At 49.3% G+C, this 143116-nt stretch overlaps 4 protein-coding genes across 4 annotated transcripts; 2 read left to right on the top strand and 2 right to left on the bottom strand.

Moving 5' to 3' along the window:
• Positions 1-10322: 10322 nt before the first annotated feature.
• NKX2-2 (NK2 homeobox 2) lies at positions 10323-11469 on the top strand. Its single transcript, XM_005140018.2, has 2 exons — positions 10323-10581; positions 10825-11469. The coding sequence occupies exons 1-2, from the start codon at positions 10323-10325 to the stop codon at positions 11382-11384; spliced, it is 819 nt and encodes a 272-aa protein (XP_005140075.2). The 3' UTR covers positions 11385-11469.
• A 29535-nt stretch (positions 11470-41004) lies between these two features.
• NKX2-4 (NK2 homeobox 4) lies at positions 41005-42095 on the top strand. Its single transcript, XM_034061022.1, has 2 exons — positions 41005-41371; positions 41479-42095. The coding sequence occupies exons 1-2, from the start codon at positions 41005-41007 to the stop codon at positions 42093-42095; spliced, it is 984 nt and encodes a 327-aa protein (XP_033916913.1).
• A 2245-nt stretch (positions 42096-44340) lies between these two features.
• On the bottom strand, positions 44341-92114 carry XRN2 (5'-3' exoribonuclease 2). Its single transcript, XM_034060724.1, has 30 exons — positions 91963-92114; positions 86031-86158; positions 85839-85950; positions 85440-85551; positions 84264-84322; positions 84095-84184; positions 83045-83117; positions 82889-82939; positions 82401-82558; positions 82147-82221; positions 81915-82048; positions 81769-81826; positions 81574-81681; positions 80571-80615; positions 79330-79461; positions 77928-78043; positions 74934-75069; positions 71277-71384; positions 71108-71197; positions 70590-70662; positions 67853-67936; positions 66846-66943; positions 66676-66755; positions 64957-65013; positions 62839-62907; positions 62606-62740; positions 60822-60949; positions 54662-54722; positions 49466-49607; positions 44341-45102 (listed from the first exon to the last, which is right to left on the bottom strand). Exons 1-30 carry the CDS (start codon positions 92035-92037, stop codon positions 45040-45042), a joined length of 2850 nt encoding a protein of 949 aa, XP_033916615.1. The 5' UTR covers positions 92038-92114; the 3' UTR covers positions 44341-45039.
• A 4050-nt stretch (positions 92115-96164) lies between these two features.
• On the bottom strand, positions 96165-140388 carry KIZ (kizuna centrosomal protein). The gene is made up of 14 exons (XM_031055019.2): positions 140334-140388; positions 135415-135477; positions 134097-134253; positions 130813-130905; positions 126306-126651; positions 123828-124071; positions 119781-119903; positions 118719-118874; positions 117382-117517; positions 115128-115290; positions 114172-114237; positions 105692-105788; positions 98117-98160; positions 96165-96405 (listed from the first exon to the last, which is right to left on the bottom strand). The coding sequence occupies exons 2-14, from the start codon at positions 135462-135464 to the stop codon at positions 96302-96304; spliced, it is 1779 nt and encodes a 592-aa protein (XP_030910879.1). The 5' UTR covers positions 135465-135477; positions 140334-140388; the 3' UTR covers positions 96165-96301.
• Between the last annotated feature and the right edge of the window lie 2728 nt (positions 140389-143116).

The following is a 143116-nucleotide window of genomic DNA, read 5'->3' as shown; positions in this document are numbered from 1 at the left end:
CTCTAAATCAAACATGGGCGAAAAGGGAATTCACATCTACCTCTCCATAGGCTCCATCTTTCCCCTCTCCTCTCCCATCCAGCCGAGGTGCCATGAACAAGAGCAGGCTTTGCTGCTGCCAGATTGCAGTGTGTGCTCAGACCCACAGGACAGCCCCTGGCCATCTGCTGCCCCAGGTGTGTACACGCCACAGCAGAGATAGTCTTCTGGCTCCTCAAACACACCAGTCACCCGACTCAGCCTGTGTGGGGGCTGTTAAAGTGGCATGTGGCATGTTCCCCCATCCCGCTCCCATTGCCTGCATCACTGTCCCCAGCACTGTCTTTGGGGTTGAAGGCTTTGGTGGTGAATGGGTTTGTCTTCTTTATCCATCATAAGACAAGTCTGGAACATGGGATAACTTAACACACAGAAACTGCTCCTGCTCTTCACTGAAACATGCCATGTCCTGGCACAGGGTATAAGGACCTTTCCCAAGCTCCCATCCTCTCCAGGGGAGAAGATCCTTCTGGTAGTTCTGAATTCCTTCATGTTTGTGAAATAAGTGTACAAGAAGTGGAAATTTATTCCTCCATCCAGACAAAACTTGGGTTTATTTCACCCTACCTGATCAACCCTGAGCATCCCAATGCAACCAACTAGCCCTTAGCACATCCCTTTGATCTGAGAGGTGAGATTGGTCCCAGGATTTAGGGACCTCTCAGGAATGCTGTTGCTCACTTCTGCCCCAGCTTGTACCACCAACCCATGTTCTGGGTCTGGGCTTACCTGGCACAGATGCCCATGCTCTCCAGAGACTGCATCCTAAGCTTAGCTCCTGGGAAGGGGTCTCCCTGGAGCCCATGTGTCGTCAGACCCCCTTGGCCATACCCAAAGCTTCCCCTTCATGCATCATGGATCAGCCTCCAACAGGCCAAAGCAACATAGGCTGCCTCAGAATGAGCCCACAGGAGGGTCAACCATCCTCCAGGCATCGCTTCCCAGGAGTACCAGGGATGGTGCACATGAAATGCCAGACTGGGTTATTAGCAGGGCCAAGGAAGCCTGAATTGGCTCAAAATCAGCACCGGCAGTAGCCGAGAGCTGTCACCATGCTATTTGAGCAATGAACCAGAGGAGGACAGGCAATTCCACCTCCTCCTGCAGCTGCAGGGGCCTGAGAAGTTGGCCAAGCCCTGATATGGGAAAAGCCCTTTCTCCTCTGGGGCACACAGAGATTCATAACTCACAGTCCTGTCCAGAGCCAGGGCACAGAGAGGTGCTGGTGGGTGCTGCATGGGAGAGGTTGAGGCTGGGATTCAACCTGGGAATAAGCATCCTGTAACATGGTGGAGCCCATCCCAACCCCTCCAAACCAGGGTCCAGACTGAGCCCCTTTAAACACCCACCTCTTCAAGAGACTCTGTGCAAGGGTGTTTTAGGAGCAGGGTGTTCTCGTCTTCAAGATGGGCAGTGTATGGGGTAAAGGGGATGGAGAGCAGTGCTTCCAATGGACCCTCATGGTTGGAGGGTCCAGCCTTCTCCAACAAAACCATTACAATTATTGGGGCTATTTAAGGAAGACAGAACAAACCCATGGAGGAGAGGTATCCTGCCCTCTGCTCTTCCAACTCCTTTCCTGAAGCAACATTTCCTGATGATCCTACAAATAGATACCTAGAAAGGCTCCCCTGCATGTGAAACATCCTCCAATGAAACCTCCAGCCTGCTGTTACTCACCAAGGAAGACTTAATTCCCACATGGGTTTGGTGTGGTTGTTGCCTTCTTCACTCTCCTTCCCAGGACCTGGCACCTTGGCTTTCACATACCTGTCAGGTGCCCAAAATCCCCCAGAAAAGCTTTGTTTTCAGTAATGAACCCAAATTGGGGTTTTTAATAAAATCATAACTGCATGGTTCACAATACAACCGGAGAGGCAGTTTGTCACTGTCACCAGGACATGTACAAGGCTTGGACCCCTGTGCTCCATCAGGCATCACTTTACCACTGGAACACCACCAGCAGCAGGTCCTGTGTCATCCAGCATCACATGGGGCTTAGAGCTGTTCCTTGCCCAGAGGTTGGCTGTCAGTGGCTGGGCAGGGGCAGCAGCCTGGAGCCCAAGCAGGAATCAACCTCCTTGAAGGCACATCTTGCTGCTCCTGGTGCTCTGGACCATCCTTCCCTTCTCCCCACCTCCAGCCCCATCTCCTTATCCAGCTGCGTTGAGCTTCATACTCCCTCCCTCCATCCCATTTGTTTCCCATTGACCTTCCTTCACCTGCCCCAATTCCAGCTGTGGCACCTTTTCCTTTCTCCCACCCTCCTCCTCCTCCTGCTGTGCTGTGTGGATGCTGGGGAGGCAGGACCCATGCCTGGGGGGGGCAGTGGGACATGGGCACCACAGGCTTTGCTGCAGGGGGACCTGCACACATGATGCACCCATGGGCTCACACCTCTTATACACGTTCATATCCTTATCCAGCTGTAATTCCCCCCCCAGACATCCAGGCTGAACCTCTTGTTGAGAAAGCTGAAGACTTCACAGGTATGTCAACCAAGAGCCAACTATGTCTGTATTTTCATGTGGGCAATGGGGTATTTTCCCCCCAACTTCATTCACTCCCTCAGCAATGAGGGCACTTCCTTATCCAAACAAAACAAACCTGGCAAAGTTATTAATTGCTCCGAACAAGATCTTTATTGATTGCTATAAGGATCAATCACTTTATCTGTGGGCAGCTCTGTTAGAGCTGCCTGTGACCAGGGTATTTGGTTAAGAGATATCTGTCCCAGGCCCTGGGCAGTTTCACAGGGGAGTCCAAGGTCTCTCCAGTGCTCTTAAAAACACAGCAGGTGGTGGCGAGAACCCAGATGAGATGGGGAAGGGCCCCTGCGACGTTCACTCAAGCCCCAGCAGCCACCAGTGATGCCCTTGGGTGGAGTGATGGATCCGTCGGGTGGGCAGTGACCCGGTGTGGGGCTGCTCTGGTGCTTCTCTAAGCCTTTGGAATGGAAACGGGCGACCAGAGATGCCCAATGAGCCCTTCTGCCAGCTGTAACCTCCTCCCATGTCTGCACTCCAAGGGTCATACCTTTCACAGGAGCCTCTTGCATCCAAGCACCACTTCCCGTCGCCAGCTTCAGGGAAGTCGGACAGCGCCGCTCCTCCCCACCCCCCAACTCCATCACCTTTTCTTCGCCTCCCCTTGAAGGAAAAACACATAAATAAAGACAATTGCCATCAAAAAACCCCAGCAAACCGAAAAGGGGCAGGGGAGGGGGGGCTGCAGCTGGAGCCGTCCCCGGCAGCCCAGCTCTAATCTCCCGCAAACCCCTGCTATCAGAGCTTGGATCAGCATATCTAATGTAAACGAGCTTTCACACATAAATAACGTGCCACATCTGGCTATTTGGGGTTTATAGCGTCTTAGCTACCGAGCGATTTATAGAGGCCGAGCTCGCTGAAGAGCAGACCGGGCTCGGCCGGGGGAAGTTGCGGTTGCCCCAAGGTGGGGGGGTTGGACCGAGGGGGGAGGGAGGATTTGGGCAGCGCCGACAGAAAGCGGCTTCTCCGCATCTTGGGGGGCAGGGGGTGGAGGGAGGGCTCTGCCCCCCGGGGAAGAGAGGGGCCGGCTCAGCGGCGGGGCCGGGGCAAGGCTTAAAAGAGCCATCCAGGAACCGGCGTGTTTGCGCTTATAAGCAATTTATTGCGGGCGAGCATATGGCCGGTGCTGCGCCTGGCGTCAGCCGCCGGGGAGGAAGGCAAACAGAGCGGGCGGTGTAAAGCCGGAGGAAGGAAGGAGCGGCCGCCCTGTGCTCACGGAGACAATGCGAGAGGAGCGGAGGAGCCGCCGCCGCCGCGCCCACCCCTCGCCCGTTTAGGGCCCCCCCCAGACCAGGTGAGCCCCACCGCGGAGGGCAGGGGCGGCGGAGCAATGGGGGGACCCCAGGCTGTGGGGCCGCGATGGGACGGGGCTTGCGACGGGGGGAGCGCAGGTAGAAGTTGATGCTGAATGGAAGGGGGGGGCGCGTTCCTGTGCCCCGACGGCGGGGTCCTCGGTCCCGGGTGCGCTATGGGGCCGGTGGAAGCGCGGATGGGGCGCTCCGCCCGCCTGGCCCGGGGAGGGGGGGACACCTTCCCACCATCCCCATCCCCTTCCCCCCCGCCCCGATGGTGGCACACTTCTCGGCTGCGACGGCAGAGTACGCCAGAGGACCGGGAATGGCCCCAGTCCCAGCGCTCCCGCTGCCGTCCCCTCTTCCCATCGCTGCCCCCGGTGCTGCCCCGACTCGGACCCGAGCACTTGGGTTGGGTCCCCACCGGACGGACCCTTCCCCGTCCTTCCTTCTCCCGACAAGAGCCCGACCTTCCCCTGCGCAGGGCTGGAGGGCACCGGAGTTTTCCTCGGAGGCTTAATGGGGATCCCACTTGCGACACCCCCCCCCCCCCCCAGCTACCTGCGCACAGCCGGGCTCCCCTCCATGTTGTGTATGCGGGTGCGAGAAGTAAATTCAGATAAGAAAGTGCTCCCGGCCGTAAATCCCTCATTGCCACGGCCCGGGGCCGGGCTCCCCTTCTCGAGGGGGGGAACACACTGCTGACAAAGCTTAATCTCATTGCGACATGTTTAATCATTAGAGAGACGGGAGCGAATAGAGCCCGGAGGGGAAGAAGCGTTTGCCCGGCAAATAGAACAATTTATGATAGACTAGAAGGGGAAGGGAAGCCCCAGGCCGGGTTTATAGCTTGGGCCGGGTCCGGGAGCGGGGGGGATTAAATAAGACCAACAAATAGGTGGGTTGTGGGGGGGGGGGGGGCCTGCGGGTTCCGGCTTTGTGCTCGCCCGCACGGCCTTAACAAACTGCCTCTGCCACTATTGGCAATACTTTCAAAGATCTCATTAAAGTGCATTTATCAAAGCCCTAACATGTGCCCTCCGGCTCTGACATAACCCCGGCAGCCCCCAGGGAGGAGGAGGGGGGGCAAAATCCCAATTTCTATTACAATTCACCACCTCGGAGGTTGGCTGGGGGCAGGCGAGATCTCCATCTCCAAATTTATAAGTAATATCGGGGAATTGGAAGGATTTCTCCGCCTTTGAAGCTTCGGGGGGAAGGAGATAGAGTAATCGTGATTATAGGAAAGCTCATTTAGATTCCTATGTCCTGGAGAAGATTTAATTGTCTGCGGGAGAAAGGATTTTGGGGGGCGCAGGGGCTTTCTTCTGAGCTTCGATGGGGAAGGCTGGTGCCGGGTCCTTTTCCATGGGAGGGGGGAAGGTTCCCCCATTTTTTGCCCCCCTTTTCCTCTTTTTTTCTCCTCCCAAAACACCCTTAACGCCTTTGTCGATGCCATTTTTCCAGCCGTGAAAGGAAACGGGAATTCCGCCCCACAGAAACTCCGAGCCCCGCACGTTACCATTAAGTTCCTGAAAGCCACGGAGCATCCAGAGGGCTCTGGTTTCAGGAAATAGGGATTGTTGCCCCTCCCAGTCCGGGCCGCCGCTGTACCAGGTACAAGGGAACGCGGAGCCGGGGGCTCCTGCTGTCCGCTCCCTTTCCCACGGCCTGGTGCGGCCGCGGAGCCGCTGAGCCGGCAGCATCGCTGCGGAGCTACCGCTTCAGCGCCGGATAATGCCATTTAAATTCCCTCCCCCCCCCCCCCCCCCATTGGAGGATACGTACAGAAGCGATCGTTTTATTTTTTATTTTTCCTCTTTTTTTTCTTTTTTTTGTGGTTTTTGGGGCGTTTTTTGGTGCTTTTTTTCCTGATTTTTTTCGTCTTAATTTTCTTGTCGGTTGATTTTTGGTTTTTGTGGGGTTCCTTTATCACTCACGAAAGATGTCTTCTTTAAAGAAGCTGCTCTCCTTCCTTCCCCCCCCCTCCACACTTTAAAACAAAGAGGGTGTCGCTTACAGGGGATGCTCCTCAGCTGAAGGCCCTAATAACAATTATCAGCAGCGACATGGGCTGCGCTTCTCTTCCTCTATTTATTTCAAGTGTAGCCCATTCTGAGATAAAATAAACCTGGCCCCTTAACAAAGGCTTCGTGTGGGCTTCGCTAATCCCTCCCGAGCGGCAAGGTGCTGTCCTTGTTTATTTATTTGGGCCCTGGAGTGATGGAAAACAATAGGGTCTCATCAAACAATAAAGTGATCCACCTGACGGCTGTACCCGCGATGCGGGGCTGGGGGTCGGAGTGGGAGAACCGCACAGCGCCAGACACCTTCTCACTCATTTATGCCTGTATTATATAGTATTATATTTAATGTATGTGTATGATATCGCTCGACAGAGAAGGGAATGAAGTCGGGGCGCCGGTGGCTTAAAACAGAGGGAGAAACCGGGCGCTTTGCGGGGACAGGGAGCATAAAAGCGGACAAGGAAGCGACGGTTCCTCGCCACTTAAGTCCACTACCCCTGAGCCGCCTGTGGCGTGGGGAACCCCATGGGTCCACTGCCCGCCTCGCCGGTCAGGGTGCGGGGCCACGCGTGAGCAGGGAGCCGCTTGAAAGGGCTCCTTCCCTCTCATCCCGCACCCAACGCCTCTTCCCCGCTCTTAAATAACCCCTAAACCGAGCTTTAATTGAGCAAAATTAAAGGCCCACCGCTCATGGGTTGCGGGACCCTGTCCCCACACAGGTCGAGGCTGGGGGACAAGCAGAGGGGAGGGAGGAGAGGGGTGTTTGAGCTACCTGTGAGAGCAAACAGGTAAACACCGACCGCAGGCAGAGGCACTTCCAAGCGCATCCACTCCGCCTCCGTGCACCGCGCCGACGGCCTCCTGCGGGCTGTGCAAATAACCCAGGGGACCCTGATTAGGGGAGCAACCCCTGCACCCGCTCGGCACCATCCTGCCCTGCCACCCCCTTCCCGTAGGGCTGGAGCCGCCCCACCATTCACTTTGCTGGTCTCATGCTTGGGGAGGGCCGGACAGCGCGGCGATGGGCTCCCAGTGAGACACTGGGACAGGGGCACAAGGAGAGGGAAGGCACGAAGGGTATCAGGGCGCTATCGCGATAGCCGCCGACCTGCCGTCGGATTCCCCCGACATGCAGCGCTGGGCTCCATCCCGGCCCCGAGACCGCTCCTGACGTCAAAGGGCCCGACCGGTTCTTACGTCACCACCCCGGCTGTTACGTCACGGCGTCCCTGTGCGGAGTGAGAGCGGCCTCGAGCCTCAGCCTTGCCCTCTCCTTGGACACCCCCGAACCCCCATCCCCGTGGCCTCGGGGCTTTATGCACCCACAAGAGACTTTTGTTCTGCCTCTCGGTCCTTCCACACCGGGTGGCACCGGGGCCCGGATACAGCACCCCCCATCCCCGGGGCCGTGTACGCCTTGAATGGGCCGTGCTTCGCTCGTGGGCAGCCCCCGCTCCGCAGCTGTCGGGCTCCACGTCGAGTGGGGTTTGCAGGATGCTCTGCCTGTGTGGTGGCATTTGCTGGTCGGTTTGTGTTCGTGTGGGTCCTTATCCTTATTCTTATTCTTATTTTTTATTCCTATAATTCTTATTATTCTTACTCTTATTCTTTTATTATTATTATCATTATTACTCTTATTCCTCTCTATTTGTACTCCTATTCCTACTATTATTCCTGTTATTTCTATTCCTACTATTATTATTCGAAGCCCGGCTCTTCTCCCGGCCGGAGGAGCGGAGTTGCCCCTCGAAGCTGCACATGCACCGGAGATGCTCATCCTGTCCCTTCCCGGTTTGCTTCCTCCGGGATTCTTTAAATCGAGACGTTATATCGCCGTGCTGCCTCTGTCGCGACTGGCACTGGTCATTACGGCAACTTTTATCCTTTGCTTGCTGCGGTGGGAAGGAATTAAACCTCCTCCCTCCCCCCCACCCCCTCCGGGGGCTGAATAAATCGATCGATAAGGCCGAGCTTGGCTGGAAATTGGGGCTCTGTGTCTGGTGGGTGCCCCGGGTCCCCTTCCCTGCAAGGGGAGCGCCCGCCTAAAGGGGTTCCCTCGATATCGGGGAGGACTCCGGAATGGATGAAGAGATAGCCATTGAGTGCGGTTGAATACCATGACAACTAGGAACAACCTCAGATTTATTCCCAACAGTTAGGACACATTGAAAGAGGGCGTCAATCACGTATTATTTCGCCACTGAAATAAATGCAAAAACTGCGCCGAGACAAAGGGTTCCAACAGAAGCCGGACATTTGTCTACATTGCGGACATTGTTTCCAGCTTAGCCATAGGGTTGTATTTGTGTTTGTGCGGGTCCGACCACCCAGGATGTGCTCAGGGGCTCGCTTTAAAAAAAGAGGGGGGAAAAAAAAGATCCCTGGGCATTGTCAGCCACAGCACATACTTTATGGGAGGCAGGCTGGGGGCTGGGGGAGGAAGGATGGGGGCAGCGGCAGGGAGAGGAGGGGAAGGTGCGGATACATTGATCGGCAAAGCGGGGGATGTCTGAGCGACCGTCTTCTTCCTCTTCCCCACCACCGCATTCCCGTTGCCTTCTCCTGGAAGAGAAACTCGGTCAACTTTGGTTTCTCTGGGATAAAACCCCTTCCCAAACTGTCTGTGTCCGCCCCCCCTTCCGGAAACCATCGTTATCCCCACGCATAAACCCGTCCCGGGCCAGGCTCCAGCTCAGGGATGAGGAAGAGGAAGGAAAAGAAGGTCCGGGCCGGGGTGCGCATGGCCGAGGGTGCGGGGAAGGGGAGGAAGGATGAAAATGAAGATAAAAGTTGGTGTCAGACACATACAGAGGGAAGAAGTCGGGGGAACGCGGAGTGGGGACCATCCGCTGCCGCGCAGCAGCGCCGGCATCCGCAGCCGGGGATGCTGCGGGGCTCTGCGGCCGTCGGAGTGTGTCTGTGTATGTGACACCTGAAAGTCCGGCCTTCCACAATGTCCTTTGGGAAAGAAGCCCCTTCACCCCCTCCTTTCCCAGGCCCAGAAAGGGAAAGAAAAACCAAAACCCCAACAAATGAAGAAAACCTCAGCTCTATTTGAAGCTCCGTTGGGCTCCAGCCCGTTAAATCAACCAAACTGGTCGGGTTTTATTCCCTTGGAAGAAGGAGGCAAAATCAATGAGACCTCTTCAAATAAAGCCCCCCTCCCTCAAATAATCACCTCCCGCATCTCCCGGGTCGTGACAGACGATCGCGTTTTGCCAGTTCGGTTAATTTCGGAGCAAACTAGAATCAATTACTCGCTGTTTAATTTCCAGCGTTCATCCCTAAGCCTCAACCAAAATATTGACCTAGGCGGTTTAGATAAGTTGGTCTCCTGCCATCTGAGCCGCCTCCCCCCTTCGGTCCATGCGATGAGCGCTGCCCCCGGGGCTGCGCGGCCGCGCAAACTGCGCGGGGAGAGGGGGAGGGCACCTATCCCATCGTTATCTATATTTTATATCCCCGCTGTCTCACAAGGCAACGGGTGGAAAACGCACTTTGGAGTGAGGGGAATATCGGTGCGAGGCTCTTTGTATGTAAATACAGGGTGTAAAGAAAAGGGAAAAGAGAAAATCACCCCCTCCCTTCTCCCGACGCGCCGCACACACACCCCCCCCCGCACCCGCGGAAGGGCCCTCCCCACGCCGGTAATTAACTGATACGTTATACCACTCATCACCAATGGTGGAAGCTCGGAGCTCGCCCAAAACCCGCAATTTCACATCTGCAAACACTGTCTTCATCCACTTGACTCCCAGGACCCGCCCACACGTGGCCAACCTTGCCCGGGTTTAATGTAGGTTTTTTTTCTCCCTCCTCTCGGCAGGTTCATGTGTGGGGACCAGCCTTACACGGACTGCTCGCTCCAGCAATGGCTCGGCTTCTCCAAGCGGCAGGCTCGGGCTCGGGGTGTTTGAGCAACAGCCAGAAGTGATTGATTTTTTCCTTTCATTTTTTCTTTTTTTTTTCTTTTTTTTTCTTTTTTTTTCAATTTCCTTTTTTTTAATTTTTTTTTTTTTAATTTTTTTCCGCTCCCTCTTTTTTTTCATTTTTATTTTTAATTTTCGGCGTCTCTCTCCCCTTTCTCCCCTGGAGTTACAAACTATTTCCGAAGCTGCTCCCGCTCTCTGAATTTCCCCCCGTGGCACAACAAGCCCGTCCCTGGAAAGCACTACCGCAGAGATCCACGGCGGCGGCTCCGCTTCTTCTTTTGCACCGACCGCTCCGGTTATCTCCCTATAAACCTGTGTTCCCGTTATATTTACCCCCCATTCCACGCGTGCCTCCCCCCCCGCTCCGCTCCCCGCGGCCGTGCGCGGCGGGGCTGTCGCCGCTCCGCGTGTGCGTGGCTCCCGTGACACGTTGGGTCGGCGGAGCCGCTCCTCCAACTTTCCCTGCCTAAATTTGGCCGGAACATGTCTCTGACCAACACAAAGACGGGTTTCTCGGTGAAGGACATTTTGGACCTCCCCGACACCAACGATGAGGACGGCTCCACTGCGGAGGGGGGTGAGGAGGAGAGCGAAGCGCCGGAGCCCCCCAGGAAAGCGGGGGTGCTGGGGCAGACCCCCTTGGACGCTGTGCAGACGCTGCCTTTGAAGAACCCCTTCTACGACAGCAGCGATAATCCCTACACGCGATGGCTGGCGAGCGCCGAGGGCATCCAATACTCCCGTGAGTACCGGCAGGGACGGGGCCGCGCCGCCCCACACTCCCGGCGGTGGGGCAGGAGGGGTCGGGGAGGTGTCTATGGGGTGATGGGGGGTGTTCGCCGCTCGCCATTGCTGGCTGAGCCCCGGCCGGTGCCTCCATCCGCCGCATGCCGGAGGGATGCGGGGAGGGATGCGGGGTGCGGGGGGTGCGCAACGCGGATCTTCCCCCGTCCGCTCCCCCCTGACCGGCAGCTCCCGGTTGCAGTGCACGGGCTGGCGGCCGGCGGAGGCGGCCAGGACCCATCGGCCAAGTCACCGGAGCCGTCGGCCGACGAGTCACCCGACAACGAGAAGGAAGCAGCGGGCGGAGGGGACGCGGGGAAGAAGAGGAAGAGGAGGGTGCTCTTCTCCAAGGCGCAGACCTACGAGCTGGAGCGGCGGTTCCGGCAGCAGCGGTACCTGTCCGCACCCGAACGGGAGCACTTGGCCAGCCTGATCCGCCTCACCCCGACCCAGGTGAAGATCTGGTTCCAGAACCATCGCTACAAGATGAAGAGGGCCCGGGCCGAGAAAGGTATGGAAGTGACTCCTCTGCCCTCCCCGCGGCGGGTGGCCGTGCCGGTCTTAGTCAGGGACGGCAAACCCTGCCACACGCTCAAAGCTCAGGACTTGGCAGCCGCGACCTTCCAGACGGGAATCCCTTTCTCCGCCTATAGCGCCCAGTCCCTACAGCATATGCAATACAACGCCCAGTACAGCGCGGCCAGCAACCCCCAGTACCCCACAGCACACCACTTGGTACAAGCGCAGCAGTGGACTTGGTGAAAGCTGGAGGGGAACGCGCATCCCCCCGCAGCCGCGTACCCCCCTTACGCGAAAAGAGGAGGAAAACCCCGAAATAATAAAGCGAGACAGAGAGGGAGACAGACTGATGCTCCAAAAATGAAACTCAAAACTGCGGGGGAAGGGATGGAGAGGGAAACGCTATTATTATTATTATTATTGCTATTATTATTATTATTATGTTGTTTGGATTTTTTGGGTTTGGTTTGGTTCCTTTTTCCCTCTCCCGTTTCTTTTCCCCTCTATTTTTTGGGGGGCGGCTCGGTTTCATTTCGGGGGGGGAGGCTGGGGGGAGAAGGGAGGGGAGGTGTTTTTTGTGCGTCATTGTTTACAGACATTTTTGCGCCATTCAGTGGTCCTGTCTACCTACAGCTCAAATAAGGGGGGTGGGGGGGGAGATGGTCAGAATTAAACAAGAAATAAAGGAAGAATAAACCCCCCTCCCCGCTGCTCCTGTGGTTTTGTGAGGACCGGGCGGGCACCCGGACACGGGGGGCTCGATTCCCCCCTTCCATGGGGATGCTCGGCCCCGTAGAGCCCCCGGTAGCTCGGAGCGGGTGTGTTTTGTGCCGGGGGGAGCTGTCGGGATGTTGGTTTTGGTTGAGCTCACTTAGGGGTTGCGCACAATTAGTCCCGAGTAACGGGGAGCGAAGGGAAAAGAAACGCGAGTTAAACCCTCTCCGTTCAGCACCGCGGGGAAGCGGCTCCTTCTGCGCGATATTTTAATACGAATTTTAATTTTATTTAAGGAAATTTAATTTCATCTTTTAAGGGAAACAATTCACAGCACCGGTAACAACGGCCAACAGGATTTGTTCCCTTCCTCGGCCGCCTCACAGCCACGTTTCGGCCTGGGGCCGGCGGGGAGACCCGGCCAAGCAGGGCCCCCCGGCTACTTCTTTCTTGGAGGGGTAAAAAGGCTTTTTTTGGGGCGTTCGGCTTCATCCCGCTGGCGAAAATCGGGGCGAGGGGTTAAAGGATTATTTGCTATCTGTGGCTTTGCTTTTCCACCCCCCTGTGCCTCGCCGTGGGGGGTTCCCCTCCCGTAGTTTGGGTACCATCATCCCCCTCCTCACTCCGCGTCCTCCCGGGTCCGTTTTGCGCAGAAGGGAGCTCGGAAACTTCGCGTTCAGCCCTCGGGTATGCGCCGGCGGCTGGGGCAGGTCGGGGGACGGGGAACACTTGGGGTACCCCCAAACAAGGGGAAGAAGCAGCAGATTTGGGGGTGTTTGCGGCCTGGCCGCCGTGGAACGAGGACTGAGCCCGGCCCTTGGGAAGCGTCGGCCGGTTTCGGGCGGTCGCGGCTGCGGCTCGGTGCGGGTTTGTCCTCCCCAGCGGGTTTTAGGCTGCGAAAGATGCTTAAACACCAACCAAATGCATCCACAACCGGGGTTTGTGCGGTGCGGGGACCGCGGCAGCGCCCGCCCCGTCCGGCCGCTACCGAGCCCAACCGAGCCGGTTCAGTTCAACACCCATAGCAAAGGAACGATCGGTACCGGCCTCGCCGTGCCCCTCCGCTCCAATCCGCCCCTGCGCAACCTCCGCCGGCCGCTAAACCCGGCACCGCCCCGCGCTGCGGCTGCCTTGGTTTTACCCTTTTCTGGGTTATTTGTGGTTGTATTTTTATCCTCTTTTCCCGTTCCCCCTTTCCCCGTCCCCAAACCACCGAGGCCCGGCAGCCGCTCGCTGGAAGCCGCCGGTGACTTGCCCGTGCCCCGGTGGGGATCCACCGAGGCAAAGCCAACCCGACAAGCGGGGAACCGGCCTCCAGCCCCGGGGAACCTCTGTATGGTACCGGAGCAACGGGGGAACACGAATAACCCTAACCCTTTACAGCCCCAGCGTGCGAGGCAGGACCCGAGGGAAGGAAAACTGACACTTCTTGATTATTTTTCCCCCTTTTTTTCCCCTCTTTCTCTTTTCCCCCAGGCTCTGCTAAGTCTATAAAACCAGTTGTGTGGCCCTAACCTCCGTGGCCTTATATCTCCCATGCTGCCGGGCCAGCTCCGGGCAGTCTATCTTTGCACAATATACAGTAGACTTCACAAAACAGCACAATGGGGGAGGCAGGGAGGTGAGCATGTTAGAGGCGTGCATATTAAAGAGATGGAGGCCAAGGCAGTCAGGGCCGGGCCGGGAGTGGGGAGAGAAAGAGGAGAGACAGTCTAAAGGGGGGGGGTGGGCCCCCTCCCTGTGCCTTCCCTCCCTTCTTCTCCCCCCTTCTCCCTTCTTTTTGGGGCCATTCCATTCATTTCGGGGAGGCAGTCCATCCCGGAGTCAGGGAGCAGTGTCCTTTGCGTTTTGTTAGGGCTGTCACTCGTGCTCATTGTTAGGCGTGTTCTACATGTTGTATCCCATATGGCCAGCTGGGCCGGGGGACCCCTCACAAAACCCAAATTGTGCCCAGCTTTCAAACCCAGCATTGTTGTCTGTGAAAGGAAGACGAATTAAAAATTCGTGCTATATCTATTCTGGAAGGCAAAAAAAAACAACCGGGGGGTGGGGGGGACACAAGGAAAAAGAATCCCTCTCTCTTTCTCTCCCTCTCTTTGAAGGCTAACAGAGGCCTCCTCTTCTCCTGACAAGTTTCTCTCTCATTTCACAGGAAATTAGACTCTCCCCCCCCCAACAAGACCCAAGCGCATCTCCCCCGTAAAACCCACGTCGGGGCTCGCTCCTGCGCCTCCGGCCGGGCAGCGGAGCTCGGCTGCGCGGGGGCTGCGCGGGGGCTGCGCGGAGGCTGCGGAGGGCAGCAGAACAAGGCTGCATTGAGGGCCCGGTAATGTTATGCAGGCGGCCTCCCTCCGCGGCCCGGCCGTACCGTGCGGAGGGCTGGCACGTCCCGCTTCTGCCCCGGAGAAACGGCTCTTTCTTGTCGTAGCTCCTGGTTGTGCAAGGCAGGCGCTGGGGGGGGGGATGGGAGGGAGAGAGGGGAAGGGAGGGCAATGGAATGGGAAAAAGAGGGGGAAAAAAAGATAAAGAAATGGGGGGGAAAGAGGATTTAAAAAGCGGGGGGGAGGGGGTGAAGAAAAGGGAAAAAAGAAGAAGAAATGGGAAAAAAATCCGGGAAAAAAAAAAGGAAACGGAAAACGAAAAAGGAAGGACAAAAATAAAAAGGAGAAAAAAGAGAAAGGGATAAAAGAAAAGGAACCAAGAAAATGAGCAAAAGAGAGAAAAAATGAGAAAAAGAGCAAAAAGAAAGCAGGAAAATAAAAGAAAAAAGAAAAAGAAAAAAACATAAAAGAAAAAAAGGAAGAAAAAAGAGGCAAGAAAAAAGAAAAAAGGAAAGAAACAACGAACAAGAAAAAACGAAAAAACAAGAAAACAAAAAGAAAAAATAAAAGAAAATGTAGAAAAGCAAAGAGGACAAAATCAAACCAAGAGGAACAGATGAAGATGGGGACACCGCTTTCCCAGCCCAACTGTCCTCGGCACTTCCGTCCCAGGCAGAGCAGAAGGGCTGCGCAGCGCTGCTCGGGCGCGCTGGTGACGCCGGCGGCCCCATCCCACCGTCACTGTTGGCATCAGCCTCCCCCTTTAGCCCCGCTCACCCCCCCGGTGCCCCCCGTCCAGCACCGGCAGCCGCACCTCGGCAGAGCCGCCCGTCGGGTCCGGATCGCGGATCGCGACCTGGTGCAGAAACCCGTTTGCTGTGGGGGAGACGGGTGAGGAGCTGTGGGTCCCGTTCCTGGGGCTCCTTTCCCTTTCCCCCCCTTCATCTTTCCCCCTTTTCTCCTTCCGCCGCCCTCTCTCAAGGAGGGAGCTGCTCATGCGGACGGATCACCTGCTAATGAGCTGGAAGCTCCTTAAGCCCTGGAAATAACTTACTTCGTCACCTATTGACTGTTTGGCTTAGTTTGGAACCGGTGTGGATTTTTCGGGTCTTTTCAAGAGAGCCGGTCAATGAAAAGCTAAGCCAATATTTACCGAGTAGAAGGGCAACTCTCGGCGGTGTTTATTAAGGGGCTGCTGGGGAAGGGCTGCGGGGGGGTCAGGGTGCGGGGGGACCTGCCCGGGGCAGCTGGATCGGAGAGACACGGCCCTGGTGGTGGTGAGGGGAGAGGGTACTTGTGGCTCCAGGAAGGCGATGCTCCCCCTTCATCCCCTCCCGCTGGTATCCCGCATCACTTCCAGTCATCCTCGCACTCACTCCCGTTAGCCCCACATTGCCTCCTGTTGTTATTCCACATCCCGGTATCATCCCCACATCCCTACATGTTATCCACACATCCTCTCCCTTATCATCCCCGCAAACACCTCCATTATCCCCGCATCACCTCCTGTCACCACCACACTCCCTTCCGTTACCCCCACATCCCCTCCTGTTGTGATCCCACATCCTCTCCCGTTACCATTCCCGCATCCCTCTACGTTATCCCTCCATCCCTCCCTGTTATCCCCGCACCTGCAACCTTCCCCCCCCAGCCCTCGGTCCGCCGCTGGCTCCCCGCACTGAAACACGGGGGGGGTTTATTGCTCCCGGCAGCTGGAAGGATTGATGTTAGGTGCATTTTAGATGTACTTTAAACGTATTTGATGCCATTTCACCCCCGCACCCCCCCGGGAGAGCAGCGGCCGCAGGGAGGCAGCAGAGCCCCGCGCAGCACCGGCCGCAGCACCGCTACCCCTCCGCTCTCCCCCGGGGCCGAGGGGGGGGGGGAACCGACGGGATCCGAGGCGGTGGCACCGGCCCCCGACCCCTCGTCTCCACCCCCCGTCGGGCTGGGCCGCGGGCGGCCGCAGGGCGGCGCTGCCGGATAAGGGACGCGCCGTCGGGGCCGCCCCCCCCACATCGGGCTCTTCTCCCATGGACACGGCTGGGGCCGATCGCGGCCGGGAGCCTGCATAGGGTTACACTGGGAATAGGAGCCCTTGGAGCAGCTGGAGACGGCAGAGGCTCGGAAAGAAGAGGAAGAGGGATGGAGGATGGAACCAGGATGGGGCTGGGCTCTGCTCCCAAGGAACAAGGGATGGGACAAGAGGAACCGGCCTCAAGCTGCACCAGGGCAGGTTTAGATGGAGCTGAGGAACAATTCCTGCCCCACAGGGTGCTCAGGCATTGGAACAGGCTGCCCAGGGCAGGGCTGCAGGCACCGGCCCTGCAAGGGTTCACAGCCCGTGGAGACGAGGCCTCAGTGCCATGGGTTAGGGGTGGCCTGGGCAGGGCTGGGAATGGTTGGACTGGGTGAGCTTAAAGGGCTTTTCCAAACTGGTTCCAGGGGTTAATGGGAATAGTGCCACCCATCTGTAGGAGGGAGCATCCTCGGACCTAAACTGATGAATCCCAAGCCATTGCTTTGAGATACAACAGAGCTCTAAGCACAAATATCAGTCCCCTATTCTTACGTGGGGCAAGACATGAAGCCTGGGGACTTGTACTACCCAGACTGGGGGCATTACAATCCTGCTCCCACGGGTCACACATCCCTTCAAGATGCATCCTTTGGGCAAACAATGCATGTCCAAGGCCTAAGCAAGGTTTGGTGCAAAGCATTCACCTGTATCATATAGTTATGAGCATCACCACCACCAGAAGAATAACCACACCAGTGGAGCAATGAGGGTACTACAGCATTCCAGAGAGCACCTGCATGCTCTCCTCCCAGCGTTCCATCTCTTCTCATCCCTGTGTGGAGTCAGAGCTTAAACACATGGGGATGTCTCCAGCTGCCTCCCTACTCCTGAATGCCCATAGGGCATGCCTGGCTCCCACAGAGGCAGTCACACATCCAACTGCTGCAGGTACACACTTAAAGACATCCCTGGTTTCGAAGGCTCCAACCTTAAAGTGCCTTGGGAAAGGCCAAATAAATGGTGGCTTCTGGCTGTCCATGCTGTGCCTTCAGGAATCCCCCACCACCAGCAGGCAGCCAACAGCCCCAGAGGTGCTCAGGGTAGCTTTTCCCCTCCCTGTGCTGTTCAGATTGTGCTGTTTGCCAAAACCACCTTTAAAAGGATGTCAATGCTCCCATTTTGTGCCAGTCCAGGAGGAGCTGGTCCCTCTTTGGGCATGTGAAAGCATCTGAGCAACAGGTTAGAGCCCATAGCAGTGAGTTAGAACAGGTTTGTACCAGAAAAACCCAGTTTGGGGAAAATGCCAGCTCTCATTCCCGAGATCTGACCCTGGGAAAGCACCAGCTCATTCCCAGGGGCAGTGGAACCTGCTCACCCCTCCTCACTGACCTCCCCAGCATCATCCCACTAGGAAATGCTTCCAGAGAATCAGATACAGCCCTCACCTAAGCAAGCTGAGACTGAAGGCTTGGCACTGCCCAGCCTGGACCACAGCAAGGGGCTGCCATTCCCTCTGGGTGCAGCACAATGAGCACTCTCCAATCCAGACATCTCCAGTTCTTCCCCAGGAAATAACCCATTCCCAGCCCCACAACGACCTGGTTTTCTTCACAGGCTTGTCCATCCCAGGCTTATCTCTCACCAGGTGAAGCATCAATTCTGCACTCAATGCAGTGAACAGCAAGACTTTGATTCAGAGGATTCACCCTCCATTGATGGCAAATTCACTGGGTTTGCACAGTATCATTAGTTAATGACACTTTGTATAAAGAACCACCAGTTCTGCCTCTTTTCCCTTCCTTACATGTACATACACTCATATAAGAACACCCAGAAACAAGAGCTGGCTGGGTTCATGGGGCAAAGACCTCACTGTGCAGCCATCCCTTGGAGGTCCTCCCCATGCTCCCACCTCACACAGTGGTGCTGTGGCTCCACAGACAGGGGGGACTAACAGGCTTCACTCACCTGAGGGGACTGATGCTCCAGCACTTGCTCTTCTGCCACTCCTGGAGGCAGCTTCAGCACCAGCTCATGGCACTGAGCTTCTTCATGCTGCCCACAGCAGCTGACCCAGGGGGCTGGCCAAGAGGGACACCCCTCTTCGGCTCCCCTTCCTGGCAGTTGCCCTCTTCTTTCCCCCCTTCCCAGCCATATCCATGTCCAGGACTTGCTGGTCCCACCCCAAACATAGAATCATAAATAGACTGGGTTGGAAAGGACCCTGGGATCATCCAGTTCCAACCCCTGCCATGGGCAGGGACACCTCACCCTAAACCATGGCACCCAAGGCTCTGTCCAACCTGACTTTGAACACCACCAGGGATGGAGCATCTGAACCAGCGGGTTCAGAGCACTTGGGATGCTACAGGTCCAAAGGACAAGCATTTGGGTTGGAAAACAAAGGATTTAAGCCTGAAGAGAGCATTACAGTTGGGGTGCAGCATCCTCCCTTCCTGCAGGATCCCAGGCTAATCATAAGCAGCAGCTCAGGCCAACCACAGCAACCAAAGTCTGCCCCATGGGTAAAAGACATGAGCATCAATGTGCAGCTCCCTTGAGGTGCTGCAAGAACATACTGACATACAAACCAAACAGTTCTTTTAGAGGAGTTTCATACAGACAAAACCAACCTAAAACATGAGGTTTTACATCTCCATTTTAATGTTGAGTGTATTTTAGTGTTTTATACAAATAAGGTTTGAACAGTGTGAGGTAAGTGGGGTACATATAATAAGTCCCAGTTCCAATCACATCTTTGGGATTTAACTGTTAGAAATCACATCAGTGCTATCGATAGAAAACATTCACGATGCAATGTGAAACTCTGAGCAGCTTGCCCTGAATTGCTGCAGTCATTCAAGCAGAGTCCTTGATCCTGCACAGAGATGAGCTCTGCTTCATGGGCTTCAGCACCAATTCAGGGAGAAAGTTCTCCACAAGTTAATAACCGCAAGCAAAGCTGCTCAGAATAAACTGTGTAAGACCACATTTATCAGCACCACAGCTTGAGGCTGGTGGACAGGATGAGCTCCTTCAGCTACTAAAGGAAAGAATCGCTTTCAAAAGGTGTATGTGTATTCAGATGTAAATGCAAAGAACACCAAAAGCAGTACACCAGCATAACTCCAAGAAACACACAGAACTCAAGCATCTCAACATACCAAACCTTATCCTGACTATGAGGAGTATATAGGATGGGGGAGGTTTGGGGGACTAAAAGCACAGGATCTTTTTAGCATCTATGGTTATATCAACCCTAAGAAACTAAGTGGACTTGGTGACCATTCATGGAAAGTGTGCTTTCCATCACCAAAGTGCCAGGAGGGTCTCTACATCCTCCTCTGGTTATTGGGGCATCATTGCAGTGCCAGCCCCGAGGTCTTGGCAGGGGCTGCATCCTTCATCCCCTGCCCTGTGGTCACTCACTGAGGCTGATGGAGATGAGTGTGTTGCAAAGAGCTTCTCCCTCCCTGTGACTTGGGGATGTGTTGTACACATGGAATCATAGAATAACACCTTGCAGGGAGGAAGCATTTGCAGGAAGAGTTCATCTGCTATTGTCCAAGACTATAAGAAACAAGATAATCCTTAGAGGACTTCCCCAGTTATGGAGCTTCCCGGCTATTTTCTTATTCAGACAACTTTCCCCCCCTCTTCAAAGCTGTCCCACAAAAGCCTGGAAGTCACAGGTTGTTCTAACCCAGACAAGCACACATCTGATTTGTTATCCAAGATCAGACCAAGAAATTCAGCTTCAATATGCTTTAGGTAAAAATGGCCTTAAATCCCTCCTATCCTTTACCCAAGGCTCAGCCCAGGCATCACCCTCAGCCACACCATGGAGAGGGACTTGCCTTGCTCCATGTTCAGGAAGCCAAAGGGGTGCAGAGCTGCTCCCAGAGGAGCCCAGAGCCGGATAACTCTGCAAAGGAGAGGATGCAACAGCAGCGATGTGGGACATCAGAGCCTGTGATGCACACAATGGGAGAGATGCACTCTTTGACAGTGCCTCACTGCTGGGTTTGCTAATTCCTCTTCATACTTCTGCTTTCATAACCCCTCCAGGGGTTGAGGAAGTCTGGTCCATGGTGCAGCAGGTTTCCTTGCACAGCCTAAGCACAAGCAGAGATACAGTTCAGTATCTTAGTGCAGTAAATATGTCAGGAATCATAGAACAGGTTGGGTTGAAGGGACCTTAAAGCTCCTCCAGTTCCAACCCGGGACCTCTTCCACTGGAGCAGCTGCTCCAAGCCCCTGTGTCCAACCTGGCCTTGAGCACTGCCAGGGATGCTCTGTGTGCCTCCAAACACAGCTGCAGCAAACAGCCCTTGGGGTTTTCCCCAGGTATATTCACTAAAGCTCACAGCAGCCACAAGAGCCTCATTTAAAGTATGTTGTATGATCCAGCCTGAACCAGGTGTAAAATCACAGCCCATGAGTGATCCCAGAAAACACATTTATACACAGGTGACTTCTAACCTGACCTTAAAGGAAAGATGAGACATTTCAAAGCTTGCCACAGAGCCGGGATGAAGGGAATAGTACATGAGCCCTATGGTGGGAATGAGCACCCTTAGACCCAGCAAATGGACTAAGGGGAGAACATTTCACTGCCACCCTTGCAGATCCTTGGCTCCATGGATGCTGCCTTCACACATGCATGCGTTGTGACCACCACCAGCCTCAATCTATATATGCAACACATGAATTACACACACATTTAAAGGCACATAAAGGGGTGCTGGCAGTGCTAGGCATCACATTAATTCACCCCTGCCATAGCAGCAGTTTGTCCAGCATGAAAATAGATCAGGTTCACGCAATTCTTACCATGAATTCCCAAAGACAAAGGCTTTAAAGGTAAAAGAAAAACCTTACTCATGGCTTATAGGGTCCTTGTTTTGAAGCAATGGATAAATGCAGGACTTGCCGTTGATGGTCCTTTCAGAGCTAGGCAACAGCTGGATGAAAATGCACTACAAAAGAGAATTCAATGTTATCATTAGCAGTGACTTGGGATAGCAGCTGTTTGCTGTGGTCTTCAGGAGACTGCTTGATTTGTCCCTCTCAAGTGAGGCCACTTCAAACTCCATATTACAGAGGGGAAGCAAGCAGCAACTGGAACATCCGCAGCTTGTTTGTGGCTTGGCTCTCTTAAGGTAAGTGTCTCAGAAACAAAACTCAGCCCAGAGGCAACAAAGAGCAAATGAAGCTGATTGAGAGGAGGAGGGAAGGAGAAGCAAAGATGGTATCATAGGAACACAGAATCAGCTAGGCTGGAAAAGATCAACAAGCCCGACCTTTATGGTCACCCCATCTGTACCAGCCAGCATCCCACCACTCCCTGGGCTGGGCACTGTAACTACATACCTCTATCCATTAAAACAGATGGATTACAACATTAAAACAATGGAGAAATAGCAATATTGAAAGTGATTTTTGCAGTCCAGGACATCCAGGATTAACTTTTCTTCTCCTCCATTCTTCTTGAACCAAATACTTCTGTGTTTGCAGCCTGTGCGTACCAATCACCCCATTATTAAACTGCAGCCTCTGTGCTCTATGGCCCGATTTGACAGAAACCTGGGCAAAATCTGGTCTGTCCAAACTCACTCTAGGATAGGTTGGTAGCATGTTAGCGACTGCCAGCTAGAACAGGCAGTCATAGAATGCTGGCATTGTCATCTTCAGTGTGAGCAGAGGTTTTCATAAGGGTTATGGCAATGGTATAGTAGCTCATGGAAAACGTTTTGCCAAAAAGCATATGAACCTCAAGCTCCACCTGTACTGACATGTATGGATCCACCTCCTGCTGATCCCGAGCCCATCATAGTCTGAAGACACCTATTAACCTACCGGAAGAACCCTTTTGCCTTTGGAATACTCAGACTTTGGAAGATGTTATTTCCTGGACACTCCAGCATCTGCAAAGGAATAAATCAACTCAGTGGCATCTTCTAAGCCATCTGGCCTAACCTATCATCAGTTTACCACTGTCATAGAGACCCTAAATGAATCTAGACTCTCCATTGTGGAAGTATTCATATAGGAACCTAAAAGTCATCACTGTTCAACTCCATCCCATTCGCAACACAGATGTAAAGCTGAAGCAATAAACAATGCAAGACTGTTTTTCCATAACAAATCAATATTGTTTGGCTTAAACTAAAGTCCTAGGGCTGCCTTTTCCTTTCTAGCCATGCTTTGTGTCTGGGTTATGAACCTTAAAGTGTGCTAGAGATAGGCTCTTGTTCTCCATCTACTTGCTTTTACCTCTCTGTTACTGCTGAGGTCAGATCTTCAGCTAGTGGTAAACAGCATCTCTCCATTAGAGCCCATAGGGTGTGAGGCTTGCTTCAGCTGAGAGGACACTGCAATGAGTGTGTTCCCTTCTTCACAAGTCACAGCTCTGGAGAAGCTCCTGGACAACTTTCTGTATACCTCATACTGGCTTCCTGGAGTAAATCCTGCCTTCTGCCCTCCCCATGCACCTCTGGTCATTGTGGTCCTTCAGAGGCCCAGGCACATAGAAGTGTGATATTCCTTTTACTTCAACAATGACTATTTACCCATCATCCCGTATCCACCTTTATCTTATTTACTACCTCTTACAACAAGAAGTCATTGCAAGGTAACCCCTTTCATTCCAGCCCTCTCCTTGGTAAGTAAGGATGCGGAGCCCTCAGTCATGCCATTTGCCCTGTGGCTGAGCAACGCAGCCTCACCGTGAGAGGAATACACTGCACTTGCTTCAATCCTTCAGCTAAAGTGCTGACATCTGCCCCTTGTCGCATTTCCACTGGGTTTGGTTTGCAGTCTTACCTTCAATCACATTCACTGCCTACACCAGTTGTGATTCAGCATTTGCCAAGCATCCTCCATCAGATGGGGAACATGCCTGGCTTTGTTCGGGTGGTGGAGATGACCATCAACTGGGAACATAAGGCTGGTTACAGGTGTTATGAGACGATCCAGGACCAGCTCAGACTGAGAACAGCTCATCAGGTGAGTACAGCTCCACTGCCACAGCTCTCACTCACATTCACACCTTTATTTGTCTATGTTCCATGTGAGAGAAATGTTAATATAATTCAGAAAATGAAGCAAATGGTTCTTCACACGATGGAGGTTTTGGAAACACAAAGGATCTGGTTTTCAGTAGCACCACAGATAAAGTTTAGAAGCACTTGGCTATGCAATGCATGAGATTAGTCATAAAATCCCAGTCTGGTTTGGGTTGAAGGGACCTTAAAGCTCCTCCATTCCCAACCCCTGCCACGGGCAGGGACCCCTTCCACTGGAGCAGCTGCTCCAAGCCCCTGTGTCCAACCTGGCCTTGAGCACTGCCAGGGATGGGGCAGCCACAGCTTCTCTGGGCACCCTGTGCCAGCGCCTCAGCACCCTCCCAGGGAACAGCTTCTGCCTCAGAGCTCAGCTCAGTCTCCCCTGTTCTGGCAGGTTCAAGCCATTCCCCTTGGCCTGTCCCTACATCCCTTGTCCCAAGCCCCTCTCCAGGTTTTCTGTAGTCCCCCCTTAGGTGTAATCCTCTGCTCACACAGAGGTGAATGCAGAAGGCAGCACCTACCTGGGTTTTGGGAGGCTGCTGTCCCATAGGGACTGAAGGACTCTATTGTTCCTCCTTCAGAGCAGCAGCAGTGCAGAGCACGGCTTGAGTTCACCCTCAAGAGCTGGTTTCTTGGCTGTGTGACTGTATCTGCCACCACGTCCATTGGGACCACAAGATCAGGACAAACACCCTCCTCAGGATAAAGACTGGTGATGCTTACCCACAACCCGTATCCATCTTTCACACAGTTTACTCTAAAGCCTGTATTAAAAAGCTGTCAGGAAGAAAAAGGAGCCTTCTGCTTCACAAGAAACATCTTGGTTGATCCCACCATAGAGAAGAATGGCACTATAGAGTAACCCCTTGCCAGAAACATGAACAAAACCGGTTTCCTTCCCCTATCCAAGGACTAGGAGTGGAGGGGGCTGACCCACTCTGTTACGTGCCTTTTGGTTGCATTAAAGGACTACTATTAGTTTGCTGGGTAAGAAGCCATTAACACAGCAGAGAGTGGGAATTCCATATATGCTCCTGCTAACAGTCACCACCAGGGACAGTGTCAGGCTGTGGGGACCCCCTCATGTTACCCATGCAAACAGTAATGATGTCCCTAAATATTCAGTTTCCACTTTCTTTAGCTGGATTTTCAAGGCAAGCATCAGCTTTCCAGTTCCCATCAATAATTCATGGGCCACATCAGATAGCCATTAACTACATCACCAAATCAAATCAACACATCTTGAGGTTTGGAACCCAAGATTTCCTGCTCCAGCCCACAGGATGCCTGCTTCTGTTTGGGTTGACACTTAATCATTGCATAATGTTTGTTTTGGCTTGGTTGTGTGTAAGAAGAGATTCATACCATTCCATCTGGCTGCAGCATGTTAGTCATCAGAGGACATAAGCCACCCTCAACTCCTCCACTGGCCGTGTTAGTGCAGCTCTGTCCTCCTTTATGAAGCTTTGGATGTGAATACCAGAGTGGAGAACCTATAAAATACACACAACTAGATAGTTTGCCCTGCTGTTTATCAACCTTACCAGTCTTAAGCAAGTAACACATGGAACTCAAGTCTTCTCCCACCTCCTAAACTGCCTACACAGCACTCAAAGAGGTAACTTCAAGTTATTGCAAACCTAGTTTTGTCTAGGCCTCTCCAAAAACAAAACAGAAGATGTGGTGTGATACGAGGGTTTCATCTGAATCTATTTAGGATGACTTCACCATCATTGTTAATCTTGCTCTTAGGAGCGCCAGGATGAATAAGGGTCCTATCATCATAGGTGTAGGACACTCAAAGCCAACTCAAAGACAGTGCCTGTCATCTCAGTCTAAAGAGGGGATTGACTTGACATCCACTGGAATCAATGTAAAGACTCCCATTGATTTCAGGAGACACTGCATCAGGTTCTCAAAGGAAGACAAGCCTCAAGAAGTGACTGATGGATTTAGGCTTCACATTTATTGGCATCTGGAGATGTAATAAGCAGTTCTGACAAGTCACAGATACATAAAAAGTATCAACAATAAAACTCTACAAGATCATTTATAATCAAGTGTAAAGTAAGTGGAAACAGCAGCAGTCGCAGCATAAAGTACTTCCAGTGGCACTTGTTGCAGATCTGCTATTAACACATTGGGGTTGCATAGGACAAGAGCAGAGACATGCATACAATGGAGCTGGGTTTGCAAGGATCCAGTCATGGCAACAGCAACCCTGGGAGAACAACAACCAGGGCAGAGGGAATGTGCCTCCCTGGCAATTCCATGTGCTGCTCCTGACCAATGCCCTGCAGCCAGGTCCCCACAGTGACCTGCTACCAACATGAGGATTCCAACTGGCACTTGTGTGGCAAGCCAGAGGCTCTTCCATAACCATCCTCACAAGGCCCTTCACTCAGTGTGACCTGGGGACATGGGGAACATATCCCTGCTTTTAGCAGAGCTGTTCTTTCTCATGTACCCATCATTAGAGGATCTCAACCATGTCTGTGACATGAGAGGGGACAGACACCCAACAGCTGTTTGAAGGGACACCAACTGGTTCTGACTGGGGCAGCACTTACCAGCACTTGGAGGATGTCCTTCACCACCACCACAGCATACACATGACAGTGACTGACCTACCTGTGACAGCCCTTTGGAACCCCTTGAAGGCACCATGTCATCCTCTCCTGTGGCCACAGGACCATGGGGTTTGCCATCAGGTCTGGAGCAGAGCCATTTTATCTTCTCTCTGTCTGTGGGCAGGCTCCTCCTGTAGGTACCTGCTGGCACCTCAGTTTTGGAGTGCTGTGGATAGCATCTTCCTCCAGGCATGGGCTCTGCCTTGCACCAAAGATGCTCCTCAACTGTGGGATGTGACTGCAGCCACCCAAGGGGCCAGGATCCCTCCTTGCAGGTCACCAGCAGTCTCCTGCAAGATGAGCATATTAACCCTCCATGAAGCAAGTCAACCTCCTCGCATGCCAGAGCAGCCCCAGCCTTTCCCAAACCACACTGGGAGACTCTGCACATCTCCATGAGCCATAGGCAGGATCCCCTTCCTTTACTGTGTGACTGGGGAGGATTTATGGATTCAATGGATTCAAGGACTGCTGGGCTCCCTTGGTGGGCAATAACGACCATGCTCCTTTACCTCTACTCCTAGCAACACCATATGGATGGGGACTTGGCTTCTTCACCCACATCACTGGCTTGGCCAATTGCATTGGCCATTGCATGGCATGGATGTACACCCAATAAAGGGGGGGGAAGTCTACTACCTGTGAGGTGAACCAACCTCCAGACCATAAGTGCAAAGAAACAGTGGGGCAGGCACCCAGTACGTTCTCCTGTGGGGACATCAACACCTTCCTCAGGGGCTTTGCACATCAGCAGATAGGAAAGCTCCATAGGGAAAAACCCATTAGGCTTGGTCTGCTCGCACAGGTCCTTCCAACCAGCACTTCATTTCCTGAGGGAGGAAAAAGAGTCCGTTTGAAACGTTATTTGAAAGCAGAGAGAGCAGATACCATCAGGAGCCAATGCGCTGAGTAAGAGCGGAGCAGGAGAAGCTGTTTTACTCATTGAGTGGCATTTTAAGCACAATGGTTTACATTTTAGATAATTCAGTGCAACAAAAGTCATTCAATGATACCATTTGCAGCCTTTGAGCAGAATGGATCTTAATTGCCCACGAGACCTTTTCCTTCCTATCTCAGTTTCTGTACTTCAGGATTTCTGTGCTTTGAGCCTCACAAAATTGCAGCTCTCTCCCAATTAAGTGCTTAATAGTGGTCAGTGCTTTCCAAAGCGTTTGCAGCCGTTGGCTTAAGTTCCACTTCAGACACACACCGTTATCTACTTCTTTATCAACCTGCATCAAATGTGTTCTGAAGCATCCTCGGTGGGCCTTGATCACATCCCTGTTCCACAGGGACTCCAATGAAGGACCCGGAGAGCTGGGTTAGCATGCACTAGCTTGGGCTCCAGCAGTTTCCTGCCTTCCTTCAAGGTCCTTTCTCATCTGAAGTGGTAGAGCTGCCCTTCACCCTGGAATCACAGGCAGAATTGGCAGCCTGGAATGCTGCCTGCCCAGCATCCATCACTGATCCCTTGCCTGCCCTCTGCACACAGAGCAGCAGCGTATGAACCATAGAATGGCTTGGATTGGAAAGGACCTTGAGATCCCCTAGTTCCAAACCCCTGCCATGGGGAGGGACATCCCAACTATTTAACTGGCTTTGCCAGGAAACCAAAGGAATTAACCATGATTTCAAGGCAGGCTAATGTCTGATGCACTGGACAGCACCTGAAGCTCTAAAACCTTGCTCTGAATTAGGAACCATAAGGGTTTAACCCATTTTTCCCCTCAATCTGAAGCAGGCAGCCAGTTAATAGTCAATTCCTCACAGTGTGGGAGCTTTTACAGATTCCCAGACTCCAGCTGCTTGCTCCAAAAGGTCTGCATGGGCTTGGAGCACCCTTTGGACAGGGGTGACCCTCACCCAAGGCCCCATCCCAAGATAAGGTATTTCAGTCTCAGATTAATGGAATAGAATAGGGCAGGGGGCATTGATCTCAGTATAGAAAGGTACCTGCCCCTTTGGCCAGGGTGCTGCTCCCAGGCCCCTGCAGTCCACATGGTCCTGCAGTCACCAGCTTCCTGTGATGCTCCTGCTGCAGCCAGGTATGATCCAGAGCTGCCCGAACAGCAAAGCCTGGTCAGCACCCACCTTTCAGGCTGACACCCAAACCACCACACTGGACAATGATAGACTGGATTGCATCAGTATCACCCCTACATTTTGGCACTGAGGGTGTCTGCCTCCATGGAGGACAAGCCACAGCCACTTACCAACCAGCACCCAAGGAAAACACCTGGACCTTAACAACAGGGAATCTCTCAGCACAGGTTAGAAATGCTTCTGTTTGGGCACACGTATGACAAATCATCCTGGAGTCTTACCTCTGGGTCCTGGAGTAATCCCCTTGCAACCAAGAATGGAAAACACTCCTCATGTCTCCCCAGTAACTCACAGGAGTTACTCTTTGGCAAGGACATTGGTCAGGGTATTTATCCAGGAAAGGCAGTGTCTGCATCTGTTTCAAACAGAGCAGAAAGTCAGAGCTTTTCACTTCCAAGCATCAGGAAAGCCATCAACGCACAGGAGTGACATGGTCAAGGTTCACACAGCCAGAACTTAAACCCTCCTTTAAGCTCAGCCTGTGCCTCCAGTTTACACAATGGCTATGAGTGGCAAAGCAAAGCAAACACCCATGGGGTGGCTAGAGAGGACCAGTGACATCTGCTTGTTCAGAAGGGCTCCCCTGAGCCTCTGCAGTGTGGCTCACGCTGTAGGCATGGCTGGGTGTACCTGCCTGAGGCAGCACCATACAGGCAGGCACACGGCGGTTGGGCACACTCTGTTTCATGTGCATTTGCAAGCAGCTCTTGAAAGGTCTAAAGGCTTCTCTGCACTCTGGTTTGGAGGCAATGAGTCAAACAGCAACCTCAGGTCTCATCCGGGCACCCTGTGGCATCTTGGGGGGCTCAGACAGCTCTGAGAGGTTCCCCATAAATTAGGCATCAGGAATGGTGTTAATGGGACCTCAGCTCCATGTTCAGCCATGGGGTCCTATAGAGCCTCATCACTTGGTGAACACTTCCTCATACTCGAGTTAATCATCACCTGCAAGGAAGATCTGTGCCTCTTGGTGCTGTGGCTCCTGAACAGGAATCACCCACAGCTCCCAAGAACTTCCCAGCAGGAGAACTGCAGCCTCTGGAAGCAGCAGATGACATTGCGAGTGGTGCCACTGGCTGACGTTCAGACAATAGAGATGCTAATGGTTAGTGCAGTAATATTTCCATTTCATTGTACATGAGAAAAGATAATTACTTCCAGGGTTTAAGATCTGAATGTGTTGATCCAAATGTAATCTGTGTTTTAGCATTTGATTATTACATTAGAAACACAAATGTCAATGGGCTGGAGTAACCAACGTTATCAGAAGGAAAAAAGAGGAGATGTGTCCCTGAAACTGCAGCAGAGGGAAGAGCAGAAGCCAACAGGGGACTTGTAACTTAGGGTAATTAAAAAGATATTACATCTGAAAAGCACTGTGGGAGCTGAGAGCTTTTGTGGTCCCTAAATGATGCTTCTGCTACACCCAGAACAAGTGGAGGTCGGGGCCATGCAACCAGACAGGAGAACTGAGGATCACTTCCATTTCCTGATCACCCAAATCAGGGACACAAAGACCTCAACTGCTCATCTCCCACAGCGAGGAAGGTCCATGTTATACAGCCATTTAGTGACAGTGCATCTGTACCTACCTACTCCCTTGTCATGAGTTAATATGGGAATCACAAACCATGCTCATGGAGATGGAGGTCTGAGCAATGCTTCATGGGCTCAGAGACTGGAGACGCTTCTGTGATTCCATTCCATATCTTTTTCTTCCACTTGGCATCTTGCTCTGGCATCTTTCATCTCCGCAAGCCCAGATGGTCTTGTTTGTCCCCTTATCCCAAACCTTCTCTAATGAATCTGGCACACACACAGTTTTCTTTACACCCGAACCTAATTCAATGCCAAAGCGACACAGTCTGACCACAGCCCCAGCAGAGCTAACCCATCTATCAGTGAGCTCAGAAACGAAGCTTTGTCCTCCAGGAAGAGATCCCTATTCTGAACTCGCTGCTAAAAGCACCGAGCACAAACTGGAAGCCTGTGTGTAACCGGTAACAAGAGCACACTGCCAAGAATTGATTCAAATTGTCATGATTTGCTGTTGAACAAGCTATTGCCTTGATTTCCCAGCAAAGTTCAAGTTTGCAGCACTGATTAGTCCCGTGAACACGCCTGAAGCACCTACTGTTGTATGAATTTTTATTACCTTGCCAGCATCAGCGGCTGTTCAAAGTTGGGGCCTCATTGCAATTGATGACAGCAAAATCAGGGCATAAAGAGAGGGGAGGGAGGGGAACTGTTTGTTAAGGTTTTTTCTGTTTCCTTTTCAATAAAATGTCAACTCCATTATATAGGTGTCAACTCCATTACTGTAATGCTCCTCCTGTAACCTCAGCAGGTAACTAGCTGCTAATAACACAAGTTCCTCAAAGGCAGCACTGAGGGCACATGTACCTGCTATAGGCTTCCATCTGTTTAAGAAAACGCCTGTTTCTCCCTGGAAGCACAAATACCATTTTCATTACTTTGTTCTCATTGTCATCCAAAAAGAAAACCCTGCTCCTTATCCACAGTGGCGGTCACGGACCTGTTATAGGGGAAGCTAGGGAATAAGCAAGCAATGCCTGGCACACCAATGGGGCCATGGAAAACCTCCTTTAGACAGTACCAAAGATGGGAGGAACAGAGGAGCAGCTGCCCCAGGGCCCTGCTCCAGGTAGAAGGCACCCCAATACGTTGCCAAACCCTCTGAGGGCTGTTTGGGGGGCAAAAGCTGCCCAAAAGCAGCAAGATCTGAAAGCTTGGGTAACCCTACAAGCAGGCTGCACCATACCCATCACCACACCAAACCCCTTGAGAGGCTTGAGCGGGTTTGTGTGTTCCTGAGGTCAGGATGTGTTTGGGAAGAGAAGACGGGTGTGCAACAACAGGGACCAGTTGTAAGCACCACTCCCCACCACTCCCGTTTTAAGAACCCCTATTTCAACCAAGCAGGACCACGAGCAGGAAGCCCCTCACCCTTTCCCAGTCAGGAGCTGCTGGAAGCCTGGAGGAGCACTGCTCGCCTCCTGCAATCCCAGCTTTGTCAGCTGCACACATCAATGCGGAGACAAAGATGAGCACATATTTAGAAGAGAATAAAGAAATCCATTGCAGAGCAGGAGGTGTTTAGATAATTGATTTCCCTTGGACTTACAAGCACTAAATAACACCCACCGAGCCCCAGCGCCCACATAACCTTTCCCTTCAAATCTCTCTTCCAAAGGATTGCCCTTTGACAGAGGCGTCTCTCAGAGTGCAAATCCAGGCAGCTCTAAGCCAGCTCATAGGTAAGACCTTTCTGAAAGGACGCGGGGCTGATTCCTCAAGCAATTATTTTGCCTTAGTATCCTTTGCATAGAGAGAGCTCATTAACTGCCTGCCAGGTTCTGCAGATCCACGCTGGAAAATGAACTAGCACAAATGTCATAATTAATTAGCAGTTTAATGCTAGAATGAACATAGCAAAGGTGCTATAAATATTCAAGCGATGGGGAGCTCCGTGCTGGATGCGCTGCCTGGGCAGGGATGCTATGGGGAGTTCTGTATGGCAGGGACCACACAACGGGCCCCACATCGTCATCCCTTAGAGTAAGCTCAGCTGGACTCACAGAGGGATGGGGAATAATCTCTCATCTCCCATTTTTATGCTGTTGGATGTCTTATTCCAAGGAGCTGGGCACTGATTCCCACTGCTGGGACCATAGGCCCTGCCCTGCTGGTTTGCACAGCCCCAAATCCCTGCTGCTTTCCAGAGAGGTCAAGGCTGGTCCTACCTTCCCCACATCCATCAGGACATCCTGTTCCTGTGCTTTCAGTGAGCACCATTGAGACTATGGGCATGAGGCAGCTTCCCAGCACCTCTCGCAGCACGGCTCCCCCCTTGCATGGGGTAGATATGAAGACATGGTCATTTTTAACACATAATCCAGAAGCCTTCACAAACCTCACCTGGGTACAACCCCACTCCACAGGGAGAGAGGGAGCTCATCAGCTCATAGAGTTACTCACTTCCCCATGGACCAACATGGGAAGCTTCAGACCCAAGTCAACCCCAGCCCCTTACACCAGATGTGCAAAGAGAACTCAAAGTCATCCAGGTTGGCTCTTGGCAAGAGCCAAACCCAAGGAAACCCCTGGGAAGACACTCAGCCCCTTGAGCAGAGCCCTTGCAGGCACTGGGAGGGGACTCACCTATATCTGGAGCCCTGCAGGGACAACCCACACCCTGCTGTGGGCTCTGGACCAGCCCTCATAAGCCTACAAGGTGTGATGGAGCATCCAGGCATGGTTCCTACCCTAAACATAGGACTCAGGCATGTTTTCCACCCCAAACAGTGCCAGGACTCTGGAGCAGAGAAGGAAAAAGGAGGAATCTTAGAGGTATCCATGGCTTCTTTAACACTCCCACAGGTAAATGCAGCCGCTATGCCAGGCACCATCTCCTGAGCACCCCAGGCAGTGATGCCACCGCTGCCATCCACTCTGCTCTGCTGCCTATGGAAGGCAATGCTCCTTTCAGCCTCTTCTTTAATGCCACTATCACTTTGCAGGCACTAATTCCATGGTGACACTCACAGGTCAGAGCTGGTGCGGCAGCAAGGGAGGAACACAAAGAGCTGGAGCAGTAACCCTGGGTATGGAGGGGAGGATGGCCTTGAGGAGGAGAAAGCAGCAGCAGAGGCGAGGAGGCCCTTCAGTGAGGTTTCCTCTTCTTTTAACCTAATGAAGTCTTTTATTAACACCATCTGGAAGAGGCCAGCACTTCTTCAGCATCTGCTTGGATGCTTTGTTCCAGTATCCAACTCCTTTTGCCTTTGCTAGTTTAACGTCCCTGGCCCATCAATGGCATCTTCCAGCATTCCAAACCCGTGGCATTCCCAGGTTTGTTGCCCCCAAAGTGCTGCCTCCTGCAGGGGAGAGCAGTGGAATAACAACCCTTACCTTCATCAGTCATTGGGGTAGCACACACTATGGAGCTCAGCCAGTGAATGCCACTCCTTGGGATGCAACAGCCTATTCCAGAAGCTGGGAAAGCATCAGCAGGGCAATGCCATCACCTACAACCTTCCAAACCCCAAAGGTAATTTCCATGTGCAACAGCTTTGGATCCGGGCAAAGGTGGCTGCAGCAATGGGGATCTCTATAGAGGGAATGTGGGAGATGCCTTTCACCACCACTTACTCATCTGAGAGCAGAACCAGGCTCCTCCAGGTTCACATCACCCATAAAACCAGTTCAACCACCTCCTCCTGACTCAGTCTTGAACTGGGCTGTTATTTCCAGCTATTGCTGTCACTGCATTGCCCTGCTCTTTGGATTTGGATCACCTCCATACAGGGATCCTCTGCATCACCTCCACACCAGGCTGTCCCATAAACTTTCATATTCATTGAAAGCCACAAAACACTAAACTATAGACTCACCAGATACATAAATCAGATTTAAGGACTCTCTGTGTGCCCCTTTCCAGCTCAGTGTAGTGCTGTAGCAGAGATGCTGAGCCAGGCAGGGAGCACAGCAGCGAATGTGGCTGCTGTATTTCAGCACCTGAAGATGCTGATGGACACCCAAGGAGATGAGCTGGTACCCAGCTGCAGAGCGCAGGGATGCTCTGGGTGCATCAGAGAGGCCCAGCCCCACAAAACAGCAGCCTGAAGTGCCCAAAGCCCTTACAGAAACTCCCTCTGGCTTTTTCCTTTGGTTTAAAGTCCTTCCTGAGGTCTGGAGAGCCCTGCTCACATCATGAACTGTGGCACAGCCTGGACACCCCCAGGTGGGCACCATGGGGCCTGAAGTCAAACCTCCCTCTGCACAACAGGGCAGAGCAATGAGGGGATGAGGACACAGACACCCCCTCTCCCAGCCAGAAGCCACCTTGTACCCCAGCACCAGCCACTCCTTTCCATGCCAGCCCAGCTCTGCTCAGTCCATGGGACAGCATTTGGGCCCAGGCTCCCCTCGGTGCTTCCTGGCTCCCAACAGCTGATGCTGTGAAGTCATCTTCATGCATTGGCTGCCCTCAGTGTAATTTAATCAACAGGAGAAGATCAGACACGATTTCCCCTTTAAAAAGCTGCTTTCTGGAGGCTCTGTTGTGCCCAGCTCATTTCTTGGGAATATTTGACCTTTTATTCTGCATCCTCCCATCCTAATCTCTGAGGTGGGATGAGCAGGAGCTACTCCTTAGCTCCCCTAATTCATCAAGCTGGATAAAGAAAGCCCACCCACCAGGCAATGGGGAGGGAGATAAACATCCTTAAAGCCCAGCTTCACAGCTGAGTACCATTTAGCACCAGCACCCACACCTTTGAGGAACTAAGACCCACGGACCAGCTTCTCTCACTCCACATCACTGGGAAACAACACAATTCCCCTCTGTATTACAGGGAAATTAAGCAATTCCCATTCACATCACTGGGAAATGAACCAGTTCCTCCTCCCCAGCCTGTGTGGGGTCTTGTACCCACACCACCCATCAGACACAGTCCTACTCCACAGGAACTCTTCCTCCCGAAGAGGAGTTTTCTCCCTGCTCTGCTCAGCCGCCCGGAGCCAGGGCCCTGAGTAACTATGGTTACTTCTAATTGTACAAGGAATATTGTTCCGACTTCCAGGATAATGGAGAGGATCCTTCAGGAAGTCTTTCTACCTTGCAATTTCCTCCCTATATCTACATCTAACCCACAGAATCACCTTGACCAGGCGCTGACATACAGATGCCAACAAAAGAAATCAGGAGATGTCATCAAATGAATATGGAGGGTTTTCATCTTTCCCTTTAATTATTCTTTCCAATGAAACCCATGTGTGGCTGAACACCCACCTGGGGTTTGTATAGAGCCAACTCCGCAGCTGAAGACTGTCCAGCTTGCTATGCAGGCTGGATGCAGGCAGCCTCTGACTCTTCCAGCCTCCCATACACTGAATGTCTTGTCCTGTTTGCACAGGACACAGTGGGTACAGGGAGGCAAAATAACTGTGTTCAGTGAGTGAAACACCCAAGTAAGGGGTTTGGGGAATCGTCTTTAACAGAAGGAAGAAGCCCCATGGGTTTGGGTAACCCCACCTCAGCCCTCCTGGATGAGGGAGCAGGACAGGAGGCACCAGTAAAGCCCACCCCAATGGCACAGGAGTCCAACAGAGCCCTGGCATCCTGGGCATGTGTCTCATCAAGGAGCATGGGGACATTTGATGATCCTTTTGCCAGCACCAAGCACAGCCCAGGTACAACACGAGGCAGGTCCCATGTGAAAGGGCTCCTATTCCAAAGCCAGCAGCAGTTCTGAGCAATGTGAAATCAAAGAGGGACACAAAATGACCCGAGCAGTAGCTCAGGCACCTGGTGCTCCCTTGCACTGAGCCCCACGCACTGCAGTGATGAGGAAACCCAGGCTCATGATTCAGTCCTGCTAATTGAAGGGGAAGGAAACCAACATGGACCAAGAGAACACTGCATCAACAGAGCAAAGGGGGACACCAGCTGTGAGCTGTGGCATAGCACAAAGAAGGCAGCACAGGAGACTGGGATGTCAAACATGGACAGCCTGATACCTGAGGGAAAGCAGGGTGAGGAGCCACTGGCACCTCAGTGGGTGACCCCTCACTAACACACAGCATTGGAGTGTGTTCTATTGCATTGGTGATCAGGAAACATTAAACCCAGCTCTTGGGTATTGCACTTCAGCAGGAGGACAATGGTCCCTGTACATGGGAGCCCTGCAGGAGATGCTCTGCTCACACCACCATGCTCCTCAGCACAACCTGAGGATGCAAAACACATCACCTGCTGCAGTGGAAGGTGTCCCTGCCCAGGGCAGGGGTCAGAACAAGAGGAGCTTTAAGGCTCCTTCCAACCCAACCAGGCTGTGACTTACCTGAGATATCCATAGCTGGAAACATCCACAGGGAGAAGGAAACTTGGGTTGTGCTGCTATGGCTGAGCCACCCAAACCCTGCAGCAGGCAGAGCAGGAATGGGGCAGAGCCCACAACAACCCCTGGTTAGCACCTCTCCCTCCCATGGGCCTTAATAAACTCTGCATGTAGGAGTCAATGAAGGCTCCTGATAACAGCCCACAGCTGTGGCTGCTGCTGGCAGGCCACCAGCAATGGCAGGGAACACCAGGACCTGGAAGCAGTTAGGGCCTGTTTGTGAGCTAAATGCACCAGGGAGAGCATCTTGCCATTGTTTCAATGAGATGACTGCAGGTATCACCCACCCCAAGCCCAAGGGATTGGGTTTGGTGACATCAGCACATTGATTTCATCCAGCACCAGAATCAGTGCTGGGTGAAATCAATGTAACCATCACTAAGAGGGTCAGCAGCTGATCCCTGGCAGTGGCTGCACCCACTGCCATCCTCCAGGCTGTTCCTAGGGGGGTCCTGTGCTGCTCAGGATCTTCCACAGTGGATGGGAAGAAAAGCTGGAAGCGCTGTTAGGATATTCAGCCACCCCCATAATTAACAGCATGGTAAATGAGATGGGAAGGGTGTTCCTAAGAGGTGGTGGGAGGCACCCAGCTGTGGCTTAATGCACCCAAATACAGCATCCATGCACCTGGGCATCAAGAACAGAGGAGGGATGAAGCTGTGTGGGCACAGCCAGCACCCACCCAGCAATGGGACTGCCAGTGAGGATGAGGAGGCACAGACGCCAGATAAATGTGTCCTTGCCCCACCAGGCTGTGCTATCCCAGGGGGTGGGATTGGATGGGATGGGTATTGGGTGGCTCAGGAGGTGATTCCAGCCCAGCACACAGCATCAGTGGGGCAGAGCAGACACTGCCCATTGCGGGGGCCAGGAAAAGGGTGAGGAAGGCTCCTTGGGAGCAAAGCCCAAAGGAAAGAATCCACCTGATGAGCAGAGAAGGATCTGAAGAGTCCAATATGTTTATAGCTGTCTTCTCCCAAAGAGTAGCATAAAGCAAACCTGCAGTCACAGGGGAAAACAGTGTGAATGTTTCTGTCTGATGGAAATTGTGGCTGCATAAAGAGAGGCACCTTAAGGTCCTTTCCAACCCTAACTATTCTATGATTCTATGAAGGGAACCTTACAGGCGGTAGATGCCAGGTACAGTGAGAATAACACACATATACCCCTGAAAAGCCTGCCATTGAGTTTAGCATAAGCTACCCAGACACAGGCACCAGCCCAGCACTTGCAGCAGGAGCAGAGCTCGCTTTCACCGCATCAATATCTCTTTTACTGCGAACAGCCCATTTAGTGACACTTAAACCTGCTAAATCTGGGGTTTATGTGGAAATGATTTTAGAGAGCACTGGAAACCCCAGGTTCCTTTTCCCATCTAACAACGTCTTTAGAAAGCAATTCTCCAACCCTCCGTTTCCAAGACCCTTTTAATCTCTGCAAATGATGGGTAAGAGTGGAACGGAGGCAAACTGCCATCAGCTGCGATCACAACACCGTGCTCGGGCAACGAGCGGCCGCCGCTGATGCTTCAGCAGCAACCATTGCTTTTAGGCAAGCTGCCACGGAAATGAATTAGCATTTATACGATTATTGAAAGCCCCACAAACCCCAGAAATCAGCCTCTATCTGGGTGTCAATTGTGTCCTGCCGAGGTCAGTGTCTGTGCTGTAATAGGCACCGGCTCCAATAGCAGCAACAACTTCGGTGTGGAAATGAGCGCCTATGGGCAAAGTGTGTCATTATTATCAGGAAGAGAACGTGCTATCTGAAATCACATCTGCATCGGGGGGAGGTGACCTGCGGGGGGGTAGGGGGGTGGCATCGAGCAGCTCGGGAAACAATGCCACAGAATGGGAACCTCAGAGTTTGACTCGAAGGTGTTTTCCCATCACCATCCACCCCATTGCTCCTGTGATACCACCCCTGGAAATCGGCTTTTGAAGCTACTTGGCTTGAATCTGGGGCTTGATACTCTCAGGGTACAGAGGGACAGGGTCCATTGTGTGCCACTCCCACTGGGAAAGGTAGAAGGGTCTAAATGAGGGACGTGTTTTGGGTGGTACATCTGCTGTACCAACAGGATTTTCCCCACCAGCAGCCCAGTCTAACGAAATGAAACGTCTTCCCACCAGGAAAGCCAGTCACTGGAGCTGGGCTGGGACAAAGGGGAGCGATGGGCTCCTGCCAGAGGGACACAGCAAAGAGAACACTCCAAAGGGACCAAACGTTCGATACTGACCCTGCCAAAAGCCTGCATTTGGGGGGAGTTACAATGGCCGGCGTAGGAAACGGGGAAACCCTTCCCTGCGGTGCTGTGCTCCTCGCAGCGGCTCCGCGGTGCTGATGCGGGCAGGATCCGGGGGGCTCAGTGCTAACACTGAGGAATTTCGTTGAATGCGTTTCCCTCTGCTCCCCTCCGGATGCGCTTCCCCTTTGGCTCTGCAAGGGGATGCAGGGAGCAGCGGCCTCTGCCCTTGGGAGCCGGGCTTGGGGTGTTCCGGGACCTTCGGAGCAGGAGAGAGCCCGTCCTAGCCCCATCAGGGATGAAACCTCCCGCATCCTCCTCTTCCCACTGCTCCAGCAGCAGCTTGACCGCTGCTCTAGCGCTCGGGGTCATTTTCCTACCGGTGCACCCATCCTGAGCTGCTCTCCCATTTGTTACCCATTGCATTTCATTCCTCCTGCACAAGGTCCCAAGTTAAATGTCCAGTGTGTAAGCGGAGTCTGTCGCTTGAATCCTCATGGACCACCTCGGTGGTGCCAGACCCAAACCCAGGTCACCCCTGCCAGGCTCACGGGGCCAGCCCCGCTCATCCCTTCACCACCGTATCTCTGCCTGGTTTGTTACCAGCGCAGCACCGAGGCCGCAGTGAGGTCCCAGTCTCCTCCCTATCCCAGCGGCGTGCAGGGAATCATCCCTGCGGTACCGGGAGCAGCCTCTTCCCTCCGGAGGGGAGCGGGACACGGCGCTCTGCCTCTCCCGGCCAAGCTCCATCCATCCACCTCCGGGGTCCCTGCTTTGCCAAGCTGCCGGTTAAGGTTAACCCCAGGGCTGCTTCCCTGCGGGGCTGACTCGGGTCCCCATCCCTCCTCCTGCCTGCCCGGGGGAGCTCCGACCTGATCCCCATCCACTGGAGTGATGCCACCGGCCCTGAACACAAAAAGGAGCCTTTAAGTCCGGCAAGGATGGAGCTTCCAGCAGCTCCTGACTCCTGGAATGGAGGGGACGTGCTCAAGGGATGGGGAAAAGAAAAGAGAGTGAAAAAATCAAATCAAATGAAATCAAACCAAATTCAATGCAACAGTTCAGCCTTTTGAGGAAGACTCCGGAGCTGGGCTCAGATGATGCTCAGCAGCACACAGCACAGAACAGATGTACCAACAGTGACTGGAAACACCCGGCAATGGGAACAGGCACCGGGGTCTCTGTTTGCAGCCCTTCTGCCCCCGGCTGAGCATGCAGGGCTCTGTGTCCCCCCCTCGGGGCTCTCACTGATGGGTCACCTCCAGCCACAGCGGCAGAGCACAGCCAGGGAGGTGGCAGGAGGCCCTCCTGATGATGGGCACCACGGAGGAGGGGGTTAAAAGGTTCCTTTGAAGCAGGGAGGGGGAAACGAGGACAAAATCACTTCAGGAATTCTGTGGGAAAACTGCAGCTGGATAAAGGGCTGCAGGAAAACCGGCCGGGAGCTTCGGGCCGGGGGGTAGCAGGAGCCGTAGTGCACGCTGAGGGCTGAACTTGTTCAAGTCACCCTGCACCGCGGTCTTAGAGCTTAAGGAGGGGGGAACAAACCTTGAGAAACAGAATTGTTCCATCTCTGAGCTTTTATCTTTCATTTTAATTCCGCAATCGGAACTAAACTCTTCGGCTCTGCCCAAAGGAATCGGGGAACGGATCGGGTTTGGAGACAGGACAGGAAGGGTCCGGTCCGGAGGTGCGGGACATGACCGGCTCCCCACAATGCGGCTCATCCCTTCCCGGAGCGGGGCCAGTCCCTCCCCGGGGTGCAGCGCAGCTCCACCGGTCCCCATTCGTATGGATGGGTGCGGGTGGGCTGGAACCCCCGCAGGGCACTGCGGCCCGACCCCGCTCCGTGCTGCCGGTGCCGTGTACCCACGGCGCTGTGCATCCGGAGCGCGTCCCCCCGTGTACGGATGCGGGACCTCCGGCCGCCGCCCGCCCCGTCGGATCGCCCCAGGGCGGAACGGGCAGGAGCCACCGACGGCACCCACACCCCCCCCCGGACGGGTACCCCCATATCTCATCCTCTCGGATTGCAAACGGCCGTCAAAGAACCCTCTGGGAGCGGTGGGGATGGGCAGGACGCGGCCCCGGCCGCTGCCCCCCGACGGGCGCCGGGCCCCACTGCGGAAGGCTCCAGCGCCGCAGCCCGGGGCACGGGGAGCGCGGGGGGAGCCCCGGCCGGGAGCGCGCACAGCCCCGAGGGAGTGATTCGTTGTGGCAAACCCGACGAACAAACGGACAACGACCGAAGGAAAAGCCCAAACCCCAGACCCAAAACCGAACGGAAAATGAAGCATCAGCCATAGACGGACCCCGGGTCCCCGCTCGGGCCCGCACCAAAGCAGCCCGAGGGCCCGGAGCCATCCCCAGCTGTGTCCCCGGCTCCTGCCACCCGTCCGCGCCGTCGGGTCCGACCCCGCGCCGCAGCCGTCGCTGTGCTCCGGGGGTGAAGGAGGCTGGTTTTGGGGACCCCCCCACCCGCCCGCTCCGCTCCCCCCGAGGGCCCGCAGGTACTTACGGGCCCGGCCTCGGGGCCGCTCGCAGCCGCTCCGGTGCGGGCCGGGGCCGTCCGGGCTTAAGAGGCGTCCGTCGGGCGCAGGACAATGGCCGAGAGGAGGGGGCCGGGGCCGGGGCGGGCGGCGAGAGGCGGGGAGGGGACGGGGCCGCCGCCGCCGCTCTCCCCCGCCGGGTGCGCTCGCTCCGCCCCCCCGCGTCTGGCGTAAACCCGGCGCCGGGCTAAAAGAACCGGCGAGCTACCGGCGGCCGGGGCTGGTGGCCGCCGTGCCTCGCCCGTGCCGGCGGCAGCCCCGGCCCGTCCCGTCCGGTCCCCCCCCCCCCGCCATGTCGCTGAGCCCCAAGCACACGACGCCCTTCTCGGTCACCGACATCCTCAGCCCGATGGAGGAGAGCTACAAGAAGTTCGGCGGCATGGACGGGGCGGGCGGGCTGGGGGCGCCCCTCGGGCCCTACCGGCAGCCGCCGGTGCCCGCAGCTGTGCCGCAGCACGTCGTGACGGGCCCCACCGGGACGGCCGCTTACCACATGCCTCACGGCGTCTCCCAGTTCCCGCACGGCGCCGTCGGGGGCTACTGCAACGGAGGACTGGGCAACATGGGCGAGCTGCCCGCGTACCCCGAGGGGATGCGGAGCGGAGCGGCGGCGGCCGGAGGCTGGTACGGGGCCGGCGGCGACCCTCGGTACTCCAGCAGTAAGTGCGGGCGTGGGGCGGCGGAGGGGACAGCGGGTGGGTGGGAGGGGGGCAGCCGCTGCCCTCGACGGGGCGGCCGCCGGCGCTGAGCCTCCCGTCCCGTTCAGTCTCCAGGTTCATGGGCCCGTCGGCGGGGATGAACGTGGCCGGGATGAGCGGCCTGAGCGGCATCGCCGAGGGCGCTAAGGCCATCGTGCCGCTGCATGCGGCCCCGCGGAGGAAGAGGAGGGTGCTCTTCTCCCAGGCGCAGGTCTACGAGCTGGAGCGGCGCTTCAAGCAGCAGAAGTACCTGTCGGCCCCCGAACGGGAGCACTTGGCCAGCCTGATCCACCTCACCCCGACCCAGGTGAAGATCTGGTTCCAGAACCATCGCTACAAGATGAAGCGCCAGGCCAAGGACAAGGCGGCGGCCGCGCAGCAGCTGCACCCCGACGGCGGCCTCTGCCCGCAGCACTCCCCTCGCCGTGTGGCCGTGCCCGTGCTGGTGAAGGACGGCAAACCCTGCCCGCCGCCAGGCAGCGGTACCCCGGCCCCCGGGCAGCCCCCGGCCGCCGCTCCCGCAGCACACCCGCACCCCGGCTCGCTGGGGCAGGCGGCGGACCTGGAGGAGCTGTCCCCCAGCCCACCGGCGCTGCACGGCCCCCTCGCCCCTCTGGACTCGGCCGGCGTTGATTACAACGGCGGCATGGTCAGCCCCAACCTGCTCTACGGCAGGACGTGGTAATCGCTGTGTGTCCGTCCGTCCCTCCGCACCCCCCGCCCGGACCGGGCCGTGCCGGCGCTGCGGGGAGCCCCGACGGGGGCCCCGGACCCTTCCCGTTCTTCCCCGGCCTCGATGCGCTGTGGTTCTTTAAGACTCACCGGGTTTTGGAGACCCGGACCCGCAGAAGGGGCAGGCGGGGGTGGGGAGGGGGGGGAGCCCACTTATGGGTCCGGTGCTGCGGGCGTGGGGCTGCGCCGTTACCGGTACTCGCTGTGTGCGGGTGTGTGTGCGGGTGTGAACGAGCGCTTGTGCCCCCGTGTCCGGCCCGGTGTGCGCGGCCCGGGGGGCCCCCCCCGACGGGGCGTCCGGTAGGTGGGGTGGGGGGAGGCCGGAGGGGAACGTGGGGGTGAGGGGCCCCGCTCCCGGGGCAGCGGCAGCCCGAGGAGGGGCGGCCCCGGTGCGAGCACACCTGGAACGGGAACAATAAACCTTCTGAAGTGCAGCGGATCTCGGCACAGTTCATTTGTGAGGGATCCCCCCCCCCCAGCGCGATTCCAATGGGATGCGATTCCAATGGGATGCGAGCCAAAGGGACCTGAGCGGTACCGGAGGGACGAGCCGCGGCCGGAGCAGGAACGTAACCCGAACCCGAGGAGCCCCCGCCCGCCGGGGCCCGGGTTTAACGGAGCAAAGCGCTATTACCGTGGTTGTATCGATCATTGCCCGGTGGGGACGGGGCTGCCGCGGCGCTTCCCGAGCTCCCGACGAGCCGCAGAGGCCCCGCAGACCCCGTTATTGCCGGTGCTACGGGGAGCGCTGGGACGGGTCGGGCGGTGGGGTCGGTGCCCTCGCCCCTTCCCCGGGATGCGGGACGCGGCGCTCGGGAGTTTCCGGCTCTTTTCGGGTGATTTTTCCCTTTTATTTGATGTTTCCCTTTGTTTTTCCCCAATAAAAGGGAATCTCGGGCTCAGGAGCTGCTCTTTCCTGCCCGGCGCACGCACGGATGCGGTTCGGCCGCCCCGGACATCCTCAAACCCCCGTTTTAACTCCCTTCCCTCAGCCACCGAAGGGGTTCGGTTCCTGGGGGGGAACCGCAGCCCCCACGCCCCGTATGGGCTCTCCCAGGGACGATGCTGGGGTGGGAAACGGGGATTTGAGGCTCTGCGAGGCCACGGAGCCGAGAGGGGAAGGGGGGACCCTGAGTTCATCCCCTTCCCCTGCTGGTTCCCACACCAGGAGGCTTGAAGGGGGAATTTGGGAAGGGTCTGAGGCCGGGGGGTGAATGAGGCCCCTTCAACCCTGCTAAAACAAAGGGGGTGGAACAGGCTCAGCTCCAGCTTAGGAAACATACGGATGTGGAGGTAGAGCAGGATGAGGATGCCCCAAGGGCCAGCCCCAGTACTATGCAGAGGCAGCCAGAGCAGGGATGATGATGCTCTTCGGTCAGGCTCTGCATCCCATCCCTGTGCCCCGAAGTAGGGGAACCACAGAGCCCAGCCAGGCACATTGCTCTGAACACTGGGGTGGGCTCTACCTCTCACAGGGCTGAGAAGCCAGATCAGAGGCTTGCAGCAGCCAAGGGCTGAAGAACTGGGTAAGGGACAACCCCTTCCCACAGCAATGCCCCAGAACCTTTATCCAGCCCCATTTCCATACCCCCAACCACAGGGAACAAGAGACAAAAGCCCCCCCAGGTCCTTCCTTCTCCCTCCAGCCCTGTGCTCAACCCTCATAGTTACATTTGATGCTGGTTTCATCCTGCCCCAAAAAGCAGAACGACTTCCTTGAGTCCCAAACACCCTCCTGCCCAAGGGAAGCCATGGCCGAGGGCTGATGCGCTCCCAGCTCCGGGCAGGATGGAACTCTGTGCATGACAATGAAGGATTCTGCTCCACCCTCAGTCACTTGGAAATAATGAACCCGGTTTCATCCTTTCTTCCTGCCAAGGTTACCTTGGTCCCATCCTTTTCCTCGGTGCTGGTGATTAACATCTGGGCCCTCCAAGGACAGGGCTGGAAAACCACTCCAGAGCCGTGGAGCTGACTGATTCCTATGTACAAGTCCCAGTGTGGCACAAGGGGAAGGTGTTACAGTGGCATTAATGCTGCTCACCTAACTCCAGAGTTTAGTTTTGGGTTAAACAAAGGTTTTAAATGCTGTTGGAATTACTTTCCAATGCATGCCTATGAAGATGCTCAGGCAGGTCCAGAGCAGGGATCCACAGCCACTGTGGAGGGGTTGGAAATGAACCACGCGCTCCTGCTCCCAGTTTCAAAAGCCACTTTATAAAGCAAATAAAAATAAGCACTGATTTGGTACAGTCACACGGAACCCTACAAAGAGAGCTAAACCCAAAGGGGAACGCTGGCCTGCGCAGCTCCTTTCCATCACATCCCAAACCAGCCCAGTCCACCCGCCCTGCACCATACTGGGACAGAACAAAGTCAGAACCAGGCACCAGGGGTAAAAGTTGTAATGTTTTACTTCAAAGTCCCCCCCCCAAAATCTGCTCTCTCTGTGAGACATTCAAGGAAGCATCCAAGGAGCAGCAGTGGTGCCTATGTGCCTAACCCCATCCCATCTCTAGGTGCCCTACACAACCCCGGGGCTGCTGGCAGGCTCCCATATGTGCAGCCAGGGATGGAGGGCAGCACAGCGGGATGGGGATAAGGAATTCTCACCTCCTCAAGCATCTCATAGGCAGAGCAAGTTCAGGGCGCTCGTACTCCACAACCCCCTATTCCCAACCCGCTATTCCCAACCCACTATTCCCAAGCTGCTATTCCCAAGCGACACAGCCCCACAAAGGAAAATCATCATCATTTGGGTACGAAATGTGCACGTTTAAACAAGTTTAAAAACTACAGGGATGGCTCTTTAGGATTCTCTCTTTTTTCACCCATCCCAAATAATAAAAGAACACAAAGCCTGGACATTGTGGGATTAAAAAGGAAGTCGCCAGGAGCTAATTCCAGCCGTATCTTCCCGATGGAGGCGGCAGTGGGTAGGGCCTCCCGGGGCCATAGGCCTGCAAGCAAACAAACAAAAGCAAGCATTTATGTTTTGGATTAACATGGGGGTAAACAAGGTCCCCCACACAAGGGACACAATAAACCCTGCACGGGAAGGTGCCCAATGCTCCCAATGGAAGCGTTTCCCTGCAAAGACTTCCCCGAGCACAGAAACCAGTACGTTAAAGCCACGTATACACACACACACACACATATATACACAGACATCTATACATACAGACATATATCACCATGCGGAAGGGCAGATCTGCAAGGAAATTCTCCAGTTCCTACAGAAAACATGGCTTTGCTCCACACACTCTTTATGCTTTACAGAGAGCAAGGATGCAAATGTCACGCTGTGAGTTACAGCATCGCCGAGATTCATGATTCCCATTGTGAATATTGTTGGAGGAAAAATATTCATGATTCCCATTTTTTTCCCAAATTTTCCCAAATTTCCCAATTTTTTTCCCAAATTTTCTTCCATTTTTGGAGGAAAAATACCCCTCAAGTGCTACCTTCCTGTTCCAATGGTGAGCAGCGAGATGCTAAAGCAGGGCTGGTATTTTTACAAGTATTTTAAGGAGAAATAGAATTAAAATAACTGTATTTGTACAGAAGCAGCATTTTCCTCGTTTGAAACAATAGGTGAAAGATGCCTAAATCCTATGTTGGAAATCACTCCCAATATATCTGTGTATTTAAATTGAGATGAGGTATTCCGTACACCGAACCCAGTGAAAAATGTGAGACACTTAAAATCACTGCAAAACCTGATGCACGGCAGGAAGGTCATTCAATGGGTGCACTAACAGCAGCAATAGGGCTTGCTTTGTGTCCTCCCAGGGGTTTTGTGGTGTTTAGGGAAGAGGGGTTTCCTTTCATTCCTTCTAAAGGGAAATCCATCCTTCCCCTCTCCAACAGGGGCTCAGGGATAAGCAGGGAAAGTGGAGCGGTTTGATGCAGCCGTCTCCGGACAGAAACCCATGTGCTGCACCCAGAAGCACTGTGTGGAGCACACTGCTTCTGCATCAGGAAGGGTTTATCTTTGTGTTCAGGTTTAATTGCCATCAGTTTAAATAGGAAACAAGCTCAAACCCCTTCCAGTCCCACACAACCCCAGCGCAATCCAGACACATACAGTGTTTATCTGGCCCTTCAGTTGTTGCTACAGCCTGAAATCAAAATGTCAAACACCTGCACAACACCATCGAGTTTCTGGTTAGGGTTTGTGGAGGCCGCCAGCAACCCCCCTTCACCACAGAGCAACCCATATCCATGGCAGTTGCATTAATTTCGTAAGCACTTTGTGCAGCGCGTTTATTAACCTCTTCAGACCATGTTCTGTATGCTGTAAAAAAAGAATTCAGAGGTGAAAGGGACCAAAGATAATTATTTATGCTGCTACGTGTCAGCACTTCCACTTGAATCCCTTTTCAAGGCTTTAAAGCTTTGAATCGTACAGGCAGCAACGCTACATTCAATTATTGGGTTTGCACCCAAAACCCTTTAAGGGAGCTGCTAATTCTGCTGCAGCGCTGCCGGCCTGGGGGGAATAATGACATCTGATAGTTCATTGAAAAACAACATGGGAAAGGGGAGGAAAAAGGCAACAAAAAATAAAGGAAATAAGAAAAACAGTTGGAAATCAACAGAAATGCAAAGGGGAATTTTAAGTGAATTTACTTGAGCCAAGAGATTTGTCCTTAACATTCACATTCACACACGATGGTTAAAGCTGTGCTCCCTACCCAGATTCAACTCCATTTCATGATCCAGAAGACGTGTCCCATGCTTGTGATGAGTGAATTAGGTTTAGGACACGACTGCAATATTACCAAAAGCTTCCTATTTAATCATTCAGGTTGCAAACAGCCAGAAAACAGCAAGGGCTGAGGTTTCCATCACTGCCAAGCTGCAGACATCCACGATGCTCCGAGACGCTGTGGTTAGGAGGCTGCTTTCCCCTTATCAGCTAAGGGTGCCCTCCCCGAGCCCCTGCTGCAAACATCCTTGGGAGACAATTCCTGTTCTCCTTTGTGATTCCAGCTGTAGCTGTTAACACAAAGATTTGAGGTCGGGAATGAACTAGTTTGAGCACCGATTCCCTTTGCAAATGTATCTACCTATGCTACCCAGATAAAGGGTAGAGCAGAGGACAGTGCAGCACACAGACTTTTTCAAGTGTCTATTTTCCAGCCCTAATTAAATACCACCCAGACTCCACCAGCATCAAAATCCTCTGCTGATTTTCCTCCATCATTACAGCAGCCCCTGTTATGGGTTAGTGCAATTACGCATTTTATTCCTCGAGTGTTTTGGGTAAACCAGTGTAGAACAAAATGAAAGGGTTTTGAATCATAGAATAGTTGGGGTTGAAAAGGACTTTCAAAGGTCATTGAAAACTGATCCCATCAATATGCCTCATCCAAATTAGAAATAAACCTTAAAAAACCCCTCTGGAAACTAGCTGGGCAGCACAAAAAGGATTCAGTGCTTCCCCATTAAGCTTAATGTGCTCATAAGCCACACTGCCTAGTTTTGTTTATAACCAAAACCACCTCTGGAAGGATTTATGCTGCTAATGCCTCCCTGCTATCCCTGGAGCAAGCATGCACAGTGGTATAGTGGCCTCTTTCCCCCCTGTTTCTTGCTGCAACACCAAGCTGACAACTGAAAGAGCCACAGACAATCCATACTCCAGCCTTAACAACCTTAGCACTAAGCTCCAGGGTAGGAGCTGGGGGGAGAAGGGACCTCACTGCTGTTGAAAGGGCTCAGCTGAACTGGAGTTTCTGAGCTGGGAGAACTGGGCAGGCTGCTGGCTGCTATAGAGACTTTCATCCTGCACCCACAGATGATGCTGAGGACGGTGCTTCTGGTGGGCTTGGGGCCTGATGAGCTCAACCACAGAGAGAAGTGCTCTGCAAAAGCCTTCCCCAGTAAAAGCCAAAGGCTCTTCACTCCCAGACTTGGTTTGACAGTGCTTGTTCTCATTGTACAAGCTGCCTTAAACCCCCCACACCATAACAACCTCACTGTGCAAAGGCTGTTGTGATGCAGTGCTGAGACCCACAGCCGGAACAGAAAAGACCTACAGCAGACAAAGAACCAGAGAAGTGGTAAAAACACAACAAGACTTCCACATGTGCTGTATGACATCAGTATCCACAGGGACTGTACCTGCAGGCCTTGCTGCCTAAGCAAAGGACACTGGGATCTTACCCCAATGCACATACAGCAGCACAGAATTTATACCCCAATGAATGTGACTATATGCTGCCACTGGCATGGAGAAACACCCCAGAAATCACATCTGAGTGTGTGCTGCACTTTGTAACACACATTTCTGTGCAGAAGGGAGATGTGCAGACTGGGAAGAAGAAAAACTGGGAGTGTAGACTAAAAAGTGACTTGGCTTGAGCTAAGATGGGAACCAGGTCCCATCAGAAGGCAAAGTTCAAACAGCTTGTGCCTCAGTTTCCATACAAAGGATTAGGAAACAGTTTTACCAAGCAGCTGAGTGCTCTTCCTCCTCTTTCCCTATTACTGGCCAGTAACCTTCCCACCACCAAGTGGTAATTCTGACTTACACAAAGAGCAGCAGAACTTAACATTTACTCCAGATACCTGAGATCTATTTTAAACTAGCACACAGCACTGTAAATACTCACATTTGTAATACAAGAGTAGATGCAGACCATGCTTTTACTGGGAACACACACAACCACATAAGCAGAATCATCTGCTGCTTTCAAGGAACATTTTCATTCTATGGCATTTTCATAAGCTGATGGCAAGGGCACCTGGAATTCTGGATGAGGTTCTCTTACCACATCCACTTGCTTTCATTTAACCAAAGCTATTTTCACATGTACTTTCACAGACATGCTTATTTCTCTGGCTACTGGTATCTAACATTTAAGTAGTTTTTCAGCTAAGAGAAAACCAATAAGCATTTGAGGAGGGAAATTAATGAAGTCATAAGGATCTATATTTTAAACATACTGTGGAGAAACCTGGAGAATCCCCAAAACAGTGTAGTGGGTAGATCTCCTTACAGAAGAGGAAGACTCTGAACTACCTGCCTTCCCATCATGTTTTCTCAGGCTATAAGAGGTGTGTGACTTGCTTGAGTGTTTGATCTACCTGTAATGAAAAGTACTGGTGCACAGTGATGACATGAGCCTCGTGCAGGGATACATGTGGAAGCATTGGACACAGCTGGCAAGTTACCTGTGAGCTGTCACTGGCTCCTGGGCTAAAAGCAGCTCGGGAATGGCCACCTCCACCACAGTCACTCTCCACAGCCACACACAATGGAAGCTTCACTCAGGAGGAGAACACCGCATACAGAACGGGACAAGGCTTTCCTACCTGTCTGCCCCTGTCCATGCGATCTTCGGGTCTCTGTGGGTAGCCCATGGGTCCGCCCAGCCCCTGGTACTGGCTGGGCTGGAACTGGTTTTGGGATTGCAGCATGCGGTTCCAGGGGAGGAGAGGAGCAGCCCCAGCAGTCCTGTGCAGAGGAAACACACTGTGTGAGCTGGGCTCTGAGTTTCACACCACAAACACAGAGTTCTACACTCTCATACACTGCATGAGCTGTCTCAGAGCTAAGCACTGTCACACCCAGCTATGCCTGCAGTGGTACTGCAGGCAGCCAAGCTGCTGGGGATAAACCAGGGAGGGGGGAATACTTTCCAACACTCTCCGGCTGAAAGGCTGCTCTTGTGTACTGCTTCCTCCATCCCAGTTCCAAAGCACAGCCCCAGGTACCACCACACGCAGCACATTCAATGCTACAATTTCCCAGGAATTTTGGATGGATTTTGTCCATCTTTTGATTTGTTTAAGGGCAAAGTGACCGGTTCACCCTGACCGGGGGTTAAACCCCAGAGCTCACCACGTTCCCTGACCGTAGCACAGCATCCAGAGAGTAAACATGTGCGATCCAGGAGAATGAGGCTTTCTTTTCTCCATGTCCAGACTCTTTCTGGGAGCCCTTTCTTCCTAGTTAATTGCAGGTTGCAAATGAATTCTTCCTGCGAGTATTCTGAAGCTAGGGTAGGGGCCTTGGCTGCTTTTTCCCATCCATTATTCTGCTCAATATGTCAGAAGGTCTGATCGGGAAGAAACCTTTTCAAGTTCTATTGATGCCGTTTTCAATTGACCACGGTGACCTAGCAACATAAGCACTAATTGGCATGGACTGACTGACATTTGGTGTACAGTTTATATGGGAACGCAAATTCACCATCCATTAGAAGCTAGTTTGCCACCCTAGATTACTGACAGCAAGAAATGTTTTAATTGCCTTCAAGTGCCTATTCTAACATTACAATTATAAAGCAACAGGTGTAATACAACAAATCATTGTTTGATATCAAATATTTGGAGAAATGATAAAGGTATGATCCAGTCTTTAAAGCTGAGCATGGGGAAAGGTACAACTCATGTTTTGCAGCACAATCTCTTGTTGGAAAGGGAAAAACACTGGATAGTGGAGCCAGTTAATCTCTCATGACCCCTGCTTAAGAGGGAGTCAGCTGAGCAGTGTGCGGCCAGCGTGCCGGGAGGCAGCAATAGCAGGAGCATGAGCACTGGGGTTTGTACCTACCTGCTGCTCCGCTGAGCTGGGTTATTACTCTGGATCTGCAAAGAGCCTCTGCCTACATTGACTGCATTAAACAGGCAGGACTTCCACCCTGGAGGAGTCATCCCTACCCAGAGGCTGAGGGAGGAGGTTTGGCTTTCCTGCCCAAGGGAGGGTTCACAGCTCCACAAACGGAGCTCTGAGCAGCTGAGGAAGTGATGCTGGGAGAGGAAGGGCTTTTAAGCTCACGCTTCATCAGCAGGAACAGAGGCAAAGCCGGAATCAAGGCAGGTACAGATTAAACTGAATGAAAACAGGCATTTGGACCTGAAGGCTTCCTGGTTTTGGATGCAAACTGCTTTTGGTTTCATCTCAGCTGCTCCATTGGGTCCCAATTAAGACCTCCCTGAACTTCAGGAAGGCAAAGGAAACTCCTACCACCTCGAGAAACAAAACAGCTCAATTCCTGCTTATAAAGTATGAGTCTTACCTGATAAACATGCAACTGGTAAATGGGATGTGCAATACAAGTACTAAAACTGAACAGGCGCAAAAGCCAAGTGGCAACACTGAACTGTGAAGTTGTATTTTTAGCTTCAGAGGCATGTCCACAAATGCACACTGAATCATTCATTAGGAGGAGTGTGTTTAAAGTTAACAGCACATTAAACCTGCAGGGGCTAAACACTCGAACCCAGTGTTTTAAGAATAATACTCTTTTTGATGGAGTATTTTGAGCACTCTCTTCTTTTCCTCCCATTATTCCTAGAAAACAGCGGACCTGAGGATGCTCAGCCTCAAGGAAAACTACAAGGAATCACCTCTGGGCTCCAGCTCTAGGACTCTTGTGTCTCTACACCTTTGCTAACGTGGTTGTACAAACACCCTCAGCGACTGATGGTCACAGGACAACACTTGCTACATGCCTGGCATGAGGAGGTTTGATGCAGGTTTCATTTGACATTAATATGTATTTGGCAGAGAGTTTAACTTTGTATTAAAGTGCTGCTTAGTAAAAAATCAGGATATTTAAGACATGAAAGACTTAAACACTAATATCATTATTATGTTGGGGCATTTTTTGCTTTGAGACCATGTGAAAGAGTGAAACTAGAGATTTTCAGTTAGAACCAGCAAATGTTCCCTTCACCAGGGCCTGTAGGGACAGGCCAAGGGGAATGGCTTGAACCTGCCAGAACAGGGGAGCCTGAGCTGAGCTCTTAGGCAGAAGCTGTTCCCTGGGAGGGTGCTGAGGCGCTGGCACAGGGTGCCCAGAGAAGCTGTGGCTGCCCCATCCCTGGCAGTGCTCAAGGCCAGGTTGGACACAGGGGCTTGGAGCAGCTGCTCCAGTGGAAGGGGTCCCTGCCCGTGGCAGGGGTTGGGGCTGGAGGAGCTTTAAGGCCCCTTCAACCCAAACCAGGCTGGGTTCTGGGATTCTAATTCAATGTGCAGCAGGTAAAATGAAATTGGTGCCTCACCACTTTCACAGGGAAAAACTTCCTTATATCCAACCCAAACCTCCCTGGTTTAGTTTGAATCTATTACCCCTGGCCCTATCACTGCAGTCCCTGATGATGAGTCCCTCCCCAGCATCCTTGTAGCCCCCTTCAGACACTGGAAGCTGCTCTGAGGTCTCCATGCAGCTTCTATTCTCCAGGCTGAACAGCCCCAATGTTCTCAGCCCATAATTGCACTGCTAAGTTTAAAAGTAAGTAATCTTATGCAGAAAACAAATCATCTGCATTGTGAAGCAGCAGTTTTACTCTCCTGGCTTTCCTCTGCCTGTGAAGCAATGGCTAGTTTAGCCCTAACTGCAATGCTCCATCCCTGAAAGAACACAAAGGCTCAAAGCTCTCCTGGCATAGACAGGGCTCCTTGCTTATCCCTTGCTTGATGTCACAAATCAAGGATGCTGCAGCCTCCTCCCTCAGTTACCTTCTTCCCAGGAGCAGAGGTGGTGGAGAACTGAAACTCCTCTCTGCTCCTGGGCACCTGCAGCTGCAAGTGGGGAGCGCCTTGAGGGTACCCATATGGGAACCCAGCAGCTCCCAGGGAGTTAACTGGGAAGCTGAAAACCCCACAGGGGTTGGCTCAACAGGTTCAGCCATTTCTCCTGCACCAAGACTTGTCTGTGTTTAAACATATGCTTAAGACTCTGTATGGCAACTTATTCAACATCAGCCCTAAGCATGTTTGATTTGAAGCTCAGATCAAATAGATGCTTAGGGCTGATGTTGAGTGAGTTAGACTCGTTTCCTATATCAAACGTGTTCCAAGAATGTGGCAAAATTACTAATCCCCAGCACCAAACTGGAAACTTAAACTATCATGGGTGTAACAAAGCACAAACAGGGAGTTTTGCTGCTGTCACTCAAACGCTAGCACAGCATTCTCCAAGCTTCTCCAAGGCTTGTGTTCTAGGTGATGATGACACATCTGCAGTTTAAAGTCACCTCAGGGGACACCAGATTCCTTCTCCAGTTTGGGAGCTGAACAGTGAGGTAGGTACCATAGCACTACAAGCAGACAAACACTGCAAAACTGCTCCAAAGTACTCGGGCAGTGTGTGGTCACCTCTGATAATACCACCACATGCCAAGCACAGTAACTTTATGATAGGATTCAGATGACAGGGACAGTCAATTACTGCAATTGTAATAGAAATGTGTGTTCTGAGTGAGAAACACACGATTTCTGGCAGCCATAAGTTCTTTATATGTGAATTGAGAACCTCTTCCACCCTGCAAAACCAAGCAGCCTGTTACATGACAGCAGCAGAGCCCTGTTAAAGTCATGGCAAGTTACAGACCTGCAGCAGTACTTCACAACACAGTACTCTGCAAACTGCATTTAATTAAGGTGTGGGAATAGCAATCCCCATGGACAAAGTAACATTAAAGTTTGTAATGCACGAGCCATTTATAATGAAGTATTCCACACTGATGTGGCACAGGGGAAGGGAGCCAGACGTGTTTCAACAGGGATCAAAATGGTTGCCATGGAAAGTGTGATTGTGGAGAGCTCAATAAATTCTCCCAAAGCTCATATTTTCAATGGTTAATACTTGCAAATAAACCCATGGAAAAGAGTTGTGAAACTTCAAAGATTTCACATTCACTCTCATTCTGCCACCATCATAAATAAATATCATTATTCATAGCTTCCACAGGTACTCTGGAGTTTATAAAGTCCATCTGACTTAAGGACATACAACCTATCAATGAAGGAGCGCATGTAAAACATCCCTTATTATCAAACCATGTCACATTCCTTCTATTCGATGGCACTTATTGGGCTGCAGATTCCATAATCCTTCCCTGAGTCCCTTCTGCATTTAATTCAGTTCAGTCTTAAGTAGTTAAAGAAACTGTTTTCAGTGGCAACTAATAACTACTGACCTACAGTGACACTGCCCTACAATAGGCTTGTCAGGCCTGAAAAACTTGTACCAAAGAAGCTGATTAGGACTTCAAGAGGTTTGTAGCAAGAATCAATGGCTCGTCTGTACTAATGCTGCGGCTGCGGCACAGGAATGATAAAAGTGGAACACCATTAGTTATGCCTCATTAAGCTCCACAGCCCTCCTAAAAAGAAATTTGTTTAGCCTGTCCAAAATCTAATGCAGTTTTAAGCTCTCTGTGTTCAATTTCATAGTATCTCAAAAGCTTCAATAAGATAAAGGCCAAAGAACCAAGAACGGTACCAAAGCACCAACAGTAAAGTTAATTTTGAAGTCTGAGTTTTAATGGAAAGTGTTTCTGCCTTCTTTTTTTGTCCATACAAAGTACTCGAGCCTTTTAAAGGATGAACAGCACATAGTGCAGCCACAAAACAGAAATAAACCATGGACATTCATCTACTAAAATAAAACCCATTGTACAGCAGCACTGCAACAAATGAAACAGCAAAGTTCAAAACAAAGAGGAAAAAAGCCTGGTGGAACCATGCACATCCTCCTGGCTGTGTTTTACACTTACCTTTGTGGTGTCTGCTGGAACAGGGGTGTAGGACCTCGCCAAGCCTCCTGGGGTCTGAGATCTAGAGGGTAAAACAAGGTGTTGAAACAAACCAGAGTGAGTACCCTTAAAGAACAGCGTTCTGCTTGCTCTTACATGCGGCTGAGAACTTGTGCCCTTGTGTGCACAAGTGGTGAGCTTTGTATTTATTAATAAAAAGCAACTTATCCTTTGAGTATGGCCAATAAGCTTCAAGTTATTAGAGGAATGGATTTTAACTGCTAAAACTGGCATTGCCTAATGCTTGTTCATTCCACAGGTACCTGCTCTTGAAGGTTGAAAATGAACACCCACCCCTGTTGCTGTAACAAGTGAAGACTTCATTTGATACTTACATTTCTTATCAGTACAGTCCCCACTCCACTATATGAGAAAATACAGCCCCATAGACACATACCATCACAGCACACTGTGCTTGTGAGCAACAAATATGTAATACTCAATATATGTGCAAGTTGCCTCTGATTAGGTTAAGCTTTGCTATAAAGCAAAGCAAAAGAGGGACCAGAGTATGTAAAAGTGATCAGTTCCACTTTATTTACATTTAAATATATATACAGTTAGATTTAGGGTGTATTTAAGATAGCAACAAATGCTTTACAGTTAACCTGACAATGATAATGTCACGATAAAAATCTGTTACTGATCTCCTGGATAATGTAATCAGACTGAAATAAACCCTTGGGGGTAAAATCCTGGCCAGAGACCTAACCCTGCAGTTGAAGAAAGTGCAGAGAAAAAGACCACCCACTTGTCAATTGTTTCTGCTGCCCAAAGTGACTCTTCACAAAGACAGGGCAGTAACAACACTGCTGTAACAGGACACGCAATTAAACACTTGTTGTTCCTCTAAACAAACTGGTCAGTAAACAGGATAAAAGAAACAGCCCATCAATAGCTCCCGCTCAGCCCCAGCACTCAGAGCAGCTGTCAATCAGAAGCCTCCGTTTCAGTGACACCTTTGATTGTTTCCAATGGTGTTTAAGCGTGACCTGATTTCAACAGCTGGTTCCAGAAGCTGTCTGATGGACACACTGTGGTGGGACAGTAACACCCTGTTCAACAGCCAATATTCCAGTGCCCTAAAGCTCTGCAGTGATTTGGGAGAAGAGGGGGAATAAAGCCCCAGAGGGAAAAGCTGTGCCTCTCTCCTAACTCCAGCTGGATTGTCTGCAGGCTGCAATGGCCTGACCTGGGCAGAAACCTCTCACAGCAGCACTTGAACACAGCTAATCCAGCCCAGCAATGGACTGAGTCCAGAGGGATTTTATCTGTTTATTAAGCATTACATGTATACACACAGTGCAACCAATATATACACCTCTCTCAGTATATAACTCTGTGTGTATATATATGTGTATATACATACATAGTTACCAACTGCTGCTTGTAATCAGGTATAATCAGTTATTTCCTATACATTACAACCAAACCAGTCTAAAGCACTGCAAGGACTACAGATGGGTGTGTGGCACTTTTACACTGATCAGCTAGTGAATTGTGAGGACTTTTACATGCATGAACAGGCTGTACTGACACGATGCTTTAGGGATGCTGTGTTTGCTTTTGAATACGAGATCAGTGCGACAGGAGAAAGCCCTGGCCCCTAACACTGTGTTAAGCTGCTTTGGGGGGAAAAAAAGCAATTCAGACACAAGATTAAACTAAAGCTTAAAATAAAGTATAAAGAATAAATCATTAAAATAATTAAAACATTTGGTTAAGCCCAAGAGTGTCGCTTTTTCAACCAGAAAATATCCTTAGATTACTTTATTTTTAGTAATTTCTAAAGTCTCACAGATACCAGCACTGCAGAAATACATATAACACAGAAGGACTGAGTCCTAATAAGAATGTTTTCAGATGCACCCCCTCCATCTGCTGCATGGATAAATGCACCTGCATTTATCTATTACCTGCACAGATATCCTGTGCTTTATGACTACTCCTACCACCTGCAATTCTTCACCTGCACCCTCAGGATGGGGCTTGGGTTTGGCTCCATCACCACAAGCAGACCTGCAGCTCTGCTGGGCCTGGCTCAGTTCTCCTTTTGCTTGCTGGAGACACAAACTGCCAGACAACAACTGTATTCCAGGGTAAATAATGGCCACATCTCCCCCATCCTTCCCCTCCTGAACCAGACAAAGCCCCCAGGCAGCTGGGCAATTACAGACTAATACAGTTGCTCCCCCCAACCTTCCCTGGTCAAATCTCCACATCTTAATTGAGATTATTAACACGTTTTCCATTCCACTTCCAGGGTCAAATGGTGCTCCAGTGAAACCCAGTGAGATTATGCTGGCCTTGCCCTGGTATAGCATTTCCTGTGCATACAGACCCTGCTTAAGGGCTGGTTAAAACCATGTGTCCTATCCAACCACTTTCCACTGGAACAAGCACAGCCTCAGCTCTCCTGCTGTAACCACACTTTTGGCAGCTCCAGGGAACAGTTTAACAAAGAGTTTAATGAAGTTATCATAAAAACATTTAAAGCCACCTCACTGCTATTATCTATATGTCTCTGACAGAGAGCAATCTTCGAGGGAAGAAGCTTGGAGCAGGAATTGCACTTCAAAAGGGTACAAAATGGGAGCAGGAACGACAATGAATCTTCTCTTTCGTCCTCACGACCCAGGCATTTCCTAGAGCTATAAGGCCAAACAAACTGCCTTCTCCAGCAGCTCCTCAAGGAACAATTTATCTCATCAGTGTGGCAATCAAAGAGCAGATTCTGTGTTTACTGATTGCACTAATCAAAATCACTTTTCAAATGCAGCTAATTGACAAGTTTACCAAGTGAGATGGAAGTCAGGAATCAGATATCCCAGGCTGCAGGGACTAAATCCGCCCTTCACAGGGGCTGCCACACTGCACTTGACTGCCCAACTTATCAGCACAGACAATTATTCATCAGCTGAAAATTGGCACATCCAAGTCAAATCAGAGCACACCGGTAAGGAACACCCACAGCAGGCTCTTGAGGAAGAGATGGCACTATGCCTGACCGCATTGCCCTTCAAGAGGCTGATTTGACTTCACCATATGTGTAAAAACATAACACAAAAAGTTGCTCTGCATCAAGGCCACACAAGGTGGGAATTTTGACCACATCAGCTCCAGTTTTGAGGAATTTGGAGGTTCCAGGTGCTCCCCAATGCCATACCACAACATATAGCTCTTCTCTCACAGTTATATGCTCCATCCTTGGCAGTGTTCAGGACCAGGTTGGCCTTGGGTTACATGGACAGAGTCTTTGGTGCCATGGTCTAGTGTGAGGAGTCCCAGCCCATGGTGGGGGGGTGGAACTGGATGATCTTAAGATCCTTTCACCCAAGTCATTCTATGATTCTTGATATAGCTGATGAGTGTGACTGACACTAGACATAGCCTGCCCCATTAAGAAAACTCAGTATATACCTTCCCAATCCTATTTTGATTTTCTAGTTGAAGGTATCTGTGCTTTGACAGAGACATTTCTGCTTGAAATGAAGGGGTGACTGCAAAAGGCAAGAGAGCTGTGCTGTCAGATGCAGGACAGCCTTTTGGTAGACAGAACACTGGGTGAAACTGGGCCATGTGCTCAATTCTGACCAGGCATTTCCATTGGTGCTAGCACTGTCCATACAGACCATTCTGTTCAACAACTGTTAACTCCTGCCACCTTCTGCAGTGAGGTTCAGAGAGCTGCTGGCACTCTCTCAACCCACACAACCCATAATGTGTTATGATGTTGGGGGTACGGTCCCATTAAAAAGCACCCTTCAGTGATGGTCTGAAAGGTAGTTTCAGGTGAAATTTTGGGTTACAACCCTTGGAGGTATTCTTCTATTAAGTGCTTAAACAAGTCTGACTCTATACTGTAGAAGAGGAGTTAAGTGTGGTTCACTTGGCACTGGTAGTCCTGGGTGGCTTGGGCTGGGTCCAGGCTGCAGGATGCATGTCTGGAGCTCTTCCTAGGGAGCAAGCACATCCCTCACACTCTTTAACCTGCACCCATCCCACTGACTGGGACATGAACTGTCCTCGTGCCTCTGTTAAAGAATGAGGCACTGAAAGATGGTCTCCAAATATCAAGTCACCTGCTGCTGTAATTACTTGTTCAGACTTCATGGTGAAGTCAATTTAAATCAGGAATTCATTAGAGCTTAAGAGCAGCCTCCTGGGACAGCCTGGTTGGCAGAAGAGGAGGAGAAACAACAGAATTAACTGACAATTACATTTGCAGCATGCTGCACTGTGGTCTCCCATGCAAACAGAGAGTGCCAGGACCAGCTTCCCGACTCTGGGATGAAGAGCCCTAGAGAGCAATGGCAGGAACACAACCCCTGCTTTGTGAGAAGCCCTTTGCAGGATGACTGTGGCTGGAGGGACCAGCAGGTTGACCTGGCACCTTTTTACTGCAGGAGCAGAAAGGCACGAGATCATCATCTGCCTAATGGGAAAAGCAGTATTAAAGAAAATGGCACAAGGAGGAGAGGGGGAGCAACGGGGGATGCCTGAGGCAGTCTGAGGGTGAGGATGGGTAGGAGATGAAGGGAGGAAGCGACATGTTAAAAAGGCCACCAGACACTGTCTGAGGCCAACAGATGCACTGGGCTTCCACCTCCATCAGCAGATTTGAGCCTCCTCAGTTTGACTGAATGATGGCACTGGGACATACCTGAATGTGAAGCGCTTCCTACACAACACAAGGTGCTTAGGTACCATGAGGATGAGACCTTTGTAAGTACCTAATAGGCAAGATTAGGTACATAAAGCAGAGACAACTGCTCTGAAATAAGCAGGCTCTATAATAAGACTTGAGCTTCAGAAGACATGAACAGCCATACGGGGACTGAAGGGCTCATGAATGCTTCCCCTCTCCTCCAAACCACACAGGCTCTCTCTTCCTGGAGATTAACACAGAACTATGATGCCTGTTTGGTAGTTCTGCCTCACCATTCCCCACACTCTTCTCTTCAGATCATGTTTCTTGTTTAACTTGTTTTCCTTTAGTGCTAGTTATTAGCTCCAGGGTCTCATATCCAATCCATGCCTCCACTTAAACCAACCTGATTCCTCACACAAGAAAGCTTCTGCACCCACTACTCAACTACCGCTCATCTACCTTGGGACTGAACAATACATTTAATTCAGAGTGGCCATTGATATTATTTATTCACTGTTTCATATGAAGCAAAAATGCAAGTATAAAAAGGCTGAGAGATTCACTTTGCAGCAATCTGGTCTTCTCTATGTGACAACACGTTGGTGTTCAAACCATACCTGTGTCAGCTGTTTAAACTTCAAACACCTGCATCATTTAATATTGCAAGAATGCAGATGAACAGTGAGAAAGTCTTACTTTAAAGTGTTTTTTAGGCAGTTTAGCCAAGTTTCCTCCTGTCTCAAACCCACCACTACAGAAGCACAACTCCTGATCACAAAGAGATGGGACTCTTAACCAGTGCTCTTTGCATAAGCAATTCTTTCCCACAATGAAGAACTTCACATTAGGTCACATAGTTTATCATACCACTTCCAGTGAGTCACTTGCTCATCAAGTCAAGAGCAGTGGCACCTCTGACCTCCTGACTGCCTCCTGTCACCTCTCTGTCAGGAGCTGCAACACCTACCACAGGCAGAAGCCAGGACAGTACTATGAATTAGATATTCTGGCTGTTTGACATCTCAGCACCAAACACAGCTCCTGTCAGTCCTACAATCTCTTCTCATATGCCACCATGTCTTGTGCATGAATTATTTTCTATGGCCAGCATCCTCCTCTTATTATTCTCTTCAGAAACAAAGACCAAGCTTTTACTAAGCTGATGGTGGTGATGCTGAGATTCAGCCACATACAGAACACATTCAGATAACTGGGAACCCTTGGCTGACAATAGGCTATTTTTCCTATTGCATTTGAATACTGGGCCCAGTATTGAAAATGAGATCCCATTTCCAGGCACATAATTACATTTTAGTCCATCTCACCACAGCAATTCCATAAAGGAAGAACAACACATGGTTGATGAAGACAGATGCCTGACTCCACTTTCTATTTGTAACAGTGCAACAGACCCAAATGAAGCTGCAATACTTTCCAACCTGTGAGCTGTAAGAAGCAGAACCCACTTACTTGACAACAGCTTCGGAATCTGCTGCTGCCCACTCAGCAGCGGTCTTGCGTAGGGGCTCCCATAAGCTCCAAGAGGTACTGCATTGGCATACATCCCTGGCATCATTCTCTCCCTTGGCATCGTATGGCTATTACGGGTAAGAAACAGAGAGGAGAAAGAACAGGATGATTTATGAATGCCATGCTCCAGCACAGCTGCTCCCCAGCCCATCCAACGCCCCAGCTCTCTCCAGTGTGCCAGTGGAGATGTGCACAAGCACGGCGCAGTGACTCGCGTACAGATGAGGGTCCCAGGCACACCACAAAGGAAGCACGTGCTCTGTTCTGGAGTTCCTACAGCCAGCCCCAGAGAGCAGAAATACACATGTCCTGCACACTGCATGAGAGTCCAGCAGAACTGAACTGCTGCCACGTATCCTGAGAAGGGAGAGATGGGGGACGTGCAAACGCTGGTGTGTCCATGTCTGCCAGGCCTCTGCTGTTCTTCCTGTGCAGAACTACATTCACATTTAGACTTTGATGCTTGTGGTGCCTGCCATCTGGATAGCAATTTAATGGGACATCGAATGTGATCAGCTACACAGTTATAACATAGTTATTTCTATAACCATGACATGGAAGAATAGAAGACAAGGAACCTGGAGAGGGGCTTAGGACAAGGGCCTGTAGGGACAGGCCAAGGGGAATGGCTTGAACCTGCCAGAACAGGGGAGACTGAGCTGAGCTCTGAGGCAGAAGCTGTTCCCTGGGAGGGTGCTGAGGCGCTGGCACAGGGTGCCCAGAGAAGCTGTGGCTGCCCCATCCCTGGCAGTGCTCAAGGCCAGGTTGGACACAGGGGCTTGGAGCAGCTGCTCCAGTGGAAGGGGTCCCTGCCTGTGGCAGGGGTTGGAGCTGGAGGAGCTTTAAGGTCCCTTCCAACCCAAAACATTCCATGATTCTATGAAGAGGGTTCACAAGTGCAGCACTGGAACAATTACACCTTCCAACACACAGATGGAATAAAGGGTGCTGCTTTTTATTCTTCGAGCTCCTCAGAAGCCCTAAAATGAAGATGGTATTTTCCTAAAGAGACACTCATATTCAGTCACTCACAGATTAATTTCATTTGCTTGTATAATATTCTCCTTTAAAACCCTCTTTTCTGGCTCTATAAACATGTCTCCTTGCACTGCCCAGTAAGGAAAATGATTTCATGTGCAATACATAACTCCAGGTCACTCTCTCATCCTGCACTCAGAAGCACTCTCATACCACACTGCAGCACTGAAGAAAGTTACTTGGATTATCTGAACCCATAACAACTGACTGTGGCAATGCCTCCAGAAGTGGATTGTGTGGTGCAACGTGTGCTTAGAACAAGAGTTTTGAAAACTTCTTCATTTTAAAAAGCATAAAAGACATTCCTGTCTTCAAAACAGTCTTAATCATCACTTGTGAGCAATATTCTCGTTGTACCTTCTGTACTTCAAGCCAGGATCCAGAAAACAAGCTTGAAAGAGCCCCTAGGAAAGCTAGGGGAAAAACCCCTCAAACCCCAAACCAAGAACGCAAGGCATTACCACATCACTGTGATACACAGGTCTCATCAATACCAGTTTCCAACATGGCACACCAGCAGCTAACCTCTGACAGTCCATCCCCATCCCTGACAGTCCATCCCCATCCCTGACAGTCCATCCCCATCCCTGACAGTCCATCCCCATCCCCTTTGCTTCTCTTTTGTTCGTTTAGAAAGCAACCAAGGGGCACAGCAATGCAGCCCATGGCCATGCCACCACTCTTACCCTAAGGTTCGGAACGCCGATGGGTCCAGATGCACTGGTTTTCGGTCTCGGTTGAAGCCCAGCTGCGGTCTCCAGGGCCTGCCATCATTGTTGGTCTTTTCCCAGTCTCCTGGCTTCAGAACTGGAGCAGGTTTCCTTAACAGGAAACACAGATCCATAAATACTTCCCAGAGCAAACACTCGGACTGGGAAATGGAAATGGAACTATGTGCAAACCAACAGCTGACACTTACTTTGCACCCGGTAACACTGTAGCCTTGAACACAAAGTTTTCATCAAACTGGGGATCCTTGAAAGAGATGCTGGAAGAAAATAAGTGAGGATTAGGTTTACCTGATAATGAATCAAGATGGGAAAGTAACTGCTGCTTAGTTAACAGTGCTGCACACAACAGACAAGTAAGATTCAAGAACCCACAACTTAAATGGCAAAATGCCTTTCTTGCACGTGGATGTACCAACTATATTGGTCTTGGACTACTTTGGACTTGCATTTTTTTTCTCCAGGGTGACTTTTCCTCCCCTGACTCAGTCCAAAAGGAAGCTTCATGTCTAGAAAACAGTCCTATGGATGGTAATGAAATGATCTTCTGTGGACACACAGCACTGATTGCACCTGAAGCTCAAAGGTTGCCACGGAACACAGAGGAAGGGCATCAGGTTCCATGTAGCCTAGTCAAGGGTACAGAACTGAAGAGTGGGATTTCCTGGGATGGGGAGGTTTTCTCCTGACAGGCAGCTTTGCAGTTGCATACAGTTCCCATGGAAGGATACACACCTGTTTTTCAGGGACTCTCACAGGATATACACCTATTTTTAGTGATACCTTGCAGACCCTGCATTTTGAGCTATCTAATATCAGACAAACTGAACAGTAATAGAGCAAAAAGGCACTAAAAGCTTGATTTCTGCTGGTCCAATGCATTATACAGCAGCTTGGGTTTACTCTAGGAAAATTCATCCACACTCTTAGCAATTCCAATCTCCAATATCAAAGTCTCAGGTAGGTCCCACCAGGGACACATGTGAAGCACACAGTACCAACATCCTCCCTGCTCTCTTAACATCTACCATTGATGTAGAAGGATGCTTGGAATGCCAAGGAAGATAAAAGCCAAGAGCCAAGCAGAATAACTTCCCTCTTCCAACTGGGTTTCAGCATAGAGAATGAATGAGACTTGAAGGAAAGAGAATAATGGTCCCTTGGAAAACTCACCCAAATTTGCAAGATCTGAAGAGCAGAACCATGACTGCTCATACTATCTCTAAAGACAGGAAGAAAAATCCTTGCAATAGAGAAACGGACAGGAGCATAAACTAATTCAAACCTCCTGACAGCAGCAAATGGAAAGCCAAATCCCACCTTTAACTCATCACTCAAAGTAACTAAATCCCCATTTCGGAACATCCTTTCTACAACGCCCTGACAAGCCACAACTTAGCATGTCCTAGTGCTTGTAGATAGTTGTTTTAGTTGAATCAAGTTATGCCTCTGTGGAGGGAGAGCTTACACTGAGGGATCACAAGTGATTTTCAGTGCCTCAAGTACCTTCCGTGGCTCAAGAAGTGAGAGGTTCTAGGCTCAAGCCTCCCATCCCTGTCACACTGTGCCAAATGGAGTGAGGAGGACACACAGCACAACACATTCACAGTTTGCTGTCAAGTGCAATAAAATCCTCTGTGACCACAAGGGATTTACCCCTGGAAACTGCCTTGTATTTTATTCAGCATGAAGTTTCTGATTCCCCTCCCAAACATCCCTCTGTCAAAGTTAGTGTTACTCCTTTACTTCTTAAAGGCATGAAGTGTGTATTCTCAAGGATCCTCTGGGATTTGCTACGAATAAAAATGGATACAAATCCAAGAGGCAAAACTCAAGAGCTGAAGGGCTTTAGATCAATACCCAATCCTGTGTGAGGCTTACTCCCACGAATGGTTGGGTTTTCTCATTGAAAAGGCTTGATACAGCCCATCAAGATCCCCAGGTGCTGTTCTTTGCTTGCCAAAGAGCCAGAAGTCCCAAGAGAGTGAGCAGAAAAGCACCAGGAGGAGAGATGAGGTATTTCTGAAGGGATGAAGCATACAGGTTTGATGCACTGGGAAACAGCAGTATTGGACACCCCTGCAGGGCACACACTGTGCACCCTGCTCACCCACCCAAACCCAAGCCCACTGGCTACCACACAGTACCTTGGACTCAATCCTCACGGAAAACCAGGAATTGTTAAGGTAAAAGCTTCAATTTTATGAAGAGACAGACTCTGATGCAAATTCAGCACCACAAAACCCTGAATGAAATGAGTGATTGCTGCATTTTGCACATCTCTGCATGAAACCCGAGAGTTTCCTCACCTGACTGCAGAATTCAGGGTAAGATCACGCAGCATTGGAACAGGAGACTCCACCGTCCTGGGGAAGAGAAAGAACCTCTGTCAAACACCATGTAACACATTCCTTACCATCTGCTCCACCTTCTCTGTTGCTACCACTCCTGTTCCTCTGCCAACTAAGACTGGGACACATAAAAGGGGTTTCAAATTAACTTGCCTTTCCGCTAAATTAAATACTTCTATAAGCAATGGAATTGCTGAATCCTTATTTCTTAATGCCATTACTTTTGCAGCTGATCTGTGTGGATTCTCTAGTGTCTAATGGTGGGTTCACAGCCTTCCCAGTGCCCAGCAGCCTGTTTACAAGCCTCAGTCCTACTCTGAACCTTGGAAACCTCCCTGTGCTGGTAGGGTCTGATTGTAACAAGTGAAGAGGTTCTATGAGGGCAGGAGAAGCCCAGAGAGACAGACACGTGCAGACAGCAGGAAGACACAAACCTGCTTCACCAGGAAGAAAAAGGCTTTGAAATACAATAAGAATCTTATCTATATATAGATATATAAGTATATTATCTATATATATATATAGATATATAAGTAATTTTAGCAGCTGTTTTTCCACAGCACTTAAAGTCTCCTTTCTAACTGAGATTTCATAGGCTGACATACAGCTGCATAGAATCCCAGACAGGTTTGTGTTGGAACTTAATGCTCATTCAGCTCCAACCCCTGCCGCAGCCAGGGACACCTTCCACTAGAGCAGGTTGCTCCAAGCCCCATCCAACCTGGCTTGAACAGTGCCAGGGATGGAGCATTCACAACTTCCTTTTCTTCCTGCATCACTATTTCCTCTAAGACCAGCTCTGATTTGCACATATTCCTTGCCAGCCATGCCAGGAATAGAGAAATGAGTATCAGTGTGACCTAGGATCCATTAGCTGTCCAACAGAATCAGAGGGTTTGTGCATTTAATGCAAATGAGTTAGTGAACACCTGCCTGTGCCTCTAGCCGAGGTTAGATAAATGAATGCATATCCTGCAGGGCAGAGATGGCACTGATAACTTCCCAAACTAAATGCATTATCTAGAAAACAAAAAGTATTAGCATTTTTTGTATGTGTAGCTGGAACAGTTCTGAATTTAGTGCTAAATGGAAACCAGAAAAGTATATCTAACACCTCTATCTGGATTTTTCTCTAATACAATTAAGATTAGCATATAAAAAGCAGAATTGTTGGGTATTTTAAACAGCATGCACTATTGGAAATTACATCAGACTGCATTAAATTAACACTCATACAAAGCAGAGAGGCCAAAACACCATGACCTTACTGAACAAGGCCACTGATCACTGCTACTTTTATTATACAGGCCCCATTTACCTATTAAAGTTCTAACATTACTAAATACACAGAAATCAGATGGCAAACAAAGCAGATTCATCAGCAATTAAACACACATCAGAAATTTAATGATTTCTGATGCTGCTTTCAAAGCCTAGCTCTGAAATAGAAGAACAGGATCACAGAATGAAGCTTTACTTGCTTGGGTTTTTACACATGCTGCTGCTGAGACACACTACCATGAAACCTGGTGGCAAAAGCGTGTTTACCCTCAGCATTAAACATGTTGCCTTGTCAGGAGTTTGGGGTTTCTTGTTGTGGGCACAGATACTTATTAAGGGCAGAGATAAGGCAATGTCCTTCAGCATCAATCAGCCCGTTCCAAAAGCCATACTCACTGGTCTGGAAGAACAGCATTTTCATTCAGTGTAAGTTTGCCCTGGATCCCATGGCACAGCTCTGGGGGAATATCCACTGGCTATGGAAGAAATAAGTCTTCAGCTGAAGCACTTTGGTACCCTCCAGCCCTCACCCCTTCCACAGTCTCTTCAGGACAAGCACAACCTACCTCTGTGTTTTTGGTCTTGTACTGTTCCACAATGAAGTCACAAAGCGGATGGTGTTTTCCAACAAAGAGAACATCACCACCGAGGCTGTTTCTTCTGTCTAGAGAAGATGAAGGGATAAGAGCTCTGAGCAAAGAGGGAAGGAAGGGGCACAGCAGACCAGCACACCTACTGACATCTCCACTAAGGGAAGCTTCACTGCCATTTAGGAGGAAGCTTAGAGCATTCCTTCAGTGTGTCTGTCCACAACAGGATGCCTCTGGTCACAAGAGCAGTGGTCAGACAGCAGAACAATGGGAATCTTGTGTTCAGTGGCAGGAATATTGAATTTAGGATAATGTTGAAGATACAGAGAGGCTGGGTACAATAAAAACAAACACCCCCAAACCTCCCAAGCAGTTTACAGGAACCAGCTATTATTTTTGTACAGTGGAGAAAGTAACACATAGTATTTGCCTATAGAAGCTAAACACAAAGCTTCCCATCCCATAACTGGACAGAGCCAGCCTGCTGGTCAGAACAGCCAGCACACCTACCAAGTGGTACCATCAACACTAACTGTGGAAACAGAGTTTATGCTTTTCATTGCAACATGTTCATCTAACAAGTACTGTGACCATGTATGCTGGTAGAAGCTTCCCACACAATTAAGCTTCCACCTAATTTTCAGCCTAAATCTTATGCAGATCTACCTGAGTAAAAAGAAAACTAAAAGCCACAAAACCAAACCTATTGAGGATCACTCTAATTGATCCAGAAAGAAGAGGCTCCAGCCTGCTGGAATTCAACCCATCCAAACTTCTGCTATAACTTGCTCATAGAAACATTGAATAGTTCATGTTGGAAGTGGCCTTAAAGCTCCTCCAGCTCCAACCCCTGCCACAGGCAGGGACCCCTTCCACTGGAGCAGCTGCTGCAAGCCCCATCCTTGAACACTTCCACATCCACACTTCATTCCGGGTGGAAGCAGCAGTCATAAGGAGCTGTAACAGAATACCCCAGTTCTTACTTTCTTCAGGGGTGAGGTCAGGGTACACCTCTTCCAGGGCAGCCCTGAGGCGTCGCTCATCCACGAACGGCAACAATGCAACACCTGAAAACCAAAGCAGTTTTCTCACAGTTCTTGAGCACAAAATAGGAGAGAGCAGCATGGGAAGCTCCAATAGCATCTTCAGCCAAGGAAGAACACTGCATCAGCCACAGGAAAGAAGCCCCTACATTTACAGAAGTTGGGACCCTACAGGCTGTTAAGAACAGTCCAGTGGTAGTGGAGGTTGGAAAGGGAAGTCTGTCTGCAAGCATCCCTCCATCCTCCTCCTCCCTTCCTGCTCTAGGAAGCAGCCACCTCTACCCACACATGCCTTGCTCAGGAGCAAGGGGAGCTCAGTAGGACAGTCCCATGTGCTACAGATACTCCCCTCCCAGGGCTCAATCCTGCTTTATTCCAATTCATTTATTACGAGACAGCAATGGAATAAATCACTGCAAGTTCAGTGGTGAGGTGATGCAGATACCATCCATCAGGGACTATTCACTTTACTCTGAGGTAGCATGAAGGCTCCCGTCAGGATACAAATCCCTCACTACACAGCACATCTCAGAACCAACTCAATCACACTGGATGAGGCTGGAGAATTGCCTTCCCTAGTATGCTCCAGGATAGGTTTTCTTCTGTAATGAAACCCAAACAAGCACCAAGAAACTTGGTATGAAAATTCCTCAAAGGTTCACTTCTGTCACCCTGATGGAATCTGAACTCATTATTTTAGTGTTTATTTCCCTTCCCATGAACACCTGGAGCTTTTCCTGACCGGGATGACAGCAAAGGCTTTCTGCTCAACTGATACACGGTAGCTTCATATCTGTGTCTGTATCAGCGGGCAGATCTCATGCTCTTGTCATCACTCTAAGGTGCAACACTCAGGCTTAAGATCCCCAACCTAAAACCTGGTCTGCCTGGAACACTTTTGCTTCAGGAGTTAAATCTTGACGTGGCTTTATCAAAGCAAATACACTTCCCCTAGAGCTGAAGGAAAGGGGGCAACTTAAACTGCTGAAGTGTAATTACCCCAATTGCAAGTAACTCCCTCCTCACAACACCAGTTTGGAGCAAACCATAAATAATATGGTAATACATCAGCAGTTTAACTGAATCACAACTATATTTAGCTCACTGTAACCCAGTGAGCAGCAGAGCTTTCAGCCTCACCAACCCTGCTTGTGAAGTATGAGGATAACCTTCCCCCAGACTGACTACTGCTTTATCACAGGCAGCACCAGACCCCAGCTGGAACATAACTACTTGTGAAGGGAAACAGTGATAAACCTCTCCTGGAAACAAACTATTTTCACCTTCACACCACGCTCATTGTGGAATGACACCAAACCAGGAAGTGTTCCTAACCCAGGAGACTGCAAAAGGATTGATGCTGAGCTTTCAGAAGCATGAGCACATCTCTAAAATGAAGTTCTTCAAACATTTCATTAAGAGGATAAGGTATAGTAGGTGCTTTTAAACTGAGAGAGGCTGTACTTCCAGCTTGGATTTCACAACTGCCTCTTAAGCATGAGAATTCCAGATGTTAATCCAGACAAAGAGTTTATAATGCTATTCAGCATCCCATGAATTAAAAGTAACCCCAGAGGCTGCTGAAAGCACGTGGGAGCTACTTAAAGCATTACTGCTTTGGACTATAGGGTTTGATAACGGGACAAAAGGACCAAGGAAAGCTGCTGGAATTACTGCAGGGGTAAGAAAGAGCCTCAGGTTACAGAAGGAGAGCCTGCTATGCCACACATCTAGTAATGTCTGGGTATATTCTCTTTGATTATAGAACACTGTCCCAAGCCAGCTACTGTGTGCCTGACTGTGGCCATCTCAAAACACAGGTGAGCTGCCATGGGGGTTCACAGAACCCCTGATGCCAGCAGAAACCTATGGAGATCATCCAGTCCAACCCCTCTGCTCCAGCACGGCCATGAGCTGCTCACGGTGCCCAGGACCATGGCCAGCCAGAGCTGGGGTATCTTCAAGGACAGAGACTCCACAACCTCTGTGGGAAACGTGGTCCAGGGGCTCACCACCCTCAGGGTAAAAATGGGTTTTCATATGCTCAGATGCCCAAATAATGATTTATACCTACAACTGAGCTGTTACACTGAATAGTGTAACCACATATATTCATGTATAATAATAATATAACACATAATAGTGTAACCAGCCACATATTTGTCAGACTTTTAAAATCAATATTCCCTAAAGAAAGCAGAAGCTGCATTAAAGCACTGCAACTGCTTTCTCATTCTGTGGATGCACCCAAATATTTCTATACTCCCCAAAGCATTTTGCCCAAGGTATTAATGAGCCACTGATTGAACAGGACAAGATCCATTCATTAAATGCAAAGGAGACAAAAGACAATTACACGGTAAGGCTGATAAAAATAGCAACATGATTAATCTAGTTCAGGACACACTGAGGAATCGGGAATGACTGATGAATTACTAATAATCACTGCAATCCTACATCACTTACTGAACCAGCATTTCTTCTTCATACTAATCTCTCTTCCAAAATACACCTGCTGCAAAGTGCTTCTCCCTGACACCAAAGAACACAAGTTCTCTCAGTGACTTGGTGCATCATTGTCTCACTAAGATAATTCTCCATCTTCTTCCTATTTTTGCATAGATTGAAATTAAGGTCAGCACAGCTTAGCCCAAGACATAAAAAGCTGGAAATTCACCTTGCCAAGCGTATTTCTTCCCATTTAAATCAATAGCGAAGTCTTCAGGGTAGAAATCAATGATGCTTGATTCCTGTATTTGAGAAAATAAATGAGAAAATCATTAAAGCCAATTCTGGCATTGATTCAGAACGCCACGAGTGCTGCACTTCACACAGGGCAGGCAACCCACAGCTGAGGGGGATGCAAAGAACCTTGACAAACAGAAGCATCTAAAGGCCATTGAAACACAAAGTGTGATGGGACACTTCCACTACTCAAAGACTATCAGAACAAGAAACAGAACAGGATGGAATAACTGCAGATACCTGGGTTAAGGTATTCATTCTCACTAATTTTTATCACTGAAACATCTGAGTTCAGAGAATTCCTTTTCAGGATCTCTGGAGAACCTCTGCAATGAACCAAGCCCTCCCCTCCTGGTCTGCATTAGTTTTCTGCCTGAAGAAGCAGCAGCAAGTCATGCCTACACACTGCAAGACAATATAACCATAGAGAGATACAATGAGGATTCTTACTGGATCTGTCATGAGCTTCCTCCACGTTGGTGGCAGAAAATTCCCACTTGCGGCTGGAAACACTCCCATAAGTTGCTCAAGGGGTTTAAACTGTTGGAATGAAACAAGCAGATGCAGGACACTCGTAGTGAACTGTTAAGCCATGAAGAAAGGAAGGAGGGTGTCCTACCGGCTTGGAGCCTTTCTCAAAATCCGAAGGCATGTCTGCAATACCCTCGAAGTCAGAAGCAAAGGGAGCATAGTGGAAAGGGTAATACCAGTTCCAGGAGGCACAGCCCTAGGATAGAGAAACACAACCAGGCAAATCAGACAAGTACCAAATCAAATCAGTCAATCACATAGCCCAGTAACTAAAGCTGACAATGTTTGCCCAGCATCAACCAGGAGAAAGAGGAGGCCCCAGGGTTAGAAAAGAAAGAGCTCTTGCCTTTAAGGGTACTCTGGACTTCAGGATGGGACTTAACTGTTCATAGCCAGGCTAGAGTGAGTGAGTTCACAGGACAGGGAGTGGAAACCTCAGGCACTTCCTCAGCAGCACAGAGCAGCAGATAGACTTCTATGCCAGAGTACTCTTGCTATGTGCTAGGTCTGAGTCACTAAGGGAGACAGCCAAAGAGACAGGACCTGGCACCAGAACGACACAGGAGACCTTACAGCAGCATCCTGACCCCAGCTTCAGGACACTGATGTACCTCATGCCTTTTTCCTCCCCCTTGAGATAAATCACACGAGCACATGCACAAAGTCCAGTACAACAAAGCATAAACGTTCCTTGCAAAGAGTAGGAAATCATGGTCTGTCCACACAGGTACCCAGCCCCAGTGCTACACTCAGGAGCCTGTGACAACCGGACACAATTTCAACTTGTGTTGAGTTGCCACCATGCCTGGAACAGGGAAATGACAGAGAAGGAATCTCTAGGTTCTCTGTAACTGGATAAGCAGCAGGATCATGCCAGGCAGAGCCACTACAGCTCTCAACAAGAACAGGTAAGTATTGATCTGGCAGCACATCATCTGCAGTACTGTTTTCCAATGCCAAATTCCACTGCTAACTTGGGAATACAGGGACAGAAAGCCTTACCATGATACGCTCCATAAGGTGTGCAGATGTGAACAAGCTGAAAGGTACCCTGGCTTTGACTGTTACTCTTCTGCTCAATACCAGCACTAATATACACTTGGAGTAACATTTTGTTTTCCCCTTCTTATTCATGTGTCTTGAGTACTGGGAACTCTAAAGTACATCACTTCAGAGGCAAAATAAGCCTCAAAAAGGAGAAAATAAACTCTCCACACACCAGAACACAATGCACTCTGGAAAAGAAACGTGGCTCTGGAAGGTCTAAGTCAAGTTTTCACCTCCTCAGCTATTTTTTCCTAGCAACCCCACTTGAAACAAAAGCTACTATTTTGACTTCCAATTCTGAATAAGTAAATGTCAATGAGGCTCTTCCAGCTATTTGGGGTATGAAATTACAGAGCCTGTAATTATGAGATGCAATGCTTCAGATGGCTGCAGCGTGTTTCAATAGCCAGGTGGGTGCTTCCTTCCCTTCTTCATCTATTTTGTCATCTCCAAACAGGTGTCCCCACTGGTGAAACATGTTCTGCATTATTAGCTTTGATAAGAATAGAAGCAGCAATCATATGGGTTCTGTCACAACTCTTATGGACAATGAGCAGGAGTTACTGGAAGCAACTCTTATTGTAGTGAAAAGAAAACCCTAAACCCTAAAGCAAACCTATTCTGACATTCCCCAAAAGAAGTCCAACAGCTTCCTAACCTGACTTCCACATGGGCAGAAAGAGGTTTGACTGCTGCTCCATTCCAATACCATGAACAGCAGGTCACACAGCTCTGTTTCACAAGTACAAGCAGCAGCACGTGCAAGTACTTCATTGCTGCACTGGTTTAAGTCTGCAGTGTCATTTTGGAAGGTCTAGGGAAAGACTTGTGGAGTAATGTGAGCATGAAGCACGCCAGCAAACCCAAATCCTTAAGCATCTGGGTGCTGTTACCAAGGTTTCCTTTGGAACACTTCTAAACCAGGAGGTATTTTCTGTACATTCACTCTTCCCTGAGGTCTATGGGGTGCCCCTCAATTTCCCTGAGAGCATCGTGGTCCTGCCTGAAGCCCTTGGCAACCTCACCAGTTCCTTTGCTCTGCAGCTGCAATCACCCACCCCTCCTACAGCCACAACAGCTACAGGCTCACAAGTACCAGGAGTCACCTACATACATCTCAGCACTAAGCTGGTTTTAGAAGCTGAGCAAGTGAGTGCTGCCCAGGGATGTGCCCACATGGTCTTCAGTTTGCTGTAGGTCTGCCTATGCATTTAAAGCCACAGATCTCAGCAGTGCATGTGCAAATGCAGTTGTGGTTTGACACCTGTTAAGAGCACACAGTGATGTCTGCACAAGGCCATGGCTGCTGGAGCACAAAGCAATGAACACCCCCTCCCCTTGCATACATCTCTGAACAGAACAAACTTTACATATTCAAGTAAGTATAAATGTTTTGGTCACCTTCTAAATATTATCACACACTTCTCTGAATAAAACAAACTTAACTTTGTAATCTTCAAATGCATATTGGTCACTTGTAAATGTTACCTTGGCTTTGCCATACACTCCTTTCCTCCAAGTCCTTCAGTTTCCCTATAATCCAGACGGCCCTATGCAGCAGGCTTGTCCATCACTGACACTCCTCCAGCAGACACTTACAGCTAAGCTGAAGATTGATTTCCATGCTTTGGAAACACATAAGCACATATGGAGTTCTAGGACTATATCCTGTCATGGTCTGCAGGAACACGGTTTGCTTTCAGCAGCCCCTGACTGTGCAGGATCATGGGAATTTCCACCTATAAAGGTGTCCAGGTGACAATTGTCCTTTGTAAAAGGAGCTGCTCAAGGATGTGGGGAGCTGAGCTCTCCACAGAGCACCTGCAACAGACCTGGAAACCTTAAACTCCAAGACTTTCATCCACCATAACATGCAAGTCAGAGCCAAACTCAACTAATAAATGCAGTGGAAGCGAAGGGAACACACTCCCTTTGTGCTCCAAGGGGGAAAGTGAATAAAAGAAACAAACACAAAAACCCCAGGAGTACACATTAAAACAAACTAACTTTATGACTGCACAGCCCTTCAGCATGGTATAGGGGATGTCTGCCTTGCTCTAAGTTGGACAAGCACAAGCTCCCTATAGAAAAGATGTGGTTTTATCAAAAGGGCACTGCGTTCCAGCCACAAAGTCCTGCCCAGCAGATGAACTCCCCCAGTTTGAGCGCATTCTGTTCCCAGGTCACACACCAATATAACTTACTCTGTCTTCAGGGCACGAAGCTGGTTATTAACCACTGATGCCACAACCCCCAGTATGTGTGTGTAATCTCCCACCAATCTGACATCTCAATTATCGGAAGATTTAAATCTGACAGAGATTACTTCAATCACAATGCACTTCATGGAACATCATTACAACCCAGGGAGGAGACTGACAACTCTGTTCCCTTCTTCCTGGTGTTTCACAGGCTTTGTCCTTTGTTCACTCATTCAATCATCTGCAATTTCACTATGCGTGGCTATGTATGGCAAAGAAAAATGTGCATCGGGCCTTAATAAACCAACAAGCAGCATTACTGTATGTGAGAAACAAACCCTGCATTCACATCTGGAGTGCCAGACGGAACGGGCACCCACTTCTCTTACAGCCTCAGAAAGAGCTCTGCTTTTCACACACAAGCAATGGGCAGTGATTGTTTCCTGGGAGCAGACATAAGAGCAATGTGATCTTCCTGAGAAGCAGTTTGTGGGTACCTGGTAGTAGTATCTGAGGACCCAGCACAGCCCCTCCACATAGGACTGCACAACCTTGCGCCGAAATTTCTCATCAGATGCATCCACATCGAATTTGTTCTTATAGTAGCGCTGCTTCCAACCGGTTTCCCACAACCTGCACAACACACACACAGATGTCAGTACCTGTCAGTATATGCACATTCACGTACCTGGATTGAAATAGAAGCCAAAGTCACTTGCACCTTCAATTCCCATTTTCAGACAACTTAAATAAGCACAAAACCTGATGCTCAACAGCAAGAGAGTGAAATTCAATGCCTGGCATAACAGAAAATCCAGATGAAATTCCAAAGGTACCATCCTGATAAACACATCTTCAAAGTCCTTTAAGGAGCAGGGATGATTTTCAAGCCTGTGCCTGGTGCTGCTTGGACTTCCCACAACAGTATTGTTCCTACTCAGTAATTTCATCTTTCCCATCAGGAACACACTGCCAAAGCTGCCATCTGAACTTGGTTCTTTAAACCACTACAAAGAGAACAAACTCTCACCCTTCTTTGCTTGGTTTAATCTACCCTAGGCCAAAGTCTTTATCTTACTGGAGTATCTTCTCACATCAAGCTCATTCCTCTATTCCTAATGCTCCTCTCAAGCAGAGAAGTGGTAGCTTCCCTGCTACTCCAAGTAAAAAAGCAAGCAAATAAATAATAAGCAGCAGCTTGATTTCTATCCTCTATTGCTGTTCGGATGAGCTGTGGGTACCAGAGGAGTTACCTGCAGCTCAGGAACCCCTCCCTTGCTGACTCACATCACACAAGGTCCCTTTTACACACAGATTTTCAGTCGTCCTTGCCAGAGATGGATACTGGAATTCAAGGAGCTATCTTGGACACTACTGATCCTTCCTTCCCACAGCTCCCCCTTATGTCTGTCTGCAGATGGGAATCGCTGCCTACAGCCTCAGAGCTTTTCCTTCTTTATCTGCTCACTGTATCTGCTGTGTTCCCTGTAAACCAGCAGGAAACATGACACTTTTGAGAGAACAACTGTGCTCCAAGCAAGACACATCAATATGCACATAAACCTGTGAGCTGTTAGTTCAAACAGGCTAGACTTAATTTACTTCAGTTCAGAGGCTGCCACCTAAAGAGGCAGGTTCACTCACAACACCATGCTTCAGAGCTGGCCTTTCTCACACAACTGTTTGGGTGGGTTTGGGGACTTTTTGGTTTGTTTTACTTTTATGATGACAATAATAGGAATAATAGTAAAACCTACTATTCACCATAGTGTATGCATTTTATGCATCTCAAAGTTCACACAAATTCTGGTATTCAAATTACAAATCTGATTTAGACACTGCTTAAATCAGATAATCCCTTAATAATGATTTTTAATCAAATTTTATTCTCAACTATTCAAAACTTGGCATTATCACATCTGAAAGCTGTTAAGCAAGAGCCCCTTCCACAAAGGCTGGGACCACCTGAAATTACACACAGGACCTGAAGGACACAGGTAACCTGTGAGATCACTTCAAACTTAGACTTGTCAGAATCTCAGCACTAAATAGAGAGTGAAGCCTTTTAGACAGAGCAATGATAGGTCTATGCTTCTTTGACATGACACATATCCTTTGGGGTTTGCAAAATGGATCTTCCCTTACTTCTGCTTCAGGTTAAAGTATGGAAGGACAGAGTCAGGAACATCTGCAGTCTATGAGCATCTGCCCTAGGAGCTTTCTGGCAGGGAGGCACTTGTAATGCCCAAACCCAATCTGGTCGCTGACTATATCTAGTTTAAAAGTCATTCTAAATACAAAATATACTTTAGCAAACAACCTCTTTGCCATCCAGTACATTTATGCAGTTGCATTTATTTGCTAAGAGAAGCATAAAATTATTTTCCACTCAGAAAAGCATCTGAATAAGTATTCCGAGCTACAAAAGCACTTAAATAAGCACAGATAAACGTGGCCCATATCCCTTTGCTTGCCAACACCAAGCCTGGCAAAACTATTTCTACTTGCAAATCACCACAGTTCATTCAACTAGTTGTTGTAAACCTGTTAGAGCTTTTTTCAGAAGCTCAGCCTAAATTCCAATGAAAAGCAACACTGAAACTGATCCTGGTTTTATGCACAAATTCTGCTTGTTTGATTAAAAAACCAGACCTCAATCCATTCAGATCTCCACATACTGGAAAGAAAATAAGACTGAGCGCTTGAATACCTGCCATTGGAAGATCTGATGGGCTAGATGGATCAAACATAGCACAACAACAGTGCTGGATACTCATGATCAGTACTTCACAATGAAGTAACCCTTCCTGTTTTCCCATGTCCACCTCCATCCCCTGCCTCTACAGAGAACACAGACCTACTGGTTACACTTAGCCTTTAACAAAAAGTAAGGGCTTTCACCCTTGACTTAATGGGTGATGGCTTGATTTAAACCCTTGATAAATGCAGCCTCACTGGTACCTCACTGTCAGTTAATTCTCATAAAATTCCTATCCTGTAATCATCTAGGGATCAGCTGTCCTAAGCCATTTAATGAACTCATCACAGACAAAACACCTCTGCTACAAATCAGAGATGCAAGAAAACATATTTTAATAGTCCAGATAAATAATGCTGCACACGTGAATGTAACTGAATGTTATGGGTTAAACAGCTCAGAAATTCAACTGTGAAACAGTGGCATTCAGCTCACATAATGACAGCTGAGCAGTGGATGTCTAGTCAATCTAGGGCTTGGTCTCAAAGGGAGTAGTGGCTTGGAGGATGAAAACCCGCACGCATACTAATCTGGATACTTAGATTTAACAGCTAGAGCTTACCCATCTCCCTGGAATTCAGCGAATATTCTAACCCTCCACATTAATTACCTCTGGATAAAAAGATCATAGGAAAGCATCTGAAGGCACTGCTGCTCTGAGCTAAATGGCATTAATTACACTGCATCTATTTCAGCAATTTGCTAACAAAGTGCTACACAAAAATGGCTTCACCTGATATTATCCTCTGGCTCAGGTTCACTGTCACTGTCTTCAGCTTTCCGCTTCACTCCTCCTGCCAGGGACGGGCTGCTGTCAGGAGTCAGGCTGGTGTTTGGAGATGAAGTTGTCTAGGGTTAGAATTGTTACAGATAAATGGGGGGCTAAGAGAGGGAGAAGGGTTTATTGGGTATTTTAAAGTCAAGTTAAAATGAACAGCATTGTGATAATCACATGCACCGTTTTAGCTCCCCAAAAACTCAAAGCAAAAGCTACACCACCCTTAAGCTACTAAGTAGCAAAAGAACAGAACATGTATTTGTATTTAAAGGCAGATATTGATACATACAGGCAGAAAAAAATCACTGCATGTGAGAAAGAAGATGCAATAAACAAGAAATCGCTAAAATATGCCATTTTTCGCATATTCTGGACTTACAGCTTATGTTACAACTTCATTTTACAGCAACAGTGAAAAATGCATACTCAGACTACTGTAAAAATCTTCCTTGTAAGTCAGGAAAGGCAAAAATACTCTAAGTTTATTCTGATCTGTTAAATAACAGATCTTCTAAACTCCTTTCAGATTTATCTATTTTAATACTACAGAGAAGAAACATCTCCCATTCCATAAAGGAACTGATCTGCTTAACACATGTGCCAAAGTTTCGAGATTTAAAGGGAAGAACAGCAGAGATTATACTTTGAGAAAGCATTTTATATTTATTTAGATGTAAAAAGACAGGACCCACATTTTTATGATGAAAAGGACCTTGAATTTGTTCACTGTTTGAAGATTTATGCTCAGAAAGAAAATATTTGTCATATTTATTATTTAACAACCCAGACCTCTAACAGAGAATTCAACTTATTTCTGGTTTCCCCTCACTATCTAATACCTTTTCAAAGACTTCATCCAATTTTCATCTCTTCCCAGCAAAAAGCCATACTTGGGCAAGTAAAAGCAACTAACATGCCCCTATGCAAACCACAAGTTCAAGATACAGGGATCTGTATCTTTTTGTCTATACAAGTACCAAACCCAGTATTAACATACCTCCAGCTCAGGTATTCAGCTTATGTCTCTCCCAAACCTACTGAGGAAGTTCCTAAACCACAAGTGCCAAACAAGTCTGGGAAGAAGAGTTAGTGTATTTGACTCTGATGCCTTCATCTCACACTTGCTCTCCCACAGCTATGCAACAAGCAGTATCATACCAAACATTCAAGTAAGGAACACAGCTTTATTCAAGCAGTCTCACAAAAATTGCTTATTAAAAGCCACTTTCTTGGAAAACAGATTTTCTGGTGCCTGCTTTTCAAGAAAGCTCAATGGTTTAGGGGGAAATGTGTCCAGAGCAGCACAGGATGTGATGACTGCCCCTCTGTGTGTAAATACCTTAGAACATGTACTTACAGAATTCTGTCTGTCATGCATCCTCATCTCAAAGGCAGCTTGTCTGGGGTTACTGATTGCCTGAGGACTGGATCGATTTCCCAGGGCTTGAGGGGAAAACTGTCCACCAGGAATAAAAGAAGGCTGATCCCTCTGAAAGATAAATACAGGGAGTATAGTGGAAAAGCTGTGTAATCTCCACAGCAGTGCCATGATACGCTCTCTCGGTTTTCAGATTAACATGTTACATAAAACAAGCATTATTTACTCACTTCAGCTTCAGTTATGTGTAATAATCTCAACCAGACATGAAATGACACAAGTGAGACCCTTATATTCCTGTAATTTATGAAGTTCTTCTTAAAAACACCAATCAAACCCTGTATTTTGTGCCTGTGTTCTTTCCATGTGGGATGAAAGATGGGGTTTGGGGAAGTGAGACTTCACCTATCATACTGAGAGGAATGTATTCTTTGAAAGCAAAGTCAATAACCTCTTAAACTGCAATAGGGAGAGTCAGATAATACGCAAGTTAAAAAATAGCAAATCTGTACAGTACTCAGTGGGAGCATCACATGCCCTGGAAGTTTTGGAGGCTACACTGACCTGAACATCCTAACCAAGAACAAAGCTACGTCAAAACGAACATGCAAGAGCCCATTTTCAAAATACCAGACTATTTTGAGAGCAGAGGAAAACTCAATATCATTACAATACCATAATCTTCAAGAATTCAGCTTACACATGGGTCATAAAGGGCAAACAGCAGCTAATGCTTCTTTACTGTGTTTGAGAGGTATTTGGCAACACTGCCTTGCTTGCAGGCAGAGCATAAGAGAGCTGCAGTGTGGGGTAAGCCTTCCTTGCTTCTTTAGAAACATGGCTTTAATCAAGCAAATCCATTTAATACAAGCTGGTATATGTACTTAAATCTAAACTCCACTGCCTTCAGCAATACAACTGCTGAGAAGACTTGTCAATGCATGAAAAGCAATCCCTGTACAGTGACTATGCTGAAGCAACACTACCTAATCACAGAAGGGCAGATCTGAAGGACACAGCATACAGCTGTAATCAGTGCATCCAACATTCTCTCTCCTTTCCCTTTAACTTTTAACATTCAATTCCTTCTTTAAAATAGTTTACACACAGGGCAGAAAGTGCCATGTTACAGCTGCAGTTTCACCCACCACATCTGCTGAAAGCTATTGGACATGGTTTAATTCATGCTGGGTTTTGCATTGTGAAAGGAGTTAACTTACCTTCATTCTTTTCCTTTTCTCTTTTTGTCGTCTTTTAAAGTTATCCTAAAGAGAGAATAAAGAGAAATAAAGTCAGCCAATATACACATTTCTTGGCAAAGTATTTCATTTAATCCTAAACTGACCAGAAGACCATAAGGCTTTTTGTGTAATGTTTTGAATAAGACAGGTCAATGCTTGTCTGTAAATCCAATAGAAATGAGACAGAACTTCCTACTCTGACAAACTATGGGGGAAACAGTAGCTGTGTATTCAATGCCCATCAATTTTGATAATGGCTTATACCATTCACTAAGTTTAGCTATAGCCTTACTTCAAGGTGACAGCAGTGTCAAAGGACACAAGCTCCTTGCCTGCACCGGACCAGCCACCAACTAAAAAAAGGAGGAGACATTAAAGTCCTAGAAACAGGAAAAGAGCTGGTTCAGGGAAAGGGATTTCTCACTCCTGGGCCATTTTGCCACCACTGGCATGGTATTTTTGACATCTACAAGGTATTTTATCCCCTGTAGTTAAGGAATAAATTGGGATATGTCTGCAGGAAACTGCACAAACTGCAGAGACAAACTAAGAGCAACAACTTACAGACACATTTCAAATGGCAGGAGGCACATGAAGCAAGAATGTGCTTGGAATTCCAATCCAGCATTTCACCCTGCTCACAGGCTCCTGGCCTGCACTTCCACAGGTTGCAGCACATCACAAACCAATTCCTCCCTCAATTTACATAGCAGCTGTTCAAAAAGCTGCAGGCAGTAACAGAACTCTCATTTTGCTATTACTTGGGATGTCAATCAGAAAGACAGGCTTTCCAGGGCAGGGAAAGAAAATCACCCACGAGCACACCATCACCATCCTTTGGGTGTGCAGGAATTAACTAGAGATTAGAAGAAAAACATCACAAAGTTTGGGGGTTTTTTGTGCTTGTTCTGTTAAAGCAGTGTCACAGTCTGACAATAACACATGATTAAACCAAACCCCAAAAATGTAACATGGAATTTACATCATCATCTTTCCTCTTCTTGAAAATACTATCTTCAACTTCTCCAACAGCCAACATGATCATCTGGACCCGCTGCAGGTTCACAAAACCACTTTCTGTGAGGTAGCCCTGCAAAGCAGAAAGGAAAACAGCTGAAAAACATTCTCTTTTTGTAGCAAACACCAAAGGTTTTTAAAGAAAAGGCAAAAATCTTACCCCAGTTTTGTGGACCACATTTTTATAGATGTTAACCAAGCGATCGATTGCTCCCTCCCTAAAACCAAACAACCGCATGAGATTCTTATCATGGAAAAGCACAGCAGGAATACTTGCAGGGAAAGAGGTGATATAGTCTCATCTACCTGATCTCCAGAGATGGCAGATGAGGAAGAAAGTCATTTCCCACAAAGAAGCACATAAAGACCCAGTCATCAACACTTCTTTCAAAATCAAAAGTGAAAGGCAGACTGGCCATAGTGAGTTCTCTTTCCAAATACTGCAATACACACAGAAGGAAAAGGACATTAGAAAACATGATATATAGGGCTCAAAACCCTATTTATAGAAAGCAGATACAGCAACTGTTCAACATACCTCTCGCAAAACACATAACCGGATGAAGATAAATTCCTGCTCAGCCATAGGAAGACTGTCTGCAAACTGATCATGCTAAAAGAGAAGGAAAGAGCTGCATTACATCAAGCCCACCTTAAAAAACAACCACCAACCAACAACACACAAATGAGGCCATCAGGTTTGGCATATTTGTGCTACAGAAGTACAGTTTTTACTTGTTAAAAGTCAAGCTCAAAGATAAAAAGTATTTCTACAAATAGCAGAATCCTTACCTTGCCTTGTTTTTCTCTGGGCAAACCTTGGCAATCCTTAACCTCATGGCCCATCTGGTTACAAAGAGCACAGGGCTTGGGTTTATTTGGTTTAAACTCTTCTCTAATTATAGTGAAGTTTGGTTCGTGTGTAGCTAAGCCAAGCATGATCAGATCAGCTGCCAACCCAAAGAGAAGAATAAAACATAATAAAAGATACATGTCATTAAGTTTTGTAAAACAGAAGTTTAAAAGCAAAGTACATTCTACCTTAAGCAAGTGTGAACACACAGATGTGCTTACCCACAAACCACCCAGACAGTACATCTAAGGGAATGTTAGCCCTTCAGCCTCAGACAGTACTAGACCTTTCCCCATATATTACACAGGTCTTTCAAAAACTAACCCACACAAAAACAAGTGAAAGCCTACAAAATACAGCCCCCCCATAACCACAAAACAGAACAAAGCAGCTCAATAGGACATATGGGTAGCAAAAGAGAACTCACCATCAGCCCCACACAGACAGTGATGAGTGTTTGGGTCATGGTTTGGTTGAGCTATGCAAAAGAAAATTACATTTAGTTAACCAAAGTCATGTAAAATAAATTATTACTGACTAACCTTAATTTCAAACAAAATGATCACATTTATTTGAATTTTACCTCTTTGTCTCCTAATGTAATCCATGATTTTATGTTCTCCCTCTCCAGGAGCACTGGCATCAGACAAAATGACCTGTGAAACATTTACATTAGGGAAACAATTTATGCTGCCACATATACTGAATGCTGAATCTGATTTCTGAGTGCTGGAAGCTCTAATGGGTACTTTTAACTAAGATACTATGATTCAAAATTACATGATTTAAGAGTTTGGAACCAATGAATATGCCTTCATTTTTTCTACTAATTCTAGGATGGAGCTGATAATTATTGACTCAAATACATTAACATATTGAAGTTTCCTGATAAATAACCAAGGCAATCAAAATACACACTAGAAAACTAACAGATAAAGCAGACATATGCCAGCTTCCCCTTAGATCTTCTGAACTCCAGCACAGGCTGATACATTATCACATCATACACCTCCTTACACTGGTGCCCAGATGAGCAGTAGCCTTTATAACACTCACGTCTGATGGAAGGAATTAAGCAGAGTCAACTGCCCTCTAATGAGGCCACTTTAACAGTCAACAGATGGAAAACAACACACGGCTGCATCTGAGAGGCCTGACTGCTCTGCTCTTGTACAGAACAAACCCTGGGCTGTCAGACACAAAACTCAGGGGCAGTGGAGCTGTTGAGGAACAGGAGGAGAGGATTTCAAGGCCCAGAAAGCTGGTATGTATTATTTTTGTTGCCTGCCATCTATTGTCATCCATCATCAGAATAAAGGAAAAAACACAGCCCATCTGAGGCAGCAAGAGTTATAAAGGGAATAGTGAAGAGAATACATAGACAATGTATCTTGACACTTCCCTCAAAAGAAGAAAAAGAATTCCTGAACTTCTATTATATAAACTCCATTATATCAAACTGTGGCTTCCACTGTCAAATCTTCTCATTGCTCTTAAAGGAAATCAAAACAAATGGTGCTGTTAGATTGCGTTATTAGATGAAATGTATCTCTGAAGTCCCTCTCCAATCACATCCCAACCCAGCCTACCAGATCACCTTCATTTTCCTCAAGTGGGAAGCTGTGAAACTTACTGTCAGATTCTTCCACCCTGGGTCACTGTTCAAGCGGTCAGCGATGTAATAGCGGAGGCATTTAGCAAGATTGTCCATAAACTCAGTTCCCTAAAAAGTGACAGAGGAAAATAGCTGAAGCCTTCATTCAGCCCCTGGCAATTGCTGGGTGAAGTGCAAGATTACTTACTGGGGTAATACAGTTGCTGTCAAATCGCTCCTTCACTTCTTCTGGAGGAAGAAAGCCACCTAGAGTGATAAAACATTTAACAGAGTTAAATCAATATGGACTATTGTAAATCCATATGGAACAGTAAATACATCCTTGCATGACAAAATCCCCAGTGGCTCCCCTGGTAACATTAACACTTATTGAAAATTAGTTTGTTTAAAAAACCAACCAAACAACAAAACTGAAACAGCTCTTACCACAGCTCTTACATTATCTCCATCTCAAAACAAGGTGTTAGTACATTTACAAATGCTGTTAACTTCAGAAAAGTGGTTTCATTACCTAGTCTGTCAGAAAGACTGAAAGAAATCTCAAAGAAACTAAGCTTGCTAAATGAGATAAAACATTAGGAAATGATTATGTTCTTACATATTCTCCCCTATGTTTCCACTATCTATTCACTTGGGCTCACAAACAGGGTTACACCAACTTCTCTCATCTCTGAGCTTCATAAAGGGTCTTCGTAGTCTTGAGATGCTACAGGAAGAAACGTTAAAGAAGTCTTTGCCCTCCCTCTTTAATCTCTGAGGCTGCACAATGGTCCCCTCGTGTGGGCTACAGCCTTCACTCCTCCTACAGCCACCTGCATGGACTGCTCCAGCCCATGCTTCAGTTACACACGTTCCTTCCACGCACCTCTGTCACCCTTACAAAGTCATGCTGACTTTGTTGTTTCACTGAGTTTAGAGCTCCCACTCACAAGTAACTGCAACTATCCTTGCTCATCGTTTGTTATTCCTATGCTGTATTATTTCCATTGATCCCTGCCTTTAAGCCTCACCCTTCCTTTCACCAAGCCCTATGAATGTGTGCTTCCTTCCATGAAGATTTTGGTTAGTTTCCCACTATCACATTTGTCCTTGCTCTTATGTTCAATTTTTTCTAAAGGAATTAAGAGTACTCAACACAAATCCACTTCAGGCAGAAGGGAGAGAAGAAGAAGAAAGTGACATTAGCTTTATCTTGGTTTGTAACTTTGGAGAACACAGATCCATCCTTCTGTGTGGGCTTGCTATCCCCTCCTAGTAACGCAAATATCCACTGAGTACAACATCCCCTTTCTAACCCTCACTGTTCAGAACAAACAAGGTGACTCTCACTGAAAACCCTCAGATATGAGTGTCACAGCTGTACCTTTTGCCAGAATTTCTTGTCTTATTTTTTGCTTCTCTTCAGCAGCTTCCATGCCCTCCTTTGATGCTCTGAATCTTCTTGACCGCTGTTGATTCATTTTTGCTCGTGGAGCCTAAAAAAGGTATTGTAATGCTTGAGTCAGTTATTGCATCTGGACAATTGCTTCCACTCTGTTAGCTGGTTTTGGTAGCCAGGACAAATCTCTTGAACTGGCCAGGCTGTAATCATACAAGTCTTGAACACGACATCAGTATAAACTGCAACAGAAACAAGGATTTCTCTTGCCCCTCTAGTTTTTCAGGTTAAAAAACTGTTTCCCAAGGTTTCTTAGAAGAGCAGTTGGCATCTGTCCTAATTCCCCAACAGCCATTACTGGGAACTCAATATACCAATACTTACTACTCCATCTATAGCCATGTAGAGAAGTCGCCTTGGTCTTACAATGTTGAAGATCCTGTCGATATACTCAAAAATTGCAACCATCATTTCATCTTCGTTTTTGGGTGCTGGCCTAGAACACAGAGCATCCAATTTAACATCTGAAATTATATCACTGAATCCCATTTGGAAAGAGAAAAAAAACTGCCTTACTTGTCTTCTGGGTGTGTACAAGGGTGAATGATACCATTCATATCCAAATAGAGGTTGTCAAACTCCACCTCATTGGGGTTGGGTTTGCTTGTGTCAATGGGAATCTTGACGCCATTGCACTCCTTGGCCTGTGAATGCAGTTGGGACGAGTATTTCAGTACTGGATTACAGAAGTGTCACAAGTAACCACAGATATATTAATGTACAGACTGATAAAAGCTCATTTTTTAGGGCAGTAGAAAGAAAGATGGCAACAAGCTACCCATATAATGAAGGGGGCTGCAAGGATGCTGGGGAGGGACTCGTCATCAGGGATTGTAGCAATAGGAGAGGGGGTGATGGGTTTAAACTGAAACAGGGGAAGTTCAGGTTAGATGTAAGTTCCTCCCTGTGAGGGTGCTGAGGCACAGGGTGCCCAGAGAAGCTGTGGCTGCCCCATCCCTGGCAGTGCTCAAGGCCAGGTTGGACACAGGGGCTTGGAGCAGCTGCTCCAGTGGAAGGGTTCCCTGCCCATGGCAGGGGGCTGGGACTGGATGAGCTCTAAGATCTCTTCCAACACAAACCAGCCTCTGATTCTATAATGCATGATCACACTATTAAAATAGCACTTTCTTCCTCCTTTTTAAAGATGTTTATAACAGCACAACCACAAGATGTTATGATGTGCTACGGCAGAACTGGTTCATTTCCATCTATCAGCACGCACTAGAAACAAGTAGTTTCCATATTCCAGATTATTCAAGAAAGCAATGCCTTTGACTGCCAGGACCACACTGACTCCCCCAGAATTTAGCAAAGGGACCTCCAAGTGGATACTGTGATGCTAGAACTTGAACACCATAACCAAGCTGAAACAAGAATCTCTCTACTTCAAACACGCTGTTCCCCAGACTGACACATCAAAACAGACGTGCACCTCTGCCCTCTCTCACTGTAACCTGATATTTCAGTCACACAGATATGAGGGAGCAGGGCAGTAAAGCGAATCATGGCTGATTACGTGATGAGCTGCACAAAGTACATTAGCACATCCTGGTCAGCAAAGGATGATGAGATTTAACTAGAAAGAGGATTTCCCCAGGTTCCTCTATACAAAGGAAGGAGATCCTTTCAGACCCCACCAGCCAATCTCCACTTCGGGTATACATGCCTTACACTTCCTCATAACTATCAAACGCACGGAGATGCTCAACCCCCTGAACGCCTCAGCTCCTGCCTCTCTGTGGATGTATCTGAAACACTAAATAAGACCCAGTCCACACCTCCCACTTCAAAACCAGGTAAATAATCCCACACTATTTTGCGTATGCTGTGACATCAATGACAAACAAGTATCTGAGGGAAGAGAACAGGCTTTCCAACCAGCCCCAGAGCAGAGCTGCGGTTGGCACTGTGACATCTGCATAAAAAACTCATCCCCTTCTTCCAGGCTGTCAAAGCAGGTTTAAAACACTGGTCAGTGCTTCAGAACAGCTCCTCCACAAGGCAGACTAGCACCCATTCAGTTCTGCTTCCTCACCATGCCTTTGGGGTTTGGTGTTGGTCTTGGCTGGGATTGTTAGTGTTGGTTTTGTCAAGAGGAAGTCAGCAACACGCTCACAGCCACTGTGAGCAATCCAGGTTCCCCCTTCCAAAGCACCACCAGCCAAACACATAAACCACTGAGTTAAACAGATGCTGGTTCTCTCCCTCATGTGGAACTGAGCAGCAGCTGATGAACCAACATCAAGCACTGCCCTGAACTTTCGCTTGCAGACCTGCTGCCCGCTGGTCACTCAGTGAGCTTCCCACATCTCTGATGTGCAGAGCTCAGCCCATCAGATGTAAGAGGGGCAAAATCCCAAGCCCAACACTTGAAGATCATACCATCGACTCCCTTAGCGTAGCTACAGCAGTAGCTAAACTTATCCCAGTCTTAAAAGGCAAAAATTAAAAGCCTTAAAGCAAAGTAAATCTGTGTTTGGTATTTACACTTTTCACAGCTATAGCTGTACTGAACCTTTCAGGGCAATTGTGTGAATTGCTCTTTAAACAGCTGAGCACTAAATGCCTCTATTTCACTTTAAATTTCTGCCAGTTCACATCTTTCTCATACTATTCATCCATTCCTCATCAAGGCCAGGCTGGATGGGGCTTGGAGCAACCGGCTCTAGTGAAATCCTGCCTGTGGCAGGGGGCTGGAACTGGATGAGCTTGAAGCTCCCTTCAACACCAACCAGGCTGGGACTCTATGATCCAGACTAACCCTGTTGAGCATTGTGGGCTTCCTCTTCCTTCACTGAACTTTCAGAACACACACAAACCACTGCCAAGTGTTGCACCTTGTAGTTCCATTAAAGTTACTGTGGGCAACCAAGACCTACAGTTTAGAAGAGCATTCGTTCTGGCTTACATCAGATATGGGGACAAGAAGTTTGCCTGGTGTTCTACTCGATCCTTCCTCAAACCTCTTGCCAGTGACCTGTGATCCAGACAATATCAAAGGCTTATGAGTATGTGATAAGGAAAATAAACCTGCCCCATCACAGACCTTATTGTCAGTCTCAAACATAGAGCAAAATAAATATAATCACTTTTAGATGGCTTCGAAAGCCATTCAGTTTTCATCTGCATACCACTATGTCAGCAACTTCACCATTACATCCTCATAAACCTATCAGATTCTTCATATAACAGCCTTGTAAAAGGTTTAAGTATCTGAGAGTGATATCTCTTGTGATATAACTAAACTGTTCACTTTTAATCTACAGCCTCTTTTGAAACCATTGAAAATAGATCTTCAGATATGATACTTTAGTTGCAGCTTTATTAATTCGCATGAATTTGATTAAGAATATTCTCTCCTGGATTTTATATTATCTTCAAGATCTTCCTCTTATTCTTCCTGCTCGGCTTAAGAAGCAGATTAATCAGATTTAGGAAAAAGAAAGACTCGAGCAAGGTAAGAGAACAAGGATCAACTTTTAATATTTCAAAGAGACAAGCTTCCTGGGAGATACTAAATTCCTGATTAGAGAGCTTTACAGCAATCCTAAAACACACACGGAGCTGATGACACTGAGAGACGTTTACATTCATCTGCAGTAAGACAAACCACAGCCTCTCATCACCGTCCCAGCCTGCTCTCACAGTTATACCTAGATCTGAATATGAAAACATTAATGTGATTTATCCATGCACTGTCCTTCCTGTAATTACAATGTCCTCAATATAGCAACGTGGATGAGCACATCAGGATTTGACACTTCAGTTTGATAGATCTAACACAGCCCAGTGGAATTTGTCCTATCTTTCCATGTCTTTTAATAAAGAACATTTGCTGTTACAAGTTCAATTATTAAAGACAAAAAAAGGGACCTACAATCACTAACTCAGTAAAACCAAGGCTACACACACCTTGATTTTACCTAAATGAGAGCAGTTGCCAGTACATAAAGGTTAACCTAAATCTTCACAAATGTGCTGACAAAAGTCTTCTGCTCTTAGAGAAAACTCCTCAATTGATACAGATTGCCAACATATTTGCTGTTTAAACGGTCTGCTTTTAAGCAGACGGATCTTAAAGTATTATCCAGAAACAGCTGGACAAGCTCTTAAGACAAAAACCATAAAACACCCATTCTGAACACACAAACCTCTCAATCAATTTGCTTTAGGTTGTCAAAACTCTATCTGCATCCCTTTGATCAGAACTGCTTCAAAACATCCCAGCCAGCATGAGCTGAAGACAACAGACAGGATACACACACACATGTTCAGGTGTTCGTGCTCTAAAGCAAATGCCATATCAGCAGTCACAGACTATACACAGCTCTCAAGCTCTACTTTATAAACCCCCAAACCACCTTTTACTGTAACACTTCCCCCAAGCAAATCCTCAAATCTTATCTATCCACTGGGTACAAACTCACACCTTGCAGCTACAGGTAAAATAAGTGTCATACGTGGTGCTGAGGGAGGCTAACTGAAACCACAACCACAACAAACCCAAGGGTAACTCAGTTTTAACTGGGCAACATCTGATTAACCCAAATCCATGCATTCTGTTTCGCTGCCTGAATCTGAACCACAAACCTACCTCGGCTGCAATAAGAGCTGAACACTAAACTGCTCTCTGCCATTCATGCAGGTGGGAATCTTGCTGAAGGCAAGTGCAAGCAGGAAAAGGCAGTGCTATTATGGAATTCAATCACTTCACTCTTTGCCCCTCATCTTCACACATTTCTATCTCCTTAACAGCAACATGTTTCCCAAACATGAGGAAGCAACAAGGCAGAAGCTGCAGCACACACTCAGGGGCCTGAACTTCCATTAACACCATGAGGAAGATGAGCAAGACACAGCTCCTACACCCGGACAGCAGGTGATACAAGCTATTTGGAAAAGCCTACAAGAAAAGCAGTTGGGAAGCACAAGCTCCAAGAGTTTGTCTTCTCCGGAACACTGTGGCTAAGTCAGACCTAAAGAGAACAACTTCTCATGTTTACTTCACTGTGAAGCTACCACAGTGCAGCTGCTTGAAGCTGATGCAAGTCTGTGCTGGGGCTGTCACCTTCCAGCTCCGGTTGTGCCCCTTTGGATGGCACAAGCATTCCTGTAGCCATGTGCACAAAGGAGTCAGACTACAGGGAACCTGCCTAGCAAAAATGGGCAAGCAAACACATTTTACCTGTGCTCCTTCATAGGAAAGGCTGTTCAAGCATCATCACCCTCCCCAGACCATACAGATAACCATGAGCTTAAAGCAATCAACACTGTTCCTACTGAGAGCTGCAGGTCAAGGAGCTCAGCAGCCAGGCTGGCACTAACCCTTGGAAAGCACCTCCTGCTCCTATGGAAAGCCACATTTTGGAGGATGCCTCTGGAAGAACCAGATCCCTGTTTGGGCAGGAGATATTTGTCCTGTACTAGAAAGCATCAGCAATGAGACAAATGATACCAGGGGCTTGGAGCAGCTGCTCCAGTGGAAGGGGTCCCTGCCCGTGGCAGGGGTTGGAGCTGGATGGGATTTAAGGTCCCTTCAACCCAAACCAGGCTGGGTTCTGTGATAGGATACAACAAAAACCTGACAAAACCAGTGAGTTTTGGCAATGACACAACTGTGAAGCACTCAGATGCATCACTCACACACAGACAGATTCACGTTAGCTTTCAACGGGTCCTAAAGCTCCCTGTGGGTTGTGATTCACCAGGAAGTTGGTGAAGAGCAAACACTGCGATGAACACACAGCAAAACAACCAGAACGGGAACAACCGTCCCACTGCTCCCTGCTCACGGCAAGTTCCACCAAGCACTTCCATAATACCTCACTTTTGGCCCAAAACAACACAAAAACACCGGGAAGAGACCACTTGAAGAGTGGGGAAACCCCATTCCCTGCTCCCAATCCCGTTCCCTGCTCCCGGACCCCGTTCCCTGCTCCCGACCCCGTTTCCCGCTCCCGGACCCCGTTCCCCGCTCCCGGACCCCGTTCCCCGATCCTAGACCCCGTTCCCTGATCCTAACCCCCGTTCCCTGCTCCCGGACCCCGTTCCCTGCTCCCGGACCCCGTTCTCTGCTCCCGGACCCCGTTCCCCGCTCCCGGACCCCGTTCCCTGCTCCCGGACCCCGTTCCCTGCTCCCGGACCCCGTTCTCTGCTCCCGGACCCCGTTCCCCGCTCCCATATCCCGTTCCCTGCTCCCGATCCCGTTCCCCGCTCCCAGACCCCGTTAACTTCCAAGCACCGGTAACTTCCCAACCCCGTCCGTTTCCACCAGCACTAACGGCACCCCCAGAGAAACAAACACAGGAACCGAACCCCCTCGGGAAGGCCTCGGAGCCCCCGGAAGAACCGGGCCGGAGCCGGATGCGGCTCGGCCCTGAAGCGAGGCCAGCGCTGCCCGAACCAGCCCGAGCCCCCCGGCCTGCCCCAGCCCAGGGCCCGGCCTCACCTTCTCCTCCACGCAGCTGACGATGATGGACGGGTACTTGCGGCTGAGCCAGCGGAAGAACGCGGGTACCCCCATGGCGGCCGGGCCCCGGCGCGGCCCTCGGCAACGGCGAACGGCGCTTCCGGGGGCGCGGGGCACGACGGGAGAGAGCGGCCGCCATTTGAGGGGCGGGGTGTGGGTGTCATGGCGACGGGAGGAGGGGCTGAGGGTGTCATGGCGACGGGAGGAGGTGTGAGGGTGTCATGGCGGAGGGAGGGAGGCCATGTGAGGGTGTCATGGCGGAGGGAGGAGGTGTGAGGGTGTCATGGCGGAGGGAGGAGGTGTGAGGGTGTCATGGCGGAGGGAGGGGAGCATGAGGGTGTCATGGCGGAGGGAGGGCTTCGTGTCAGCCCTGCCTGAGGAGCCGTTATGGAGGCTCCTGGGCACAGAGCAGGCAGGAGGGAGAGCCCGAGGGCAGCTGGGGTCTGAGGGCCGGGGAGGCCCTGGGGGAGGCTCGCTCCGGAGGAGGCCGTTTCCCCTCATGGGCTGTGGGGAGCAGGTTTGAAGGGGTCCCGGGTGCTGGGAGCAGGTGGAAGAGCAGCCGGAGCTGAGGGGACATTGACAGAAGCAGCCTCGAGTGGGTTGTGACAGTCACAAGCAGCACTGTGAGGAGCCCGGCCCATCGCTCTCCCGTTCCATAAGCAAATAGCATTAAGTAAGTTGGCAGTTGGGCAATGTTGAAATGGAATTAAACCTTCCTGTGTTAAAGGAGGCAGAAGAGGCTCCATGAGGAGGCAGGGATGGAGGCGAGGACACGGGGAAGAGCCTGGGAGCCATTAACAAGGATAACAGAGTCAGCAGCAGTTATGGAGCCACTGCTGCTGCCGGGCAGGGGAGAGGGACCCTGTACCCGGCTAATAACACTGCGGAGCAAATGAACCCACGAGTGTAGCGCTCATTGTTCTTGGCCTCATTTAGCTGTTGTTGAGCCATTTGCTGTTGTCACTCCTCTTAATAAAATCTGTGACTTGAATAAATCTCCCCAGCAACTTTGTATTGGCACCACATCTGTGGTATCAGCTGAAGATTGTCCTTTATCTGTTCCCTACAAAACGCACCCTGATTGAAGTTGCCTATTGTAATGCTTCTCCTCCTGGAATTTCGTGTGGAGTAAGGCAGATTAGTGTTCACATTTTGTTTGTATTGATGGGCAATCAGTTGTTCTTCTGATAATGCTCAAGAAAACACAAGACAGAGGCGCTGGTAAATGCAAATGAAATGTGATCATCTTATCTCATAATTACTCGGGTAAACAAGCCTGAAAAATGAAGACTGCAACAAACATCTCGAAAAGGCAATGAATGTTCTGTTAAAACCCCAAAACAACAACAGAACAAGAGCTGAACCCCTGCAAATACCCTGGGCAAACTTCGTTGTCAGCAGGTGCAGAGGGGTAGGAGCTGTAGCTTTGCTTCGCAATGGTATGGATATGACAACGTGGCACCGAGTGCCTGTGCACAGCAGGAACACGGGAAGGCTTTTCCTGGCTGGATTTCCCATAGGTGAGTGGCGTGCTGATGTCAATCTGTGCAGGCTGCATTGATCACAGCCCCCCTGTCCATCACCATCGTCTGTCATCACCTGCGGGCTGACAGCTCTGAAGGAGCAGAAGAAAGTTGACTGGCAGAATGTTCTGCATCTAATGAGGCTGTGCACAATGCGAGTGTAATAAATAATGCTCTGGAGGAACTCGGCTGTCGCTTCAACACCGGCACAGAGATAGGGCCTTCATGGAAGCTCCCGGAGCCATCTGTCAGCTGTCAGGAGCTGCGTGCCTCCACCGGAGCTGGACTGAGGGAATGGAAAGCACCACAGACTGGTGATGGGTGCCTGGTATCATGCACAGAGATATAAAACAGGCTGACATCAAGAACCCAGGATCACTCAGGAAGAGCTTAAAACTACAAAGTGCTGTGGATTTGATGCAGTGTTAGTGACTGGCATGGGCTGCCAAGAGACTCCTTCCAGATGAACCTTGGTCTGGCATTCACGGCACAGTCACGTAGAGCAGTCTGTGGCATGGGGCACTGGTGAGCTTGCATTCAGCAGATGGCTGGGGCCAGCAGGAATGAATTACTGCAGCTTAGGGGTGATCTGGAGAACACAGCAAGGAGCCATGACCCAGGCACCAGCCCACAGCTGGTGGGCTCAGAACTGGTTCTGGTATGGGGCTCCTGGGTGATGCTGAGCCCACAGTACATGAATTAAAACAAGCCTCCAGCATCCTGTTAGGGTCAGCCTCTCAACCTACCTGATAACCCACTAGGAGCAGCAGCATGACAAGGGGCTAGCCCTTCTCCAGGTCCTGTTGCCATCTCAGTGATGGAATTTGTTCTCAAGTGTGACTATTTGCAGGACAGTCCTGTGGTTCCCCTCCTCATGGGAACCAAGTGCTGACTGAGGCTGGCCATCACAATGCAGTGTTGGGAGCTGTGCCATCCACTTGCCATGTGGGAATTGTTGCTCTGGGAGGCAGGAGACCTCCCGTAGTCCCAATGCCAGAGGAGAGCTGCCTTCTCTCCTCCTTCTCTCCATGCACCTCCCATCCCTTAACCAATGTGCCCATCAGACGGGGCAGTGGTCCCACAGGACATGGGGAGCTGGGGGGGTAGCACCTGGGAAAGGCAGAGGGATCTGTGCTGGTGTTCTGGCTGAGGCCATATCAGCAGCCAGGGAATCATAGAGTCATAGAATGGTTTGGGTTGGAAAGGACCTTAAACTCATCCAGTTCCAACCCCTGCCATGGGAAGGGACACCTCACACTAAACCATGGCACCCAAGGCTCTGTCCAACCTGGCCTTGAACACTGCCAGGGATGGAGCATTCACAGCCTCTCTGGGCAACCCATTCCAGTGCCTCAGCACCCTCACAGGAAAGAATTTCTTCCTTATATCCAATCTAAACCTCTGGTGTTTAAGTTTCAACCCGTTCCCCCTTGTCCTGTCACTACAGTCCCTAATGAAGAGTCCCTCCCCAGCATCCCTGTAGCCCCTTCAGACACTGGAAGCTGCTCTGAGGTCACAGGAGCCTTCATCCAAAATAGCCTGTGGTTGAACAGGCACAGAAACACCAGCACAGTGCGGGAGGACATTAAAGCCTCCAGTGGAGTCTGTCCCACATGACATCAGCCCTGTCCTACACTCACCCAATTCCATCCCTCAGGCAGCTCATGTTCCAGCTGTTGGAACACTCACTGCACCAGTGCCTGAGTCCCTGGTACCCAGCGAGCCTGCAGCCAGCTGTGCTCAGGGCTTTCACTTCCAGCCTTCCCGAGCCTTTGTTTCACATTCTGGAGCCACACACTCTTATTAAACTGAACATTGTTACCATTGAAGAACTGCTTTTGATGGCCGGGGTGCAGAGGTTGGTGCCTGTGTGCAGAGATGCAGCACTGCTGTAATTGAGGTCCTGCTTTGTGCTTTTGAACTTCCCATAATTATGAACAGATTTCTTTAACATGTCCTCTGGTTTCTCCCTTCGAAAGCAAATCTCATGTTTAATGAACTTAATTTCAGATAAAAGGAATTAAAGGAGGGGAATTAAAAATGCATGAAGCTCCCAGAGCCCTCCTGTTCCTGTGATGTCCATGCAGCAGCGCCAGCGTGGACTGTACAAAGCAAGCGCAGGCAGAAAAGCACTGGGGCTCATCACATGGAAATGCTGCTCCAAAATGTGCTGAATTCAGAATGGACATTTTATGCTTTTCTTCTTCTTGATCTGTTGCAGCAGATAAAGATCAAACATGCCAGCCCGCCCTGCGCAGCAGATGTATGCATACCCACAATGCTTGCTGGCCTCTTGCAAACCACATCCAGCTCTGCAGGCAAAGCTGTAGAGTTCATACACGCATTGGAAGAACACGGTCTCATGTTCATGTGCAACAGGACCAGTGGGCAGGCTGGAGGATGCAGTGCTGGAACGGCAACAAGACTCACTTGGGCATTAAATAACCACTCTGAATTCCATGGGACCCAGCTGCCTGCTGAGGGGAGGTGTTAACAGAGCTCAGACCAGCACTGTGCTGGTGTCTCACAGCAGGTGAACATCTTTGACATCCTCATTTCTTCCCCCAAACCAACAGAGCAGCGGAAGGATCAGTCTCATGGGGCACGAGATCAGGGAAACACTCAGCACTAAAGAGAAAACACACAGAGGAGTCCAGGTATAGAACCAAGGAATCTTTATTGTGTATGTACGTTGTCTGTGACCGTGCAGTGAGGAGCTGCACTTCAGCCAGCAGCATGCTCCATATGAACAAGAGGATTCTGCTTATTTCTTCCCCAGAGTGAGCAGGGGGATCCTAATCATAGAAGTCATCAAACTCATCTGCCTCTGTGCTGTGGGCTTGGGGGCGCAGAGCAGCCTCGAGCTCAGAGCTGCTCTCATCAGATTCACCCCAGAAAGCTGAGGATGAGGAGAAAAAAACCAAGTTATCAAATCTTTTCCTGTTTATGTCATTTGTGTCACAGACATGATCATTCTGCAGCTCTCCCCAGGCAGCTGCACAGCATGGCTTAGAGAAGGCACGTTCTGAAGTGCACGAGACTGAGGTGGGTTCTGATACAGCATGATGTGGGTACATCGTGCGTGCAGAAGGAAGCTGCTGTGGCCAGACAGCGGCTCATTCACAGGCCACACTTCATTGTCCCTCAAGGTACCTTGAGAGAACATTTCCACTCCAAGCAATTTACTTGCCCAGCTGCTGCCTCAATTACAGCTTTGTCCATTATGTGCCACTTTCTGCCCTGCTTGACCCTGCAGTGAAGTCACAGTCAGACCATGACATCACAGAGTTGGCATCAAAACAGCAGTGATGTCATAAGTGACATCACCGCTTTGGGATGGGATCAAATACAGGCGATCGGGGTTCAGGGAAGTGCCTGGCTCCAACAAACACCTATGGGAATTAGCAAACAACTTCACTGTAATGAAACACGACCACATTGAAATGTGGCACGTCCAAGAGCTTCCTCAAGATGTACATTCCTTTGATCTGGGGGTAAAACTCAAGTGAAAAGCATGTGGGGAAGCACAAGCCAAGGCCACACTGGCTCACAGCACTGTGCTGTCTGCCTGCTCCCAGCTGCTTCTGTGGGGCTGCTGTTTGTGCAAGGTCAGTGTGATACAGGATGCCCCAGATGTGGCACAGGGCAGCAGGAGGGAGGGAGGCTGTCGCACCTCACACAGACACATCAGTTCATGTTTGACTGAGGCGCTGTTAATGCCTTCAGTGCTTCTGATGGCACAAGCTCTATAAACACCTTATCTCCAAGTGCAGCAGCTGCATCTTTCATCCTGTATTCCCGGCCCCCCAGCCAGCAGGTCTGTGCTCCATCAGGAACATCAGAGCTGTGCCCTGGGCTCACTCCTGTGCTCAACGTGCTGAAAGGCTCTAACAACATGAAACTCCCCAGCTGAGAAGGTCTGGGGGTGAGAGAGGCTTTCAAATGGCACCAAAGCACCATCACCAGCAGCACCCTTAAAGCAGCTCAGACAGCACAGCTCTAAGTCCCTGTTCTGTACCAGTCAGGACTGCATAGTGCTGAGAGCTGCCAGCACCAGCTTCACTGACAGGGCTGCATCAGAGGTGACTTCAGCCACCAGTGGTCCTTACAGTGGTTAAAGAGAAAACTGAAATGCAGTGGGAATGAAAATACATGGGATCCTGCCACCAGTTTAACAGAAAGGCCACTTGTGCATGGACAAAACTTATTGCAGATGCAGGCTCCTTTGTGCACCCCCTGCTGCAGCCCTGCAGCCAGTCATGCTGCTGCCCACCCCTCCTGCAAGCCCTGGTTTCAAAGGGAAGATCCATAAAACATCAGGTTGTCCTTCCCAGTTTTGCTTCTACCTACTTGCTGTTCACTGCTGTTTAAACCCTGCAGCAAAGGTCATAACTGCTTCTGACTATACACAGTACGAAACACATCCTCTCTGGTCCAGGATTTGTCACTGTCAACTATTTGCTGACCCCTGCTTTGAAACAGGGGAATTCCACACTGTCCCTCCTCCTTACACCCATGTTTTATACAGTCCCACAGTGCTGTTCTGGGGAGATTTTCTACAATGCAAAATACACTTGATGATTTTAAGTAGTGTAACATCTGTTTCTCACCTTTGGATTTTATAGCAGCTACCATTCCCTTCCTGGTTTCAGCCCTGTAAAACAGAGATTTCAGATCATCAGCACAAGGTCACAATGGGAAAAGAATATACATTACTATAAAAACCCAAACAACTGTAAAATGGTTTATAAAGTACCAGTAACCACTTTTTAATAACTATTTTAACACGGGTTTCTTCACCTTTCTGTCTTTTAAAAGGTGGGGAAATTAACATGCAGCAACATGGTCCAGATGTTCAGGCAGCGTGAACCGGAGTCATCCCCTGGTCCCGGCGCGGGTCTGCACCAGCAGCAAGCTCAGGCTACAAAGGCTCAGAGCTCTGTCCATCTTTTGCAGCCTTTCAGATAATGCAAAGTAAGTAAAGAAACCCCCCAAACAAAAATAAAGCACCCCCCACTGATGCTCACTGAACTTCCCTATTCCCTTCCTGCCAGCGTGCTCCTGCAGCCCAGCGCCTGGGTTCCCATAGCATCACCCCGGCCCTATGTAAATGTGCGCTCTCCCCGCTGCCTTTGATCTACCTTGATGTATATGCAGTTGCGATTCTGTTCTGTTAAATGCCTGCTCTTGTGTCTAGAGCATCACAGGCCCCTTTGAATCCCTCAAACAAGCTGGAATCATTTTGATCTTTTGTGTGTGGCGTGCGTATTGTGTTGGTGCTGTGAAATAATCACACAGGGCAATGATGTAGGAGAATTAACTGTTATATTAACAATCCTGCAAGAAGCTCACAAATAAAGCTTCAGCTGATTTTGATAAAGGGAGATCAAATGGGTGATATTTGGGACATTACAGCCCCAACTAGTGCAATAGAAGCAAGTGTCAAGCTGCAGTTTGAAGCCGTTGCCACAGTCAAACCAGGACTCAATCAGCTGTCAAAAACATCTAATGCAATTTGCTGCATTTCAGTTAAAGAAATGGCAATGATAGAGAACGGCTTCAAGTGGGGACTTCAGATATTCTAACTACTGTTGTGGAGGCATTTGTGAAGGAGATATGGGAAAGAAAGCAGAGATGATTCACTGCTTGTCTTGTACCACTGGATTCACAAGGATTTGGGACTGCAGCTGGAAAGCTGAACTTAAAGGGGGGGTTTCATTACATTACAGCTACCTGTGTTACACAAACTTGGCCTTTTAAATCAAAGGGGGCTCATACTCCTTTCTATAAGCTGTGAATGCAGATACACAAAACTTCCTCTTTGCAGATACACAATTCACAGAAATAGATACTAAATATAGCCAAGCTTCAACCAAAATACCAAAGTGAGGAGTAGGAACTAGCAACAAGTATCAACACTAGTAGAATAGTAACAGTGACATAACTATTAATTTGTTATTCAAGTAAGAAACATTATTACGTTTACCTGACATTCTGTTAACACACCATCCAAACACCCTTCTGCTCCATTCCCAGTCAAACCCTACACCGGTTACACTTCAGCTTCTTCAAATACATTTACTCAATGGTATTTCCAGCACATATTTTAAGTCAGAGCCTTTGGGCTGAGTCCTGCAATACACTGAGCACCCTGAACTCCTGCTCACTTTGGTGGTTTTGGGACCCTCAGCATTTGCACATTGCTCTGTGCATCCCAGGCTGAGCCCATAAGAATGAGCTCAAGAGGCTGCAGCTCTGGTGGCTGCAGTGTTCCCCTGGGTGTAGCGTGAGCAACCCCTCGTTGCTGAGCTGTCAATGGAGAGGTGGCTCCTGGGGCAGACAGCACATGAGCATTTCACCTTTGGGTAGTTCAGTAACACAGATCCAGCAGCAACTGCTCCCACTGCTGCATCTCCCCTGGCTCCAGGGGAAGCATGGGGGGGTTCATGGTCAACCACACCAGGGGGTCCCCAGAGGTGATTCCTTTGCTCCCCTTCTCTCTGGTTCAAACCCACATTAAACACAAGAGGGTTGGTTCTTTCAGCCCAGAGCCTCTGCTGTGCCCAGGACACCACTCATGGCATGGAACCACCAGTGGAGGACTGTGTCCTGGGCAGCTTGGTCCTTCCACATGCAGCTCAAAGCAGTGAGGTGCTCAGTGCCTGGCCAAAGGCCAGAGGTCTGATGGAGAAGTTGTGATGGACACAAACCACTGTGGCTGTAGGAAAACCTGGAAACCCTTCCTATTCCACCCCAGCTTCCCATGAGGAAAAGGGTTAATGCTGAGAGGAGAGGAAGGAAGATGGATGTTTGTACTCTACCCACACCTATCCACTCAGTGCTCATCCTCTTGGGGCTAATCTACTGGGTGTAGAATGGGGTTCACCCCCAGAATAGCACAGAGCTGTAGGGCTGCACCAGGAGCTGGGTGTTGCTGTGACACAGCAGCCCATAAAGAGAGATGGGAATGCAGTGTCAGCAAAGGCCTAGAGTAAAGATGTCAGTGCAGAGAAACACCCAGGGGGGTATGGAAAACTGAACTAGGAGATCAGAAAGGCCAGATTGGAAATCCCAGCTCTGCCAAGCCAAGCCTGGAAAATGCTGCAAGAGAGCTTTGTAGCAGGGAATGCATTCCTGAACTACATCTGACGTGTTAGTTAAGGCTGGTAAGATGCAAGGAGACCTCTACCTTGCAAAGCATTTGTATTCAGCAATGGGCAAACTCAATCATGGAGTTATCATCTGGGATCCTGAGCACACAATAAGCACACGGACCTCCACGGAGAAAGTTGGGAGTCTAAATGAAGTAAGGCCAGTGGCAGTGCCTCCACTAATCCCCGGCGTGACCCTTCCATATCCATTTACACATTCGCTTCTTCCCTAAAATAATTCCAAACTGAATCCAGGCCCTAACAAAGAAAAAACCCCAAACCAGTTTAACTTCAAAGGGCCTTTTAATCTCTCCTTTCCTCTGATGAAACAGGCTTTTTGTATTGAAGATGCTGCAACAATAAGAAATGAAAAAGCTCCGAGGAAATATTTCTCCCTCTGCAAAGAAAATTAATATTAAGAGGAAGAAGCCAGACCAACAATAGGCAAGTTAATAGAGGTGCCTCGCCAGCAACAGCAGAAACGCTGCCTTTAGCTGAGTACCTTTTTGCTAGAGCACCTGTTGAACCACACACTTTGGTGTCAAGTGAAAAAGAGCCACCTCAATGCCAAGGAGAAAAACACAAGAAATAAAAGACACAAAGAAAACCACCCAAATACCACAGGGAAAACCCAACCAAGCCAACCCAATGTAAAACTACCACCGAAACGCCAAAAACCCAACCAAACACAAGGCTCAGCTGCCACAGAGGCACTGATGCTGCTGTTGGGGTTGGACGCCTCCATCCTGCGCTCACATATCTGAGATGCAACCAATTCTTCTTCATAGGGTGGTGTTATGAACCCTCAGCAAGGTAAGAGGTGAAGCTTCTCCCCAGCAGCACGTGAGGGTGAGGAGCTGCAGATCCAGCTCTAGAGAGCATTTTGTGGTCTGCTCTGCAGCAGTGCCTCCTATGTGCCACTGACCGGGATGCTCACACACCATCCTCCAGCTCCAGCAGAAGCCCAACAGCTCTGCCATCCCCTGCTCATCAGTTACCAGAAGTTGAGCATCACAGATATATTCCCCACCTGGGAATTCAGTATGAACTAAAAAATCCACTACTCACACCAGAATTAAAGTACTAATACTGAGCTTAATTAATTACACTGCAAATAAGATGACTTTTAGGCTACAAACCATATTTAAGACCATTCTCTGTTCAGATATGCCACACTGAGGAAAAAACCAACCCATTCTCACCTAGAGGAGCCTCTGACACAAAGACTGAATCACAGCACCAGGATGAAACTGTTGGAAGCACACAGGGCATCACCACAGACATAAACCCTATGACCTCTGTAAAACAGGGCTGGCGTATTTACATGGATAACCATTCCTGTAAGCCATTCCCCACCATATTCATGGAGCATCCCCACTTCCACACTGCTGTTCCTGCAACAGCTGGATGTTAAGATTTAGGTACCAAAGCTTAAGGAAACAGCTGTATCATCAGGGAAAACATGCTTGAATTTACAGTCGCTTCTCACAGCAGCGACTCGGCAGCTGGAAGTGCAACGGGAGGGTAAAACAACGGGATGGGGCTGGTGTGTGGGTGCAGCCTGGGAACATAGAATCATAGAACAGTTAGGATTGGAAAGGACCTCAAGATCATCCAGTTCCAACCTCCCTGCCATGGGCAGGGACATCCCACACTAAACCATGTCATCCAACCTGGTCTTGAACATAGCACACCAGTTCCCCCGGGGTTCCTGCTACAGCTCCCGACCATTCCCAGCTCCAAACCTTGGGAATCTCTCGCCAAAGGACCAGCGCCGGCTCGGAGGGGGATGCGCAGAGCCCGAGTGCCCCCCGATGGCCACAGCCGCCTCGGCACAGGGAGCAGCGGCATCGGCTCGGGTTCAGCATCGCCCCCGAGAGTAATTAAGCGGATGAGTTATTATCGGCCAACCTTTATTTGCATGTCATTAGGGCTGCGTTTGGTGACGGCGGCTTTGAATCCGAAGCAGCCTTCAGAGACCAGCCCGGATTAGTGGGCAGGTGAATCAAAGGTGGAACATACAGCACACCGTGTTTGTGTCCTGGGTGCCGTGGGGCTCGGGTGATAACACACCTTTAATCTCCACATTACTCCGAAAGGAGACAACGCAAACAAGGCAAAACAACATAAACTGCTCCCATCTAAACCTCCGCCTAACCCAGAAACCCAGTGACCTCCTCTGGCTGCAGCCAGCGCTCCGGCCACGGTATGCCACACACAGCGCCTGCCGCCCAGACAGGCCCCTGACTTCTGCTACCCTTTCCCCCGAGGAGCTGCATAATTCATCACGCTCTTTGGTGGTGCAAAAGACGAACCCTGCAAAGCAAAGCGGCGTGAAAATATTCCCTTCAGAATGTAAATGAAGGCAGGAAAAAGTAGTTTTGTAGCTGAACGTGGGGCAGGACAGTGTTTGCGGGAGAAGAGGAAGCTCTGGCATGCACCTCTGAACAAAAGGGAACAAGTGGTCTTTACTCGGAGAGCAGCTTCCTATTAAGACTCACTCCTTCGTACATTATGCCTTTCATCCCCACTCAACCACAAAATGATTTTGCTGTAGGAAATACAATGGCAGAAAAAGATTTACATTGAAAGAATCTTTAATAATAAACTGTTGCAGATCTGCCTACTTCCCCGTGATTTATAATACAATAAACATCGGATTCTATTAAGTCTCATGCACTGAAGACACGCACTGAAAAACCGAATATGAAAGCCCTCAATTCTTCCCTTCTCCAGCCCCATAATAGTGAAATGAGCATGTATAAATGTGCTAAGAGTATCTCTTTGCATCTTTTATAGCTTGTGTGTATCAATCTGTAAAGCTTATTAAGAAAGTCATTGCTATGCAAAGCAGCACCCAATCTCTTTCTCTTGCTTTTCAACAGAGCGCAGTGTTTAGCCAATAGGACCGGTCCCCGGCCCCTCATTCGGCATTCATAACATGCAACATTTGCACAATGTATCTCTCAAAGGCTGCTGAATAGAAAGCCTTAATACTCATGTAAACAACTGCAAACCAATTACTTAATGAATCAGGCCCACACATAATGAGGTGCCAGACAAAGAGCTATAAATGCATTTTTGCGCCCGAGCCTCTGCTTTAAAGTGAAATCCCTCAGCTGTAGTTTGGGCTTAACTGGCACATCATCATTATTGTCTGGGGGACATCAGAGGAAGCCATTGCTCCTGGCTGGGTCCGGTGGGGTCTCCCCGGGGGTCACTCATCAGCTCAGTGACAAAACAGAGCAAAGAAGAGGTTCTGGCAGCTCCGCACGGCGACGGCCGCTCAAGGAGTGGGCTTCGAGACCACTTGTCAGAGCAATAAAGCCCACAAGTGACTGCACTAAGTGGAGCGCTCAACTGTGAGCGCTGCAGAAACCTCCTCCTGGTCCTCGTCCCCATCACTTTCAGGGTGCCAAGATTCCCAAAGGAAGGGCTGCTGCTGAACTTCCCCTCTGGAAGGCTGCAGTGTTGGTGATGCGTTTGGAAGAGCCAACTGGATGTGATTTATTTCCTTAAGGCAGCATCATTGCCTATCAGCGCATGAGGAGCGTTGCTTCTCGCACTGAACGGTGTGAAATGATAGGGCAGAAATGTCTTATAATCTATCACAAGTAAGAATTTGAAACAGGAAAAACATTTACTCCATGTGAACAGCATCCGAGATGCAGGAGTCACCAAGTGCATCATGAGAGAGCAGTGCAGCAGCCGCAGGGACAAAGCTGGGAGACCTTCACCTTTAAATACAGAAACAATTCATTTTAAATTGAGGGATCCTGGCAGAAAGCTCCTCAGGGCCTGATCCTTCTCTTCCTGCTGTCCCTCTTTAGTCATCTGGTGAATAACTAACGCTCAGCAGTTAAAAACTCATCCCTAGGAGCAGCCCTGCGTTCACAGCTGCATCATTTGGAGCATCATGGTCAAATAAAGCTCCAGGAAACTCCAAAATGAAGAAAATAAAATTAAATAAAATAAAAAGAAGTAAAAAGAAAGAAAGAAAACAGAGTTTGGGGGCAGGGCTGTAAGAACAGATCCCACAGAACAGCAGGAATGGCATTCACCAACACCCTGCTCCAGCTTGTGTTTACTGCACTTGGGGAGCGACAGAAACCCTGTGATTTTCACACAACCGCACAACACCACTCACAAACCTGAGCTGACCTCATTGGTACCAGCATTAAAAACAAGCTGCTGAAAGGGATGCACAAACAGAGCTCAAGTTTCACCATAAAGCTTTAAAGGCTCTTCCCCAGGGCTAGAAGCAGCAGTTTCAGACCAGGAGCCATGCAGCAGCAGCAGCTCCTATCGGGCTGCTCTAACACAAGCAGATAAGCATCTAAAGCCCAGCCAGTATTTCACAAGCTGCCCGTGTTCTACCCAATTTTCTGCTGCTTCTGGACCACTAATTTGATTGCTGCTGTTTGATTCCAATGAATAACACAAGAAACATCCAGAACTGCCCAGAGACCCAAGGGAGCGGCTGCATTTTAACACACACACACAAACCAGCTTCCAACAAAAACAAGGGAGACAAAAAGAACAAACTGTGCCCTTTAGGTACATGTGATGCTATTAATTAAACACACTCAGTCTGAAAGCAAGGAAATAATGCAACTAAGCCAGCATTAAATATAACACCCCCAAAGCCATGGGAAGCGTTATCCGGTTACAGCGAGTTCACATCTCGGATCCACAAGGAGAAACCCACTTTCTTCCCTGAAGACTTTGTGTTCTCTGTCTGCCCCTCTGCTGACAACTGCCATTGTCTGGCCCCTGAGCAGCCCTGCTGAAAGCAGCTGGACTGCCTCGTTTGTGGTTCACTGAGATGTCAATTGAGTCTGCGGATGGGAAAACAACAGCTGCAAAACAAGCCTTGGCTTTGGCACAAATATTTGCTGAGGTGCCCCCAAGTTGTAGATGTGGCAGTAAATAAACATAAATACAACCTTAACCCCAGGAACCAGAGCTTGGGTCCTTCACTGCTGGTGCTTCTCATTGTGAGAGGCATTTAAATGCCACAGGATTTCACTTTACCTTGACAAGGGAGGACTTGGGCTCGAGGAGGGACTGGTTTCCGACTGCGGTTCGTGGCTCTCTCTTGCTTTGGAACCATTGTCACCAACATCCCAACCTGTTGGGTAAAACACAAAGCCTGAGGGTTCAGCTGAGGCTGGCTGGGCCATAGAGCAGCCTGCAGCCACTGCAGCAACACTCCTGCTTCCCAGTTCATGGAATGGTTTGACAGCAGAATCCAGGGGGGAGCACACACCACACAGCTCCAGTACCTGCCTCAAGGCTCTTTGCTCTTAAGTGGAAATCAGTTAAACCCACAGGAAGCAAGACCCCCTCACGAGTGATTAATTCCCTGATGATGATTCCTTGTCAACAGTGATGTTTTACCTCATTCCCTGATGATGATTCCTTGTCAACAGTGATGTTTTACCTCATTTTGGAAGAAGGAGCAAACATGGATTCTCTATAGAGCTGAATGGCAACTTCCTGCAAAACTGGAAGGATTTCTGGGCTCTTTTTACTCCCCAAGTTCCCATCACTTCAGTTAACCAGGAGGCGAGGCTGTTTTCGTTCCCCTTCCCCTTAAGCACAGACTGTTGGGGATAGTTACAGTTCTTGCCTGTAATTCAATTCTGTAATGTAGATTTACCAGATCAGTATTTTCAACCATTCTCTTGAATTAAAGCTGTGTTTGGGAGACACAAATCTTGGGGGTTTATGACTTACACAGCCAAACCCCCAACCATTCCACAATCTTTTATCCCTTTCTTCCCTTCCCCTCCGCTCTGTATCTCATTCTGTAGGGACTGGTTTAAAAAGAAGAGGTAAATGAATTCATTCACTGGGATCGTACAATTGCTCATCTTTGTGCTCACTTCCAAAGGCCACGATGCTCAAGCACAAATCCCGCTTTAAAAGGCTACTTTGCATGTATATATCTACAGCACTGCAATGACAAACAAGCCCCAATTGTCACCAACTTTGCTCCATCCCAGCAGCATTCAGTAATTCATTCCTGTGCATCTCGGACACTGCTTTTCAGTGGTGAGGAGCTGCTGCAGCAGATCACACTGCTCTGTGCATGGGTGTCAGCAGCACCAATCCTGCTCACTCTCGGGTGCTTCCAAGAGAGGGGTGCAGGATGTCTGAGCAGGAGGTGGCAGAGCTCAGGTACTGGTGCTGCACTGGCAGCAATGGGCTGTCTGGGGGACAAAGTGGCTGCTTCCCAGGAATGCATGGGGGAAATAATGAGAAAAGGGGGAAAAGGGAACCCCCCCCCCGTGATGTACACATGCAGAGGAGCATGTGGGGATCATGGAGGGGGTCCTGGGTGTAAGACAAAGCAAAGTGGCTCTCGCTGCTGACCACAGGGGAATGGGTATTAACACTTGTTTGTACATTGCTTGGGGGAAGTGAAAAAGCCAATTTAACCCCATCAAGTCAGAGCTCTGCTTTTCACTCCAGCACCAGCGCTTCACACAGGTGTGTTTCTCAGGGCTCCTTATGCATGGGTTCAAACTATGAGACACAAAGTGGCTGAGGGATGTGCTTGGGGATGGAGACAACCACAGGTCACAGGCTCTGCAAGCATTCAAACACCAGTTACGTGTGTCCTGTCCTCAGCCAGGGCTCCAATACGTGCATGGTTTGATCCTTACGTGGAGAAGTGAAGCAAACGGCCTCTGCACAGAGCATCAGCTCGGGCCACCCTTCCCATGGGCAGAGGGACACATCCACCTCATTACAGCCTGTTAACGGGCTGACTGCTTTTCCTCCTCCCCAATAACAGAGAGTTGGGAAGGAGCAGAGGGTGGCCTCAGAAGGTGTTAGTGCACGGTTAAGAGGCTGCTTCTCAAAGCCTTCCCCTTGTACCGGTCTGGGCATGGGTATCCCACCCTGGTCAGGGAATCGATACCCAGGCTGCTCCAATGGGATCCCCTGCAGCAGGCACAAGCTCTGGGAAGTGCTACAACATGTGCAGGTCTCTGCCAGCTCTACCAAAGCTCTTGTGTGCAGCTCTCCTTAGGTTTTTCCATGCACACCAGCCTCCAAAGGCCATTCCCCCAAGCTCGCTCCCCTTCCTTCACAACATCACACTAACACAAACTACTTGTTCTTCACCTGTAAGACCCTTCAGAGCCCAGCTTTGCCCCACCTGTCAATTGTAATGCATTGCTGGGTACCAATCCCCCTCCTGCCTTAGTTACAGCAGACTGCCTTGCCCATCAGTCCTGTTGTTCCCCTTGAGCATCTCTGCACTGCCTTCCATCCTATGCACCTACAGAAATGGGAACTCCTAAGCCCACCACCTCAGGTCCCTGCAAAGCCTGTAGGGCTGTGGCACCCAAAGTGTATGACAGCACATAGGCAGTCAGTGTGCAGCATCCACTGCTGTGTGCAGAGCAACAGCCTGGCTCTTACCTCCTCTTTCCCCACTCATCCACTTCATCCCTGTGCCTCCAACATGCCCACGTCAAGGAAGAGCCTCAGTTACAGACAGGCAGCACTGACAACAAAACCAGCCCAAAACCAGCAGCAACAAACCAGTATCAGAACATGCAAGTGACTGGTGCAACGTGCAGGGCAATGAAGAGGGGATACAAGAAATCCTCTGCTAGGAGAGAGAACTCTTAGACACTTTGCTCCTGATAAAGCTGCATCAAACCATAAAACCCTTATGTAGAGCAGTGTTTCTTTCATAGAACTGACCATCATGCTTAAGGGTAAATGCAACTCAGTTCAAAAGACGTTTTTGTTCTGTGGTGTGGGTGTTTCTGTAGCTTGTTTCACCAGCAGAACACCACAGGCCTGGCGAGAAATGGGCACGAAATAACAAGGGAAAAAGGGAAAGGAGGAAAGAGAGATGGGTTTCCAGCACATCAGCAGTGAGCAGATGAAACCCCTGGATAAAGGGATCGCAGTGCCACTGAACTCATTCTGCAGGGAGCAGTGGCACTGGGAAGCAGAAGCAGAGGCTCCTGATGCCATCTCCTGATGCCTCCTGGCTGTACACAGCACCTCTCCCTGCCTGTCTGAAGCCACCAAGTCCTTGCTACACCAGGTAAAGGCAAATGCCATCTGCTTGATGCTCTCCTCCTGTGTGGGTTTGGAAGGAACAGCCTCACCACACCACCAGCTCTGTGTTCCAGAGGCACCCCAGAAGCAATGTGGGTGCTCAGGATGAAGCTGTCTGAGCAGCCAGGCCAGACTGCACAGACACAACTGACCAAGCTTGATAAAACTCAGTCTTCAGACCCAAGCTGGGATGTTAATAATGGGAAGTTCATCCCACTGTTGGAGCGATGCTGCAGCACAACGGCAGCTGGTGTGCCCCAGGTGACAGTGCTGTCCTCACCTTCCCTAGGCACCTTCCCTCAGAACCAGCAGGGGATCTGCAACACCACTATTCATTACTAGTTAATTCGAGATACTCTGCCCTTTTCACCTGTGAATTAAACATGTGGGGCCAGAGCAGCTCTCACGGCAGCTTCCACACGTCTGGGCTGAACAGAATGGGTGCAGGTTTCTTCATTAGGCAACAGTTCCAGGAAAAGCCACTGTCACTGCACAATGGAGCACTGTTACTTGGTGCTGCTGAGCAGTCAAAGTGATCTTTAACCAGAACACACTGTACCAGCACAGTGTTTTCTCCATGTGCTCTCCCTATGGCCTATATAGCCAAACACCTATATAGCCAAATGACTGAGCAGCTAAAGAAGTAATGCGATTGTCTGCAAACAGAGAGGTAAGAAAGCTCTTGGCCTTGTACTTGCAATGCTTATGTCTTGCTGCTGGTGCTGCCTCTCAAAGGGAGAAGCCCACATTTTCCACATCAAACCCAGCATTAAAGCCCTTCACTGCATAGTCCCAGCATAGAGGAGTTACCAGCAGACACCAACACCAAATCATCTTTGTACAAGCAGTGCTTTCCTCTGTCTGCCTGGGAATGGGAAAGGTGATCCACAAGGCTTCTGGTTTTGAAATGCAGGATGGGAAAACACAAACACCACCGTGTTCATGTGCAGCCCTACAGCTTGTGAGCAAATCCGAACTCTTCAACCCAAGCCACAGAGCATGGGAGCAAGCTGTAGGATAGGAGATGCTGCTCTGCCATGAGAGGAACCAGAGCACTTTGTGTCCCACTCAAAAGCTATAAGGAGCTATCATCCATTATTTCCAATTAAAAAATCAATAACCCCCATATGCAAATGGAGGTAACTGGAGAGCAAAAGAGCTTTCACAGAGTCAACCCACCCATGTACTTGTATCTTCCTCCCTTACACAAGTGAGAGCCTGCACCAAAAGGAATTTTGCTCTCTCCGTGTGCTTTTATCACCAATAATATAGTGGCTTGGATATTTTGGCTGTCACCAGACTTCAAAGCCAAGAGTGCCTTGAAAGCAATGTTATCAGCCCAGCTGAGCCCATAGCTGTGTGGCTGCAGGTACCTTGGCAATAGTTCCTGCATCCTGGCAGGCCTGGGCTATAGGTCCTGTACCAGCAGCTCCTGCCCAGAGGAACTGCATCTGAACAAGCTCCTCCACCACAGTAACACCAATGACTGCACTTGAAGACTGCCTACATAGAGCTATGTGTGATTACAGTGTGCTGTCAGCTGCACTGCCATTGCCAGCACACAGCCACCATGTGTGCCTCTGCCCTGGGACCAGAGGGAACAGCACCGGCTCTACACCAGCTCCTCAACTCACCCATCTCCCCTGCAACAAAGCAGAACACTTGTGAACAGACAGAAGATAAAGGCAGCTGCAAACCTGACACAAGGAAGTGCTCTTTGGAGAGCAAATGGATGGGAAAAGCTTCCAGATTAAAACCTGGCAGAGCTCTGCAGCAGCCAGTGCCCAGAAGTAGCTCAAATACCAACAAGGATCTCCCCACTTCCTTTCAATGGGGAAAAAAGGATAAATAACAATCATTGTAACACTATAGCAATATAAGATGCTGTCCTCTCAAGAGCAGACACCCAGGTGAGCAGCAGACTTGGGAAATCCCAGTGGAGCAAACCATCCACTGAGAACAGCTCTAGAATCACAGCACCAACCAGGCTGGAAAATCCCTTTAAGCTCACCCAGTCCAACCATTCCCAGCCCTGCCAAGGCCACCCCTACCCCATGGCACTGAGGCCTCGTCTCCACGGGCTGTGAACCCTTGCAGGGCCGGTGCCTGCAGCCCTGCCCTGGGCAGCCTGTTCCAATGCCTGAGCACCCTGTGGGGCAGGAATTGTTCCTCAGCTCCATCTAAACCTGCCCTGGTGCAGCTTGAGGCCGGTTCCTCTTGTCCCATCCCTTGTTCCTTGGGAGCAGAGCCCAGCCCCTCCTGGCTCCATCCTCCTGCAGGCACTTGGAGGGAGCCATCAGGTCCCCCCTGAGCCTTCTCTTCTCCAGACTGAACAAGAAGCTGCTGCTTCTGTTTAAAGATTGAAGGATTTCCTAATTCCTGGAATTCCTAACTATAACAAGACCCTGAGGCCTTCCAGGAACTTAAGCAGTGTAAAGTATCAGCTCCTGGAGTACACAATCCAAACTAACTTCAGCAACAGGTACAACCTCCTGCTCCCAATCCCTGCTCCAGATCCCAAGGGGGTACTGTCAGATCACAGCAGTGATTCATCACATACAGAGGAACTCTGCTCCTAGCAGCAGCTGTGACTGGGCTGGTATCAGGGTGAGAAGTTGGGTATCCCTGTGAGAGCCTTTATTAGCACACTCCAAGGGGAACCTCGGGAACGTTCTAACTTCAGGCTCAAAGCAGGACCTCACTGGGAAGGACGGTGGGCGTGGGGAAAGCCTCGGCAGCATTACTGCCTCATTAAAGGTGACCTCAAAGGGAAAGCAGGATTGGATTTGTGCTCTTTCATGTTCCGTTATGATACAAAAAGAAGGGCTAATTTTCCCTTTACTCCTTAAGAGGGCTCTTCCTCCTTATTTCTACCTTAGAGATATCCTACCTGGAAGGTGATATTCAAGATGTTGTGGAAACAAAGCGTGATGAGTGGAGCAGTAACACCTTTTCTATTCAAATGCTTTACAGCTTTAACATCTATTTGAAGCAAAGACATAAATGAAGGGGAGAGAGAATCTGGTCTTGTTAAAGACCTAAATGTGCCCCTTCAATAATGTCAGCAGTTTCCTACTCATAAAAAGTCACCCAACAAAAGAAGTTATCCAACAAAAAGAGTAATGGATTTTATCCTATCTTTTTCATCTCACAGTATTTGCCCACCTCAGGACTGGCAAAAAAGCCAGACCATTTCTTCTACTTGCCTTCACATAGTAAAAACCAAGGCATCCAGGAAGGAAATGAGAACGAGTCTCCATCTCCTCCTCTATCCTCATGTGTAGAATGAGGATGCTATTAATCGCCAGCTCCTCTCTGGGTGAGGCCATGCACAGGATATAATCCCATTACAGTCAGTTATCAGGACGTGGCCTTCCCCAAACCATTTATAGACTACACTAAATCAACATCTTGGTTCTTTTTCCCTATAACACAAGAAAAAGAACCCAAAACTACAGCAGCACTCACAAAGTGCCACCACAGAAGGCTGCTTGGAGGCACGTCCAGCCAGCTCTCACATGAAGCCCATCAACACCCCAATGCTACAGGGCTTCCAGTGCTTCAAACCAACACCTGCAGCCCTTAGAGAATGCAGCAAATACTGAAAAAACACCCCAAATTTCTATCCCTTCACTTAGTTGTGCAGCCAAATGATCATGTGTGGAATGGACATTAAGTATTGGTTGATCTAAAATCACAAAGCCAAATCCTCACACAAATCTTTGAGCCCAAAGACAACATGTAGCGATGCTGCCTCTATTCCAGGCACTGAATCCCAGAGCTCCAGGTCCATGGTCCACAGCAAATAATGATGAGGAAAAGGAGACAAGCGACAGGCTGGAAGGGAGAGGAGCCAGGAGAGAATGAGGCCCAGAGAAGCTCATGGGCTGAAGATGAATCACAGCTGAAAGGAGCAACTTGGCTTTCAAGGGAGGTAGGAAAAGCTTCATTCCCAGAGCCAGAGCGACCGCAGCCACAGGAACTGCTGCACTGATGCAGGAGATAAAGCTCAGAGAGAGCCATTTGAACTGGAGTTACTGGTTTTGGTGAAAACCATCATAGAGAACTCTAACAAACTGGTACAGCTATACCAGTACTGGTCAGCTGTAACATGGAGGATGAGGAGAAGCAAACCAAAAGCAATGGCAGCTCCAGAGATCCAAACTCCTGAGTTCTCCTAAATAAAACTCATAGTACCAGTGTTGGCATTAGGCAGAGGGAGTCAGCATTCCCAACACTGCTCGTGCTGGCACTCTGCAGTTTAGGGAACCCCAAGCCTCAGGTTTGAAGCCTCTTAAACTACAAACAAAATGGAACCAATCCCAAGATTTGCAGCATTTCAAATGAAAAGTGGGGTTTGTTTCCTGAAGAGAGATTCAAGTGGCTTTAATTCCACTGAACATCAATGCAATCCATGTTCTAAAATACATGGCCATGTGCGACTGCAGGACGTGTTAAGAAGCAGGGAAATGGGAACAATCTACTATCTGGAAGAAGCTACAGGCTAAGTGTGACTGAGCTAACACAGGGATATTACTGCTGCAGGATAATGCAGGAATACAAGCAGGACAGTTTTACATTTTAGCTGCAAATTAGGCTCAAAAGGCAGCAGAGGAAGACACCTCCGAGGGGAATGAGCTGCTCTCTGAAAGACAGGCTGCTCTCAAGCCATGCAGGAGCAGAGAGGCAGCAGCGAGTGCTGCATGAGCATCTGCCCTCACACCTCTCTGGTGGGCACACACCTACATCCATCCATATATAGCCAAACATCAACACTTATAAGGAAGCAGCCACCACTGTACAAAAATCAGGCAGAAGCAAATTGAGACTGAGCACCAAGAGCCCTGCTCTGACAACTGATGTGTTACTGATACCCCAGCCCCAAAAGGGACGACACCAGGACCCGGAGCAAGGCTCATACATCTGCTGCAGGAGGAGCTGAACCACACTTGGTAAAACCTTATTGATAAAGGTAGCATCATTGGGCAGCCTTTGCAGCAGCAGCTTCCCAGCCAGTGGGGCTTTCCCTGTGCTTATTCTAATGACACACATTCAATTACTCCCGACAAGAAAAGAACCAAATCAGAAACATCTGTAGTTTGCCATATAATTACTGGATCTTCCCCACGGAGCCTGACCTTTGTAACACTGATACCGGGACCTGAAAGGCTAAATGACAGGATATTGGTGTGGTTTAAATGTAGGACATGATTACAAGGAATTAAACAGGTGCTGGTTATTGTGCGTCTCAGTGTACGTTAACATAAGCACGGAGTTTATGATCTTACGTTTAATCTTTGCGCTCAGTGTGTAGTAGCTGAATTTACTCACTATTAGCAGCCCCAAAGCACTGAAATGCCAATGTCTGGATGATCTAGTAGAGTTGAATACAGGGTCTGAGGTTAATATGCAGCCGTTGCTTTTACCTGTAATAGGAATCTTTTCGACCGCGCTTTCTTCCTTGCTCTCATCTTCACACCAGCTCGGGACTTCTGGATGTGAACACACCATAATGAAAGGCATTTCAAAGTGGCAGTGATCAGACTGGTTTGCTTGCTTTTAAGCCCTACTCCCTTTAATTTCTCACTTTTGTTATCTCTTGTTTATTGATCTAAACTATCCATTACCACCCTTAAAAGAGGCGCCTACTGTGAACTTTGCTCGTGTGTGCGGTGGTGCTGCCTCTCTGTAGCTTCCAGGGAAAGGAGACGCTACCCAAATGTGGGAGATCATTTAAGACCCGATGGGATTTAGGAAGCAAACAACCCTCAGTAACGCTGGGCCTCGTGTGGCAGCGTTTATCACACCCGCCCTGGAAGAGCAGCTCAAATCAAAGCCTCCATGGATAAAAGTCATGTGAATTTAGGAGGCCTGAAGCTGTTTGCATTCGCTGTGCAAAGAGCACTGCAGCCTAATTGCCTGTCCCTTGTGGGCTTTGATGTAAGGGATGCTCCGAGAGCAGCCCAAGCAAGCCCATTGCCGTTACTACACCAGGCTAATGTATTACTTCCTTATCTAAAGGAATTAACTGGGTTTTCACAAGCGTGGTCACCTCAGAGCCAGCACCACACTCAGCAGGAGCCCTCGGAGTTTTGAGACTGTGCCTGTGGTCTGGCTTTATAGTACAAGGCAATCAATACACCCCAGCATTGGTAAACGTTGGCTTTTAGATACATGCACACCTATAGATCTGTTTCATTAACAGCCACAAGGCTTGCAGACAAAATAGCCGCAATGGGCATTGCTTGTTTTAAGTAACAAAAAATGATACATTTAGGAAAATCCCCTTCCGAGTATACATTAGTATATATTAGTATTATAATAGAGCCTATTTGGATAGAAATACAGAGGGAAGGACAACAGCTATGAGCACAACTATTACCTTGTCCTCCCATGCCAGCATGCCCAGGAGCGTGTTCTGCCTCCTCTGCTTCCCTGCCATCATCTGGGGTGGATGATGAGGTGCTGCACGAGGGTTCATGACTCCGAGGAGATGACCTGTCCCCATTCGCTTCTGGAAGGGCTTCTCTCCACCCAGGCAGAGCCTGCAGCATTAGAAACAGAAATAGCCACAGCACTATTATGCTCGGTCTGCAATGGTTTCTGACATACATTTAGGCTAATCTGTACTTCACGCTGCAATCTGCTTCCAGGTGGTTTTGTTAGAGGGTAAATTACCCCTGAGTTAAATCGGTGCTAGCTCAGGAACTGCAATTCTGCTTGAAGCAACACTGACCCTGAATTGTTCCTTTAATCACCAGGCTTCCTGAAGGTTCTATTCCTGCCTCCCACAGTCAGGGTACGCAAATGGAAGGGTGCATCAAATATACCACAACAGCCGGAGAAGAAACCTCTCCCTTGCAGCACACAGCAATAAGGCAGGTTAACCACAGCACTAGCAACACCTGCAGCTTGAAACAACACCAGGACCAACGAACCTGAGAGCAGAGAGCCCAAGGCACAGCTTGCCCAAGAAGCCTATTACTGACATAAGAAATTCAAGCTGGAAGCCAGTACCTTTATAGGTAGTAGAACTGACCATAAACATGGCTGAGCTAAAACCAGGCTTAAAATAAAGGAAGCACTTCCCAGGTTATATCCTCCACCCATGTGAAGTGCTGCGTGTGGCTTTACACAGCTCCTGAGAGCAGGGAAATCACCTTCCTGACAGCTTCGTTTACCTGAGAGCACGGAGCAGCTTCAAGCCAAAGCATTCTGGGCTCATGGGAAACTTCTGTTCTCCTGCATCTGCCCCTCCTCATAAATCCATGTTTACTCAGGAGCCAAGAATGGCAACTTTTAGTCTTAAATAGCTTGCCAAGATTTCCTTTTCTATTACACTTAGGTATGGGAAGTCTTCCAATGTGAACAAGGAGCTAAGATGCAAGCGAATAGAAGGCAGACAATTTAGTGCTGAGAGACAAGGAGGAGCCTTAACTCTCCTGAGTAGAGACTGAGCTGAGCTCTGAGGCAGAAGCTGTTCCCTGGGAGGGTGCTGAGGCGCTGGCACAGGGTGCCCAGAGAAGCTGTGGCTGCCCCATCCCTGGCAGTGCTCAAGGCCAGGTTGGACACAGGGGCTTGGAGCAGCTGCTCCAGTGGAAGGGGTTGGAGTTGGAGGAGCTTTAAGCTCCCTTCCCAACCATTCCATGATCCTATTCTATGCAAGTTGCTTGGAAATGAGGTGTTCCAAAGCAGAGGACGGATCCTGGCATTACATTTAATTGACTGGATGCACTTAATAGGCAATCTAAATGTTAAATGCATGTGGTCCACAGCAACACGTAGCAGTAAACAGATTACTGCTGCACATATTCACCCATAAAGCTGGTGTTACTGGGCTTTGACTCTGTAAAAGTTTTGACATGCAATTATAAATGGATGTGTTTGTTTCTGTCGCCAGCACGCTGCTACATTCCTTGCTCATCTCTTCTACTTGACTGACTGTTTTAAGGACAGAATACAAATGACTTACCCACACAGAGAAAGAGAAGTTCCCCTACTGTAATTGAGAGTGTACAAATGACTAAAACAGTCTATCTTCATTATTTGATTCAAATGCTATTAAAACCAGAATATAGCAAAGCAGCTCCAGCTGCTCTTTAGTTTCTCATTAAACATTAGAAGGAGAATATTTCTGACTTTGGCTGGGTTTGAAGGAGCTGGTTTATAACCTTCTGTGTTAATGTTTAAAAATACATGAGCAGGCTGCTATTTGTAAAGCTCTCTGCGTATTCAGGCTACCAAACATAACTCTCTTTAAAAGAAATAAACAGTAAAATACATCATGCATGATAAAAAGCCACTAAGCCCCAGAGAAAGACAGATGATAGAAGCCTCATGATGAATTCTCCCCCCAGTGAACGTGTGGGCTTGTTTAAATAACTGGTGTGAAGGGTGGAAAACAGACACCCTCCCGGACACTGTTGTCTTTGTGGGGAGCAGAGCTGTGCATATTTGCCCTGAGACAACTGAAGAACCTGCATTCTCTCCTTGACCATCTCCAAGGCTGATGAATGAGCACAGCCTGCTTGTCCTTCCCCTCCAAGCCCCCTCTCTAGATTGCATTAGCAGCACAGGGCCCAGCTCGCCTTAGCAGTGCAAATGGGTGTCATGGGTTCATGGATGCAAGTCCCAACCTGGCCATCCAGTGCCAGCAGGCGGTCGAACATCTCTGACACTTCAGGTGGGAGCTGGACATGGTGCTTCCTCAGGAAGAGGGCATGCTTGCTCAGGCAGGTCTGCAGCACGTCCGTGTCCCACCGCTGCTCCGGCCTGAGGAACAAACCCACATACATCAGACCCACACAGACACCACAGGGGTCAGCCTACAGCAGGAGAAGCCTTTGCACATTTTGCCCTTAATCCCCACTTTCAACAATGTTCCAAGTGGAAGACAGAAGAAGTTGGTTGTGACCTCCACAAACACGGAAGGATGGGCAAGGACCATCACCACCATCTCTGACCCCAGGCCCATCCTCAAACTCAGGATCAGGAGACATTAAACCCTTCCCAGTCCCAGCTTGGGCAGACCTCCCTCACCCTGCTCTGCTCAGCACCTTCTTGTGTTTTCTATATTAATCATTTCATTGTTTTTGAGCAAAAGTGCCTTTTCCTTCAACACACAAACTACAACCACTGCCACCCTGTGTGCCAAAGATGTTTGTTTCTGCAGTTGCTCCAATGAAGTCTGACAAACAGAAGAGTGAATTCCAATTAACTCCACGAGTGTTTGTCCCCAAGAAACCATTCAGGAGATACAACAAGGTATTAGTGCTCACAGGCATATCAGCCTCGAAAGGAGAACCAGGTATAGCTAAATAGACCATTCTTCAGCGCTCACAAGTGCCCCGATCCTGCTAACACTTGAGCACTGCTGAGCCTCGAACAGGGAGGAAGGTCTAGACAGAAGCTAAGTAAGAAAGAATGGAAATTGTTTTCATTACTGCATTAAAGAGACCTTAAAAGAAAAAAGATAAATCAATTTTCACTTGTCCTTGTGGCAAACGCACAGGGAAGCGAAAGCCCACTTTGAATAAGGGAGGTTATTGTTTTTAGAGGCTATATGCATCTTCTGCTTCACAGGGAAATAATCTGCTTCTCAAAATGACATCCCCATGCTCACGTGGCCCAGCCTCACGCTAAGATCACATGAATTACTGCCTGAGAGGTCTCTGAAGTTAATGTGCTTCCCTCCCTGCCGCAGCAGCCTGGGGATGCTGCTGGTGGGGTGAGATGTGGGCCCCAGCCTGAGCGCTGCCCATGGCACCGAGATTCACCAGCATGGAGTGGGAAGGAAAACAGACACGTTTGTTTAATGTCCTCATCCTGAGCTGCACAAAGATCAGCACTGAGGCATCCTCGTGGTCCAGCATGATTGAGGTCTGACCAGGGCCCGATTCCTCTGCCCCAGAACAGACACGGGAGGAAAGAAACCATTCATCACCCTCACAGGCACATTTTGTGTCTGTGATACCTGCTTTGCTCTTCATCCTCTGCTCTGCCTTGAGCCTGGAGCATGTCCTTGGGTCGGACGCAGCCATCCAGGGTGTTCTGTAACGAAGCCCGAAGCTGATGGAGGACGACAGCTTCGCATGCTTCAAGGTTGCCATCTTCCAGGCTGGTGGCCCCACTACAACATAAAGCAGGTATTACAGGCAATGGCTGTGTAAAGCCTGGCTTTGGAGACAGAATGTGCAATACCCTTGGGCTAACGGGCCAACCCAGAGGGACAACATCCACAACAATGCTCTCTGCAACAGGGAGGTCAAACCCAGCCCTTAGGAAACACCAGGCTCAATCTCACACCTCTGTTTCTGGCAGGGAGAGAGGAACCTGCACAGGTCCACTTGGGGAAACCCCTTAATCCCAGTTTATGGAGCCTGACCTATAGCTTTAAATAAAAGTACAAAGCCATTCCCAGCTGTTGGAATGAGGAGCCCATGCTGCAGAGGGACAGTGAGGGCTCTCTGAACCCAGGGTTGGTAACACATGGGGTTTGGCATTCTCATTGCTCTTTTACCTTGATGAAATGATCTGTCTGGTTATTCTGCCCACCTCAGTAAATCACACCAGCATGAGTAGCTAAGGGGATGCTCTCATTCCTGGGAATCAGTATTTCCTTCAGCCAAGGGGGGTGTGGAGCAAGCTGCAGAAAGTGCTGTGTTTGGGAACGAGTATTTGTTGCAGTAATTTGCCTGTGTGCCTCTAATGCCATATTTCAGCTCCCTGATGACAGGAAAGCATTGGGAGGGGGGAGGTCTCTTAGCAATGTTTGCTTGCAGGAGCCTGGGTGCTCTTTGCACCAGCCATTTGTCACTGCAGACCCGGCTGGAGCCTCAACAGGCTCCTGCAATGCTGCTGGGTAACAGCCTCTCACCACCCCAACGTGGGTACAGATGTGTGCAGCCAACACCAAACCTCACACTGTACAGACAGCAGTGAGCAAGAGCCCAGGGAGGGGTTGAGGTGTGAGGGGACAGCATTAACATGAGCAAGAGCCCAGGGAGGGGGTGAGGTGTGAGGGGGCAGCATTAACCTGAGCAGCTCCAGTGTCACCATTTGCTTGCCCTGATACAGCGCCTGTCGCTGGGGGCTCCTCCTCACCACGTCTTCTATCTGCTCCAGTGCTCGGGAGAGGGCTGCCAGCATCCCATGGGGGCTGTGGAGGGACAACAGACAGGGTGTGAAGTGACCAGTGTTGGACAGGTACTTGAATGCATTCCCATCACACCAGCTGGAAAACACACCCTCAGTTTAGCCTTTCAAAGCAAAGCAACAGCACAAACCAGGCTCTGTAAGGAAGGGGGTTGGGGAAGGCAAGCACATGAGCAGATAAAGCATCCAAAAGTGAGCCAGGGCCTGAGACACTGCATTGAAATCACCCCCTTAATTCCTTCACCACCATCACAACAAATCTGGTGACCACCTACAGGTATGGGGACATAGCTGGGACCTCAGAGGGGTTCTGATGAAGCTGCACCTCTATAATGATGCAAATGAGGACTTAAGACGTTGAAACAATGGAGCAGGCTAATCCTTGCACAGAGGTGTAAATGGCTATTGAGGTCCAGGCCGGCTGCCCGCTTTGTTGGGGTCTTTCCAGGCCAGGTCTCCACCAGCAATGCCCCAGCTGGGCCCGGCCTCAAGGAAGATTTGCTTTCTTTCTTCCCCATGTGGAAGCTGACATGTTTATACAGCTAACCCCGGGTACACCCCTCCAGCGACAGCTCCCTGCACCAAACCTGGGGTCGTTTCACCCTTGTTAAGCTGTACCCAAAGTTGTATTTCCCTGTGGGGCAACAGTGAACAATGAAGGGGAGGGCTGTGCTGCATTTAGCCGAGTTTCCTAGACATTTAATAAGCAAAACAATGCCAGGGGGATCACATATGCAGTTAAACAGTGCTTTTTCTTTGCCCCCAGGCTCACAAACCCAGTGTTTCAGCGGCCGCCTTGTTTCCCATTGTTTTCCTCCCACTGGGTGGTCCTTCCAGGGTGCCACTCGAGAGGGATACAATAACAAAAAGGGAAGGGGAAGGAAGGGACACCAACATAAAGCAAAACAAAATGTATGACAATCTGCAGCAGGCTACGGATCAGAGGTCAGCAAACAAGAGGTCCTTCTCTTTTACAGGTTGCTTCCTGGAAACAGTCTGATTAAGCTGACAGCTTGAATTATGTGTTACATTTTGTAATGCACAATCCATCTGTGCTAAGTCCTCTTCAATGCAGCTGAAGCAGCACAGGCATAAGCTCTGCCTTTTTCCACCCCCTCAGCACAGGCCTTAAAACAGTCATCATCTTCCCCTGCACTAAGTCTCAGAGACCCTGTCCCCCAACACCTCCTGCTCCTCGGGTTTAAGCCCTTAAAGAAAGGGCTGGCTGCTGTGAGGAATGGTGAGAGGAGACCCAGCCTCTCCCCTCCAGCCGAGGGCAGGAGCTATGGGGTGGCTTCATGGGGTGGGAGTGACTCCGGTGCCTCCATGGGGCTGCTCCAAGCCAAAGCCCCTGCTCACAGCGTGCTCCTGGGCTGAGAACAGGCAGGAAGCACACAGCACAGGCTGTTGTGGGGTCCCAGAAGGCAGAGTGAGCCTGAAATGCACATGGACAGCCTCAGATCAATGCAACCACCCAGCAGTGCTCGGAAACACTGCAGTGGTCTGGCAAACATCACTACTTTTAATACCTAAGGTGGCAGAATTGCAGCACCCTCCGAGGCCACACCTTAGGCTGAAGCAGCTTTCACAGCAGCATCACCTTGATTTAGTTAATAGAGCATCATTTCAATGATGCTATCACAATGAGCGTTCTTCCAGCTGGAGAAGGCACTTTGAAGCTAGGCTGAACTCATGCAGGGGTGAAATACAACCTGCAAACACTTACTGGGGGGGAACCCCAAAACATGATAATAAAAGAAAGCGAATGGTGTCTGCAGTGAAGGAGGAAAGGCATTTTCTCCCAAAAACGCAACTTGTGACTCCCTGACAGGAGCAATGGCTTTAGTTTGCCCTCTTGAGTAAGCTGCAGCCTCCAAACACAAGAGCTCTTTTCAGCTCCAACACCTGCACTGATCCCAAACCATACACCAGAAGTGCACGAATTGCCCCAAAACAACAGGCGAGGGAGCTGTGCTTGATGTGAATGCCCCAGCAGCCGCCCTGCTGCAGTGGCAGAGTTTGAGCTGCAGGTATTTCAGTTCCAGATGACAAATACGCTGAGGTCTGCATGATTTCAGTGTATTTCTTCAGCCAGCACAGGAATGATAACCCCCACAAGGACTGTGCCATGATGAATTCAGACCAAGAGAAGTTGCATTCCCATAGTTGGTGTAATTCATGTAACTGAAATCCCTGTGCTAACAACTTGGAAACTTCTTCCCAAGGTTTTCAGCTCCTGGAGTATTCCACAGGCCTCCATGTGCACACTGGATTTCATGGGCATCGGGAAGATTGATTTGGAAAGCCCACCTGGTGATGAGCGTCAGGGGAAGGCTGCTTCCCCTCCATGAGACCTTTCCTACCTCTGAAGGCTTTCCTGTGGTTTCATTTGCAGGTAAAACATCACAATGTGCATCCTTCCTACAGGATCAGGATCCCGCTTCCATGGCCTTGAGAATCAGAGGCATTCAGCTTGGCATAATGCAGAGGAAACCTCCCCATTCTGGTTTCAGTCGTGCTCTGGAGATAATGCTAGCAGCTAAGCCTTTGTGTAATGTACCTGGGCCTCGAGAGCATCACACGGTGCTCCCATCGCCCATGGAACAAAAGGTTAACCTGCCACTGCTCCAGCAGCAACTTCCCTGGAGCTGCTCTGGTTAACAGGTGGTTACAGCAGAGACACTGGGTAAAAGCTATTTAGATGTAAATGAGATGATGTTCCCATAGCAAGCAACAGCCTGATGCAAATGGGACACGATAAAGTTACACAAGTGTATATTGATGGCTGCGAGTTTCTGCTCAACCTATTAAAATACAAACTAATATTGAAATCAGCACCTAAGACTCCTGCCAGGAGTGAGGGCAGAACAGATGTGTGCAGCTGCAACCAACCAAAGAGGAAACAAACCAAAGCCTAACTGGCAACAGAGCACACCTCACTCCCCAGGGGTAAGAACTCTGCTTGCTTCTGTACACGGTACCTCTGCACCACACAGCCACTACCTAACCACCCTCTATCTAGCTAACTGCTCCAGCTAGGGCTGTTCTGCACATGAACAGTGCTGGCACAAGGCAGCGAGCCCCAAAGGGATCAGCACCTGCTGGAAGACAGCACAGTCCTGCAGCAAAGGCTTCCTTCAACATTCCTGTTGTGACTGGGGGCAGGAAAATGCTGGTGAGGAGGGATAAGGGTGCTGAGGAGGCAGAGGATAAGGAAACAGAAGTGTGCTGCTGAGGGAGAGCAGGCACAAAGAAGGCAGCAGGCAGAGGTCGTGAAACTGTGTGGTCAGGCAGCAGCAGGGTGGCCGAGGTGAAGGGATGTGGACATGAAGCACTGCAGAAGGAACCAGACTTTCAGATCTAAGACAGGAGATAGGAGCAGGAGGGATGCTCCTGGAGCAATGCAGCAGGACAAGGTGGGCACCCAGGAAGGGACAGCAGCAGTTGGCATGGGGCAAAGCCAGCCCTTCCCTGTGACCTGAGCAAGCCCCATGGACCAGCCCACAGTGGGTACTGCCCCAGCAGGACAGGGATGTGCTTCCCTGTCTTACAAGGCTGCTGCAAAGGCAAAAGCCCAGCTGTGACTGACACTACAGCCAGTACACTGGTGGTGAAGCTGTTGCAACAAACTCCCTTCACTTTGACAGGATAACAGAGGACAAGCCATGTGTCTGCATCACTTCCCTCATTCCTTCTCTTGTTCTCAATCTATTTCCAAACAGATTGCTCAAGAAATGTAACCAATTGGTAACTCTAGTTCACACATATACTGGATAGTAAACTAAGTACTATTATAGGTAAATATTAAGTACTATTATATATATATATATACATACTAAATCGATAGGTAAGAAGCTTGCCCAGGCATCAGCCTCCAGGGCACAGGCTAACGAATGAGTACCAGCAGAGCAAACACACAAGGACATACCTGCCTGGTGCTGAGCTGACCAAGGGCAGCTCCTCCTGCTCCCTGTGAGGGTCTGGTGTGTGCACTGGGGAGTCTTCTGCAGGGTGAGCATCCCTGCTCTGCTCCCAGTTTGCCACTGGTGAGGCCAATCCCTGCGGCACACTCGGCATCCCCTCCTCCGTGCTGGCAGGGCCTGGAAGCACAGTGCTGATGTCCCAGCTCAGCTCCTTAGGAGGCCACCAGTTACCCAGGCCTGGCTTTGGTCCTGTAAAATTAGTAACAATCATAAATCATTCCCAAAACGTTAGCAGGACCAGGGAATGCATCACAACATAGGGAACAAACTAACATCACTACACTGCTGGTTTGCCCTTTCCACCCCACACGCCTGAGCATCCCTCTGCTCCCCTCACTTCGGGTCTCCCTGCCCGAGCCCGTGTCCTTCCACGCTCCTCTCGCAAGGGGGAGTGCGGGGAGGCTCCAGCCCTTTGGGTCCGCAGCTCCGGCCGGTGGGGCACTGCTCACACACCATCCCCGCCGGGAAGAGCAGGACTTCAGTACACTGGCCATGGAGAACCAGGCACAGAGGCGATGGGAAACGCTTTCCTTAGTGGAAAGAGTGCCCTTGGAGAGGCTGCTGCCAGGGACATTCTTAAACCTCGCAGGAGAAACACCCGGAGGCTTTCAGACTGCACATTAGCATTAACTGCCTTCTCTAAGAGTGTGGGACTGAATCACGCTTTGAAGACAGCAGACACACACTACGGATCTTCCTAGAGAGTGCCACAAGTTAATGGCCCAGCTACTGCTGTAACCAGCTGGCATTGCTATGGGAATTCCCAGTTTTCCATAAACTTCACCATGGGTTTGAATTACCCAGCACTCAAACACCTGCTGATGCTGCAGCACCAGCAGCTCTGCTCGTCTCTGCCCTGGGGTTCCACTGGGACCCAATCACTTCGGTTTATGCCAAACAGTGGCTGGTGCCAGAGTGGTTCCCAAGCTTGTGAGGCAAGAATGGGCACCTGTTGGGAAAGGAGGATGGAGAGGAGCAGGGGCCTTTCTGCAGTTTGGAGAGGGAAGAGAGGGACCATTTGATTTCATTAACCTGGAGGAAAACAGGATTTGCTCCCCCCTACATGTGCTGGCTCTGTGAGCGGTGCCAGGGAGCAGCAAGAGAGGCTGGCGAGCCTGGGATGGCACAGACAAGTGTCTTCATCAGCTCCCATCGCTGCAGAGGGAAGGACAAGCAGAGGAGAGCAGGAACAAGCCAGTCCCTCCATACATTCCAACCTGGAGCTGGCCTGGGTGCTTTGCAGATGTGGAAAGCCCCCCAGCAGCCCAAGGGGTTCATGTGCTGTTAGACAGAAAGTCTGGTTTGATTCTGAACCCAACTACACAGATTCTCGAGGGCACACATACAGCATCCCATAAATTAAATGGGTATTTGTCTCCCAGACACGATGCTGCCCACCCCAGCCTTCCCCATGGGGAGAAACCAGCAGAGCCCAGGACTGGGGTAAGCTGGACTGGTCTCCTTCAGCACCAGCAAGGACAGGCTTCCATTACAACGGAGAAGTGGCAAATGCATCAGATGAAAGAAAATGAGAGGCAAATAAATTCCTTAGAGGAAGAAAAAGGAATGGAAATAACCCTCAAGAAAGAAGATGCCAGAAAGACCCCAAGAACAGAAGAGCATCTGGTGGGGATGCCAGACTTCTTCTCTACAAAGATTCAGTCATTACTGGAAAGCATCATTAGGGTTGCCACCAGTTTCCATTATAAATAGCTCCATTTTAGCAACTGTTATGGGGCTTAGAAAAGTAGCTTAAATTGAAAATTGCTATGTTAACTGGCAAGGAAGCACAGAGTATTCCTGCAAGGTCTTAAAAGAGGAATAAACTGTTACTTAGCAAGAAACCTTTGTCACTGCGACTTCAAAGACAAGCCCAGTAGCTTACTTCAGAGGAACTGACCAAGCCAGTAAAACGGGAGAGAACACATTTTGCCAAGCTGGGGGAAGAAAAAGGAATGAGCAGTTGGAACACGGCCTTTGAGGGCAGCACACCTCATCCCAGAGCAAGAGCATCTCAGCTGGGAGCATCCCTGCCTTTCACTGGAAAACCCAGCCCAAAGCACAGACCCACCAGCAAGCAGGAGTGAATCCAGCCACAGATGGGGAAATGAACCTGGAGCAGAAGGGACATGCTCTCCCAGTGAAACAGGTGAGCATGAAACCTCTTAACAGGAGGGCCAGGCTACAGACAACTGTGAGCACAGCAGTGAGTAAGTCTGGACGTAAGTCGGAGCAGGCTCCAGGGAGCCCCTGCCCATCCAGATGAGCAGCCTGGGAGGAAATGGAGTCAAAAGGAAGAAGAAAACAGGGAGAAAGATTGCCATGGTGCTTCAAGCCCAATGCAGGAGAGGTGAAGGACAAACCATGGGCACTGCTCTAGATGGGTGCTGAGCCCAGGCAGGCAGCAACGCCTCCCGTTCTACCTGGGATGCTTCCCTGTGGCTGTTCCTCCTCAGGGGTACCTGAAGAGATGAGGTCCTCGGAGTCTTCCTCACTGGCAGCCATGTCCCCAGGTCTCACTGCTCCCTCCACTGCTGCATCCCTCTCTAAGTCAGTGCTTCTGCTCTCCAGACCAAGTCCTTCAAGTGATGGAAGGCACAAAGATGGCTCAGGTGCTGAGCAGCTCTCTGTGGGCTGAGGGGGGCTCTGCTGGGTGCCCAAACCCCCGTCAGCTGAGAGGGCTGATGTGTGGTGGCTCATAGAGCCTGTCGCTGGGTGATAGAGCTGTCTTGGCATGGTTGTCCTGGTGCGAATTCCAGCCCATGGCATCTGAAAAACACAGGCAGGAGATGGCTTAAGGAAACAAACAGGCAGCACACTGCAAATGGACCTTCTAGAGCGTGGCATGTTGGTGTCATCAAATGCAAGTACTTCCTATAATGTTATTACTATACAAACACTTGGCATAGAAACAATGGCCTGGACCTCAACTGAAGCTCTGTGCAGCAAGACAACCGGTGGCAAAAGCACACTGCACCTCCAACCTGGCTATAGGGACTGAAGAACAGGAAGGACTCCAACTAATCTAAATGGTAACTTGGTTTTGCAAGCAGACAAACCTTTAAGATTAGGTTCCTGCAAAGGCTTTTCAGACCCTGACCATGGCAAGAAGCTACCCACCTAAGCCATGAGAACGTGTTGAAGTGATGACTCCACAGGAAGAGCTGTGCTCATGTATGACTGAGCAGGCGCTGGCAGCCTGTGGTTTAGGTACTGCAGCATCCCAAAGCCAAGACACGACCATTAGGACCCTGTTGTAATGACTGGGGCACAGCTGCCCCTCTGGAGCCACCCACAGCAGCAGCTCTGAGCAGCCACCTCCTGCTGCTCTTCTCGTGGTCTTCTCTAAAGGCAACAGGATGAGGAAGGGTCCCCAGAGAGTCTGACACATACATCTGCCATCGCTGGCTTGTCTCTATATCCAGCTTTGCTCACAGCATGCCAACAAAGCAGATAAAAACCAGGCAAGAATCACTGCATTGTCTTCCTTCTGCTCTTTCCTGTCTGTTAAATCACACCAAAGGGGAAGAACAACTCCTCAGCTAACACCACATAGATGAAATCTCATTTTCCAGGAGGCAACTTTGGCACCAAGCAGCAACATTTGGAATGGCCTTTTCCTCCAAGAACTGTTGAACTGGCATAAAAACAGTCCCACCAGTACAACCACTCCGCTTCAGATCCCGGTGCTTTAATACTTGCCTTTTTCCCTTTGTAAACCTACTCAATCAGAACAATTTGGAAGGAGTGGCTGCCGCCACCACTACTACTCAAAGGTCACCACCAGTTTATGCAAAGCCAAAATTAGCTACCGTAATTCCATTGTTCATACTAAGCAGGGCTTACTGTTCAGCCCCAAATCACAGCAGGAGAATTTACAGTCACCTCCACACCTCTCTCCTCTCTTTCATTGCCTGACCTCTTCCTACCACACAAAGTCAGCTGCCAAGCCCAGCTTATAGGAAACAAAGGCATCTTGTCTAGTCTGTGACCAAGTTTCATTAAGAAAGCTCAAATTCCACATAACAAGCAGCAGAACAAAAAGCCATGAAGTTATTCCAAGAAGGAGTAAAGGTTTGCTACTCAGATTAAGTTCACAGCTTATTCCACCACCGCCGCTCTCGGGTTCCTCCTAATTACTTTTCAGGTGTTTGATTTGCTGCTTTAAAATGACTCCAGTGAGTACTTTATGGATTTAGCAGCTCCTGGATGTAGTGTTCCAAAACAAATGCCATTCAGACAGGTACAAGTGCTTTGCAGAGCCACAGCAGACACATCTCTAACAAGCTCCTCTTTGATTGCAGAGAGAAATCATCTCTTTACTGCCTTTGCATTCTCAAAGCAGAAGTGTGGCAGATGATGCTGGTTCAGGTACTGCTTTTACCACCCAAAACAACAGTAAGAGTGTGCAGACTTGCCCAAAATAGTCAACAAAACAACTGAACTTCATGTCACTCGAGCCAGGAATTAAACACAGTCTCTGCACAAAGCACACTTACAATCCTCTCTTTGGTGGTATAGAACAGGCTCCCTGCTTCTCCCTCCCGTCACAAATGCAATCTTATTTATTATCATCAGAGTGGTGTTGAAGAGAACAAAAGTAAGAAGTCCCTTCCAATAGGACTTGCACTGCCACCCTCGGGCATCTATCAGAGGTGCTGGTGCCCCATGCCCAACAGTGAGGCTCTGCCGAGTCCAAATGTGCTGAAGACCTCAAGGAAGTGCTCTGAAGATGAAGACTCCATGGCCCAAAGGTTTCCAAAGCCCACGTTACACAGCTCTGCAGGACCTCTGCTGCACAGGGCATCTCCTCCAACCTGCAGCCCTGGATTGCTGTCACACTTAGCTTCAGAAGACTGGTGTCCAAGCCCTCTCCATGGAGAATCCTGGTTTTCCAGACAAGCACAGTTTGGATAGATGAATTCTGAGCATAAAATCTGGGAGTCCTACAGGCTGCACATCCCATGGCTCATGGGGGTTTCAGGCCACTGGGATACTGACCATCACTGGAAGGATGCTTCTGTGGTTGCCCTCCTTAGTCTCCAAGGCACATCTTTGACCAGGTTATCACACAGTCGCTGCCATCCTGACCAGCCTGAAGGAAACCACTGTGGGTAAATTAAAACCAGTTCCAAGCTGTGATGATTTGCATGCTGGGTACACCACCAGCATCATGTGCTCACTAGGACTGACTCATTGCCACACCACTGAGAGCACTTGTGTTTTGGACATCATAAGCAGATTTTAGGTGGGGGAAGGTGGTGGGAAATGGGCATAATTAGTCCAGCAAAAAATAATGGAGTTAGGCCTGAGCCACAGCCCATAGACAAGGCAGAAGGATGCCCAATTCAGTTGCAGCTACCTTTGTATTTAAGGAGGGAGATGAGAAGGAGAAAGGAGGGGGCAGGGGATGAAAGAGTCCACAGTCACATTGTTAATTCAACTAACTAATTAAATCAAGCAAGTAACTCAACATAAAGTGACAAACTTGGGTACGCATCAAGTTCTTACACTGCCCCCAACCCACCACCAGTTGTTAAACACCCAAGTTCCATGGTGAGCCTTTGATGTTCCAGTATCTGTGCAAAGTTTTCCATAGGTCACAAATCACATCTCTTCACTGACAGCTTTTAATTGAAGAATCCAGCATTCAACAACAAACTCACCTTTTCACACACGTCTGAATTAAACTCGTGATTCACAGGCTGCTGGAGGCTGCTTCTATGGGTCAAGGTTGCTCGGGTTCATTGCTTTGTATATTGCAGTTTAAAGAAGGCTCTAAATTCAAGGTTTTTAACTTTTTAATCTACAGGGAAAACTTCCTATAAACTCAGATTAACGACTGCTAATGCACGGAAGAAAGGAAACCAAAACCTGCCTCCTACTATAAAAACAAAATAGTGTGGCCTCTGTTTCTTTTCTGATAAGAGTCTTAAATACCAAACATTTAACTGCATAATAACATTCACTGGCAGCCAGGCAGCCTGCTTAGCAGATACATAAAGCAGGTAAAAGGAGAAAAAGTTAATTTCTTGGCTGAATGATTCCATCGGTAGCTATAGGGCAAACTAGAAAGTCTTTTAGTAAAGTAGCAGTTGATTCTTCTATCAATCTGCAGCACACATACTCTTCCAAGGAATGCATTAAATATGAAAATCATATCCCGTTATCATCTGTTCCCAGCTTTCAGCCCAGTAAGCTTTTCTTAATGAATGCTGTAGCCTAAGGGACAAGCATGCTGTTGGCTTTGCTGAATAATGGAGTGATGCTGCCGCTTTTGCTTATTCCAGTATCGACTGGCTGAGGGGGTTTCACACATAGTCACAAGTGACTACTCTTGCCAGCATGCTCCAAGTTATTACAAGATGTTTTTAGACATTTCATCTAAAAGAGCTTTACTGCTTTTAGTGAAGAAAACAGCTATGGTCTTGAACTGTATCATTTATATGGAGATAGGAGGAGGGATTAGAAGCCTGCATTACCGCAGATATATAGCGGAATACATTTAAGTATTCCTTGTCAGTCTTTTTGTCTGTTCCTCAGATAGGCAATCTCCTTCTGCTGCTTCTGAGGAAAGGTCAAAATGCACAAAATTAGAAAGACACCCTATGAATCGGCTGCTGCATTTTTAACCACCATTCATTAACAATATTCCCTCCTCGGTCAAGACCATTTCCACACTGCTCAGCACAAAACCCCACATGAAGATGGATACAAGCACTCAGAGCTCCCCCTCCTCTAATTCCTGTTCTCTGGCTGCAATAATCCGCACTTTCTGCCCAGGTTCTTCTGCTTCAGCCAGCACTAAACCATGTTCCACACTACACATGCTGCAGCACAACTGCCCAGCAAAGCCTGCAGGGCCCTGCCTGCTCCTTGCACAGCAGCACATCAGGGTCACAAAACACATTACCCCCTCCTTCCCGTTACCTGCTCCATGCGGTCCCATTCCTGGTCATCTCTGGCTGCCAAGTCACTCCCTCCAAGCAATAACGCACGTTTAACTTCTCTTCTGTACGATGCCTAAATGGGAACAAATCCATTACATAAAATTAAAGGCCAAAACCAAAAACCCCAAAGCATCATCAATCAAAATGTTACTTTGCAAACTGTGTCTCTGAATACAGTGTCCTGGCAGCGCTTTGGCTATGTTTAAGAAGCCAGAAATCCCATTTTGTCCTCCTTTTCCTGCTCCCCAGCACAACTGATGCTGCCTGTACACAATCTTCTGCAGGTTTTTAACCCACATTTATTCATCCACATAATTTTGAATCCTAAAAATAGGAATAACTTGTTGACTCCAATTTATTTCATCCCAACAAGCATCTGCAATGCCACATTATTCCTGCTGTATCCAGACAACGACTCTGCTGCCTCGGGATGAAGGGAGCTTTAGAGTTTGGTTTTGTTTTACACACATCTGCTTACAACTCACTGACGGAAAAACACATGGCAGATGTTAGAGAACAACCCAGCATGAAAAGCAACTTGCTGTGGTGCAGTACAACCAACCACACACACCGTCCTCACCTCCACTCCACTGTTTAATTGACCAGACGTAACGTGCTCATTGTGGGACTACTGCTTAAAAGCCAAGCACAGGCAGCACCTATAATTAATCCTGTTTGTTAGTAATTGTAAACCCCAATAACAACTTACATCGGCCCTGAATAAAAGCACTTCAGGACCTATTCTGCACCAGGTAATATGCATGGAAATAGGGCTCGGAAACAATTAACATCACCAGCCCTGCTCTCCGCTCCAGTGGCGCGTTCAGTGACTCTGCTATAGCCCAGGTAACAGAAAGCTGCAAACATGAGCTCAGGAAACAGAGCCTAACCTCATCATAAAGATGCCCAGAGCAAACTGCCATGTACCTGCTGGCCTGGCCCTGAAAGCTGATGTGAATTTACTTGTACTCACACAAGTGACCAAACAAACTGCAGACACAAACACTGGGGAAAAGTGGGTATTTCAGAAACAAAGGAAGTTCTGTCACAGCCACAATGAAAGGTGCACGGTTATGAATGCACTCCTAAAGGGCATTTTCTCTCGAGGAAAAGAGAGAACAGTGATAATTTCCTTCTGTGCACTTCCAGAATGGATTCAGTGATTACAGGCTCCATAATTCTCATGCAATCCATGACAAGTGGCTCTTCAGAACCGTGATGCAGAGGCTATGGAACCTGGGCTTTGTGAAGCTCAGAACGAGGAGTCTAAGCTGGCAAAAATAAAATGGATGGCACAGGAACACCAAAATGGAAGCAGTGAATGGAACCCCACACCCGGATCAACCCATGGCACAACCGCGGCTCAGCCGGTACATTACAACCTACCACTACTCAAACTGGGGTGTTAGGGCTGCTCAGGAAAAAGATCATCCATAAACCCGAGAGTAAAACTGCATCAGAGCATCCCCGTCCTGCTCAGCTTTGAGGGAAAGCAGGAAAGATAAGGGAGGAAACCACACATCCCTCTGGGGACCGTCTCTCATCTACCAGTAACCAAGGAAAAGGGGCTCTGTGAGCATCACCAGCTCCACCAGGCTTAAGAGCATCACCAGGCACTGCTGGGCTCTAGCTGTGCCAGGCATTGGTTAACAGGGGTGTGCAGCCATGGGGTGCTCACCAGGCCACTGGTTTGTCAGCATGGATATGAACTGCTGCCCCAAGAGATCGGCTTCTTTCCCAGGGAGATTCCTGACTTCCAAAGGCAGTGGGTGAGCCAACAACCCCCACCGAAGTCAAGGACAGCACCTCCCACATGGGAGATGTCCCTGCAAACCTCCCAGCATTTCAGAGGGAGCCTCAGTCAACAGCTAGCATCAAACCCCCAACGTCTGGGTTTGTTTTAGCCACAGTACAAATTGTATGAGGCTTGTTGTCACATTATAGTGATGTGCCAAACAGCTGCTGAGGATTCAAAAGGGACCACATGCTGCATGAACATCCATAGTTAAAAGCACTGATGATTTTTAGACAGGACCAAGGCTCACACCTCAGGCTGCACATTTAACTGCTGAAAGAAAGGAACTTTTCTGACATAAAAACTGCCCTTTACAGTGATGCAGTTAGTGAGAGCCAAACCAGAGCATAGGAAAAGCACACCACATAAAATAAAGCACTTTGGTGCTTCCATCCCTACTCAGACTAAGCTCCAGCAACACTTCCTGGTGTGGTGTTTCCAGAGCATATTAAGAGAATAGGTCCAAAACATACTTTAAAGTAAGGTTTGCTTGCTTGATTTCTAACTTCTACATCACACTTTCTCCCCTTCTGATCCCCTGGTTTTACATTGCAGTCCGATTCTTTCCTCCTCTTAAGACACATCCTTCTAAGATGTTCTAAGATCTTCTAATCACAGTCTAAGTTTTACCGTTTCAGATCAAGCTGTGCCTGTCCCTGAACAGAAGAGAGGGAGAACATCTCACCCTGAGAACACTGCTTCCATCCTAATTCAAACAGCATTCCAGAGAAAGAAAACCCAATCCCAGCTGAGTTCTAGACAGCCACACAAAGTAGGGGCTATGTCAGTACCACATCACAGGGGCCTAAAATCCCACAGCTGATTTGTTTCCTTCCCTCCTCTCTTCTGGCAAGTTAGAATGGGAATGGCCAAGGGACAAACACACCCCTCCTGAAGGTGCTGCTGCTCCTCTCCAGCAGGTGTAAACACATTTACCTCCCAGATCTCACCTCCCAAAAAACTCCATGTATTATTGGCATCAGCGAGAAGTAGGACCAGGACTAACTCTGGCTGCTCAGGGTGTTCAAACCACCTACATTAGAAATACATCCTGAAACAACTGCCATGAAATGTATTTGATATTTGTGAGTAAAGTTTTATAACAAAGCCTTTATGAAACTATTACAACTCAAGTCTTTTTGTCCTAACCTAGACAACGCTGATTTACTATCACTAAGGCTCCAAACACATTGCCACATCTTTGTGACCTCTGTTCTCCCTTGCTTCCAAAGAGGCTCACTCAGCAGACTGCACTGCGCTGTGTGAAGTGTTGCTGACAACCTCTGCAGCAGCACATATCAGCAGTTTGGGCTCATTTCAAATCCCCAACATCACTCCTTTAAGCACTCCAGAACAATGAGGCATCACTAACATCTGCAGGCTTCATGTGTATAATGCTCAGACAAAACCTATTTAGCTACCCTGTAAGAGCAGTAAACACTAACACATTAGGTCTTATAGAAAGTTACTTCCATCTTCTGAGTCATCTCCAAGCTTGAAGCTTTCATTCGAGCCTCAAACTGGTCCAGCTCCTCCAGCAGGGCCTGGTTCCGCAGACGAGCTCTTTCCTGGCGTTCCTGTACTTCTCTCAAGTAGTTTTTCAGCTTCATGTATTTTAGCTTCATTCTACAGAGGAAAAATAAACTGTACTTGAGTATGAAAATAACCCAAAGCCAGACCCGTTTCCCCAGACACATAAGGACTAACTCTTATGTAGGAGCTGCCCCCATAAAGCAAGACACCGTTTTCTGCACAGCCATCCAAAGCCTTATACAACTGACAGGACATCTGCTATGTAACTTCAGCTTTGAACAGGGGCTTGGTGTTCAAACTGGTAAAGTACATTCATAAACTCTTGCACATTTGGTTTAAATGGATTACAGTTTAGTCACTTATTTCATGAAATCAAAATGAAAATTGCATTTAGAAGAACGTGTTCTGGAAGCCCAACTGTAACATCAGGGCTAAGCTTACACAACTGCTTTAAGCCAATCTAAATCCACACTGCCACCAAAGGGACCTCTCACTCCCAGCTTTTCTGTGCCAATGCTACCTGCCATGTGGCCAGGTCAGAGCAGGAGTCATCCAGCTGAAAACCCATCTAAACCAGCTCTCATCCACCCAAAACAGACATGCACTCCCAGCCAGGCCTCCTTCCTTACCTGCTCACAGCACAGCCACACAAGCAGCCTGGCCAGTACTGCACCAGCCCTCAGTCCCTCGAGCCAAGACGGAAAAGGTGCCTCAAGAACTTGACAAAACCCATTTGAGGAGAGGAATGAAACAGTGACTGAGGCACTTTCCAGCCCTCTTTTGTTGCTGTGAGTTTTGGTTTGTGGCTTATTTCCCCTTTGGTTTATTGCTTAGGATTTGGTGGGGTTTGGTACAGACTGTACATACAGTTTACATTAACAGATAATGCAGAAATCCAAGGAGCAGGACCAGACCCTGGAATATCCTCTAGGATTTCCTGAGGCTTTCAGACCATAGGATCCCAGGACTCTGTAGCACAAACTATGCTACAGTGATTCTATAAGTTGCACAAACCAATTTCTCGTTGGTTACTACCAATATAATCATATTGTAGCATTAATAGAATAAGGCAGTTCTGTTATTGCTGAAGTTATTTCATTAGTAACTTAGAGACAAGAACCTTACATTATACTTAACATATGAATTTAAGTTCAATTTAAGAATAACCCTTCAAGATAACATTCTGAAAGGATTCCATGATACCCAAGTTTTCCTAAGTAAAATAACCTATAAGAAGCTTCTGAATAGGCTTACAGGTATGCATCCGACCTCCTGTAGTCCATCAGTTTTCTTTGTAATTCCATTCTTTCAGCTTCACTGGAAGAAAACAAACAACATCCAGTAAGAGAAAACTGTTTCACAACTTATACTTGACAAATGCAGGAAACAAAGCATTGTACAGAGCACACCTCCCAGAACATGTCATGGGAAGGCATCAACACATTAAAATAGGCTTCCAAGAAGTCCCAACTCTTTCCCAGCTTACAGACTCAATGTGCTACCCAAGTGTTCCACCTAACAACTTGCACTTAAAATCAAGCACCCATTTCATATCTGTGCATTAAACTCAAGTACATCTACTAGCATAACCTGCCAGAACTTACAGGAGGGGAACAGGCAGAAGTAACCACCACAAGTATCTGTGGTTGAGCAAATGCCATGTGCCATCTGTATCTGCCCAAAGCAACACAAGGCCCATGGGGATGACCAGGCTGCTCAAGGACAACCTCCATAGACTTCCATAGACAACCTATTCCAAAGAGCATCTATTGTGAGGAAGAGGAGTAAAGCTGGGACTAGTCAGTAATTACAAACTACACCTGAAGATGAGCAACCATGCCCCGAGTGGTTTATGGGTTTTGTTTTAACGTGGGTTTAGTTTCATGTTTCTACATTAAAACAATTGCTAAGACAGAAGCTTCACATTCCAAACCCTGCAGCAATCAAAGCAATGCCCTAAGCTGTTAATTGAAACATAAGATCAAATTGTTATTAGCCTAAGGACCCGCACACAGTCTGAGCCCCACACATCCACCTCCTCCCACTGCCCCACAGAGGGAAGTAGGAGAAGAGACCCCTCCTGCTGCTTCCTCCGAGATCAAGGCATCCATTTTGGCCATCTGATCCTGCCACTGGCTGAAACAAGATTAGGGTTTCGTGTCATGTATGCAATTTAAAAGCCACGCTTCATCTGGGATCTCATCCTTTCAATTTCCTTTGACATGACAGACAGGCAAGTAAAGGCAGATTTTGAGATCTTGTTTTTACACTTCTAGAAGTAATTTTCCTGACTCTGAAGAACACCGATATCCTGACGGACACAAAAGCCCATGGACACGAACAGCCATTGGCTCCAGTCCTGTTTCTCATCCTCTGATACCAGGGATAGCACATCCCATCCTTCAGCTCCTGAAAGTTTCCTTTCTGCCAGCGTGGGCTTTCAGCATCCCATTCACTAGGCTGGTACAGCTATTTAGACAGCACATGAACACACAAGCAAGGTCTTCTCAAGGCAAAGCAATACAAACCCAACACCAGATAAATGCCTCTCAGCATCATCATTACAGATACCTGGAATGGTGAGTGCACAGCTCGTGGTGCTCTGCAGCACAGCTCTGCCCCAGCACTGCAGCACAGGCAATCCAGACTTGGCTTGTGGGTTTGCTTGCCCAGGTCCTGGCAAGGCTCTGTGTGTCAGTCACTCTGCTGCACCACTTCCCTTTACACGAGGAATCCCCAAAGCTCTCTGCCCCACTATGTCAGCTCTTCACACACCTGCACTAAAACCCCACAAACAGTTGCTCATCAACCTCTTTTCCTAGATGAGCACAAATAACACACCTATGAGGGGTTTAAGGATCCAGGTGGCTCGTTTTCAAACAGCCCCAAATCTCCAGTCTATAGAGAAAGAGCATTAGGTTGGGATTTGAGAGCAGAACTCACCTCCCTGCTCAGCCACAAGCTCTCTCTAATCTCTGGCATTCCACCAGGCATCGATCTGCAGCAATAGTTGATCCCTCACCTCCCATTTACACCAGCAGGGTGAAGATGCCTCAGCATTTCCAAGATACCAGGACTTCATCTTTGTGCTTCAGTCCTGCATCCATAATGCAGGAATAACAGTACTCCTGTCATGATACCCTGTTGAGATAAGTGCACAGAAAATCGTGCAGCACTTGGGCACAATGCAATCCTCCCACAGCAGTAACAAACACTCTCTTCATGCTTGTTTTTCTCCACCAATCTGACATTAAATCAACTGTTGAGCACTGAGCTGCATCCATCAGAGCCTGCTCAAGACACTGGGCCCCTGGGATAGAAGGGGCCCCTTTAGCACCTTCATTTACAACTGACCCCAGCAGGTATGTCTGGAGCTAATAATCCTCCCTGGTTTACATCCTCTGTCCAGGACATCCCAGTGTTTGTACAGTTTACAGCAAACCACCCTTAGCCTGAAGCACCTGCCCTCCCTGTCTGAAAAGCAAAGCTGATTGCAAAGTTAGTCACAGTGTTAAGTACAGCACTTAGCTACTTAATTCATTTACTCCATCACCCACACACTCAAACCCTGCCTTTCTCAAAGGCAAACACCAAAGATGAAGTGCTGAGTAATCACAACAGGGTCAGGACTGTATAAAACACAAGGTAAACTCTTCAACCCATTTCCCTTATTATCTTTGACACTTCGGACCTAATTCTTTATCATTCTGCACACTACAGACACCCCTGACCTGCACACAGACCTATGCATGCAGTAACTTTGTATTTAGATTGGATAAAGGACAAGTATTGAGGAATAAAACTGACCAATGGAGTCTAGTATGTGCAAAAACCCCATAGCTGTACCTTAAATCACAAGCTCCCAGGCAGCCTGTGCTGACCATCAGAAGCTTGTATCGGGTGGCTAACTTCTCAAGCACTTCAGAACTAAAATACTTGGTTCTTAAGAACTAAGAAGAATAAAAGAGGTTTTAAGAAGAGATGTATGAGAAGAGGTGGAAAAGCAACACTCATGAGGACTTCCCCACCACATTCAACCTCTTGCTCAGGTACAACTGTGACCAGGACCAGGATACAGCCCAGCGTGGAACAGCTCCTGAGTATTTGAGGTCTTGGAACAGGAGACAGGCATCGGAGCAGTGCAGGATGCTGAAGCTGGAATGCTGCAGTGACTTACTGAAGATGTCCTATTTCACACTTTTAAAAGTTGTTGAGATAAAAGGTGTCACTTCTGGAGAGGCAACTGCCTCTGCAGCACCATCCCAGGTGACAGCAGCATACAGCTGGTGTCTGGCTTCAAAAGGACTCCTGTTTGACAGCAACACCAAGTACAAACAACCCCCAAATCTTAAAGTGCAACTGAACTGGGCAGAGGAGCTGGTATCTGGCAATGGGTGTAAACTGGAGCACAGGAGGTCCCACGTTAACATCAGGAAGAACTCCTTTACTGTGAGAGTGACAGAGCACTGGAACAGGTTGCCCAGGGGAGTTGTGGAGTCTCCTACATTGGAGATACTCAAGGCTCACCTGGACAAGTTCCTGTGTGATGTACTCCAGGTTACCCTGCTCTTGCAGGGGGTTGGACTACATGATCTTTGAGGTCCCTTCCAACCCTTGGGATTCTGTGTGTTATGTGCCCAGAGGTTTCAGAGGAGCTGAAGAGGGACAGTCCATTTGTGCAGTGCCAGCTCAGCCCTAGCCCAGACAACAGAGAAGCTACAAAAGGTGACCAAACCTGACGCAGACCAAGCTCTTGGGAGCACAAGACACCTCTACTCCAACACAAGTGATATCTGCTCACAAAGACACAGCTTAAAGCAGCTCGTGATGTAAAACACACAGATTTTAACCTCCCCTCTCCATTTTCTAATGCCACAATTTGGATAAAGTGTCTCCCCTATCAAGGAACACACCTTTCCATGCAATTCCTAGACAACACAAGACACTTTGGATATCCTTGCTCTGCCTTTTAAACAGCAAGTTACACCAGTTTGCCCATGGAGCTCCAAACCAGAAGAGGTTACCAGTGAAGACACACACAGCAGCTTGGCAGAAGCACTGATCTACACACACGGTTCTCTTCCTGTGGCCACAGCACTGTTATATCTGCTAACACTGCACACATGAGGCCCAGAAACCAAAGTGTTCTGTGCTGGACAGAAACCCAGCACTGCTCAACCAACCAGCTCCTGATGGCAGCGACCTTGGGAGGCTTCCTTGGGCAGGAACAAGAGCACTGACTGACCCCAGCTACTGTGGTTACTACAGCAAGTAACAGACCAGGAGCATCGCTAATGGTGTGATGGACCAAGATACCCCAGGCCACAGCACCCATAAATGAAAACACCCCAAAGAACAGCTATTGAGGATTGAAACATCACCTATACAGGAAGCATCTGTGTGCATCCATTCACCTGGCCTGCACTGAGACACCAGCACTGCTGTGATTTGCCTGTTGGTTAAAGTAACAAGTGATTGTGTGACTATGGCCAGGAGTGCTCCGGAGCACACCAGCCTGGCACTGGGAGGTCTGCAGCACATTCCTGGCCTCACAGCACCAACCAGGCTGGAAAATCCCTTCAAGCTCACCCAGTCCAACCATTCCCAGCCCTGCCAAGGCCACCCCTAACCCATGGCACTGAGGCCTCGTCTCCACGGGCTGTGAACCCTTGCAGGGCCGGTGCCTGCAGCCCTGCCCTGGGCAGCCTGTTCCAATGCCTGAGCACCCTGTGGGGCAGGAATTGTTCCTTAGCCCCATGTGAACCTGCCCCACGGCACCAGCACCGCGCTCAGCCCCGGACCCGCACACAACACAGCCCAGGTGCCATGGATGCCTTGGCTGGGCCTGCTCCCGACACCAACAGCAGAGAGCACAGAGGGGGGACCGGGGCAGCCCCGTCCGGTAACACCCCACGAGCACCGGGAACCCCCTCCCCTCCTCCCGCAGCAGCAGCGGTACCGGGGGGGTCCGGACAGCAGCGGCGGGCGAGGCTCACCAGAGGCGCTGGGACCGGAGGGGCCGGGGACCGGAGGGGCCGGGGACCGGAGGGGCCGGGGACCGGAGGGGCCGGGGACCGGAGGGGCCGGGGACCGGGGCCCGGTGCGGGCCGCTCGGAGCCTCACCTGCGGAGGAGCTGGGACCGGAGCCCGGTGTGGGCCGCTCGGTGCCTCACCTGCGGAGGAGCCGCTGGGACCAGAGCCCGGTGAGAGCCGCTCGGTACCTCACCTGCGGAGGAGCAGCTGCAGACGGGACCCCATAGGGGACCCCCCCTCCCCACCGGCCCCGGTGCCATTCATGCCGCTGTTTACGCCGCTCCCGGCCTGCACCGCTCCCGGCCCGCCCCGGAAGCCCCGCCCCGTGTTGCCATGGGCACCGGCAGGCTCGGGCCGAGGCCTGCACCGGGGCCCGATGGGGACAGCTCCGGATGGAGATGGGGACAGCTCCGGATGGAGATGGGGACTGTCCCGGATGGAGATGGGGACAGCTCCGGGGGGAGATGGGGACAGCTCCAAGGGGAGATGGGGACAGCTCCGGGGGGAGATGGGGACAGCTCCAAGGGGAGATGGGGACAGCTCCGGGGCAGATGGAGCTGCCTCAGGGGCCTGCCCGAGCCGCTCTCTGGGGCAGTTTCACCCTTTAAGGCATTTCTAATGGTTTAGAACACATGCGGGGCACGGAACAGCAGCGTCACTGGAGCAGGAGGTAACAGGTAAGGGGGTTCCCACCGGAGCATCCCAAACCTGCGGTGTAGGTCTGGGCAATGCCAGCTTTACAGCTGCTGTACCCAAGTGTCGTGGTTTAAACCCAAACTGCACAGCTCGTTCACTCACTCCCCCCCTCACTCCCTCAACTCCCGGAGAGTTAGGAAGGAGAATCCAAAGAATGTAGCTCCCACGGGTTGAGATAAGCACAGTTTAATAACTCAGGTATAACATAAATCACTACTGCTACTACTACTGCAAATAATGATGATACAGCAAATAACAAGTGAAGAGAATACAACACCTCACCAGCCAGCGACCCATAACTCACCCCACCCTGCCTGACCGAACACCGACCGATACCTCCTCCATCCCTCTGGAGCTCCAGCCCTTCCGGGTCTCTCCTGGTTACATCCTGGGTATGATGTGCTATGGTATGGATACCTGGGTCAGGTGTCCTGTCTCTGCTTCCTCCCGGCCTCCCCTCCTCCCTGGCAGAGCATGAGCTCAGAAAAGGCCTTGGACAAACCAAACACTTGAGCAGTAACTCAAAACATACTTTGCTATCAGCAACCGTTCCCAGCCTGAAAGTCAAACCACAGCACTGCACCAGCTACCAAGGAGAAAAATGACTGCTACTGCTGAACACAGGACACCGAGTTACCTGTCAGTGGTTTAAAATGCGCTCTGTTCGGTGTCACTGCAGTTACAATGGCTGGTGCCCTGCCTGCAGAACAGAGCCCAGCCTGCCTAGAGCCAGGTGAGGCCATGGGTGATCTCCATGCCATGGAGAAAGGGGAAACTGAGCCTTTGAGAGGCACTGGGACATCAGTTCCCATGATAACGGAGCTGCAGGGCAGTTACAGTGACAGGGACCCCCTTTAGCAGCTGATTTCACTGAGCTGGCTGCACACTGTGGCTTTCAGGACAAAACCAACCCAGAAGTGCAAGTAGCCTCTTCCCATTGCACAGAAATCAGCCATCCCAAGGAGATCCCGATCCCTGCTCCCCTGAGCTCCCACTGCTCCAGCGGGCAGAGCTCATCTGTGCCCTCTCACCAGGCTCCACTGAAGGAGCCGTGCTGCTGGGTCAGCCCTGGCCAGCCCCGTGTTCATTCTCCTGCTGGTAAAGGAAACAGGGAATAAAAGTGCTTTTGTTTCATTTCCAGGTAAAAAACTGGGATCCCTTTGAGAGGAAGCTGCCAAACCAGTGAGTAAATTCCAGCGCCCCAAAAGAGCACCTTCGGAAACCACCAGTGGTTGAATATGAGGAGAGGCACTGCATCAATAGGCAAAATTGCACATAGCTGGGAAATGCTTAAGCATGATTGGAGCAGCAATCAGTGCACAATTAGTACAGGCTCATCATAATTGCTCCCCTGTTCTGGCAGGTTCAAGCCATTCCCCTTGGCCTGTCCCTACATCCCTTGTCCCAAGCCCCTCTCCAGCTTTCCTGCAGCCCCTTTAGGCACTGGAGCTGCTCTCAGCTCTCCCCTTCAGGAGCCTTCTCTTGTCCAGGCTGCCCCAGCCCAGCTCTAGGCTGACATAGCTGCACTTCACAGACCCCACATTAGCTTCTGTCACTGCTGCCCAGCTTACCCTGCATGTACCCATGATGAATAAATGGCTCAATGAGGTTTGGGGGCTCCAGCTCACAGGAGAGCTTCCCTACTCCAGGGAAAGGCTTTGCTGATCCAAGAGCCCTTTATGGTCAAGTTGATATAAACTCTCTCCTAATTAAAGACACACTGTGTGTTCTCAGCCTTGTGTCCACTAAAAGTGAGGCCGTGCTGCAGAGACCTCCATTGCACCACAAGGTCACATCTTCACAAGACCCTGCAGATGAAACATGGGCTGAGCTTGCTGAAATTCCTAATATTGGGCATTTTCTCCCCAGATCCTGACTCCACAACCCAGGACCACCACAGCTTTGGCATCTCAGCTGCAGATCCCCCAGACCTACTCAAGAGGTACTTGTAGGACTAAGGCGTCTGGTATCAAAGTGTTGCTCCTGCTCCATAAATGGCAACAAAAAGGTTTTCCTGGTTGCTTCATAGTTGCATTACTTTTATTTCCCCCACATGGTCACTCGTAGCAGCTCTCATTGGGAATATCTACATCAAAATAACCCCTCACTCCTTGGACACTGAGGTGAGACACAAACCTGTTATTTCAGGATGCTCACTATGATTTCAGGTGAGCCATGAGAGCTGCTCTATGAGGCTGACACGTATTTCAAATGCATTGCTGACTGT

This window comes from Melopsittacus undulatus, chromosome 3 (genome assembly GCF_012275295.1).
Source record: "Melopsittacus undulatus isolate bMelUnd1 chromosome 3, bMelUnd1.mat.Z, whole genome shotgun sequence".
Lineage (NCBI taxonomy): Eukaryota > Metazoa > Chordata > Aves > Psittaciformes > Psittaculidae > Melopsittacus > Melopsittacus undulatus.
The sequence above is the reverse complement of the archived record's forward strand: the minus strand, read 5'-3'. Positions and strand labels throughout refer to the sequence as shown.

Coding starts and splice junctions, on each gene's coding strand:
- NKX2-4 (XM_034061022.1), top strand. CDS start 41,005: ATGTCGCTGAGCCCCAAGCACACGACGCCCTTCTCGGTCACCGACATC. Junction 41,372..41,478: donor CGACCCTCGGTACTCCAGCA/GTAAGTGCGGGC, acceptor CGTCCCGTTCAG/TCTCCAGGTTCATGGGCCCG.
- NKX2-2 (XM_005140018.2), top strand. CDS start 10,323: ATGTCTCTGACCAACACAAAGACGGGTTTCTCGGTGAAGGACATTTTG. Junction 10,582..10,824: donor CGAGGGCATCCAATACTCCC/GTGAGTACCGGC, acceptor TCCCGGTTGCAG/TGCACGGGCTGGCGGCCGGC.
- KIZ (XM_031055019.2), bottom strand. CDS start 135,464: ATGGAATTACAAAGAAAACTGATGGACTACAGGAGGTCGGATGCATAC. Junction 134,254..135,414: donor AGGAGGTCGGATGCATACCT/GTAAGCCTATTC, acceptor TTTCCTCTGTAG/AATGAAGCTAAAATACATGA. Junction 114,238..115,127: donor TGCTGGCATGGGAGGACAAG/GTAATAGTTGTG, acceptor GTTCACATCCAG/AAGTCCCGAGCTGGTGTGAA.
- XRN2 (XM_034060724.1), bottom strand. CDS start 92,037: ATGGGGGTACCCGCGTTCTTCCGCTGGCTCAGCCGCAAGTACCCGTCC. Junction 85,552..85,838: donor ACATGGCTATAGATGGAGTA/GTAAGTATTGGT, acceptor TACCTTTTTTAG/GCTCCACGAGCAAAAATGAA. Junction 82,940..83,044: donor TTACATTAGGAGACAAAGAG/GTAAAATTCAAA, acceptor TCTTTTGCATAG/CTCAACCAAACCATGACCCA.